The sequence below is a fragment of the Aptenodytes patagonicus genome, chromosome 2, assembly GCF_965638725.1.
Source record: "Aptenodytes patagonicus chromosome 2, bAptPat1.pri.cur, whole genome shotgun sequence".
Lineage (NCBI taxonomy): Eukaryota > Metazoa > Chordata > Aves > Sphenisciformes > Spheniscidae > Aptenodytes > Aptenodytes patagonicus.
Genome location: NC_134950.1, coordinates 154,304,890 through 154,449,068, shown reverse-complemented (window position 1 = coordinate 154,449,068; position 144,179 = coordinate 154,304,890). Strand labels below are relative to the sequence as shown.

The following is a 144,179-nucleotide window of genomic DNA, read 5'->3' as shown; positions in this document are numbered from 1 at the left end:
TGGGCTCTCCACTGGCACCGCCAGGGAGACGCCAGACAGGACACGTGTAAAACTTCAGGAGTAAGACGGGGTGACAGATTGGTTCATGCCACAAGAAGCGCACAGAACCACAGCACTGTGGGGCCAACGGTCGGAGCTACCAAACCCCCTTGCCTGCTGCACCCCCCAAGCCAGGGTCCTTCACCCCGAGGGAGCCAGCCCTGGGGCAAGCCATGCATGGCCACCAAAGCAAAGGCTTCATCCTCTCCCTCTCCTCCTCATCACCTGGCACCAGAAGGGCAGTGGGGATCGGGACTCATCGGTCCCATCTGCTCGCCCCAGCCTTCCCAGAGGAGCTGCAGATGGCTTTGTGCGCATGTGTCTATAGGCTTGTGCCTCTATAGGTGTGTGTGACTATAGGCGTGTGTGTGTATAGGCGCGTGTGTTTATTGCCAGCCCTCCCCGGCCCCTCTATGAGGTGTGAATTTCACCTCAGGTGAATTATTTCTCCGGGGATTACATAACAAAGTGATTGTGAAAATACCATCGTCTGTGATATAGAAACTTAACAGAGCCCCTGGAGTCTTTAAATTAAAACATTGCACTCAAGTGCTTTTTGCCATGTATCTCCTCCTACACACGGCTCATTCTAGTCTGAAAAATAAAAAGGCAGGACAGCTTCCTCCAGGCTTTCAAAGAGAAGATCCTACCCTAATTAACTATAATCTTGTTCAGACGGCATTTTCCTTCAAGATTCAAAGACTAGCAGGGGGCTGGGGCTAGGCAGAAAAGGAGATTATTAAAACTTTAATAACATGAGCCTTTGAACCTTCCCAAATTCTTTACAATTTTCTCACATCTCTAACCCAGATGTCTGCATTTAAAAACTGTGCCAACAAACATGAACTTTTTGTTTACGCTTTTATATCTTTCAATGAACAGTCTCTTTTAAAATGATAGGAAACATCATGCTTGCAGCTCGCAAAGCAGGATGACAAGGCTAAAGATTAAAAAAAAGAAAAAAAAAAGAAAAAAAGAAAGACAAAGAGGGTTTCGCAGGCGCTGTTTCCAGAAGGTGAAGCCATTCTGGGAAGCACGGGCAATGACTCCACAGAGCTCCAGGCGGAGTTGGAACTGGGTAAGAAATGGTTTTCCTGTTCAGTAAACAATTTTAAGAGTTCAAAACTGTTCTCATGCAGCATCAGAGCATAGCTGAGACCTTGGGAAATTTTTTTGAAAGAAAAAGAAAAAAAAAGCAAAATGAAACCTCTACATGGGCCTGTAAAAAAGTGCTCGTAGAAGTTAGCACAGCACAACTAGGGCTCCTGCGACTGAGACATTTCACCAGAGCCATGGTAAGCCCTGAGATGTGATATGGGCAAGTTCCTTTCTCCATGAGACTTTTATTGCTTATCGAGGGAGGAACAGCTTCAACAGCAGAGCCGTAGAGAGGCACCTCCAGCGGCCCCAGCACGAAGGACCAGGGCTGCAGCCCCGTCCCACCAGGGAACAATCAGACCCACCCCGTCAGCGACATTTCTGCAGAATGACTTTTGTCCAGGCTGGATCTGATGTATTTCCTTGAGTAGAATTTAGTCAAAATTGGCACTCTGCCATCCAAAAGCTTCTGATACAAGGACTAAAAAAGCCCTTCTGTCCAAATGCTCCCCACCAGCTCTGATTGCGGTTCAAGGGAAGGACCAGACTCACTCCAGCTGTAAGGTCCCAAACCTGACCTAATGCTGCAAGATCTTGCCAAACCTTATAACAGAAAAATAAAAATGGCAGCTATCCTGGCAGGCACTGCACTCCCAGCTTTTCCAGAAGCCTAGGAGGGGAAAAAAAAACTTTCCTTTCTACAAGGATTGCCCTGGGATCCACTAGCCAACAAGTTCAAGTCATCATAATCACTCCAGCTTTTGAAAATGAGTGGTTGTTCAAACACACATATTTGTTACGACTTGCTTCCCGATCCCACGGTAAGAGCAAGGGAATGAGCTATTCAACAGCCAAAAATTCAAGGAAGTCTCTTAACACCATTAGAGCCCTGCTGTTGGTACTACCTGCTGGTCCGGCTCCAGGTGGCCAGGGCCTGCAGGGCTTTGCTGAGAACATAGCCAACACCTTCAAACCTGGAAAGCACCTTTTCTTTGGGCCAGGGATGGGAAGTAGGAGTGAGGACTCTGAAATGGGCTCTAAGGACACATCAGGCTGTAAATCGTTCCTGCTTCCCCATGCCCACAGTGGGATGAGCACGGACAGGCACCCTCCAAACTCCCGACTGGTCACCACGCTGCTTCTGTCAGAAACATTTATTGCTTCACTTTTCGCTTCTGTTTCTTGTTGTTTGAGGGACAATGTTTTTAAAACCCAAAAGGTCCCTAACAAAAGGACTCCTTGGCAGAGCACATGCCCTGCAGTCACAGCTTAATGACATTTTTGGCCCAGGGAGAGCTGGAAATGGCAGAACTCACCAAGGCTCCCAAGAAAAAATCTTCAAATGGGCTTCAAAAAGATCATGCCCATATCCAGACAAACTGTGCGTTCATATATCTCCAGATTCATGGTATTTAATCTTTCCTCCCTAACGATCATTTCCCAGTTGTCTCTCTAAACTTAAACAAAGAAGGGAAATTGATTATTTTAACTGTTTCCTTCAGAATATGATTGGTAAAATATATCCATCGGTTACCTGTAACAATACCCTTTTGTGGTTTCTATGCCAGATAAACCAAACACACTCAGGCTAACCAATGCACCCGAGCAAGATTGAAGTGGGGTGCTAACTACGTCCTTTCTGACTTCTCTAAGCAGGTATTATTGAATTGCACATGTACCAGCAGCCAGCACTGCAGCGGGGTTTGAAAAAAAGTGTTGTGACTCACATCTCTATGTCTGGACTGTTCTGAGTTCAAATCCCAACATGCAATACAATAACTCATGGGTGCCAGCTTTAATGTGGAAACACATTTACTAAAACAGTGTCACTGCATTTACCCAGCTACACCCAGGATCTCCAAACCCTGCAGCTCAACTCCTGGCTTCGCTGTGCTGTCCCCAAATTCCCCTCCACAAAGAAGGGATAACAGCACTTCTTTCCTTACGAGAGGTCTACAAGGATAAAGAAGTTCAAGATCCTGGTGAAGTGTTCAGTTGCCACAGTGATGGGGCTGTATACATCCCCAAGAGATCATTCTTTCTTTCATGTGCAAGACAAAATATGTTGAGAACTGCAGAACCACCCAGAAGGTCACAGCTGATGAAAACGTGCTTTATTTATCCACTTACCACAGGGTTGCCCGCGGTGCAGAGCCAGGTAGCTGGTGCACACGAGGCACAGGGTCCTTGCCGCTCACGGCAGTGGCTGCCGAGGTCGGTGGCAGAGGCAGTGTGAAGGTGACCAGAATGATGTTTGAGCTGGAGCTAGCCTGTGAATCAGAGGCGGCCCTTGAGCACAGCGGGGACATCAGCATTTGCTCCTGCCAGAGCTTCTCCCTTTCCTTGTCACCCCCTGCAGCTCCTCTGAATCAAAAGGAGAAAGAAAATACCTCTGTGCCCCTGACAGGGACACCAGGCCCTGCTGTCAGCAAGGGAGGTGAAGGGCTGGGAAATTCACAGCAGGAGAATTAGACTGAGAGCAAGAGCAGAGCATTGCAACAGCCCCTCAAAGCCCCTCTGGAGGCACACGGGAGCCTGCGAGCCCCCCTGGACCCTCGCTCCACGGGGCAGGAAGGATGGAGCTGGGCAACACCCCACGGAGGAGTGCGAGCTAAAGCACCTTTCCATGCACTCACCCAGACAACAGGAGCACTGGCAGACCTTAAAGCATATCGATTTTGTTTGGGGTTTACTGAAGGTAAGCAACTGCCGAAGAAGCATGGCTAGAAAGATGTCACTTGGCTCCTGTGGCTCTGAGAACATTATATCTGCTTAAACAAATTCATGGCTGGCGGAGAAAAAAAGGTTTTTCTTTTTTTTTCTTTCTTTTTTTTTATGTTGCTACTGGATATTATACAACTTGGTGCTGAATTCCTTACCTCTGGCTTTCACTTTAAGTGACTCTTCCAGGCAACCTCCCAGAAAAGGGAAAGCTCATTTCTCAGATAAAATGCATGACCCGCTTACGCCAGCCTACCCCATTTCGTACCGTATCCCCCTTAGTGTGAGACATTAAGACAGGGACAGGCAATCCAGTCCAAGATTTATTCTGCTCTAATCAGCCCAGGCTTTGAGAATCTCCTTGTGGATTTGAGCCTGTGTTCAGTAGCTCATTGACTGCTGTTTTAATACCAAAGCCTTTCCAACCCAGCTGCAGTAATTACCCCCACAGAGCATGAGGAATCTCAGTTATAAACTAGCTGGCAACCTTGCAAGAATATGTCTCCTAGAGGACTTCAGGATATTTCTTTCTGAAGTTAACCCTGTTAAATCATTCCTAAGCTGTCTTCAAATAAAGAATGAACCTTCAGAGTAACCCTTGCTTTGGTTTTAAATACTCTCTTTTCCCTGTAAAAGTCAGCTGATCTTTGGAGCCTTCAAATCTCTCAAAGCTATTTCAGTTAAATAATCTGTAATGTTCTCCTGAAATGATGCAAACATTCAACAGGAAAGCTTAGGAAAGACATTAAGAGCTGTTAGACTCTAAGTCAAAGATTAACACAGCTTGTACAGAGAATATGTCCTGTTATACTCAGCCAGGCAGGATACTTTCACTCAGTTTATATCAGAGAAGCTTTATTGCACAGTAAACATTACATCAAAGCCTTGGCCAGCAGATCCAAATTCAGCTCTTGGCATTCATGTTAGGCCAAAGTTGGTGCAGGTCTACCGCTGGGTAGAAATGGCGCTGAGCTGTGGAGCCTCTCAGCATTAGCTGCGTAAGCCCAGTCTGCTCAGAAGTGACTGGAACCCATTTGATGACAACCTAGAAGTAGCTGTGGAAAGATGTGATGCCTGAAGGGCAAGCAGCCAAGCAACAAAAGCCATGGTACAGCTGATACCCTTGTTGTCGCTCAAAGGGGAGAAGGGATGGGTGGGGAACGCGAACCTGTATGATAATGTGAGTCCTGCAGTCCTGGAGGCAACTCCCTCCAGGCAAGCATTGAAACCCCACTGGCAAGCAAGAGATGATGCCACCCAAATCTGTGTTGTTCTTTCTCTCCAGAAACAGAGCTCTTGGAGGCAAACAATACTTAGAAATGTGCACCAAAGGGCAGCCTGCTGGGGAGATGCAGGACGTAAAAGGCAACTAGCACAGAACTTCCTTCAGCGGCAATTCATACTAATAAGGACTTTTTTAAAGTCTTTTTTGCTTTGAACAAGTAACTAAAAGTTAAACAGTGTGTCACCTAATCCCATTGCTGAGTCTAGTCCCTGCATGTATAAACTTGACTAGACCGGGAAAGACCCCTAAGCACTCTGGGCTGCCTTCAAGCACCTGGCAGGAGGCAGTGTGGGCTCCAGGGATGCCCATGGAGGGAGAGGCTGCACAGCAGAGGGTTTCACTACTGCAGACACTCTTAAGAATGAGCTGGAGATATAATGGCTTCTTCCTAGTCAGGCTGCTTTTAAATTCAGTCATGCTGAGTTTGGCCATTTGTGTTTTCAGATTGTCATACAAAGAAATGGAAGCAATTTAAAATTGCTCTTCTCATATTTCTCCAAGTAAAAAAAAATCTGTATTTTCAAAACATACCAGTTAGTCATCATTATAGCAAATTCACTAGTATCAAGGCCAAGTAATGTTACTGTCTAATGCAGAGGTAACGTTATTTTCTTTCCCAGTACACTTTCTTAAGCTCAATCCCACAGCATCCTCCATAAGCACAGCTGCCCTCCCTGAGTTTGGGCAGACTCTATATGGACCTGTGCATTTTTCCCATTGGTGGACTCTATAAAAATCACAAGTTCCTGTGCTTCTTATAGACCAAATTCAGAGCTGTCAGGAAGTCCACAGATTTTTCCAAAGCAACAGGACCTATCAAACTGCAGATAAGAGGGATGTAACACTGCAGTCTGAGTACTTTCATATGAGCTTCTTTTCATAAGACAGGTTGTACTTTAGGTCCATACAGCTCACATCCATTGACTGTGGGCTAACAGCACTGAAGGACTAAGAACCACGTGCAAAACCTGGCAGCTACTGTTTCTTTTTCTACCACATTTAAAAACAAGCATTAGGTCATGCAGAAAATTGAATCAAAATAAGATAAAAACTATTCCTAAACTGGAAAAAGCTAGCAAGAGAGCTGCAAAATTCATATTCCATCCTAAACTCCTTATCTTGTGTTAAGAGACTATTCATGTTGCATCTACAAGTGGCTAAGCCTAATAAACCTGAACCAGAAATAGTATAATTGCATTTGTCCAAAAGCAGCTGGGCTAACCAAGTCAGAGTCCATCCTGCCACCCCAGGAAGGCACCAGATTTTGCCCCCACACTGAGCACTGTGAGACCAGGACAGCTTTTATCCACCCTGGAGGATGAAGCCAAGGTAGCCCTGAGGCTCCTCACCCCTTGGCTGCCCCACAGGCTGTGCCAGCACTTGTGCTGCTCGCTTAGCCCATCCTCAGCTCTCTGCAGGGACAGATTAGCTCCTTTGCTCAGTGAAAGAGCCTTAGCCACTGCCAGAGACCTTGGGGCAAGGAGCGAGCTGCCACAGTGCAGCTCTGCTCGTGCTAGAGCCCCCTTCCACCCCACCTGGCAATCTGATTTTGAATCTGGTTTTGAAGTCCATTCAGCTTTTTTTTTGTGTCATGTCAAGTTTGAGCCCAGCCTGTTTAGCTGGTTGAGACCTGGCCTCAGTCCCATGTTCACAGGCAGGTAACAGGCAAGCTCAACTGGAGCAGGAGCAGAGCTCTGCTCAACTTGCTCTTGGTTTGGTTATGTACAAAACCTGTGTATGATCAAACCTGTCCTCTTCCAGGGGTTAAACAGGCAACGGGGACTCTCAGCAAGCGCTGTGCATAAGAGATGGGCCCTGAAGGGTTAGACAATAGTTCCAGCTAGCATGGTCATCATCTCCTGCCATCATCAGGAGGGGATGCAGGAAGGAGTGGAGCACACAGAGCTCCTGCTCCAGGACAGCCTCCCAGCCCCCAGCAGTCTGCCATTCACGCATGTCCTGAGCTGGAGGCAGTGTCCCTTTATTTCAAGAGATTTCTCTTCCACCACTGTGTCTAATCACCACTTGAGCACATGTAATCACTACTGGCCCTGCAGCAAGGAGCTCTGCAGCTTGACTACTTAACTCGTGGAGAACCACCTCCTTGGCCTGCCTTGAGCCTGCAGCCTGCTAATGCCAGTACTGGGAGAGACAGGCAGCACCTGGCCCTGCTTGCTTCTCCCATGAAAATAAGAGAAACCCAGGAAAGCCAAAACCTGAGTGTATTGAAGAGCCTGAGTGTCAGATGAAGAATGACAAGGGGAATACAAGCCAAAAAGCAATGTCTGTGTTGCTCTTCATGTTGCCCTCCTCAGACTGTCAGTCCAGGTCCCAGTGCTGCTCATCTCTACCGGCTGAGGGAAAATACAGAGCTGTTGTTCACACACCTTTTTCTCTCAGACTATAGGCAAAATAATGCACATATCATAGACCACCACTGAGGGACAGGGCAGCACAGGAGTATTCGTCTGCAGGGTCAGGCTCCTGTTCACAGGGACATTTGAGGGGCTGCATGCTTCAGTTATGACCAAGGAAAATTTTCAACATTTTAGTAGAAAATGGCCTAATATATCTCCTCAGCTGGAACAGCACACAAGAAAAAAATAAGAACAAATAATAATGTATGGTTGATAGAAAAAGGTCCTGAAAGGTGATTAAACTCTCTTACTTTGTGGGGTGTCCAGCCGCAGTTATCAAAGCTCTGTAGCAGGCACTGCTGCTGAGACTGAACTAGGGACGTAAGTCACCAAATCAGCCCAGTTAATTATCTTGGCCCTGCAGTCGCTTTTTGTCAAAGTCAGGAAGGTTTAATTCAACATGCCAAAAAACCCTTTTTATGTCAAAGAACATCTATCCTGACCTGGAGGGATGGTAGGAAGGGGAAAGATATTTTTAAATTAAAAAAAAACCCAACAACTCAAAAAAACCCACCCATATACCCAAAGGAAAATACCTTTTGAGTGAATTGAGCAGTTCCTAAGAGACATCTTGGAGCAGCAAGGGAGCTGGGTAATCTTTAATAAGGGAATTCTTCAGAGACTGGAGCTTTGCTTTGGTTGCCAGCTGCCTCCTGGGGAGAAAAAACACTACGGAAATGAAATATGACCTTGCATGGTTGCGGCAGAGTATTTCCAGTCCTTTCCCTTGCCCGTGTGAGTAACCCTTCCTTGCGTAAGGAGCCCCATTCAACAGTTACCTGCATGGCAGTGCTTCGTCACAGGTGACATTGCTGCAGTCTTTTACTTAACACACACAGACCTGGAAGCTCTAACAAAACTAGTTATTTTTTCCGCAAGACTTGAAGGATGTAACCAACCTATAGTGTTTGCTCAGGGCACCAGGAATTCTTGCAAGTCTGAGTTTTGAGATGAGCCTCTGCTCTCTCTCCCCCCGCTCACCCACGGCGTGTCCTCCCAGAGCAAGCACACAGGGGAAGAAGGGTGTTACCCCGGCCAGCCTGTGCCCATGCCCGTGCCCGTGCCGCGGAGCTAAGCCCAGCACTGCGGCACACCCCTGACTGCCTCTTGCCAGGGCAGCACGGGAACCGTGGTACCCAGCCCCGGCATGGACAGGAACCCCCACCAGCACACCTCCCTGTCCTTCCCCCCAGATGCAGTCATTTTCAGCAATCGGGTTTTCTTTTTTTTTAATCATCTTGTCTAAAATAATTAAAGGCAAAAAGCATTCCCCAAATAAAAATATCAACAACATCTGAGCTTCCCCACTTTAATCTTCACCCCTCTGCCAGCCAAGACCCCCCTATTAGCACTGTGCCGGTGTGTGATTTCATTAACTGAATAGCTGATTGTAGAGTAATTACAACCTTCCCTGGGCTGCTGCTTTTTTTTCTGTTTGTTTTAATTTCAATTTCCACAGACGGTGGGAAGCCCCTTTTTTGTTTCTGCCTTGCTCCGCCGTGGTCTGTTCATTCCCAATCACAGATTTTTCCCCTGGTGAAGGGAGGGCTGGGTAACACTTGGGTGCAATTCCTGCCCCAGTCACGTGTAATTTGGTACAGAATGAGTAAATGTGCCTGTAATTTCACCTTCGTTGCCATGCAGTTGTCTACCGTTGGGATGGCGGCACCGTGATACCGTTACCTGTTTATCTCCTGGAGGTACAAGTACTGCTGGCAAGCCCCTGCTCATCACTGCTTATGTGCAAGGAGCTAATATCATAGCATTACAGTGCCCTTTGGTGAAACTATAATTAGGCAACGGTTTTATTTTACTGCTTGTGAGCACTCCCTGACAGCACAGCCACTGGGCGCTTTCCAAACTGCTATAGTTTCAGGCCCCAACCTGAAATCCTCATTTAGAGGAGGACTTTCGCTGCTGCAAATCCCTCAAGTACCTCTCCGAGGCCCTGGCTTGCACAGGGGGGGCCGGGGCATGGGGCTGGACTGGGCAGGGTTGGCAAATGCCAGGGTGAGCTTCTCTGCAGGACAGGGCACCGGAGGTATACTGCGATGCTCATGGGCTGAGCAGGCAGGGCCAGGGGGTGCGGTGCCCCAGCAGCAGAGGTCCAAGCAGCCTGCTGGCTCCAGGAGCCGTGGGCACAGCAGCACCGGTGCCAACAGGTAAGTGCTGCAGGAAAGGAGGAGACGCTGAACAGCAATGCCCTTTTTGTCAGAGGAGCTATTTTAAACCATCTTCTTTGTGGGTAGCCCTTTTGGCTCCCAAGTCTGTCTGAGGCAGAGGCATAGAAAACGTTGGAGGGCAGAACATCAGAGCAGCACTCCACGAGGACAAAGACGGTCTGTCTGTGCTGGAGCGCAGCCTTTCACAGGACTAAGAGGCACACTCACACTTGCTCATCTGAGACTAAGGGTATAAACATATCCAAGGCTTCTGTAGCTACCTCAGAGCTCCTGTTATTTAGGCATTTATTTGAGATTTTTCTTTTTCCTCCAACACCAGACACCCCTCTTCTTGCACAATCTCCATGCAAGCCATGGAAAGCTGCATGGTCCTGGAGGACACCAGATCACAAGACCCTAATAAAACATCACTGACTGTTCCAAGCCACTGCTTTTAGGGCTACTCAGGTGTTAGACAGATGGGCAGAGTATAAGCATCTAGGGAGAAGAGTTATTGGCAAGAAGAGAGTCACTAAATCTGTTGTCTACAGTGATAGGGAGGAGGAAAGCCAAGAGCAAGGCAGGGACAGACTGCATCCCCTGGGACCGCGGACAGCCCCATAGTCTCAGGGGTTGCCTAGTCTTGGTGAAGAACCTCTGCCTCCTTACCAGAGCTCATGCCACCAGCTGGGCACCTAACAGCCCCTGGCCAGGGCTGGAGGTCTCTCCTGGCTGGAAACAAGGGCTGGGAAGTTGGAGAGAAAGGGCAGACCTGAGCCCTTGAGGGGCAGGAGGGCTGCAACCCCACGGTGCTGCCCGGGGAGCCCGGTCCCCCTTTCCCAGGGGATGCCCATGCCGGTGGGACATCTGCTTCCCCATGGCCACACTGGGCACTGTATGCACTGACACAGGACACAGGACCTTCACACATGTTGTAGTCCAGCTTCAGCCACAGCCGACCTTGTGGCAAGCTAATTCCCAGCTTTCAAAAGCCTGCCAGATTGAGTTTCCTTTGAGCATTCACTCGTAGCAGTGACGTACATTTCTGGCATATGGGCAGTGTGCCTGACTGTCCCGATAAAATATGTCTATGCCTTCCCATCTTCAGCAGAGTCGGAAGGCATGTTCAGCATAAGGCAGAGCTGTAGCAACTTCTGCCTAAACTAACATTTCATTTCCTTGCTACAGCTCACTTCTATTGTCATCACTTTCATGCCTCTAATTAACTTGCATCTGTTTTGTGTTTGAAGTTTATAACACTTGCCCACTTTGGCTACAGTAGTTTATAACCCAACGCTAAACATATGTTTATGTTTACTGCACACTAGCTCTGAATCCTTCGACTTAGCATTGTATCAGTTCATTATGCCATTAATGGAGAGCTTCTGAGACAGGGCTGAAGCCTTTAGTGGCAATAAATTGGGGAATCGTTTGGAGATGGTTGAAGAGAGGTGGCCAGTGAGGACATGCCTGGCCTGACATCCCGAGGTGTTGAGCACTTGCCACCCACCCCGTAACCACTGGGATTTTCAGCACCTCCAAACATGAAACCACAACAGCTTTCGTCAAAACTGTCATGTGGATCTCAAAGAAGAGACTTAAATCCTGTGCCATCTTGGCTCCAGAGGCCCTCAGCAAGTCCTACTTACCTTTAAACTAAGTGCCCATTGACTTTGCATTAGGGCTAATGAGATCTTCAAAGGGGTTACAGATGGCCGGGAGGGAGGGGGGTTGTATAATGTACCATATTACATATATAATGTATAGCATATTGCTAAGTAATACTTAACACCTGCTGTAGCTGTAAGGTAACAGGCTGGTGTCCTGGCATCAGCTGAGGTGAATATTAAGGTCCACTTGGCATTCAGACCAGTTTTACATTCATTAGCATCAGTGGAGCTACTTCTGTTTTCCACCAGACATGATAAATCATGCCAACATCTGGGTGAAGTAAGCACACTGCCTCTTCATAGCCTGAGCCATTAAAGTGATGCCTAGATAAATGTGTTTATTTTTCATACAGATAACAGGATGCTCCTTAGAGCTAATAAGTGTTTACTTTCTCTTGCATTGCTATTATCTCCCTCATTGAGAACTGTAATTAGCATCATTGATTGTTCGTGTAGTTTGCCTTCTAATTTTCTTTTGTGCTATGGTTGACTGAAACTGCAATACGCATTATGTCAATACAGGAAAAGTTATGTTTGATCTCTGCCTTTACATTGTTTGGACTGATCTACCTGGGAGCTGTGCATAAGCTGTTCCTGTGACACACCACAATACTTTACACTGTACATCCAGTTTAAAAGGGACAACCATACATTTTCCGTCCAACAAAGATACCCTCCCTGCTAATATTATCACCAAACACTTGAATAAGCTGCTCCCACTTCTCTCATGGTTTCTTGATGGGGATAGACAGCCAAATCCTGAGGTTCTTGCTGGGGCAAGTTTCTGTCACCAAACCAAAGGGCGGGTGGCATGCAGCTCCTGTCTGGGGACCCAAGGATAAAAGGACCTTCCCCTCACTCTCCCTCTGCACAGACACTGCTCTCAAGAGGTGATTTCACACAGGACATTTTCTGCAAGCATGTGATCTCTTGCTGCCAATTAAAAATGTCACAAAAGTCTTCCTGTTATTGACTATGTACAGCGAGGATTAAATAAAACCACAGCCATGACGCATAAGGAAATGCCCACTCGTAGAGCCTGAGATGCGGAGATTGGTGTCGTCTCGCTGAAGTCAATGCTACAAAGCTGGTTTGCAGCAACAGATACCTGACCAAGCATCTCCAGGACCGCTGTTCTTCCTGTTCGGGAGAAAGCATCAGTTTACATCCATCTACAGTCATCCATTTTTTTCAGATAGCAAGAGCTACACAAATAATAGATTTACAATAATAAAATCTGTACAGCAAATTGGCCTGGAAAGTAAAATCCTTTGCACAGCTTTTATTTTTTTTTCTGGCTTCCATACACCCACACAGGCATGAGCACACACTGACAGAGGCACACTGTGAAGAGCCTCTGCTTTCCAAACAGTCTCTGAGGGGAAAAGCCATCCCCAGCATGAAAGCCGTTGCAGAAGGGCCTCAGCACCCTCGGAGTATGGCTGGAAGGGACGTCAGCTCCTTCAGCATCCCCCTGCAGAAAGGGCCATCACTAACACCAGACCAGGCCAGCCACGGCATGACCTAGCCAAGGACGATCCAATCCAAAGCAATTAAGCTTTGCTTCCCTTCCCAATTAAGCTTTTCTGTACCTGGCTGTGTGTGCCTTACCTTACTTTTCAGTAAGAAGCAAGCTGGAAGAGAGTCACCCCAGTTTTTGCCACGTCCACCTGCATTACTTCCTAGCCTATTAGAAACCTGGAATAGGGAAAGACTCCTTATTTCTTTTGTTTCGCTTGTCTCTCATCCTGTTGGATAGGAAATGCCCAGACTCTTCCCTAATTTGGCAGAAATTCAACTCACCTAGTCTCAAACCTTCAGAGCAGAGAAGAATCCATTAACCTCATTTCCATTTGTCCTAGCAATGAATCGGTATATGGAGACATGAAGAAAATAATTTTGAATTATTTTTTCCATTATCTAGTTCTCACTTGCTGCCATTTCCCATTTGCCTAGCCTGGGTTCTTTATTCTCCTTGCATCCGGCCCATAGCAATTATCTCAATATCTAGGAAAAAGCATTAGGTTTTAAGATCTCAGGCTCCATTTTGACAAAGGCTTTGCAATCCAGAGACACTAAGGGAAGAGGATTAAACTTCCATCTGTTTGCCTTGAGGGGGCAAAGCAGAGAAATCAGAGAGAGGTTTCAAAAGATGCTCGCATGATAAGATTGCGCACTCACTAGGCAGGAAACTCTCAGGTAAGACATATCTGCTTGGGAGTGATCCCAGTCACCAACTGGAACAGGTTCTTAAAAATTCATTTTATACACAGCAGGCTGGAAAGATTCCTTCAGATCCCTTCCTCGGGAGTGCCTGATTGCCTCTCTAGACCCGTGCCATCTGCAGCTACAATTTTTCGGACAGGAGTGAGGAAGTGGCCCGATCCTCCACACAGCAGAAGCACGAACTGAAACACCAGCGCAGCATCACCCAGAGGGAGCAGAAAGATCCCACGGAGGAGCAATCCCATCCCTTCGTACCGGTGAGCATCCCATAGCACAGCTGGGGCAGGAAGGGTGGTAGGACCACCACCTGGTCCCCTGCAGCACCCCAATCCTGGGGCCACTGTCCCCAAGGAGAAGGGGTGCAGGAGCCGCTGCAGTCTGGCCCCTGCGCTGGGCACTGGCACTGACCTTTCCAGGGACAGAGCCGAGTGCGGTCATGACTCATCAGCCTCCACTCCCCCACCAGTGGCCGGTGACTAATTGTATTTACTCCCATTCTTCATGTTTTGGGGAGAACAAACATAAGCAGGCTTAGCAGTAATTGTTGCTATGTCTCTACTGTTTCCTCCTTCGGCCAAGCAGGGGTTTTCCCACACGCATATAGTTTTAGAGCAGCATTTTAAGTCTTTTTTCTTATTTTTAAGAAACAGCGTGAATGTTTCTTGGCTGGTGGGAAAAGAAGGAAGGAAAATCCAAGGAGTCATTTCTGATTTGGTGCAGACTCTGGGGAAAAGTTTCTGTAATCTCTCTACAGAAGAGGGCTGGTCCACTCTGGGCAGCAAGCATTGCCACAACACAAAGCAGATTGCTTCCTGGTGCCCTGGAGAAGTCCCTGTCGGCTCTGGAAAGATCAGCTGTAAGGATGACACCTCTAAGGACATGGCCCAGAAACACAGCGCCCTTGGAAACAGGTGTCCTGGTGGAACATCAAGCATCTCGAAGGCTGGTCTGAAAAACCAGCTGCTGTCACGCATCCTTGCCTGGGAAGCACTTATGTTTGTACGTACCCACATACCTGTAGTCCCTTGCGCACACTGGTACATATGCAGGTATCATTGCACATAGATATATTTAGTGGGAATCTGCAGCTCATGTCTGGAATGGACCTGAAGAGTCCTTGAGAGGTGAAGTCTTCTCCTTACCTGGAGAACATACAGATTGGCCAGAGAGGAAGCAGGGAGAAGAGCAAAGGATGAGGGTGCAGTCAACTGGACAGGGCACTCAGATAACTCAGGTTCTACTGAATATGTTATTAAGTATATAAAAACATTACATGATTATAAAATAAATTATATAGTACCGATATATAAATTAATTACATAATTCCAGCCTCAGCCAGAAGACTAAGACCATTTTATTTATAAGTTTTATAAACACATATTTTTATGTATTTTAGAATATGTATAACCCAAAGCTCAGCAAGTAGGATGCTTTCCTGAGAGATGGGAGACCTTTGGTCAAGTTTTCACCTACGCAAAACCCAGGGGACTGTTTAGTGACAGTAACGGCAGTGACGATGACAGTGCCCCGGCAAGGCAACCTGACCCAGGCTGGCCCTGAGCACAGGCTGCTAGCCTCTGCAGCCTGCAGTTAGGCATTGAATTCCAGGTTTAAGCTCATCTCTGTGCTCTGCCTGCAAGCTGGCCTGTTTAAGAAGCTGAAATCTTGCTGCGAGAAACCCACCTGCGCTGGGCATCTGGCAGCTCCCACCACCATGCAGCCGGCTCTGGCGATGGCTTTGCCCCTCTCCGGGAGCTGTGAGCTTCAGGGGGTGATGCCTGCTGCAGCACCCATGAAGCACTAAGCACTGCGAGGCCCAAACTCACCCGATCCACAAACGTTACATATGTGTAGTACAGCATATGTACCGAAGAGCTGTATGTAATTGAGTTGAACCCCATACGCTTCTTAACGCTGGCTGGAGCCGTCTCGTCAGACCCTTGACCAGTGCAGCCATCCACAGGCTGCGACCAAAGCCAGTCCTTCATCCTCCGCGCAGGCACTGAAGGCTGGAAGCCAATTCATCCGTGCTGTATTTCCGTGCTGGGATGGGTTAATTTGTTGCTTTTTCTGTTAATTTTGTATAGCGTCCTGATAGTCCTGACAATGCTATCACCCTCTTTACACATCACATCACAAGGGGCTTGCTTAATACTACAGCTACAGTTGTGACTATTTTCAGGGAAGAAAACAGATTTTGCATGCTCTGATCTTCCTTTTGTGCCGAATCCTTCCACTTTGGCCCAGGCAAAACGTCCCAGTGACTTTCTCTGGCAGGACTCCACTGTCCTGTTCTGAAACCTAGCATTTCACGGCAATTACTCTCCAATTACTGCTGTTCAACCATACCAGCTTTTTAGAAAGCTGTTGGAAAAAAAATCCCCAAAATCAAGAGAAAATTGGTTTAGTATCTGTAAGTCCAGGTGGACAACTTTTACTCAAAGGAGGAAAATGGCTGGTTGTGGAGGAAATCAGCGGGATAAGATACTTAAGTAAAGACTGGAAACTATACCTGTATATTGTATTTCTGATTAATTTTCACTGAATCATATAAGTAGCAGATCCCTGTAATCTTGCTGTTGGGTGTTTCTATCAAATGGTGCTGGGACAAAAATCCACTGAAAGCATCCCCAGCTGTGACTAAGCAGACACCAGGCCATCTGTCCTGCAGCAGCGCTTTCCTCAAGAGCAGACGACTCAGGAATCCCAATACTGGCAACTACTTACTTACAAATTTGTCATATGTAATGAAATACTCTGGAACCTATTTGCGAGCAAACAGTTCCCAGGGTATTTCATTACTCACTACAAATTTGCAAATTGTTCATGAATGATCAAATATTAATAGGTAGATAGGGTGCAGTATCAGAAGAGATCCACTGTTTCGATAAGAGATTAGCCATGTTCAATGGGCACCTGCTCGGTGCTGTACTCAGGACTGTTACGACAGGCTCATCAATTGCCATTTAAAAACAGGAAATTTCATTGAATATTTGGCCATGTACTGCAGATTACTGGGCCATTATAATCTGCTTGCTAAGATGCTGATAAGAGAAAGTCGAATGCCTCCCGCATGCAAGGAGACGCTCTGTGAATACAAAGAACTCCTGAAGCCCTCGAGGCGGCCGGTGCGCTGGCTCCAGCATGCATGCAGTGCCAAGGTGGAGCAGACTGTTTTTCTGATACCATGTACATAACACTCCACCCAAGCCTCCCTGTGTAAACAGAAAATAAAGTCAAATTATGCCAGTAAAGAGTGGATTACACTGGTCACTGGGAGTGCTTGTGTATGTTCAGCCATAATCTACGATAAGGTGCTTGCAATAAAATGCCTCCTGGAGGCAGCTCTTCTGGAAGCTGCAAGATGCCAGCAGAACCACCAGCATTTCGCTTCACCCAGTGGGGACAGCAAGGGGAGAATTGAGGAATGCGTCGGAGCCGCTCAGGACTGCAGAAGTCCCTGGGGCTGAGGGGGGGTCCCTCTCTCTTGCAGGAGAAAGACAGGAGTGTTGATTGCCACCAGCAGATATAAGAGGACGAAGGTCATTTCAAAGAGGTAAAGGGTGACAACCTTTCTACAGAGAAAACTGTCCTGCAGTCAGTAAAGCACAGCAATAATCAGAACACGGATAACAGAGCGTATAATGAAGGCAGAGATTACAGAACCCCACAACGAATCCATCCTGCAGCAAAAAGCTGCTGTAAAACAGTTTTAATGCCAGCCTATAAACACAATTACAAATGTAATGCTTTGGTATAGGATGTTTTTAAGAACAAAAACTTATGGCAAGTTTCATTGGCATTATGACAAATAAAAAAAAGTCTGAGCAGGTCCCAAATTTGGTGCATTTCTTACAAACAAAAAGAAGAACTTATGTCTGTCATCTGTTGATGCAGAAAAAAGTGTTGTCAGCTTCTGATATAAAAGCTACATGAAAAATCACTTCCAAGAGAGTTGGGTTTATACTTTTTATTTATGAAGAGGAAGACCCTGGCATTTGGACCTCTCCCGTCCCAAGGTAAGGCTGCTTGTCAGTGGAGGCTGGCAGAGGCCAGCTCCGCTCACCCAGCCGGGAGCCCACCACGGGGGGACCACGCTCCTGTCTGCCCTCCCACCGACGAGCAGGCAGGTGGAATTGGGTTGGAAGAAACACAGTTGTGACTGTCCCTTACAGTCCCCCCCAGAGAAAAAAAAAAAACCAAATAAGGGAAAGGTTATGGCAGACTGATAACAGCTAGGGAGGCTGGGAACGGTACCTGTTGCCAGGGAGAGTTTGCTCCAGTGCAGGCAGGGCCCCCTGCGCCTCCGGCCCTCCGGGGAGAGGTTGGGGAAAGGCATCCAGGGGATGGAGGGAGCCGGAGAAGAGCACCGCCGCTAGATGAGGAGCTGAGGAGAGATTGCAGCCAGCCAGACTGGGGGCCCAGGTGGTCAGGGAGTGAGATTTGAGGAGGGGGTTTTGTGGGAAAACCATTGCACGCATTCATGTAATTAAAACCTTCGTCATCATGCATGTGCACGAAGGAGGTGAATTACGGCTGAATGTGCAGCTTTGGGCACTTGGTTGCCTTCGAGAGCTGGTCTTCTCCAGGCTTAGCAATCACGTTGTGATTTCTTGTGTGCAAAATAATAAAAGGCCATAGGTGATGGAAACTTTTTGCAGAGAGAAATGGAAAAGAGCAATCCCGCCAGCAGCAAGACTGCTGCAGAAGCATCCGCGCTTCTGCACTTGCTGCTTTATGCTGCTCTCATTTGTGCCACGAGCACGCTCAGGAGAGAGCACAAGGCTCCTGCCTGGAAGGGTGGGAGGATGGAAATGCATCACTCCACGGCTGGAAGTCTGTCACTTAAAGCCACGGCTTGGCCTGGGGCTCATGTGCCAGTGAGGTGCCCATAAGCACAGGGCAGGGATGGTGTGGATTTGCCAGGGGGCATTGCTTTGAGTTTGGGAAGCTAAACCAGGTATGACCTAAAAACCTTTAAAACACGCCCCCCTCCTGAGCACAGTCTCACCGTGCAGCGGAGCCAGCCCAGCACCCCGTAAGCACAGCCCTCCTTTCCTTCACGCTGTCGGGGTGCTCCTGCCCACACCACCTGTGGGAAGAACCGGCTGCAGCCCAGGACAAGACTCCTGAGCCGGGTGAGAGGCTGCCCCTGCTGAACACACATCCATGCCAATTCGCACCCTGAATCGTGTCCAGCGTGGGCCGTCGCTCCCCCATCGCCTCCCCCAGCCAGGGCAGCCGGGCCACTGCTGTGGGGAAAACACCAAGCCGATGGCCTCTGGTAGTGCAATTGAACGCTGGCTTTGTGACATTAACTCTCAACCCCCGCCACCAGGCTTTAACAAAGCAAATGCCATGGCAGGAGGGACCCCCCCGGAGCCTGCTGCAGCCTGCCAGCAACGGGCCCACCGCAACTGCAGGTGCCCAGCACGGAGCTCAGCAAAACCCTGCCAGCCACCGTGACAAAACACACCCCACCCCCTCCACCCCCCCTTCCCCGGGACTGGAGTGAATTATGCACATCCTTAAGCATTTGCAGGATAGAGGCCTTAGTTCACTGGGTTAAAATACCAGAACAATATAAAACACCTCTGCCTCTGGAACCTACTGCACTTCATAAAAATGCTGGGGACCCTGCTGGAGCTAAGCCATTGTTGATAGCCATAAAAAATTGGTTAATAAATCTTCTTCCACTGATGAAATAGCTACTTCACAGCCAGAACTAAACAAATTGAGCATTTCAAAGCAACCTGCTTGACACAAGCCCTGATTCGCACACAAATACAAAGATCCCCACCGCCCAGCCTGGGCAGAACCCCGAGCCCGCACTGTTCGTCCCTCCCCGTTGTCACAGCCAAGTGCCAGGAGGAGATTTACTGCACCAATATTTTCCTCCCGAGTGACAGGAAGGGGATTTACCTCTGCAACCCACAGGCCGTTAGGGTGAAACGATCCCAAAAGCAGAGACCAGCCTGGCGCACTGCGGCCACGCTGGCTACCCTCACCAGCCACTGCTGGGCTGCTGGTCCCCCGCCGGCCGGAGCCTCTGTCGCAGACCAGACGTTAAAAGTTCATCGTGATGCCACTTTTACCTTTTTTTGGTTGCCCTCCTTTTAAAAATGGAAATGTAATTAAGAGAAAGGCAAGCGCTCATCCCCCTGCTGCTCCACAGACACTATCCTGAAAGTTTAATCTAACAGGCAAAAAAGCAATCAAAGAAGAGGCTCCATTCTTAACAAGCTGCCTCAAGTCAGTATTTTTTAAATGCAGCCGACAGCCAAGGGGAGGGAAATAGTACGTTTCACTAGCTTTTCCCAACTGCATGGCTGTTGATGTATTATAATAGTGTGATAACTAGAAAAATACTTTAACGTTCCAGTTTTAACAAAAACTTCTCAAAAAAAGAAAGTCTCACCCTAAATTCATTCCAGTGTCTTTTTTTATGAAGTCAGGGCTGACTTGTTCTCTTCCCTCCCGCCTACAGGGATGAGAGCGGGGCTGGGCGGTGGGGCAGGACCTGCTCCCAGGCGGAAATACTCAGTGAAAAGTTGCATCAAAATATTGATTTTTCAACAGAACTCACTATTTGCTTGACTCGATGTTATATATTTGCCTAAAGAATCACACTGGGGAAGAAAAAGCACATGTTTAGGCCCTTTCAGCAACAATGGATGACTTGGAAACAGCGATGAGCAAATCCTAATTTTTTCAAAGCCATTTGATTTAGGGCTCAGATTTCCTGATAACTTGTTAGGATTTGGGTTTGCAAGACAGGTGTTTGGCATTTCTAACTCCCTGCTCCCTTTAGGAGACATCAAACCAAGCACTAAACTCCTACAGTCGTGAGAGTTCAAGTCAAGGTGGTTTTTGTTTTGCTTTTCCCCCTGAAGGTCAATTCAGGATTGAATCCTTTTGTCAAGGTTGGCTGGAGAGCAGAAGGCTTTGTTAATCTGCAGGCACTGCGGCTCCCTCCTGGCTTCCTTCCCTTGCAGTTTGTTTTACTTCAGGATTCACCCCCTGGGATTGCAAAGGCTGCAGACGAGGGTTAGAGGTGAAACAAAGAAAACGAGGTTGGCTGTTTATTCAGAGGGAGCCAGAATTCATAATGTTGGAGACACTGGGCTCCTCCCAAGAGATAACCGTAATTTTACAGCACCTCTCCACAACTTTTTTTTTCCAGAAATAAAATACAGTGACAGATCCAAAATACCACTTCCCTGAGTAACTCCTAGAGCCAAAATAAGAAAGAGGTTTTTTACTGCAAAGTGACCAGCCGCTGGAACAAAACAAACATGCTTCCATTGATCTCCACGTGGGAAAGCATCTGAAAAAAGAAATAAAGACAACTTTGCCTCCTTCAGAGACCTTCTTCTTTTATTCACTCAACTTGTGCCTTATTATAGAGGTCTTTTTTTGACCATAGATCTTTTTTCCTTAGGAGATAATCTTCTTATCCCTCTCCTTTTCAATGAGAAGGCCAAATTTTGCTTTCATTTATTCGCTGTGGAACCTCACTGACCAGTAGCTAACAGGCACGTCCCGTCCCACACGGGCAGCCTGGCAATATATTTTCTCTGTTCATACCTTGTTTTAACGATCACAACAACAGCAAGGGAAGGTGCAGATGCATCCATTACACCTAAGGAAAAACCTTGCTCTTTCCCCAGGCTTTTCCGGGTGTTTGCCCTCCAGGGCAGCATCGGCTTGCAATGAGATCGCTGGATTTACAACAGAGCAAGTGGTTGTACAACAACAAAAACTGGATTCCAGGGTCCTGATAAGAGAAGGTAAGCCATCCTGTGACCAGAGCCTGGCCAGTCAGCCGACCACTAATCCGGGGTGAATCTGCTGGCGTCAGTGGCTTTACGCTAAACACACACTGGGGTGAAAAATGAGAGTCGCAGCTCAGCTCAGGCAGCCCAGCTCCAGCGCTCTGCTACCAGAAGTGGCTGCTTACTTTCAAGCTCTCCGCACAGCCTGTAATCACCCAATATTGAAACCAGATTTACAAGCTCTTTAGAGGAGGAGAAGTTTGTGATTTCCAAAGCAGATGCATTTGGTATTTCAGAAAAAGGTCAAGCCCCCTGTGGAGTACGGGGGTTTTAATAGAATCAGTTCAGCAGGAGTTGAGAGGAGACATACCAACCCAGCAGCTCTCAAAGCCAGGAGAAGCAGAGACATAAGAAAAGCCACAACCATTATTGTTTTGAGGAAAGAATCAGGGAAAGAGAGGCGCACGGGGATGCTAAATTACATCTTGGATGTTTGATTTCATTTATTCCAACCCAAGAGACTTTTCCAGTTAGAAATAGAGAGGGTTGTCCTTCTTACGCTCCAGGGCTTGCAGCGGTTTCAAAGAAAGGAGTGTTTGTTATTGTCTGCAGGGGAAATCTGAGAGTGCGTAGCACAATGACAAATCCAGGCTCCTAAGTCAAATGCATTTTAAAAGGATAGCCATAGCTTACTGTCTCACCTCTTTGGCCTCCAGCCTCTGGCCAGGCTCTTCAGCTATTAATGTTTGTTCCCTACCTCACTAGGTGGCATGCAGTGGGTGTCTAGGACTGCCTTGTTCCACGCCGGTATGGCACCCAGCAGCCGGGAAGCCCATGGAACATCACTAAGGTCCCTCTTTGTCACAGGAATACAGGTTTTCTGAAAGGTGTAACGGACACCTGGTGTTGCTGAGGTCTGCAGGTAATATAAGCAGCCACTACAGAAATGCTTACTAGCGATGCAGGTGGCTACTGCTTGCTCCAACACCCTTCGGACTCTGCAGTCAGCAGTTTCAGTGAAAAGATTTGGGGCTCATTCCATAACTCGCATAGCTGCTGCCAGAGAGACACCAGAGCTCATAACATAGTTTCCTGAATATATGGGCTTTAAAATAAATTGGAAATCCAGATTTCATCCTTAGAATACTCACAGGCCAAAAACTTCTAGGCCGCATCAGCTACCACACCTAAACCACACATACCGCACCAGGTAACAGAACAGCCCCAGGAGACGGCAGCTGCTAACCAGAGTGCTGTGCCGTCCCCAGCGACTCCGTGGCCCTGCTCCCGGGACTGCATGGGAAGGCAAACAATCTCTTTTCTTCTTTAAAACACCTCCACAGCAAGGGGCCAATTAGAGTATCCTGGTCTTACTAGCCTTTTAATGGCAAGCATAAATAGGTCCCTATGTATTCAAATAAGCAGCAAATGAGTGGTGAAGGTTACAGGATGCTTAAATGACTATACAACACGCTCCCTCAGATTGCTGGAGAAAGCACTTGAAAGGTTTAGCCATCAGATCTTCTTACTTGTCTAGTCATCATAACTACGCCTGACAGACAGTATTTCGAGTTTGTCTCTTTCAGCACCAAGTTCCCAGCCAGTCATTCCCAAAAATAATACACTTGGCAGAGCAGACAACTGCCCTAGACTTTCAGATCAGTGCAGAGGCAGGGCAGAGCTCTTATAGGAAAGCAGCACTTTGAAAGGTCAGCCAGAAGACCACAGGCCAGATTCCAATAGCAGTTGCAGCCACAAAATTTCTTAAACTTTAGCAGCAGAAAAAGGTAGAAATCAGAGAACATAGTTCTCTGCATTAAAAGCAACTCTCCAGGCACTTCGAGGAAGTAAGAAGAGTCAGCAGCTTGAGGTACATAGATGAAACTAATCCTTCTAAACTACACTTTAATATTGCGAATGGGCACGGTAGGACCTTGGCATTCCCAAGGCTCTCGCCGCACTCGGCTGGTATGAGTGTTTGACTGTATGGGAAGTTTGCAATATCAATACCTCTGTTTGCACAGCCAAGCGACCAACTTATCTGCAACAAGCCTACCACATAGTTTAAGCGTACTTTCAGGAACACCAGCTTGTGCCTTAGAGGGGCAGGTTTCCCTTGCTTACATCCCTTTGCATTTCAGGCTGCATATCCCAAAGCAATCTACCATGGTAAGCAGTATACAAGATCAGAGAGCATTGCTGCAAGGTTGTTGTAACCCCATTTGTGCCATCATCCCCTTTTCACTGGCAGCAACAGTAGGGGCTCGACTTCACAACCAGAACAGAAGGAGGCAGAAGCATTTCTAAAGCTATTTAAAACATAGATGAATACTAGACTCTTGCCAAGTTTTATCTCATGCAGCAGCATTCCAGACCCTTCTTTCACCATGATGTGGCATCTGCCTTTTAAGCAAGTCTACTTTAATTACTGCAACAAAGTCTAATAAAGCAAGGAAAATAAATACAGTAAGCTCCTTGGATAATCCAGAGGTTTTGTTTGTTTTTAGCAACTAGGCATTGAATAAATGAAATGATCAAGTGAAGCCAACCAGCTGAAGGAGTAAGAAACAACTAAGTGCACAAATACTGGCAGGAAAGAGAAGCCACCTATGCAACAATAGCATAAAGGAGGAGCCAGAGATTAAAGCGAGCACACTGTTGATTCTTCAGTCCCACACAAAAGTAGCAACATGTGATACCGAGTTACACTAGAGAAGAGCGAGGCAGATGTTTTCCACTGTGCCCAGAGGTGTTATCATCAGGAAAAAAAAATATACACAGCAGAATAGGCATCGTGGTTTTGGGGGTTCCCTCCCCTTCTCACCCACCCCACCCCCCAAAAAAAATATTTGAGTAAAGGGTACGAAAGGGAAAAAAGATCACAGAAAACAAGAATTGTGAGACAAGGGAGGAAAACCAGCTATAAAGAATTAGGACCCACTTTCTGACATGCTTTGCACAGAAAGAGGAAGCACTTCATTAACACAGAGGAAGAAATAGTTATCACACAAAGCTGCAGAAGAACTCACCCAGGTTATGAGCAAAATGCAATAGCCAAGAATTGAGGATGTGGGTTCACTGCTACTTGAAGTATTAAAACAATACAGCTGCCACCCTTGTTCTGGAATAACCACCTAATTTCCCTCACAGAGTAGGAAAATAGACTCTTGTTTCAGAACCCAGTTGTTATGCATGGCATTACCATGCATACCACCCTGATTTGTTTCCCACCACCACCACCCCCAAAATAAAATCATTTTCCAAAACAAAAGAGTCACAAGCAAGTTTCAGACAAAATATATATTTTAAAAAATCTTTACAATAAGTCAGGAAACATAGGAGCTTGCATACAGTTTATTATAATAACTCAGTTCTCAGCTCCCTACAGTTCAGATAACCCTGGTGACAGTGTTTACAACTTCTAATTTTTGCTTTCATAACTTTAAAGCAAACAATACATTTGAGTGTATTTTACTCTGTGCAAATAAGACAATTTTTGGAATCCTTCAGAAGAAATATCCAAGATTCTGTTTGCAGAGGTCCTTTGTTTCTCAAAGATGATTTGTGAGAGTTTGTTTTAAGATAAAGTGCTCCTGTCCAGCAGAACCCAAAGGCCTTCAAGAGTTCAGAGAGTAAGTTTAGCTCAGATTAAAAAATAATTGGTCATACAAATTCCAGCTTCCCATGTCCGCTGTACATTCCCCAGTGGACTAGCGAAAGAATTTTATCATTGCTGAGGTCTGAATGTCTCATTTTATCACAGGTCATGCAGCAGTTCTCGTGACCAGTCACAGGCACCATGCATTCCAAGTCCAATTTTGCCACCTGCCCTTTTTTCGAATGATGTCCATGAAAACTATAGTGCAAACGGGAGAGCATTTGCTGTCGTTGATCTTGCAGTCTCTTATTTTCACTCCTGAGCATCCGCAAGGCCAGCATGATAAGGAGCACCAAGATTAGCCCACCAGCTATAGGAACAGCAATTACAGCTGCCCTGAACCATAACTCTTTCGAAGAGGTCAATTCCTGTACCTTGGTGATGAGATTCCTGCTGCTATCATGTTGATATCTGCTCCCTTGTCCTGCAAAGGGGAAAGACGTGAAGCTTATTTCAGTATCAACAACTGGTTTATACATAAGCAACTCCCTTAAACACCACACTGACAAGTTTAAGGAGCCACAGCTACACACTCTGCAGTATCTACAGAAAATACCCCTATAAAGAAAAAGATGAGTTTCTAAGGCTGTTTATAACATGGAATTTCTTACCCTGACAGCCGATTTAACTAGAAATGCCACTGCCATTGCTTCTTAGAAGCGATGGCAAGTTGGCAAGACAGACCTCTAATATTAATGCAGACAAAAAAGCTACTCAGCTGAGGTGCTCCCCTGCATCCAACCACCCGCTTCTCCCTCTGGTGTGTCTACTTACATTCACAACTAAATCAATAGCAGACGTACAAGGTTTTGACTGTCACCAGCCTGATGGCCAGAAAAGAGATTCACTGAAGCTTCCTTGCCCTACCTGAAGTATCGCCCCTGGAAGGAGACAAAACATCATGCAGTCCTCTGTAATTGCACATATCTTCATGACAGCATTCCAATGTGGACATGGTGGTGGTGCCAGAGTGGTTTTGTGCTTGTTTGGCTTGGCAGATATCAGCTGTGCTTGCAATAGAGTCCAAGCAGCCATGAGTAAGTGGGGAATGTGTATTCTGAGGATCAAGCAGTCTGGAGAAGCAGGCGCTAAGCTCAGATTTGCACATATAGCCAGTTGCAACACAGTGTGCAGCATCACAGTAGCATCTGATTTCACCTAAAAAAATAAAAATTGTGCAAGAAAGGTAAGAATTTGGCCCTTTAAGGACACCTCGCTAGGTACTCTTACTAGCCACAAGCATCGCACAACCAAACTCAGTGCCAGCTTTGGAGTACTCCTCTAGACTGTAAATCCATGAGAGCAGGGGTTGTTTCCTTCCCATCACTGTACAGTGCCTACCTCGTTATAACCTTAATCCCTGCAAATGCCTTGAGGCACTTGTTTTAATTACTAGTACTATAGTCCTTTGAATTAAAGCAAGAACATTTCACTAAAACAGGGACTGGGGAAGGGGGGGCGAGCAAGGTCACAGTGGCTTTTTTTTTTCCCAAGGTAACTAAGGAACAAGACCATTTTATAGCTACTTCCACTCGCTGTCAGCAGTTGCATTAAACCACATTTAAAATGAAATCCCAGTTTTAAAAGCAATACACACCTTCAGTTCTATAAGGAAGTCACATCTATGTTTTAAACCATTACTACAGGAACAGCATTCTATTTTTATAAACCTAACGCTTCTTTTAACTGGGCGTAAGCACACAACAAAAATACTAGGTTTAAATATTTGTGTGACAAATGAAAAAAAATTGGAACTGCTGAATTGTTTATTACCTCTCAATACTGTGCCAAAATTTAAAAGGTTTAACTAACACCTTATAAAGCTATTAGCTAGAACCATTACCATCTAAGTCTCACAGTCAGGAAGGTTTTTACTATGTGAAACTGGGCAACTATTTGTAATTTCTCCAGAAAGAGAAAAATTCTTTAAGTAGCCATTCATGCAAAAAGGCTTTTTTTATCAGTATTATAAAACAGAAACAGTGCAGTTTATAATTAATCAGTTCGCCAGAGTCTATGTCTCTCAACTCAAATGTAAAGTTACTAAATGGGGTGAAATTGCGAGGCTAAAAGCTCCCCCTTGCCCCTCCCAAATTTTGCATGCAATCCAACATGCGGTCGAAAGGGGAAACACTTAGACTGAAAATCCTCTACTGGCTCTATGAAAAATCTCTCAGGAAACCTCAAAAATTTCTGAAGGAAGCGATAAAAAAAGTTCCCTTCATAAAACTCTTCATTTTGTGCTCTCCAAACTGCTCTGGTACGAATTATACGTGTCCTGTGCTGTAAGGAAAACTTACTCTTTCCAGGCAAGTTGCAACACAAACATAATTCAATGTGCCATCGATCCAAGGTTTAGGAGGAAGCCAGATTTTGGAGCAATCCTGAAAAGAATGGACTTAAAACTACTTCTAATGTGCCTGGTGTACTTGCCATCAGTGGCACCAAGGCTTTCAAAGTTAACTGAATTGTCAGATGTCTTCCTTCTACAGTCTGCACTCCAAAAAAAAAAAAAAAAAAAAAAAAAAAGTCAATCTACAGGCTTCCCTGCTGCCATTCCTTAAGATGCTTCCTGCCACCCCATACCTAAAAATCATTCCGAAAGATGTTAAAAATCATCCCAACTAAGTTAGCTTCCCCTCTTCAGCCCACCTCAATACTTTCCCCAAAATGCTACTGCGGGCTCCAGGCCTTGAAGTTCCCGCTGCTCTTTAATAACTCTGGCTTAATAGAAGCCAAATGATGGAGTGTCTCACTGTCTCCAGTCCAATTCCCTTGGGCTTTAAGACCAAGCAACCTAATTTTTCACGAATTCACACACACTGTCATCCAGCGTGCTATGGAAAAAAGACTCGATCATTTTCTAAGCATTCTATGTGAGGTCTTCCCCCTACCCTCTCTGAAAAAAATAATTTTCATCATTTTCTCACTGTATGAGAGTTAAAAATAAGATGCAAACAAGGGACAGCATGAGAGCTGACAGTCCTTTCATGAGTCTCAGCACAGCACGGGAAGAAAGTGAAACAACACACATACTTCCATTTTAACTGTTTATACAATCACGCTTAAATTTCTACATTTTATTGACCTAAGACAGTCTTATAAACTAAATCTGACAAGCTAGTCATCAGGTTAATTCAACAGCTTTATAATTAAAGCCACGTTTTCGGTGAAACAGAATGGACTTTGTACGACTGTATTAAAACTGTATTTCTGTCAATTCATAGAGTTTCTTCCTGTGCTATGCAAAAGGCCAGAAAGGGTATTTAGTATTTTGAAACAGTGAACAATGCCCTTCTGTTCCCTCCTCTTTCTTGTTACTGTATGTAGCTATTAAAGAAAAATGTCTGCTTTTAGTCAAGATGGCTACAGGAGAGACTGCAGGCTTCTCTTAAAGCTTTTGAAGTCAACAGCAGCCAGAAGTCTGTGATCCCCTAATTATATCATTATCAGGCACATAGTTTCAGTATCTGCGACTTCACATCACTCAGTCACTCCCTGTTCTGCCCGCTTTGATGGGGCCAGCAGGCTCCCCCCTGCACGCTGCAAGGGCTGTTATTTAGGGTTAATTACAGCCTTCCTTCCAAAATAAATAAATACCGTCGCACATCATCACCGCGCTAACTTATCCTTCAACCTCCTCGCCCGGAGCACGGCGATCACAGGCAGCCAGAGGGTCGCCTCTGCCCCGGGAGGGCGCTCCCCGGGCGACCAGCCCCCAGCCCCGCGGCGGGCGGGTGACAGGGCAGGGCGCGGCCGCGGCCGCCCCTCGGCGCCGCGGGCTCGCCCGGGGCCGGGCCGCCGCTCCCGCTTTGACAACCGCGGGCCCCCGCGCTCTGACTGACCGACACCGGCGGCCAGGTGGGAGGGGAGGGACGGGAGGGCGCAGCCCCGGCGGCTCCCCGCCACCGCCCGCCAACAAAGGGTCGGCGAGGGGCTCCCGAGACAGCGCGGGCCCCGCGGTGACCCGCTCCCGCCGGCCTCGCCTGGGGGGCGGCCGCGGCACCGGCCCCGCCGCGCTGACACCGCCGCCGCCTGACCGGCTTCCCCGCGCCCTGCTTCCCTCGGGCACCAGGCCCCCTCAGGCGCGGGGTCCCCGCAGACCCCGAGTCCCCTCAGGCTTCCCCGGCCCCAGGTCCCCCGCCGCGGCCTCACCTCTGGTGAGCAGGACGGCCATGGCGCACAGCTCCAGTTGCAGCCAGATGAAGATGTAGCTGGAATGGCGATCCATTTACCCGCCCGCCCGACCCGCGGCGCGGCGCCGCTCACCACAGCCCGCAGCGCAGGCACGGCCGAGCCGCCGCCGCCGCCCGCCCCTGCCCCGCCGAAGCACCGAGGAGCCGCTCGCCCGCGGGCAGAGCCGTTGCGCGGCCACCGCTGCGGCGGGCAGGGCGGACGGCCGCGGCTCTCTGCCTTCCCCTCCCTCCTCCTCCTCCGCCGCCGCCGCGGTGGAGGCCCCGTCCCCAGGAGCAGCAGCAGGCACGGCGGCTGCGACGCTGCCGCCCGGCGGGCGCTGCCTCACTGACACAGCGGCGGCGCCTCCCGCCCCGTAAATAGCGCCGGCGCCGGGCGCGGGCAGGACCCCGGCGCCCCGCCCCCTGCACCGCCCCGCGCCCGCTCTATTGGCTGCGCCGCTCAGAGGCGGGCGGGGCGGGGCGGGGCGGGGCGCGTCGCGGGCAGGGCCGCCCCGCCCCCGCCGCCCCCGCCCCGCCCCCCCGGCGGCGGCGGGCTCGGCCCCGCGGCGCGACGTGCGCTCCCGCCGGCGGCGCCCCCGGGCGGCGGCGGCTGCGGTCGGGGCGGGCCGGGCCGAGCCGGCTGCGCGGGCTGGTGACCCCGCTGAATTCGGTGGTGGGCAGTAGGTGCGGGTCCCCAGCGCCGGCCTCCCCGGGGCTCTGCCGAGATAGCGATCGCTGGCGGCGCGGAACGCCCTCACTCGCTGCATTAGTTTCGGGGCTCGCCGGGGCCGGGAGGGTGGGCTCCGCGGAGGTCCCTCGAAATAATCCCCCTACGGAGGCAGCAACGCCGAGTTTCACAAACAAATGTAATGGCTCTGGCTGCAAGCTTGGCAGAGCCGTGTTTAATGGATAAACAGCACTGCAAACCCCTTGCTTCATAACGAAAGGGAGAGTCAAAATGAAACGAGGCTGAATCCTCCCCGTCTGCGCTTGCTACCCCACGCTCACGGCGCTGCCACCGGGCCTTCAGCACGTAATTGCAGCCAGCCCTTCCCCTGCTTTTCTGTTCCTGACACTCAAGGCTATACGAGGATGCAAAAGCGTTGCAACACCCAGGATGCCAGAAGTTTCACTGCAGCCAGGTTTTTTTTTTTTTCCAAGGTTATGAAAAACCTACGTTTGGGCTTGATGCGGCACGGAGCTCACAGCAACTTGGCTGAAACCAGGGTGCGGCTGCGGTCTCCATCCCAGCGTGTCCACGCCACTCTCATGACCTGGGATGCACCTCCCGCTCGGCTCCCCGGCGCCTTCCACGCTGCTGTCACGTCCACGCAGCAATGGCAGGCCCATGGGTCAGAGCCATTAGCAAATACACCCCGCGGTAACTCTACTCTCCTTCCAACGTTTCCTTTCGAAAAACAGCTGTTGGGGATGGAAGCACAAGGTGGTGTTCCACCACCGGGCTCTGACACAGCTCCTGTAGGTCATGTTTAGTTTCGACAGTTTTCCTCCACATGTTGGTCTTGAAAACAATGTGCCCCCCAGTTAAAATTTCTTTGCTAACTTAGTTTTCTCCTTTCTTTTCTCATTACATTTTATAAGCCTTGATTTCTACAGCATTTGCACACCGACTGTTTCCCATTTATGGGCAAAATGCTTTAAATATTTGTGTCCGCAGCTAGTATTAAAGCTGTTGGATGGTGTGTAGATACTAAGTTAACAGCAAAAATGACTTTAGAATTTTAATTTGAAATGTTTTGTGAGTCTTTAAAGTCATTTTCTGTTTGGGACATAATACCTTGTGACAGAGACATTCCTCCCCTGAAAGAGAAAGGAGGAAATATGAAATCTGAGATTGAGATAAGCCCAGTTTACTTTGGCAGAGAGGAACAGACTGGATCTCGAGCTAATTAGTGCTGATGCCATCACACGTTATAATGGTTTTACTGTGAGTCTTGAGATTTGCATATGTATAAGATAGATACACGTGTGCTGCACCGCAGTCTTTACACTTATGTTATACATATTTGCACTCCACCACAAAGTAATTTTCTAATTCTTGTTTCTGTTTAGAAATTACAAAAACAGCGAGATCAGCCAAGCCATATCTCCCACTCTGGCACCGGCTCTCAGACACTCATTTGCAAACATACGAAAATATCATTCATTGTAACTTAGAATCATTACAGCAACATGTGCAATTCTGTTTCTTCTGTTCCTACCACTGGTGACAAGTGCATTTAGCAGATCTCATTTGTTACATGCAATACCGGCAGACCTGGAAATGGCTTTTATTCGTGGAGCCACATTACTGCACTAAGTAACATGAGAGACTCCTTGAGTATTATAAACATCCTGGCCAAGGGAGCATGGACAGACTAACCAGAAGGCAATGTGCTCGAGATCAGTTTTGAGCAGCAAATTTCATTGACAGCTGTCAAGTTTGAATTGTGAGCTACAATTTACTGTAAAAAATTGCTTATTCTGTATGCTACAGGCGTGCTTGAAGTGCCACAAGTGACGGAGAGGTTGCAGGGATCACTCCCCAGCCTTGGTTCCCCCCAAAGCAACTAATTTAAAGACCCTTTTGGGAACCTGTGGGTCGAGCCAGGGTGTCAGGAGGCTTTGACTGACTTACTGTGTCTCCTCGCTCGCTGGTACTCTGCTCAGGGAGCTCCGCAAGGATTGCGTGGGGTCCTCTGACAGACCATAACATAAACAAAATAATTCAACTTCTGCAGCGCTCATTTGCTTTTGTTTTAGAGGCAAGAGTGAACAGGGCCAGACTGGCCTGTAAAAAAGGGACGGGAGACAGACCCAACACAAACCAATAATAACAACATGTTCTGCAACCAGAAGGAATGTGGGATAATGACTACAAGGAACCATCAAGGAAAGCATCAGGAGCCCGAGGCCGCATGACGTGTCTCCAGCAGCCATGGGAGAGCAGCCTGGAGCCTCCACTGCTATGGGCTGCACAGCCCCAGAGAGCGCAGGGCTGCTCCCTCCCACCAGATACAGTGAAGCCCTTTGAAACCAACGCGAACAAATGAAGGACCTGGTTGCAAAATCAGCCTCTGGGCACCTCAGGGAACGGGACTGCTTTGGGAAGCATCTCACAGGAGCACGTTCCCCTCTGCATCAGCTCAAGATTGTGTCACAGGTGCAAAATTTTATCTTTAAGAAGATGAAATTCCCAACCAAAAGAAGAGATCTGTCCAAAGAGGCTTTGCAGGCCACTCAAATGCTGGTTTGGGTCTTTTACTTCATTTCACAAGCCAATAGTTACAGTGCCAAGTTTCTGCCAGGAGGACTTAAGAACTGATGAGTCCTTCTTAAAGACCAATTCAAATGAGCGTCCAAGGTCCTGAACTATTCCAGACTGGGGCTTCTCCTATCAGGCAAGCAACTGCTCAGCGCGGGGCCTGCTTTCCCCTACAATCACACTCAAGAAAAGGCCCTCTATTTTCCACCAGGACCATGTGAGCAGTGCAGCCATGCAAGAGTCTCCCTCCCAATGTCAGCTGGTGAAATCCCCCCAGTGAAATCCCAAACCACATCCACCATCTTCTCCAGAAGCTCCATGTGCTTGAGAGCCCCAGCACAGGCACGAGAGGATGACTGGCATGAGGGTTTAGGTCTTTCCTAGATCAAGGAGGAAAATAAGACAAGCCAAGACACAGGCCAAGCTGGCAGCACTTTCTGAGTACATTACTTTGAACAAGAGAAAAGCTCCTTTCTGACTCTGGGGAAAAAAAAAAATCAACCTCCTCCCTTTGTATTGCTTCTTTCATATATTCCCTTTCTCTTTTTCACATGAATTGGCATCAACGCCTGTCCCTGCTGCTCCTGCCTACTGCGTATGTGCCATCAACAGCAGCGTGCCTGCAAAACTGACTAAAAGGAGTTGAAACCTCAGCCTGCAGGTGCCCCTAGATTTAAGCAACTAGCCCTAGAAAAATGGTTTGCAGTGAAACGTAATTCCTTCATCTGGCAGCTTTGAACATTATCACAAATTCCTCACCCTTCTATAAACTTGCCTGGCATGCTGGCAACTGGCCACCACTTCCCCCAAATGTTTGGATGTAACCCTTCAGTCTACTTCTAACAACAACCGTGTTAACGCAGTATTCTCTGCCCTTTTGAACCCTTCCACCAACCTCCTTCCCCATCAAAAAAATTTAGGCAAAAGAAATGGATAACAACTGCAGCCTGGAAATCCATCCAAGTTCACCTCTATAGTCACGGCATCACAGCAGCCCTGTCCCGGGGAAACCCGCATTCCTCGGGGAGCTGAGGATTTGCATACTGCTGGATTTGCATGTGCATGTGGGCATTTGCCAGTACTGCCACAGAAGATGCTGATTTCACTAGCAAGGAAAGGTTAGTGCTGCTACATTGCAGTCATTTCAGATTGGTGTCAAAAGCAATGTTCGTGCACCATATCCATTCTTTTTTGCACCTTGCAATTATGATTTGGCTGGGAATTTCTCATTTGGAAATAATATGAAGTAAAAAGCGTTGGGACTGTTTAAAGCATCTTTGGAGCAATAATGATCAGAGTAGTATTTTTTGTTAACTGCTCAACACTAGCCAACAAACAATTTTCTTTCCCCAGTTACTTTGCTAGCATTTTGGATATGATACACACAAGCTAATTCTACTGAATTACCTTTATTTATGCTGATTATTGCCTTTAAAAAATAATTAAGGCTTAAGCTAGCATAGCTATGCTCAACATAAAGCCCAGGGAGCAGGGAACTTAATATGACTCTATGCAATTTCTTTGGCTTCCCACTTCTGGGGCTGGCCATGGATTTATTGAATCAAGTAGCCATTTCAGGAGCTAAGACTACACAGAGCCCAAAGCCTGGCTCCTTCCCCAGCCGCTCCCCTGTGACAGACAGGCTGCCGAGCAGGTTCCCACAGGTGAATAACTCCCAGGGAGCTTTATCCCCTGTAACTGGGGCAGTTCAAAGGGGTGGATGGAGGCCTGTGCACTACACGTCCGCTCACTTTCAGCAGCAATTAGCATGTCCCCAGTGAAACTCAGTTACCTGCAAACTGGAGGAGGGGAGCTGTGTTCCAGAGATGCTCGGTGATACCTGTTCACATAATATAAATAGGAAACAAGGCTAGTGTCTGCTTAGCAGCAGCCACCTCTCCATGCGCATGTGGTATATCATCCAGGTGGCACCAATCTGCATCCCCCCCCAGATACAGGACATGATAAAGAGACACTTTTCAAGGGGCCCAGAAAGTGAAGCATTTCCTGCCATGCTCATCAGTTTACTATTTTTCATTTAAAACTAATCCTCCCTCCCCAAACGAGCTGCACTCCTACTCCTCCGAATCAATAGGACGATTTGCATTTATCCTCCTGGAGGCATCGCTCCTAGGACCGGGGCCAGAGCGATCCAATCGATAGGGGGAAGCTGGAGCAAGGCTGGAAAAGAAGCAGCAGAGAGATTCCCCCAGGGAGAAATGCAAAACACTGGAGAGAGGCAACAATTATTGTAATTGAAGGTAATGAGGCCGAGGCGCCAGCTCCAGCTCTGCTTAACATCATTCAATACAAAGTGAGACACACATGAAGGAGACAGCCTGAGCCCGGCTTGCCCCGCCGCAGCCCGGCCCGGCTCCCTGCCTGCAGCCCACATCCAGCCCTGCCCTTTGCCGCAGCCACAGCTAAGCCTTATCTCCCGACTGCAGCCTCCTCGGCTACAACCCCCCCCCGCCTGCTGCAGCACAGATGCTCCCGGGACGCGTCTGTCTCCTGCGTTGATAGCTCAGCAGCACTGGAGTTGATGCGTTTGGAAGAGTCACTCTAGATCTGACTGGTCTTGGGGTCATGGAGTCCTCCTTTTCCTTCCCACAGGGGACTCCCGTGTCTGTGGCATCTTCAGGGTATTTATCCTCACCGCGCACTGAAAGTCACACACTGAGCACCAAATCACTCGGCCAAGGACAAATGTTGTTCTGTCCCATGGCAGGGCAACAAATTCAGCCCCAGCCCTTTAACCTTCACCCCTCCTCTGCACACCCCCCTTTCTGCCATCCCAGCCCCTCTCCTCCGCAGCTTCCCCGGTGCGCAAGGAGAGGTGGGGGGAGCAGGCTCACCCGGAGGGGAGAGAGGGATGCTGGAGAGGAGCTTCTGCTGCCCTGTGGCTTTCCCCTGTGACTCGGCCTGGGCACGGTATAGGTGTTTCTATATCTCTAACACTGTACCTGGCCTGCACATTAGAGCAGAGCTCACACCAGCTTTTGGCAGGGTCTTTAAAGGAGACACAACTGCATTTTCGCCTTTGATTCCTTATGCACAGAGACTCTCTCGCAGCTTCAGTAGCCGGGCGAGGCGGGGGGGATGCCAGTAAGCCGCCAGCACCGCGACGGGCTTATTGAACCCTCCTTTAGATTAATGCAGCCGGAGCCGAAACGGTGTCAGCGGAGTCAGAAAGCCGGTAAGGCGGCAGCAGCCCCGGCGGGGCCCGGCTCCGGGCGGCGGCTCCCGGCCCCGGCTGCCCGGGCCGGCGGCTGCGGGCTCACCGCGGGCACGTCTTGCCCCCTGCTGGCAAAGCCAACCCTAGCAGGGAGGCGCCGGAGCCCTCTCGTACAGCCAGCCTCGTAACTTGTCCCGTGCAAATGCACGGCTAAAAGGTGCTAGACAGCGCTACAGCTGCTTTTTGAACAGGAGGACGCCGCTGCCTGCAGGCACAGCAATAAGTAATCCCATTGCCAGAATAGCTAGAGCGGTGCAGGAGCCGGTGGTACACCGGGGCTCACATCAGCTCCTACCCCCGGCCGCATCCTGCACACAGGAGTTAACGTCCAGGATTCAGCCATCACCTTGTGAAACATCCACGTAAAGGTGTTACATGTCAGAATTCATAAACTGTACCTAAAAAGTCAAGCACCGCCTATCAGATCGGAGTTATCAGGTGTCTAGAGATAAGGTATGGCAAATATTAGGAATTCACTTTAGATCCCAAGCACGAGAAACCATTAGTTATGCCCTGACACAGCATAGCATGCACGCGGGAGAGGAAGGGTAGCGCTGGAGTCATGACACGGCCAAAAAACCCTGGAAATTGAATATCACTGTAAAAGGACAGAACATACAGTTCAAGTAACATTTATTACAGAAAGCTATAGTTTGGATATAGGCTATCTAGTGAAATAGTCATGTAGGCCAGTCAAACCAGAGCCTCTTTTGAAGAAAAGAGCCTGTTGCCTTCCTAAGGAAGCATCTCAGGCTCATATTTGCACATGCAAGACAGACTCTTCACGAGGTCTGATCACAGATGTCAGCTCCTTAGAGGGCTCATACCCAGCAGTCAAAACCCAGGACACTCTGCAGGGGCTGCTCTGCAGGGGCTGGGGGCTACACAAGGCTGTTCTGTGCTCTTGCTAATAACTATTGTCAGCAGCCCCTCCACAACAGCAGCTCTAAAAGCTTTTGATGCAGATAAAGAAACTCTCCAGTGATATGTTACTCAGTATTAGTCAATATTTACTGCTCAACCTCTGTTTTCTGAGCCGCACATTTCAGAGCCAAATGCCAGAGACAAGGCAGTCAATGGAAGTCGGGAAAGCCCATACACATTATAATAGACTGGAGTCTCAGCTACTTAAGTAGGCAGCACTCTGCCAGTTTACACCAAGCTCCAGTTCTGACAGGCATTTGCAAATGCAACAGAAAAGGCCAAAGGAAGAGCTAGATCTCAGAGCAAGGACCAGCAGCTTCAAGAGGATGGATATGTATCTTAGTAAGACCTTAATGATTCAGCCCCAGAAAGCTGCTGTTTGAAAAAGAAGTCAGCAGGACATCTAAGCACAGACGTGCGATAAGAATAAAACCTTAATTCTCACTTTATCGTGAAAAGCAGAAGGGACAAGTGTATTTGTGAGACAGGGGTTGTGAGGAGCTGTGAGTCAGTAAAGGCTGTGGACTAGCTTCAATTCTAGCAGCATGTGGTGGTGTGCTATGGGCTGGCCAGGGAGGCCACGAAGGGAGAGTGTGGAGGCTTCCGTCCTCTGGCTCTAGGGCAGGATCAGTAACTACATCAGAGACAGCTTGTAATTCTGATAACTGGGATTCAGAAAAATTGTAAAAAGAGGAAATAACAGGGCAAAAGGAGCTGTAGTGAGCTTTGGCAGATATTCGACAGGCTGGAGGCATTGAACGCCTCAGCTGCTGGGCAGGGCAGCAGCTGAAGACCCAAACCCACCATCTTTGGTGGGCTTAACCAGGGAGGGTGAAGGTGGTCATATCCTCAGCTTTCTGCCAGCCCTCCCTGAGGGATTCCCACCCTTGTGGCAGGGACTGCAGAAGAGATCACCCATCCCTGCCATCCGCAGCCTGGCACTGAAGCACCCAAAGAATGGGTTTGAGCGCCGTCCTGTCACCCTCCAACAGAGAGGATAACCTCAGGCAGAGGAGAAGGATACACAGCTCTTGCCAGTAACATCTCAAGATGCCACAGGGGTTCATCTGTAGGAGCACAGCGAGATCAAAGGCAGATCAGGCAGAGGAAAGGATGGGTGGAGGGAAGCAGAGTGTTGGCAGAAAGTGACACCAAGTGGAACAGAAACTCAAATTCCTCACAGTCCAGGGCTGAGAGGCAGCAAGGAGGCCGGGGAGATGAGTTGAGAGAGCTGATAATCCTGGAAGGGGGAAGAAGTGTGGCCCCTATGTTTTCATAACCACTAAAGGGAAGAGTGCAAGACATGTGAGAGTTACACAGGACTAAAACCAAAATTAAGAAGCCCCAGAGTAAGAAAGCAGTCCTGATCATTCTCAGAGCATCCTTTATAATGCAGAGTATTATATAGCAGAGCGGGACATTAAACTGAGGTCCTCCCCACAGGTAAAGGCTTGCAAGGCAGTAGTGAAACATGAGAGTTAAACACAGTGGAGGTGGGAAGTGGGAAGGTGCTGCCCAGAGCCCCAGAGCCAGCGCTGCCAGGCAGCCACCGCTGAGCCTTGCCTGCAGCCTCCAGCTTCACATCTCTCTGCTGCAGAACGCAACTGGTGCTTGCCTCCCCTAGGCTGCAATCACCTTCCTCTGCCGTACCTCCAACGTGCTGCTCTTCCACTTTTTTGTGTTCACTACTGACACACATTTAGAGAGGGAACAGTTGTCCTTCACTTGTTATTCCTCCTTTTTGTTTAGAGACACAAGGAAATTCTAAAAAGGACATAGAGAGAGCGGCTCTGTTGCAGTCTGAGAGCCAAAGTGAGCTGGGCTGTGAGGATAAAGCTCCTACCTACCAAAAGCAATGAAGAGGCTGAATTACGGCCTTCAGCAAATATACCAGCCTGCCATAGACTGTGAACATGCTGGCCAACTGCTTTGTCTTATCTTCTTTGCCTTTGATACCGATGGTAGGCAGCACTGTGCTGCCTGCGCCTGCTGCAGCCCTGTCTGCCGCACACCCCTACCCCGGCAGGCAGGACCACGTGCTCCAAGCAGCATGTCTATGACCGTCTCCTTTTTCAATCAATTCAATCATAATCTAGTTGTCACTTTTTGTCTTCACTATCAGAGTCCTAAGAAAACAAAACTATATCAATCTCTTTAAAGACACATTCAGCCTGATATTAAGTGTGTCTCTCTAGCTCTGCTTGGAAAGCCTGGCAGGAAGACTGATAACATATAGAAGAATGTCCTTTTCCTTCCCAAATGCAGATTTTAAACTCATCTTGTTCTAACCAAAGAAGTAACAGAAGGGCCGGTATTAGAAGCCCAATTAAGGGAAACGGCTGCTGAACACTTAGTGACTAGCTATTAGGGTGACAAAAATCAGACACAACAATCTGCATTAATTAGTATCCTGTTGTTAGCCCTAGATACTTGCATTTCTAAATAAATACAGGTTATATTCATCTGAATTGCATTCCCATAAATAAAGCTGGACTCAAGCTCTGTGCCAAGGGAAGGAGGACCCAGTGAGCTGCTGTTTTCAGAGCAGGGGCAGCAGAGGGGAGTGCTGGCACCAGCTATGCCCCCTGTGCCACGTCCAGCCAGCACCGTTTCATTTGACCCAATCTCTTTGCCCTTCCTGAAACCCTCAGGTTAAAACAGCATCAGTTAATTCATGACGCAACTGCCAGCTGAAACACTTCTATTTCCAGTAGCAGGAGGTGCCACTCGATTCAGCCCCGAGGAGCCGGGCATGGGATTTCTCAGCCTGTCCACCCAGCAGCTCTGCCTGTCCCCCTTGCCGCGGCAGAGGGGACAGCTCACAGATTAAAAGTTGACCTCAAGTGTTATCAGGGCTCCTGCTTCTTGCAGAGTTAAAAGCCCACCCAGCCAATGCTGGCTGCTCCAAATCCCAGGTGCTACAGGAAGCCATCTGTCTTTCATCCACCCCTTTCCCCGTGCTGGTGGGCTCCCAAGTAAATCTCGTCTCTTCACGTATGGTCAGCACTAAAGGAGCTCAAGATCATCCCTACTGACATGCTCTTCAGGCCTCTCTCCAAAATCCTGAACTCACCTTTGCCTCTCCTCTTGCTCACACTATTTTTCCCTGTATTTACACATGAAGCTAGAAAGTAGCAATGGGAAGATGTACTAAGCGGTTGAACAAGGTGAAGCAGAGTGAAAACAGGCCAAAATGGAGAGGAGCCCGAAAAGCTAGCAGGGAGGAAGGATGAGAAATGAACCACCAGAGCGAAAAGCAGCGAGCGGATCCGAGTGCAAATCCCGCAGTGAGAAAAGCTGGCCCCGGCACCATGCTGAAGGAACAAGGTGAGACGTGCCAGGAAAAAGGGATGCGGTAATGAAGGCTAAGGACATGCTGAGTGACAGGCACTGGCAGCGCCAAACATCCACATGTGAAAAATTGTCCTCACGGTCCTCTCTACTGGTTTGCAACTTGACAAGCCAACGAGCCCAGCTGGCACTGCAGAGGTGCTGGGGAGAACTGGGGATGAGGGGTGGATGCAGAGGGAGTGCAAAGAGGCTGAGATGCACCTGAAGTCTGAGGAGCAGATGTTTGGCTGGTGGCAGGAGGGCAGGAGCCTTGCAGGGACACCCCCTGTGCAGGACAGTGCTGTCAGGATCCCTCTTCTCTGTGGAAAGGGGCCCTCTGCATCCTTCTTGGCAATTCTGCAACAGCACTCATACTTTCATTCCCAAAACATGATGCCTTGCTCCAAAACCAGATCATTATTTCCAGCATGCCAAGCTCAGGATTTTTCACTGTGCCCAGAAAACAAGTCTCCCCGTGGCCTACTCCATACCTGACCATCCTGCAGGAACACTTGGTTGAGGAATATCTCACCATGGCTGATTGAGTTTTTTCCTTTCTGATTTCAATGACATAATTAGGAAAGCACAAATGACGTGTTTTTTTCAGAAAGCATGTTCCTTCCCTCTTTGCTGGCACATCTGGAGCAGTCCTCCACACTACATTTGTGTCAGAGATTTACTTCATTTGTGTTGAAAGAAGGGGTTGTCAGAAATCTGGAAATGGAAATTGTGCCAGGGTCCTACCTTAATCCTTAAAACTACACAGCTGCCTCAGACTCCCTCAGCACAGATTGCTTAAAGATGCAGTGGTATGCAATGACTTCCCACTAGCAACCAGCAGGGATTGGCAGATAATATGTCAGGAGATACTCTCTGCTTATAAAGCATGTTTCTTCCAGAAGATCCCCAAAGCCCAGTACAAAAAACAGCCAAAATGATTAATTCTTGTGATATTTGATTAAAAGACCTGTGCCTTCTCAGCTGTGGTGTGGGTGACAATCCTGAATAGAAATCCACATGCCAACTCTGAAGCAAGTGAAATAAATTGCGATTGATTCTCTATAAATTGTGAAACACGTAATTCTGTCACCAGCCCCCATGGCTCTTATCACAATATTAAACTTCACTGGACCATTACCAAGAACAATCCTACAGCTGATTCAGAAAGCACAATAACTCATTCACGAGCTTCTCATTTCTTCCAACGTTAACAATTAAGACTGGGATTCTTCAGGGGAATTTAATGGCACTAAGCTCCCTTTTGCCACAGAAACACACTTATATATTACCAAAGAGTGATGGTTACAAACCAGGTCTGAACGTGGCAGACATGGGAAGCAGAGCAAGTTGTCAGTAAAAGCCATGCAGCACCTACAGCCAGAATGAGGTGGTGAATTTACACACCCAGCAGTAACACTCATGAAAGTACCCCCGCTGGAAAAATCACACTTACTTCAACAGATTGTTTTCCCTCAGCGGAAGGCAGTATACCGTGGACAGAGTGCTATACTGCAGGAGTCCAGTAGACCTCGATACACAAGACCTTCTCTTCTCCTTGCTTTCTCTTGAACAGTGCCCTTACCGGAAAAGCATTAGGAAGTACTAGCCATATCCCTGTGGAAGTCAGCAGATACCATCTTGTTTCACCCCTTAAGAAAGAGGAAAGGAACAGAAATGAACCGTATTTCTCAATCCAGCTTCAGAAAGCATTCAATTATACAAAGTGCTGCCCTGCCCTGCACTGGATTCCTGCTCCAGTACATAAAATAATGTGCGAGATTTGTTCAGCCTCCAAAATTGAAGCCATCAAGTTCTACAGATGTTCGAAGTTCATTTATAATCATCCAGAAATGACAAGGAAAGAGCTGCAGGCAGCAATAAAGAATCCTGGCATACATTATCACTTCAGAACCAAAGAAAAATAAAAGTAACGGTTGATTAAAAAAAACCCAAAACATAGAGAAATAGGGCTAGGAAGGACCTTAAAAGGTCATCAAGGCCATTCTCTTTTTCCAGAGCAGGATCATGTCTCCCTATAGCAGATACTTATCCCACATGCTCTTCACTGGCACCCAGTGCAGGGGCCCCACGGCTTTCCGGGACAGGTCTTCCCAGCCCTTTACTCACTGTATCTTATTATAAACAGCAACCCAAGTCTTCCTTGGTGCAGCCTAAGCCGCTTATTCTTTGTATTACCTGCCAAAGACACAGAACACATTTTTCTTCTTGCAACAGCCCTCTATATATTTGAAGATTTGCATTTTGCATGTTCCCCTCTTTCCCCCTTAGGCTTCCCCAGGCTAAACTACCCCTGTTTTTTTCAGGCCTCTCTGGCAGGTCATGTTTTGGAGATCATTGTCCTTGTTCTCCTCCAGGATCTTTCCAAACTGCAGCCTACAAATACGGACATCACACTACACCTCAGGCCCTCCTCGCACTAAGAGGAGTGAAGAAACCTCTTTGCCTGATTTTGTGTATCTTGCAGACTAGAACATGGTTTATACCTCTGAGCTTGCTGCTTTTTTGCAACAGCAACACACTGGGACATATCCTGAAAACCACTCCCTAACAAAGACGCTAGTCTCCCTGTTGCAAACATAGAGGCTACTCAAGAGGATGTTTCAGAGTAGTTGTCTAGCTAAGGTGGTCCAAATTCTTTGTAGGAGGAGACTTCTGTGGCTAGAGAGGGAGTTTGGGAAGACTGGTGTCATCAGGCAAGCTGTGTTTGACAGATAGGCCACCATGACCACATTCAGCTCGTGATCCGCAGGACTGACTGTCGGACAACCTGCAATGTACTTTCTGCAGGCTGCTCCCCCAGCGGCTGCTCCCCAGTCATGTTCCTGCAGTGGGCTCTCCTGACTGAATGTGTGCATTTTTTCTTTTCACTGATGAGTTTCATCCCATGTTTTTCCAGAAACCCACTTTTCACTTTCTGTACATTCCGACCTTGTGAAAGAAGAGATCACATTTTAGCCAGTATCACCTCTTACTGCTTTTTCTGTTGTTCATCCATGCTGGAACCACTTCTTTTGGTGCTCTCTTTTAAATTATTTTTTTATTAAAATGAGAGGTAGCATGAGATGCTACCTCTCTTTTAAATTATTTTTTAAAGGCATTACTGGTTTTGCTTAACTCCTTTTTACTTTAGGCTTCCTCCCTAAAATTACCTACTAATTCTGATTTTACTCAAGACTTTTGTCTTTAGCTTGCTCTTCTCTCACTTTGTATTCCTGAGCAGTACAAACATTACCATTTATCTTCACGCTCAACCTCTTTTGCTCTACTGGTTAGACTCAAACCTAGAATTTCTTTCTTAATTAGTTTTTATATCTATAAAGAAGGTGGAAAAAATTCATTTTTCATCTCATTCATATAGGTAGAAATATACACATATACGTATGAAACTCATGGCAACAAGCACTGGAATTTCTTGCCACTCTGCATCCCACTCATCCTTTCCCAGCAGACATGCAGATGATTATAGCCCTCCATGACCATCATGCTCTGTGCTTTAGATACATCGCTAGCTGCTGAAAGGCAACTTGGTTCATCTGATTTTCCTGGTATGGCAGCCTGCAGAAACACGTACAGCCATAGCACTCCTTCTCCCCCCTTTTGTCATCACTGATAGAGCCACTAACCCCCCATGAAAGCAGTGGAGGGGGTCCCAACTCCATCCTTTGTATCTTCTTTAGTGTAATAGCCACAAATTGCACAGAGGTTAAGGTGTGTGGTGTTTCCTTCTGCACCAATGAGGTTTGGTCCTCACTTTGTGTTTGAGCAACGATCTAGTCAATCTTCCCTACTAAGGAGCAGGTACGACCATCAAAGCAGTGACTGCTCTCTCTTTGCAGAGCAGCGTTTCCTCTCCCATTAGTGATGTTGCAGCAAACCTTCAACTTCCTAGCTTTTTCCTTTAGAGGCCTCTACATCCACCCTATCTGGGTCTTCAGGATGATGGACCTGTCTCTATTGACCTTTCCTTGCCCAGCTCTTGCAGTCTGTTTCTACATAAATTTCCCCAGCACTACTCTCCACACTGGAGGATGTTGTTCTCCTCACCCTCATCAGCAGAAAAATGTGAAGTTCAGCCCTTGGTAACCTAGGCCAGGATCCGGGCTGAAGCATGGCATGTTTGTGGTGACCACGTGGGCCTGGCCCTCACGGCTGCAGGTCAAGGAAGATCTCAGCTCCAGCAGCTCTGTGTTTCATTGTTCCTGCCTCACAGCCTGTGACCCAGCCCCAGCCGTTACCTGAGTGAAACTCCCCCTTGTTGCCCCCTATTCGCTCACAGCTGCTGGGGCTGAGGGTTCACAGACCCTCTCCCAGTCCGGCTGCGCCCTGCTGTCTTACTGGGTTACAAAAAGAGGGCAGAGATGCTACCTCTCATTAAACTGATGCAGCTGGAGAAGCAGCAGCAGATGGCTCTGGCTGAAGGGGTTACATGGCTGTGCTGGGATTCCCTATAAACTCAGCTCAGTCTGACCAGTTTTCTCATAATCTGGAAAGACTAAATGAGAAAGGGTCTTAAAGCAGGTGAAGAGGAGGAGCATCAGAGCCACAACAAACCCCCTTCATCTGTTTCTGAACAACGGTATTGCTTCTGGCTGCCGGTGCAACTTGTCTCACAACAGAAATTGGGCTAACTGCATCAATTCTAGAGATCAGCTCTTTTCACTACAAGATTGTCTTGTCAGAAAGAGAGATGAGATTCACCTAGGTGAGCTGGTCTCTCCTTTAAGTAGGCACCTGCATATGAGTAAGAGAAGCCCAACATTTCAGAGAGACATTTTTTCCTCAGCATGCACACCATCAGTTTTGTTAGCTGTTAGTATGTGTGTTAGGCATTAAAAACACTAACATTCAAAGGGAGGCAGGTAAAAGTTTTCATCTGTGTTATTTTAGCTGTTTTTCTTACCTGGTTGAACACATATTGTCTATTTTCAATATCGCTGAGAACATAACGAGGTTGGATCTTTCTGTGTTGAACATTATGAAAGAGGTGGTATCTATATCCCCCTGTTTCTTTACAGTCAGTTCTTCAAACAGTTCATGTTTTGACCTACTTGAGGCCACCAAATTTCTCCAATCTCAGAAGGACTGGGTTAAGATCAAGGTTATGCCTCCCTAGCCCAAATGTGGACAGGTGGCCAAGTGTCAAGCTTACCAAAACAGGGCCATTTTGAAACTGTGTTTATCAGTTGATGCTTTAAAATCACTGCCAAAGAAACAGGAATAAATGACTCAAATTTGTGTCTCAATGTCACCTCAAGATTGAAAGAAGCATTCCTACATATTTAAGTCAAGAGACTTTCGTCAAGTCTCCACATTTTTTGATGTCTCCAGAAACAGTTTTTTTGGTTTGTTTTTTTTTGACTTAAACATACCACTGAAAATATTTTGTAATGGGCATCTGCACTTCTCCACGGTACCCAACACTGCTGCTTTGGCACCTCTGCTGCAGGACCTGGGACCCCGCAAGTGCTGAGGTCTCAGAGGGAGGGATTGCCAGGGGATGGGGGTGGGATAGGAAAGTGAAGGGAGTCTGTAGAGATGTCACCGATGTGTAACTTAGATAAAGCTACATGGTCATGTGGGTTCAGCATGTTTAGATTAGGAAATCTACCCCAAAATTCATGACTTAGATGCATGCTCCTGCTGTTCCCTTGGAGGAGAAAATTTTAGAAAATCTAATTCATCTAATATGCTAAGTTGTTGCAGGTAGAGGCTCAAACTGAATAATAATCAAGCCAAGATACCTGCTTATCACAGTAGCTTCCTCCTTCCTTTCCCAGTACGTTTAGTGGCTGTCAGTGCATCTTGTTTTATAACAGACCAGGCTGTGCAGAGTGAGGGCCATTTCCTAGTTTCTGAAATGCCCCAAATCCTTTTTGGGATTCAGAAGCAACTATTTCCTATCCTCAACTAAAATTATGAGGACCATTTCCATAATTTCTCCCAAGTCTAGGTAATTTTTTTACTCAACCTGAGCACTGATCAACAGTTGGCACAACCCAAAGCCACAGAAGACCCTGGTGACCCTTTCAGCTGCTATGGCATGGCTACATTTGACCCACGAATGAACAGATAATGGACAGGATCTCCACACAGGTCCACCCAGGAAAATGTTTTCTTAATGCTAGACATGGGTTTATGGTACAGAGGAAATATTTTGGCAGAGAGACCAGCTTTTGTCCAAGCAGATTTGGGAAGTCAAACATACAGGAGCCAAGTCTCGGTTCTTACATTAAAATCAATCAATTAGACTTCTTAATCATGTCATCGCAACATTCTGGTTGTGCTGCCAAGCTGGGCTGGTCAACAGATTTTGTTTTCCCTCCAGTATACACTGGGACTAGCAAAACTGGCAACAACATCCCACCTCTTCTGGGAGCTGCCAGGGCCTCTTCCATCCTGAAGACAGATAGATGTAAAATCAGGCCAGAGAGCAGACAGAGCAAAGAGAACGGGCAGTCACAGCAATCCCATCCTCTTGTCCAACTTTCCTGCCTCCCAAATTGCTAAGGCCTGAAATAAAATGAACTTATGCAGCCCTGTAAGAAGCAAGGGACACTTAGACAGAAATGCAGAGGAGAGCTGGTGTCATGGACTGACAAGCAGCACTAAATGAGAAGAAATACCGAAGAAAACAGAGCTGCCTAGCAAGGTCCAAGGGGACAGTCCCACTTTATACCCAGTGTGGATATTCATCAAAAACACTTTCAAAAGCACGTATTAGCCTTTCTTCAAGAAATGAGGAATCCCCGCATAACTGCTCTCATCCAGGAATGAAAGCACCTTGTGAAAATGTGTTTCTGGGAGTCACTCAGCCTGCAGTCCCCCTTTCTCACCAGCTTTGCACTATGAAAGCACCGCCAGCAGTTGCCAGCAGGAGACAGGGCCTCATCCCGGCAGAGGCTGAGCACTGCCACACTCTGCCACCAAGACTTCAATTTCTTACTACACAGAATGCCTTTGGCACAGGCCTTTTACTGCTGTGTAAGGCATTATTGTGTGAATTATCACTGCAAGCATCAATTAAAAAAAAATGAAATGTCAGACTGCAAAATGATGCCTATGGAAGAAAAAGGAAGGAGAGGTTTTGTTTCTTAGGTGGTGATGCTCTTATTCAAAAAACATTTAGAGAAAACAGCTTTGGAGCCTGAGCCTGCAAGGTCCCGAACAGCATCACCTCTCCTTGCAGCTGAGCAATAAGCCACAGCATTAGTATATGGCACTCTGATCAGAAAGTATTCCTCTGTCCCTAGATACCTTCAGCCCCATGGTATATCCTCTCACGGTCAGAAACTACTAGCTTCACATCACTGTTTTTCAGCATGGCACCTCTGTAATGAAAGAGGTTGCAGCTGTGCCCAAGCGTTTGGCTTAGCTTAGCACAGCGGGAGATGCTGGAAGCAGGGGGTTAACATGTCGGAGTAACCAGAGCCCCTCAACTTCCCCTTGCAGCCAAACGCAGAACCTGCCAAGTGCTGCGTTCCAATAAAACGCAACTCACACAATCTGTAAGTGTAATAAAATAGCTGTTAACAATTCTGTAACTCTCTCTCTCTAAGCTTGTAAAAGCCTGAAGGTCAGCTGGAAGTCAAGCTGCATTTCTTTGGGAGGAGGGCAGGCCAGTTCTGAGTGACCGGTTCCTGTCCTTTCACCTCGTCCTCTGGGGTTTCTGAAGGGCAAGCACTGTGCCTGGAGGGGTTTTCTGCCTTACTCCCACTACAGGAGAGCAAACGGACCAGAAGGGTGCGTGACCAGAGGGTGTCTGATGGGAGCAGGTACCAAAGCACCTTGCCGTTTCAGAGCTGCTCAGATCTGCTTTCCGTCAGTGGTGACACTGAATGAACACCTTCTCTGTTTGGTACTTTGGGAGAAACAAGCTGATGGTTTCCCTTCTCTGGGCTTGATGCTGGAGACTCTCAAGACCCTGGAGTGAAAAGAGAAGCAAGTTCAAACCCTGTCTCGGGGTAGGAGCAAGTCTTAAAAATCGCACAGTGACCTCCAGGCTCACTGGGGTTTAGGGCTGGGTATGCAAACCCAGGCACAGCGCTCCTGCGCAGTCTTGTATATCAAAACGTAAGGCCACCAATCAAAGGAACAAAGTGGCTCTGCCATGTACAAAAGTGGGGAAGCAGGATGGATGCGGAGAGGGAGAACAAGGGTAGGGGAAGCAGAAAAAAATTCATCACCATCCTCTCGTCACAAGACACTCCATTTCTAGTTTGGCAAGTGAAGTGAATTTATTTGTCATCTCCAGGGTCAAAAGCCTCCTCGTTTAATCACCAAGATTTGGAGGGACAGAATGTGTCAACACTTAGGGTAAAAACAACCAACATGAAAACAATGTTTTTCCCAGTAATTTCCCAATTGTGTTCCCAAGCATATCAAATTCTTGAAAGAAAAAGCATCCAGACAGACCAGACAGAGGGCCAAGCAACACCACCGGGGCAGCCCTGATGAAATCAGCAGTTGTTGCAAAATGGCGTAATCCACTCCAGTCAATTAACAGTAGCAAGAATAAAGTCTACGTGGCTGGATCCTTTTAGTGTTTTAGCAAATGCTATGTTATTATATTTCTATTATATTTTACATCAAAATCCTGTTTATTTCAGCTAAGAGAGAATCAAAGAAGAAAACAGAAGTGCACTAACACGCAAAACCAATTCAAGCGCGGACTTCAAGATCAAGCATCTTTTCCAGGATGATATTGGAGTACCCAAAGACCTGCTCCTTCCTAGCAGGCTTTTGCTTGCCGTTATTTTACAGCAGCTGAGGCCAGGGTCTCTGGGGGCAGATTTGGATGAGCACTGTGAGGAGGAAAAGTGAGACTGAACACCAATGGTAGGCAGATCATCGCCCTTCCCTCCAGGTGCTGCAAGCCCTTGTGCACAGAGGAATTTCTAAGGTATAGACATACCTGCAACAGTCACACACACCAAGTACTGACTTATTTATTTATTTATTAAGAAGTAACCTTAAAAAAATTCCCATTCCCCAAAACATCTTTTGCAGAAAGGGTACAATGGCAGTTCATACAACAGTAAGCAGCACAAGTAGCACCAAAAAAAAAAAAAAATCATGAAACATTCAGTTTTTCACCCAGCCTTACGTCTTCACTTCAGCTTTAATCGGGAAAATGTTTGGGTTCCCTGGCGGTTTGATTAAAGGAAACCAGCCATAGCACTGGAAGAAGATGGAGCTTTTCCAGAGGGAGCTGGTGGGGTTTGTGCCTGGTGAGGAACTGCAGAAGTTCAAACAACTGGCCTCAAAGCAAGCCTCCACGTGCTCCCTTCTGGGAAATACCATGGAAATACGATTAAGGTGTGGGTGGTGAAGAGAAGGGGAAACCGCACATTAGCCCAGAAAACAACACCGATGGTGTCCCAAACAAGAGCTGGCATCCCTTTACCTTCATATACTAGCTGTCCAGGGGATACCCATCCCAGAGAGGATGACGATCTCAGCTTTGAGGTAGCACAACCCCTTCTTCTGCTGCTGCTTTGGAGAAAAATGCTAGCAGAGATGAAACTTGTCCCTAGCTAACTCCGTCCGTGTGCAAGCCCAGCGGGAGCCCCAGGCCCTGGTCTCACACACCGCGTCTCACCGTGCCGCAGCCCGACTTGCTGTTCGAGTGGAGGTGGCGGGGGAGGCGAGGGCTGCCAGCCGCAGAAGGCAGCAATGTAGGGGGCAGGTGGGGCGAGAGGGACGGGGCACAGGGGGAGAGCCGCTGCCCCCCCCTGCCGAGCGGGCCCCGGCTGGGCTGGTGTCTCTGGGCAGCGCCTCCAGTCCCTGGCAAAGCGCTGACACCTGGCGACACCCACCCCACCAGGGCACCCATCGCCCTCCCCGCTGGCTTCCGCCTAACACTGAACATTCCTGGTGCTGCCCAAGATGTTTCGGGTACAGAGCACCGAGGGCTGGTTTCTGACTGCGAGAGCTGACTGTCACTAAGGGGAGAAGGAACTTTCCTTAAAGACTAACATACATGCTGTCCGCTGAGTACTCAACGAGAGGTTTAACCAGAGGGTGGAATAAGGGAGTTGCCCTTAGACAACAGAAGGGTTTTATGAGGCACTGACCAAAGGAGGCGAAGGGCAGCAAGGAAACAAAATTAGGCAGAGGAAGATGAGGCCATGACAGTCAAAACTTCAGCATGAAGATCGTAAGACTGCAGTGGATGATAAAATCCTACCTGGAAGAAGAGAAATTGCATGACTGAAATATCAGAGCAGGACACTTTTGGCACAGGCTATTACATGGTCTGAAGAGGGGACACAATCCGTGACCAAAGATGAAGATTCACTACAACAGGGCATAGTAAAGATCTTAAGAGATGTAAAAGTGGGGGTGGGAAGAAAAACAAGCCTCATATTAAAAAGGAAGGGTAACATTGCAAATAAAACGGCCTGGATGGTTCAAAATGGACAAAATTAGCAGATTGGTTTCTCAGTTCTGGGAAGTTTCTTTAAAGCCACTGCAGCCTACTTCTGCATTGATTAAAATGCATTAATAATCTCTGGGTTTTAGATTAAGATTGAAAAGCAGATTCAGTTAAAACTCTTTCCCGTAATGCACAAATGTCCTATCACTCATCCCAGGAAATTCCGCAAAATGGAAAAGCACACAGAAAAGATGGTATGTGATGAAACTGAATTCAACTTCACTGAAAACATTAAGCCTGTGCAGAATTCAAGTATGCAATGAAATGAACAGGCAAATCTGATTTAATTTTTAACGTTTTCCTCCCCTCAGGAAAGTTACAGATTCTCACAGCTTTTTCTGAATTTAGGGGGTTTAGGATACACTGTTTATTAAGACATTCCTCATTTATGTATGCTTTGCTTGATGCATACAAAAAAGATCAAGGCATTACAAAAGTACACCACAACTACATTAGATTCCCAGGTAGAAATTCTCTCTCTTGAATAACTCTGCATGAGTGAATTAATCCCTTCTGCTCTAAAGAGAAAAATCTCATAACCCCTACTATGAAGAGGTACAAAATATGAGGTTATATTAATATTTCTACTTCTCAGCCAGGGAAGTCACTGCCGAAAAAATGTTTAACAAAATTTCCCTTGTGAAAACTCCTGTAATAATTCAAATTCCACCAGAGTTCAACAAGGCAGCACGAAAGAATGGAACATCACTAAAAATAGAGATTTTTTTAAAATGCCTATTTAAGAAGTTAATGACAGGTTTCTTTTAGGTGGTCCTCATCTAAAACTAGGTATAACTGCACAAGCCTGAAGTAGGTTTAAGCCTCTCTACATCTCGATGTTTTCATACTAGATCCTCTAAAATCTAGAGCCCATGGCTGGGCACACTGGATGTGAGCAGAAGTTATTCTTGTGATATGAATAGCTTACCTAAAAATAGTAACAGTTATTTGTGTCAATGCATGATAATGGAAACCTGTTTTCAGACTACAAAATGCTGAATAATCAATCTATAGCATGCCTGAAGCAAAGTCCTTTACTAAGTACTATCCGGGGATGATTTTTATCATCCCATTCTCCACTGCACAAGATAGGTTTTTGTGAAACTCAGAGCACCATTACGCTTTACCAATGCCATGAAGATCGGTCATGTGAAACTGCAAAAGCACATAGCAAACTCCCATGAGCTAGCTATCAAAATGTTGCCTTCTGTTCAATAAACTATTCCAAATTATACCTCTAATCCCAAATAGCTTGGAACAATGGCTGCCATTTCAGGCAAAAGTCAGTCAGAAATTTACACCTAACATATAAACTCCATTTAGGCTTATATTGGTCAAGGATGATCAGTACTGAAACTGAGCACTAGAGAATTAAACAAGTTCAAATATATTAACAATTAACAGAGAGCACCATGCATGTTAGCTAGGAGAAAAATACAGCGATTTAGAGGTTTTTACCAAAGATTATTCTAGGTGGGATATCAGAGCCCCAAAAATAGTAACAATGCATTTTAACCAAAAGGAACACAGTTTCTAAAGAACAGGAGTCTGGCCTGGCATTGCCAAAATTAGATCTGAGTTGGCTGTCATAACAGTGCTCGATGCAGTTCAGGTGAGGACTGACATCCTGCTGTGCTTTTCTGAACCCTCATTTTGGTGGTTCTCTTGCTCTGACCCTCCAGGGTTGGATCCCTTGCGGGTGCCAGAGAAATTCCTGCACCTGGGAGCTTCCTAAGCTACTACAGCACTAAAAACTCCAGTTGAGTCAAGAAGTGCCAGCTGAAGCAGAGGCTTTTTATGAGGCCACGCACTAGTTTGTCTCTGCTGAGCCAGGGGCAGTGCTGGACCAGCTCAGATACTGCATTCTCCCCCAAGCAGGCATCAAACACAGCTTCAGCCGCCACAGAAGTGAGGCAGATCGTCTGAAGAGGGACAGAAAGCACATACAAAGAGCTTGCGTCTCTCTGCATACCAGCACAAGGCAGAGGTCTGCCAAGCACCTGACCCGCAAACTGCGGGAGATCCCCAGCCTGGCAGGCTGCTCGGGACCCACAGCGAGGACACGTGCTTGCTCACAAGGCTCCTGCAGGGGAGCCCGCAAAACCCTCACAGAACAACTAAGGAGTTCAGGAAATGCTCCAATGCTCAGATGGCAGATGAGGACAGCCGAGCTGATTTTTCCTCATTCTTGAGAGAGCCTTGTTACCTAAAGAAACCATCCAGGGCGAGAATAGCGGCTCAGTGTTAGTTTAACAGGGAGTAACATTTGAAGAGGAATAGCATCTCCTTGGAGACACTTCTCCATTCATATTCCAAACCTATTAAGATGCACTGTTTGCTTTGGGATGAGCGCTTTGTTTTAAATATATTATCGAGAGCATGGTTGATAATTACACCTTTACTCATGCTTAGTTGAAAATTCATGTAGCAGTTAATAGGGCAGTTTGGTTGTTATTCTAGGATTTTGTTCAGCTGCATGGCAGGTAAACGTTCATGGGGATGAAGTTTTCAGATGAAAGCATACATGCATCCAACCTCAGAAAAACATGCCTAACTTGGAGCAGTCTCCTTGCCCCAGCCCTTCTCTCTGCACACGTACCTCAGAGTTTTACGAGCATCTAGTCTTTACCATTTGAGCTTACTGCTGCCCCAAGAGTTACTCTGACCCGCTCTTCAACGCCAGAAGGTGCCAGCCCTGCCCTTGCTTTTACCCTTCGTCTGAGCCTCTTCAGCCTATGAAGTCAGCAGACACATTTAGCACGCAGGTAAAGCTGGAGCTTTGCTCCCTGAACTGCTTCAGGGCTGGCAAAAAGGACTCGGCAGGAGCACATCACCAGGAGCAGGGAAGCAGTAAGGAAGGGTCTATTCTTTTTGCAGGGAGCTGGATGTCAGATAAGCTCTCCCACTGTGTGCAGCCTCACCCTCACTGAGCAATTCTTTCAATGAAACCACCTATGAAGCAAACAAGAGCCCTTAAAGATCTTGTCCTATCACTATGTGTTACGTATGTGCACACCCCCCACCCCCCGGTCTCTAATTGTTCAGGTGAAGAGATGCCAGGGGACATGGGAACAAAATATACCACTTTTTTTTTTTTTTTTAAGTGAAATTTGGATACCACCCTAAGTCAGAGTGAACTCTGAGAATTTTTATCCTAAAAAGGAATAGTATCAAGAGATTCAGTTATCCATGCTTCTACTGGCAATGTTATTGAAAGCAGAAAGGCAGTTCTGCTTAGCAAGTGAAGATGGGGACATGCTGTCAGTGGTTTAATAGCTTTCCCATTTAAAAAGAAGATAGAAGACTTACTGTGGAATTGAATCCCCAACGAGAAGAAAAAGTTCAATTAAACCTTTCAAAATGTGGAAGAAAGCAAAAGCCTTTATTCCGAGGATGCAGAGCAGCAGCTAAAGGAACCTGGATGGAGCTGACGAACACCAGAGCCCCTTGGCACCATCAAGTAGTCCAGAGTTGGACTGACAACACATTCACCTTCTGTAGCACCATCTGCCACAGGCTTCAGTCACTTTGCCAAATAACTCTTCCCAGTACACAAGCTTTCTGCTGCTAATGAGGACACATCTAGCAGAAGAACAGGAACCCCAGTCAAACTCCGACAGCATCCCAATTACGCTGAAAAAAGATCCAATCACAGATTTTTGAACAGAGGAGCATGTAAGATCTTGACAGCAAATCTGCCTGGCCAGGCAGAAGGAAGCTGTTCAGAGCTCTGAAAGGCAACATGCTAACAAACCTCCATGTGCCAACTTCAGAAATTTGGGAGGAAGAGAGGGAGAAAATCAATTTAAGTGACTTGCACCATTCTAGCTACTGGTGCAGATGACTGTGACAGTATAATCCATAATTAATTGGATGAATTTTCTTGTAACATACAGGAAAAGGGAAGATGAGCATAACCAACCATTCTGAGCTTTGCTATATTAACGCACACTTTTCACTCAGCCTAAATTCTGAGATTTCAAACTGGAGCAAAGGGACTCATCTTTGAGCATGGTGCTGCACGCAGAAGTAGACGGCATCCTTTTGCAAATGCTCTCTGGCACATGTGGCTAACAGAAGGTGACAAAATGCTGTCACACGTATTGAATAACTGCTGGAAAGGTAAGGTTGTTCAAGCTGTGTTTGCAAACTTGGTGTGCAAAGTCTGGTATATAGAGCCATGTAGTACAGCTGCCATACGACCCAGCAGCTCCAGGCAGGACCTGTCCAGGATGCAACAAGACTTGCCAGGATGTTACTAGTTCCCTTGGGAGACAAAGCCTGACAGTTCATTCTCTAGAAAGTCCTAGATCAGATGGGTTAGTGTCTTTATTAGGGAGGAGAAAAGTACTTCATGACTTCCAGATCCTCAGCTAGCTGGAGCCCTAATTGCTAGAAAGTCTACATCAATCCTTTCCCTCAGATAGGATCTTCAAACAAGAAGCCGTGGTTGGGAAATACAGAAATCTGTAGCAAGGAGCATCTTCCAGGGACAATTCCAGCCGAATTAGTACAGCAGCAGCAACACAGGCATCCAGGAAGGTTAGAAGAATAGAGCTGGTGCCTACAGCTATGAAAGACTGAACCTTTCCAAACACTTGTTGTAGGAGACCAAAGAGATAGAGGAACTCAACAGACATCTGAAAAGAGTCATGTGTAACTGGAATCCAAAACTGTATCACAGCTAGAAACAATTTTCTTTGCAAAAGAAGTCAATATATACGTGGATCTCAGTTGCAAATGAAAGCTTTTGCTTGACTAACTGCAAAAGCAAACAACTGCCAAAGAAGAAGTTAGGCTGGGCAAAGAAACAAATTCCTCCTACATCAAAAGCTCTGATTCTTATGAAATAATATAAACAAGAAAACCAAACCAAAACACAAAAGAAACCCCCACACAAATCATTAATCAGTAATTATGGGCAGAAGAGCAGTGCTAATGTCAATGAGATGGCACTTTAGCTCAGAATATTCCTCACAGGAAACTTTCAAAAGTCAAGGCAGTATTTTTAAAAAATCCAGAATTGCCTCATTATCATCTTACATCTGCAAATGAGACTGTGTTTTGGTGAGGACAGAATATTATTCTAGGAACAGCAATAGGGATGATGTATTCACAGAAACATCGAGCTCCTAATTCCAAGAATGGACTTGAAATTTAACTATACATACAGTAGTCGAATGTTAATTTAGGGTTAGAGTAAGTGACTGCCCCTTATGCACAGCTAACTCACGAGTACTCCCAAGGCACCGTGACAGTGATGCTTAGGGCACATCACCCCTTCCTGGCAGCAGAATATGCAATATTGGCCACTGCAGCCAAACTCACAGCAACAAAGGACTCTACCTTTGGTAAGTCCTCAGGATGTCATCATAGGCAAGGTGACACTGGAATGAAAGGGTGACAGTAAGGTATGGTCGTCTTTGACCCGTAGACTTAGGAGACATGGCATAACTACTCAGTATTTTCTCACATTATCTTTGGGGATACTCCTGCAATGAGGCTGCTCCAAAAAGGAAAGGAAATGTTTTTAATTCTCTCCAGCCTCAATTATATACTCTTTCTGAATATGTTTTTAACTGCAACAGTAAAGGCAGCACCGGTGTCCACCACCAAAACGTAAGATGCTCCTACCAAAGGAGATACAATTAATAAAACAAGTCTGAAAAGGAGACACTACATCACTGTGAGAGACCAGTCTAAGCAGGGAAAGTTGACCGAAGTTGAACAGCTGGCCACAGCATTTTAGGATCAAGGCCACTGAAAAAAAATACGCAGACCTTCAAAGATATTAGAGACCTTAATAATAACAAACAAACAAAAAAAAGTGCAATTGTAAAAGCATCAAACATGGGAGTCCCTTGGATCAGTCACGTGGTTTTATAGTTATATTAAGCCCCTCCTTCTGCTGGAGTTCCTTGAGCATGCCACCACGTAAAATACTATCCCAATTGCACTGCTTGCAGTAGGATTGTACCGGCTCAACCTCCTAAGTAATTCTAAAGACCATTTATCTATTATACGAAATAGTTGCTTAGCAAATGCATAACAAACGCATAACAAATAACATTTGCTTAGCAAATGCATAACAGGAAAACCAAAAGCAACATATGCAACAACCGTTCTTTCATCAGTTTCTCATCGCTATTCCTTGACCACCCATATGAAGTAATTAATATAGAAAATACATCCCACAACTCCAATAAACACTTTATGAACACCTGCCTAGGAAGAAAACAAGATTTGCCCCAGAGGAAATTCACTTGATTTGACTTACAGGTGTAGAATGATCCAACAAAGCCCCTTTCATTAAACAGTGTCAACTACATTTGAAAGGATAGCACCAGCTTCAAGATGGATAATAAATGGTAAGCCGGCAATCTAGTAACAGGTCTCAGTGCACCTGCCCATTTCTTTGTTGTCCAGCTTCAGATAGAGATTTGATTCGAAGGAGAAAAATCTGTCTCGTCCCCCCCCCCCCGCCCCCCCCCCCCCAGACACAATATAGAGGGCCAGTTTCTGCATGTCACTGAAGAGGGCCTCCAGATCACACAGTAAGGCCAAAATTGCATTTGTATGTTAGTGAAGCCATTTTGAGGGACGTTAACCCAGACCCTGCCGTTTGGTTAGTGTCTACTTTAAAGCAGTGCCTGCAATCCTCTTCTCCAACTTGCCTGATGCTAGTGAAAGTTTGGCAAGCTGTCACTCCTCAGCTAACAACAGCTCCAGGCTTTGGAAGAGTGTGGAGGATGGGGGAGGAAAGCTATTGCATGGCGAGAAAATACAGAAGCCAACAAGCTTTCAGTATGCCATTTGATGCTGATAAGCAAGTAGCCTTTATTGCATTAGTTAGGGAGGACACCACCTGAAGAGAGAGTGTGTGTCTCTAATGAATGTATATATATGCATGTATTTTAAGGGGTTAACGTAGCATGTTAACCTTGTTACTCCCAAGTTATCTGTGACCATTCGTACATTATGAAAGTTTTCATGTGACAAAACAGACTAGTACTCTTTAGGCTGGAAGAGAGACTCTCTGTAAAACAATGAGTAAGATGATCAACAGGCAGCAGCTAAGCATGTAAGAAAATTCATTCAAACCAGCGGTTTAAAAAAATAATCCAAAGTAATTTTCTACAGAACAAAATTAACTTGTGATGCTCATTGATACAGGATGTTATAGAGGGCAATATATGAATCAAAAGGAAACAAAATAAGCTTGTGGAAAATAGGCCCAACATATCTATTAAGACAGAAGCAACCTTTGTCTCAGCAAGTAACTAAACAGCAAAATACCAGAACTAAGGACAACCGCTGGTGAAAGATCACCTGCACGTCCTTCCATTTCACATACTATTTCCCTATGCTTGGGCAACCTCAAGACAATGAGCATTACAAGAAATAGGACGTTAGGCAAATACGAGAGTCTCAGGAAGCCTTCTGTCACTTGGCCTTAGGTCTCTAAAATGCAGAAACAACGTATGTTAAAATTAATTCATTCAAGATTATTCTATTCCCATTTTCTGAGCAAAACCAAAATATTTGCATGATACGAAACACAACAGCACATACTGGGTTAAGAAGTGAGGAACAATTACAAGGTTAATCTATCCTGATTTCTCATTTGTTGTTGTTAGTTAAAGTATTTCAACTTGCTCCATTTGCAATGTCTTGTTAGGATAGAGCATTCAAATTCCACTGATGAAAAACTGATTTTAAAAATCAGTCTGAGCCCACTCAACACAAGACAAGGCAAAATAAAAATCAAGTAATGTTTCTGGTGCTGAAAGACAGTATTTTGTAGGAACAAAACATGTAGCATCACATGTCAACACCTTTATCATTAAGTTCTTTCTTTAATCCATCACCTACAATCTTTCTTACTTAACAGACTACTGTAACATATACACCTCTGCAAATATTAAACTCATACTGCCATCACTATTTTTGTTGGGGTTTTTTTAAGCAAAGAAAAAGCCACGTTTATTTTGTAGTAGCAATAGTTTCTTTTTTATTTTTAATATACTTTAGGAAACAATATACAAAGCTGAGCTTTGCCACCATTTTCAAATGGTGGGTTGCTCCAATTACACAAATTCAGCGTTTTGTGATGGTTAAGAACAGCAGTCAGCACCAGACTTAAACAGTTAGCTACAACACAAACATCCTTCGAAATGAAATGTTGTAATATCAAGACAGGTAAACCAGGAGTTAACATATGACAACTGCTGGGGAGGTGTCTTAAATCATTCTTGTTGAATTTTATATTTCATTAAATATTTTATACACATTTTCCTGTTTACAAGTTTTAAACAAAACCTCCCTTGAGGAATTATTTAAGTACAAAAATGTTCAACAAGAACAGTTCTAATAAAGAGTCCCCAAACAGACCAAATTTTAATATGTGATGACCAAAGGAAATGAAAACCAGTGTTTCTTTGTTTTAACATGTTTATTACAACAGATACAATTCACATCTGACTAGCTTTTTTTTTTCTCTTTCCCCTCCCACAACCATGTTAACATGTTCATTGGGCTATTTCCTTATATTTGAGCAAGTAATGTACTTTCAGCACACATGCCCAGCAGTACTATAAGTCCATTCTTACAGGGTGCAAATGGAAATACGTTTCAATAATTTATACAAACAAGTGGGTTATGCTCAATCACTGCAATTTTAAGCTACTGTACACAGGAATGAAAAGATTATAGAAAAAGTGCCATAGCAACAGTGCCTTAAGAAAAGAGAAAATTAGAAGCATTAAAAAACTGATAAAATCAGATTTAGGATTTCACAGGGAAATGGAACACAGAAAATGAAAAACATTTCTCTGTAAAACAGAAATGGAGAAGCACTGCTCTCGATTCGGTGCAAGTGTGGAAACGGTTGTTTCATGATATTTTGTACATTACCCAAATTGTTGCAGCCTTAGACACAGATCGCCTGGCGCTCGCATTGAATTTTAGGAAATGCAAGATTTCTGAATGATAAATTAACTAAAAAAAAAAAAAAAAAAAAAGGAAAGCTAATTTTGCAGACAGGTTTACATGTAAAAGGCTAGGTATTTAGCCACCTCAGCATTGATTAGTTTTGGATGTCTAAGCTCTGATACACATGGCTTCCCATGGCTTCACTCTACAAAACATATTTACAACGTGAAGAATACATCTACAAGAAATCTACATTTCAAGGGTTTTACAAATCATTCTTGTATCTTTCCCCTGAATTTGACTCCCTCCTGTCCCCTTCCCCATGTCAACTTTTTTCTGCCCAGCTCAACGGTCCGAAGTCTACTCAAATGCAGCTCAAAAGTGTTAAGACTGGGCATCAGTTTAATAGTTCCTGTACTCAAAACCATGTGCAATTGTTTACAACTTTTCACACCATGAAGGAATTCTGATTCTTTAGCTTTTCAAGTTCTTTAATTTGTTGCCTCAAAAATAGTATCCTGCAAGAGAAAAGAAATAAATTAGTATAAACATTTCCATTATACAGAGATATTAAATAAGTATCTACACAAGTACTTCTACAATTTCAGTGAAAGATACCAAGCTCCTTAGCTCTATTAATAAAATTCAGATACTTTAAAATTAATTCCCAACCTGTTCAATCACCTACAAACACCGTATGCAGATGCACAGAGAGCTGCCACGCTTGATACCTTAGTTCAGAAAATTAAGTTGCCATATTTCATTATATGACTGATACACAGATATGTTTAAGCCTACTCTTCACTTGAATTTAACTCCCAGAAAAAGCGGGACACCGGAAGAGTACGTTGAATAACTGAATATTCTGAAGAATCGTATTATGCCTGTGTCATGCAGTTTTCCGGACTGTACCACAACCCAAAGGGCTCATAACTTTTTTTAAATAAGCAAGTTTTCTTCTAGGCGCAACACTTTTCTTCCTAGTATTTGGCGCTGCGACTAGTGGTAGTCTCTAGTTATGGTAAACTCCAATCTCAAAATACTTGATCATTAAAAGACATCTAAGGAAAAAAAGCTGTAACTACACCTGGCTTAGAAATAAATTATATTGCTAGCAATTCCCTTATACATTTTTTCCTTCTTCTACTGAGCTGACATAAAAAATTATTGTGATTAACGAACATTTGGTTTACATAGCTGTTTCCCAGAATTTTAAATGAATATTTTGAAACAACTATTCACGATGCTGAAGTGTAATGCAAGCATGTGAATGAATTAAGAAAACATTCAGGGAAAGTTGACATTTCATATAAATATTCTATGAAGTCCGAAGCAACTTTAATCGATGCAGAAAAAGCATCCACTTCAGCAGACTTTTGCAGAACACTTCTCAAATATGTGCCCAGTTCAGTAAAAATGAATTTTCTACTGAAAAGTAGGTGAAAAACAATTAAGATAGACACACTGAAAAAAAATCAAACTTAAAAGACGTGGGCATATAAAATATATCAGTCAATGAAAAGTGCCTTTTCACATGCTGTCAGCTATGGTTAAAACAATATATTCGCTTTGCCTAGAGATAAAGTTCCCTCTTAGAACAAATTTAAATAGTTCTCTTCTGTGCAAAAGTGTAGAAATAATATCATCATTTAAATGTATTGGCTTTGACAATCCCATCCTTTGCGAAAACCTCCCCCCACCAACTTGTTACTTATGCCATGTATTCCACGTCTTTGGGATTGCAGCAAAAATAAGAGATACATGTTATCATAGATTCAAAGTCATAATAATCATTATCCATGAATAGCTTAAGGATACGCAGTGTACAAGAAACAAGATGCTATTTAGTGAGCTGAACAATGACATTTGACATGTTACTTCAGATCAAATGTGCACCCAGAGACAGAAATGAAACCTTAGGAAATGAAGCCTGTAAGAAACCAAGCAGTTCATTAAATGTACTACAGAAATTGTAATTTATGTAATGAAGTTATGAAATAAAAATTTGGAAAGAATGAGTATTTCCAATTCTTTATTAGGAAAGATTTACAAATATATTATAGCCTACTTCTGATTAAAGGATTGTTTTACTGACTGCCAAAAAGTAAGAGCTTCTAGGATAAAGCTAGCTATTTAAACAGCATGCAACGCTATTAAAGCAGCTTAAAATAGTAAATCAGAATCACTGTATTCAAACTGTAGTGTGACTTAATAGATGGGATAACATCATTCAAAAAGGAAACTGAATATGAAAGTAGATTCAGGATCATGACTACTGGTGAAAAGTTTCAGCACGTATTGTAAGACTAAACTTTTCAATCTTGTGCAACAGTCTTCAACAACATGGTTGTGTATTGCTTCAGTGATACACAAGACACCCGCTATTACTGACTTAAGAAGCAGAAGTCTACTTTGCTATAATCAACATCACACTAAAGAACCCCAAGATCTTCTCCTACCTATGTAACGAACATTAATTTTTTCTTAGCTTGTGATATCAGCGACACCTGTTCAAACTTGCTCTGGCTTTAGACCTAACAAACGTCTCATGCAAACTGTAGTGTTTAAGACCAGTACAGACCGTGCAGTTGTGTACCTATGTGATCTATGCATCATGTATGGACAGATATTTTAGAAGTATGCTGAACTAGTGTGAGTTAATCAGCTTTTCCAAATGCACTGATGTATCTGGAAAGATACTTCTTTTCTATCTAAGTGGAAATACATACCGAAGTTGCATATCTGGTTCTATTCATTGGAGACTAAGAGGTATCTGTGTGGGAAACAGGTAGAATGTACACAGGGAAGACAGCTTGCAAACCTGGCAAGTATTAGCATACTTACAAAGTCATCAGTAAATACAGCTCGTGCAAAACAATGCCAGAATAGGAATTCTAATACCACCTTGAAAATTACCATTTTGAAAATAAACACAGAGCACACACTTACCTTTGCTCACGCAAAGTTGCTTGAATTTCACATACTCGAACTAAAGACCTTAAATTCTTTAATTCAGTACAAATTTCTGACATATGGACACTTCCCATGTTATGGGCTTCCTCACGTAATCTTGATGCCTGCAACAGTTACACATAAAGGTTAGGATTAGGATTTTGAATCATGCATTGGAAACAACTGGCTGTATCCAGAGGATTGCTGGATGAGTGTGTCTTGAAACAGCAAAGCACTCTAACTTCAAAAGGGAACATTAAATCAGAAGTATGTTAAATTATCTACAAAAGCCCGTTTAGAATCAGAAATGAACAACACCGGCTGCCAAGAGATTGTCTAACCTGGGCCCATGCTAAGGCAGGGATGGTTTAGATTTCCTTGATCCTAACAAATGTTTACCCAACCATCTTGAAAGATAGTACATGACAGGGCTCCAAGTTTCCAAGGAAATTTGTTCAAGTAGTTAAAAGTCTGTGTCCGCTATTTCAATGGCAGACTTAAATTTCCCATCTAAATTAAGCCTTAGTGACAAAAATAATTGAATGCCATCTTCTTTCCAGCTACCTTATACAGGGGAAAAAAACTTTACAACCCTTTTCAGGTGTTCTCTTCCAGACAAACTCCATTATTTTAATATCCCCACTTAGTCAGGCGGAGACAAGCAGAAGTGTAGATTTAGAAGGCATGACCTATCCCCAATTCGTGCAGTTCTTAAAGTCTTGTCACTGAACTGGATATATGACTCCAGAGAACTCCTCAACAGCACCAAGGAGACTAGTATAATTACTCTGAGGTCCTGTGCATCACACTGCAATAAGGAAAGAGGACTTCTTGCAAGTGGCACACTGAAAAAAAAATTGTTTCAAATAGATCCTTCCTTGCAGTATTACTGTTTAGCAATGTGATTCTCTGCTGTACTGGGTCTGTCTAGGATGGAGTTAATTTTCTTCATAGCAGCCCATATGGTGCTATGTTTCAGATCTGTGACAAAAACAGTGTTGATAACACACCAATGTTCTAGCTATTGCTGAGCAGTGCTTACGCAGTATCAAGGGTTTCTCCCTTTCTCTCTCTGACCCCCTCAGCAAATAGGTTGTGGGTGGACAAAAGGTAGAGACAGAATGCAGCTAGGACAGGTGATCCAAACTGACCACAGGGATATTCCATACCATATAATGTCGTGCTCAGCAATTAAGGGGGGTGTGGGGGGGCAGTTTTCCAGGGGTTGCCATTGCTCAGGGTCTGGCTGGGCATCAGTCGGCTGGTGGTAAGCGACTGCTTTTGCATCACTTCACCCCCCCCTTTTACTTATTAAGCTGTCTTTATCTCAACCCACAATTTTTTCTCACTTTTGCCTTTCCCATTCTCTCCCCCATCCTACTGGGGGAGAGTGAGCGAGCAGCTGTGTGGTGCTTAGCTGCCTATTGGGGTTAATCCACAACATCTGCTTAAGTACTTGTACACTTGATTTTTCCTTCCCAAAAATAATCGTATTTAGCACAGGTCTTCATCACCTTCTGGCATTTCTCCAGTTCAAAGAAGCACTTTGTGTTCTAATACCCTACATTAAAAGTTTTCTTTTCTGGAGCGTGCTGACAACCAGTAGTACCCTGGTCTCCAGTACGACATCATTTCGCATGTCCTCCTTACACAACTCCAAAGCCTTGAGACTGATAGCAAACTATCAAGAACGACTTTCAAAGTACTTCTTTTTAAGCTGACCAGTCACCCATCTTAAAATAATCTCATTTAAAAGGCCTTAAAATAATTTTTGCATACAAGATTCTTGTTAAAAGGTGTTAATAGTCTTGCTGCAAATCAGGATATAACATTTATTGCTTTCCCATATTACCAAAACCTGATACTTTATAAAAAAAAAAAAACAAAACAAAAAACAAACACCAAACACCAAACCAAAAAACCCAAACTGACATAATTTCTTTCTAAAAGGTCCATGCTGACTATTATCAGGATTTTCTTTTCAGGTGTTTGTAAAAAGGTAAATTCATCATTTTTTCTACTTAGATACTGTTCAATACTCAAAGTACCTTTACAATTACTGAGCTGAGACCACCTGCAATTCCGTTTCTCACATTCCTTAAAGATAAGATATTTATGTTGATTATTTTGCAGTTAACCACATTACTGGATTGTTTTCCACAGTAACTGCTTCTTATGAGTTCTGCAAGATAACTACTAGTGGTTCAAGAATTGTTTTAGCTACTAACTACTGCACAGTACATTTCTTCAAGTCTGACTGCTTTAACACACACCTGTCCTGGCTCACCTAATTTATTTACTTATTTATTTTTCAGTTTACTCTGGCATGTGCTCTTATGCCCTAATTTCAATTTAAGCTATGCATCTGGTTAGAAATCTGAAGAAACCAAGGCACTGCATAATTTTAGCCTCTCCACTTTCATCTAGCTTACCTTCTTCACTGTGTATTGCACTTATACTTTCATTCACTTTTTCTTTTATATCAAATATCTGACTTAAGTCCCTCAAGTGTTACTGTTCAAAACTGGTCTATAAACAACACTGTCACATGAAATCATCTGAAATAGCAGACAGGACAATACAGCATGTAACACTTGGCACAAAGTATCCAACTGAGTACGTGACCACCTAGCATTAGCTGGTTTTTTTGATCTCTTTATTACTGATAGTGGGAAAAGAGTTACCTATGAACTGTATAATCTATATTTTCTGCATTAAGTGGCGGCCGGTCACGAGCGGTGTTCCCCAGGGCTCAGTTTTGGGGCCAGTCTTGTTCAATATCTTTATCAATGATCTGGATGAGGGGATTGAGTGCTCCCTCAGTAAGTTTGCAGACGACACCAAGTTGGGTGGGAGTGTTGGTCTGCTCGAGGGTAGGAAGGCTCTGCAGAGGGACCTGGACAGGCTGGATCGATGGGCCGAGGCCAACTGTATGAGGTTCAACAAGGCCAAGTGCCGGGTCCTGCACTTCGGCCACAACAACCCCATGCAATGCTACAGGCTTGGGGAAGAGTGGCTGGAAAGCTGCCTGGCGGAAAAGGACCTGGGGGTGCTGGTTGACAGCCGGCTGAACGTGAGCCGGCAGTGTGCCCAGGCGGCCAATGGCATCCTGGCCTGTATCAGAAATAGTGTGGCCAGCAGGAGTAGGGAAGTGATCGTGCCCCTGTACTCGGCACTGGTGAGGCCGCACCTTGAATACTGTGTTCAGTTTTGGGCCCCTCACTACAAGAAGGATGTTGAGGTGCTGGAGCGTGTCCAGAGAAGGGCAACGAGGCTGGTGAGGGGTCTGGAGAACAAGTCTTATGAGGAGTGGCTGAGGGAACTGGGACTGTTTAGCCTGCAGAAAAGGAGGCTGAGGGGAGACCTCATCGCTCTCTACAACTCCCTGAAAGGAGGTTGTGGCAAGGTGGGTGTCGGTCTCTTCTCCCAAGTAACTAGCGATAGGACGAGAGGAAATGGCCTCAAGTTGTGCCAGGGGAGGTTTAGATTGGACATGAGGAAAAATTTCTTTAGTGAAAGAGTGGTTAAACATTGGAACAGGCTGCCCAGGGAAGTGGTGGAGTCCCCATCCCTGGAGGTATTTAAAAGACAAGTATATGTGGCGCTTAGGGACATGGTTTAGTGGGTGGTGGTGTTGGGTCGACGGTTGGACTCGATGATCTTAGAGGTCTTTTCCAACCTTAATGATTCTATGATAAGATATATGTCAATTCAGCACACAGTGAAAATAACACTATCAAAACTATGGGCCAAGGCCATAGAGAGAAGTGGCTGTGCTGCACCATTTCCTTAAACACACATTCCACAGCAATGGCTCAGTCATTTGACTCAGTACAGGTTGGTAATGTCTTAAAATTGAATTTAAAAAATTAATGAAGAGAAACAAAACAAGAACCCCAAACAGAGTCCAAATGGAGTATCAGTCTAGAATGTACTTTTAAGAGTCATCCTGCAAGTTACTACCCAAAAGCCTCTGGTGTAGGCTTGAGCCAGCAACCACTCTTCAAAAAAGCAAAGTAAACCAGGCTAGGTAAGATTAATATCCCATACAGACTGTGTCAGACAGGGTTGCCTGCGAAAGGACTTGAACTAGACTCGACCAATACAGTTCCTTTGAGTAATGCATTCCAAGCAGCTGACGTGCATCCAGTTTCCCCGTATTACCACAACAGGATAGGTTTCATGCAGTTAGTTATAAAATATGGATGGCAATTCTACTGGATTTCCCATTATATAAAAATAGTTCAATAGTCCAAATTCAGTCTGAGCCCTCTACATCATCTTAAAAACTGGGTACAACAAACAAGGCAGAGTTCCTTTTTCACTGTGTAGAGCTAACAACTTCAGTAACTCAAACTGTGGAGCAGTCTCAAATGGTTTAACACTGTCACCTAATTCATAATGTTTTCCACATAACAGAAGTATTATTATAAAAATTTGTTGAAATTTATGTTCTTTGTAAATTTCAACAGAACTTTGGTAGTAAGAAAATAGTTATGAGGATAGCTATTCATCTGAGAGAATTTCAAAAGCACTGGTACTTTAAGCGAGACTGAAAATATTCAGCTGCTAAATGGCAATCACATGTAAAACCTGCAGGTCTGGCCTAATCTCTCTCCCCTCTCTTCTCTTCTGGCTAAGAGGCCAAGCATCGGGGGTTTTTTAAATACTTTTAATTCCTAGAAAAAGTAACCTGTGGAAGAAAACCAGATTTTAAGCTATACGTTTTGCACTCTCACAGGAAACAAAGCACTAGTGTACTCACCTGCTTTTCTGCATGATCTGCAGGCCAACCTTGAACATGCTTTATAAGATTTTCATTGAAGTGTGCTGCTAGCGTAGGTGTTAATGAACAAGTAGGTCGTACAGATGTATTTTGCGGTGCAGGTGTTGAATTTGATGCACTAGTGCTAGAGGTATGATTTGGACCTGGTGATGGGCTTCTTTGACTACTAGAAGAAAGAATGAAAAAAAAAGTGAGCATTTAAAAACATATGTAAACCTATACAGAAATAAACACTTAAAATTCATTGCTTCAAGCCACAAAAATACATAAAGCATTTAAACCACAAGTAGATACTTCTGGTAGACCAAACCTGTGCAAATTTTCCACAAACCTCCTACTTGTATGGAACTGTTTGAGTGCTACAATATAACAGGTTTTTTTTGTTCGGTTGGTTGGGGGTTTTTTTGTTCTTTTAACTTCGATAGCCGCTCAAGAGATGTAAGCTGTGTCTATATTTTAGTGTTGGATAGAGAATATATACATGTATGTCTTCCTTCAAATAGCTGCAAACCTAAGATTTTCAATAATGATGTATCAGATGGAGTCAAGCAGGTTTATTCAACAGAATACAGGCAAGTGTCACAATAATCATTAAGTACAAAGCCTGATGTCCTGATCTAAAAATATAGCCATGTGGGCTTTGAGGAGTATAACCATTTACTAATGCCAAAAAAAAACCACCTAGGTGACTTTGTGATACTGTATATCCTCACTTAAAGCGCTCAAGGAAACAAAAGTATCACAGGAGCAGTATGTTTATAGCTACCAACTTGACTGCTTTACTGGAACATATTCATGCTGCCATTTTTCTGGTTGGTGTGTTAACCTGTTGCTGGAGAACAGATGCATGGAGACATGTTCAGCTGATATGTGTACTGTAAGACGAATCAAAAACTCTGTGCCTTGGACAAAGCCTTTGACTGTCCTCTTTCAGATCTCCATATGCAAGCAAACACATCATTTACATTATCTGAACACTACACCAGTACACAGCTTTTCCACTTCTACTTTGCAACTATAATTCTTGGTCAAAAACTTTTCCAATTTTTACTAAAAAACTCTCATGTTGATCTTGGCATAGCAGTCTTTTGCCATCCACAGTGCTCAAGATTGTGTTATCTACAACGTATTCTAGCCACTGCTTTAAGCAACGTTGTTTGGGGTTTTTTTTAACTGCATTCCTCTAATAATTACCCTCTCACTCCACTTTATAAGACGTATTTCCCCTCTACCTCATGGTGCTCCTCATGTATGGGAGGGGCCTTAAGAGTTCCTTCTTAAGTATCCCATCTCTTTATAAAAGCCTATTCCTGCTGCAATGACTAAAAAAAGGTGGGTACTGCTTCGGTAAATCTTTGGTAAACTAATGACTGACTAATTCACAAGGACTCCTCTACTCCCAGTTTGCAAATACTCATCCTCCACCTTACACTTGGATGCTAAGCTCTTTACCTGAAGAAGCAGGTTTTTTTTGTTTCACTTGTATCACTTCTCTCAATAATGCTATGATATACAACCTGAACACCTAACATTAAGCCCAACAAGCTACAGAAGTTACCCCAAAATATGTAAAAATCACTGATACTTAAATTTACTTTCTGTGTGTCCAGAAGCCCAGGTATCAGGGCCAGCATGAACACTACACCCTCATATCGTATGGATCCAACCACATCTGATACAACTGCCAGAGCTGCAGCTACACAGTTCTGCTACGTGTAAGAGTTCATCACTGTTCTTCAACTTCCATATTATCAGCAACAGACAACTCCGCTGCAACTTTCACCAGCATCAAAACTGCTATTTGGTATATCACCATTATCAAACAAAGGATCAGAATGTGGGGGTTTGCCTCCTCCTTGCAAGCACTGCTGTCCAGGTGATCTCATCTTCTAAGAAACCAGAACTTGCGCTGGGAGGCGTATATAACCCATGGTGGGGAAGCTTAGAAGCTGACGTTTCAGCACATGCCCTTTTCTACTCCCCCACCCCTTGCAAAAACAAGGCCTCTACACTCTTACTTCCCTTTCCAGCATTCATTCTATCACTCCCATCCCCCCGACACTCACAGAGAGGGGCTCTGTTCTTCTATTTTGCTAAGAAGAGGTGGGAGCACCGCTAGTTACCCATGCGAACATGGAACAAGGACAGGTCAGGGTGAAAACAGTCTGCTCCACCTTTGTAAGGGAAGACAAAGAGAGCAGTAATTTTGAGCAGGACAAGAGAACATCACTAGCACCGTAACAGTGATGGTACCTCACAGTTACAATGTCCTTTGGCACTACATATACTGAGAAATAGTAGTACTAATTGTGTAAGTACCTAGCCATTACTGGTAAGATTATGTTTACAATCACTCTCCCACTGGCAGCAGCTTTTCAGTCTATTTCTTAAAACTTTACTACTTGCCTACAAGTGATATAAAGTAATATGAAGAAAAAACAAAATCAAGAGGAATCTTAATTCATCACCACTAACCTACCCCCTTGAGGGCTGAAAACATCCCAGCATAATGCAACTATCTTTACAGTCCAATGCCCAGCCATTTATCCTAATCACTCACACTTGCAAAGAATTACAGCAGGTTTCCAAACAAACAGCCAACAAATTAGGTACAGCACACTGCTCTGCAGCATCAAAGACTTTAACCTCATTCCTTTCAGTACCCCCAAACTCATTCAAAAGCTTAGAATATATAAAAAAAAGCAGAAATATTTTTGGCAGGCAGCTTTGTTAGAGTTGTATACATAAATTTCCCTTGATTTCAGGCAGCAGAAGTTGCAAAAGGGAATATATGATGTAACGGGGGGGGGGGGGAGAAAGTATTCTTTGGGTTTTGTGCTCTGTGTTCTCTTCAGTAATTGGCTCAACTATTTCAAAACCACTTACAAATGCAAACGCTTAACTGTAGAAATGTTCAGTTGATTAGGAAAAAACGGCATTTAGATTTTGAAGCTGGAGTTGAAACTAGCCAAGAACGTGAAGGGTAACAAGGGCTGTACATCAGGGGCAAATGAAAGGTTAAGGAACAGGTGGGCTGCAAGGCAAGGGGTCCTAGAGACAAAGGAGATGAAAAAGGCCAGGATAGTCAGCAACTCTTTTGTTGCCTGGGTTTTTATGGGTATGGTCTGCCCTCAGGCCTCCCACATGCCCAAGCACATCAGAGTCAGTGCGAGTAAAGTATTACCTACAGCAGAGGAAGAAATTAAGGAGCAGTTAAGCCAACTGGGCATATGTCCATGCAACCAGATGGTATGTACCCAAGGGTAATCAGGGAGCTAGCCAGTATAACTCAGATGCCGTATCATCTTGAAGCAGCATGGTGAGCAGGCAAGTTTCTCGATGATAGGGAAAAAAAGCAAACATTAAAGCCATCTTCAAGAGGCACAAGGATGACAACCTGGCAAACTACAGGCCAGTTGACCTCAGTCTCTGGGAACGTTACAGAGCAAGTCTTCCTGAAAGGGGTTCCAGCTACATGAAAGACTAAAAGGCAAAAAAAAAAAAAAAAAAAAAGAGCCAGCATAGATTTACCAAGGGGAAATTATGCCTGACCGACCTCACTGACTTCTATGATGAGATGACTGACTCAGAGGATAAGGGGAAAGCAGCAATGTTGTTTACCTTGACTTCAGCAAGGCCTGTGACATCATCTCCCATAGTATTGTTATAGCCAAACTGTTCACTTATCCAGTCCATGTGTCATGTGTAAGGTGGGTGGAAAACCGAATGAACTGCTGGGCTCAAAGGCTGCAGTCAGCAGTACAAAGACCAATTGAAAGCCAGTGGCTAGTGCTGTCCTTCACTGATTAATACTGGGGCCAATACTTTTAACATTTTTATTAAAAACCTAGACGGTGGCACCCAGTGCACCTTCAGTGAGTTTGCAGATGACACCTACTTGGGGGGAGCAGTCAATACGCTGGAGGGCAGGTTGTTATTCAGAAGGACCTGAATGGACAGACAGGAACCAAGTTCAAAAAAGGCAAATGCAAAGTCCTGCATCTGGGGTGGAATAACCCCATGCAACAATACTGGAACAACCCCATGGAACAGCACAGGCTAAGTGGGTAGAAAGCAGCTTTGAGGAAAAGGACCTGAGGATCCTGGTGGACAAGTTAAATGCGAGTCAGCAATGTATCCCTGTGACAAAGCAGGCCAAGCACATGCTGGGCTGTATTAGCAAGAGCGTGGTTGCTAAGCCACTATCCATCATATTTGAGAAGTCGTGGCAGTCCGGCGAAGTTCCCACTGACTGGAAAAGGGGAAACATAACCCCCATTTTTAAAAAGGGAAAAAAAGAAGACCTGGGGAACTACAGGCCAGTCAGTCTCACCTCTGTGCCTGGCAAGATCATGGAACAGATCCTCCTGGAAGCTATGCTAAGGCACATGGAGGACAGGGAGGTGATTTGAGACAGCCAGCATGGCTTCACCAAGGGCAAGTCCTGCCTGACTAACCTGATGGCATTCTATGATGGAGTGACTACATCAGTGGACACGGGAAGGGCTACAGATGTCGTCTATCTGGACCTCTGTAAGGCCTTTGACACAGTCCCTCACAACATCCTTCTCTAAACTGGAGAGGTATGGATTTGATGGGTGGACTGCCTGGTAAAGGGTGAGGAATTGGTTAGATGGTCGCATCCAGAGGGTAGTGGTCAATGGCTCAATGTCCAAATGGAGACTGGTGATGAGTGGCGTCCCACAAGGGTCCGTATTGGGACCGGTACTGTTTAATATCTTCATCAATGACATAGACAGTGGGATCAAGTGCACCCTCAGCAAGTTTGCAGATGACACCAAGCTGAGTGCTGCAGTTGACATGCCTGAGGGACGGGATGCCATCCAGAGGGACCTGGACAAGCTTGAGAAGTGGGCCTGTGTGAACCTTATGAGGTCTAACGAGGCCATGTGCAAGGTCCTGCACCTGGGTCGGGGCAACCCCCAGTATCAATACAGGCTGGGGGATGAAGGGATTGAGAGCAGCCCTGCCGAGAAGGACTTGGGGGTACTGGTGGATGGAAAGCTGGACATGAGCCAGCAACGTGCGCTCGCAGCCCACAAGGCCAATCGTATCCTGGGCTGCATCAAAAGAAGTGTGGCCAGCAGGTCGAGGGAGGTGATTCTGCCCCTCTGCTCTGCTCTGGGGAGACCCCACCTGGAGTACTGCGTCCAGCTCTGGAGCCCTCAGCATAAGAAAGACACAGACCTGTTGGAGCGGGTCCAGAGGAGGGCCACAAAAATGATCAGGGGGATGGAACACCTCTCCTATGAGGACAGGCTGAGAGAGTTGGGGTTGTTCAGCCTGGAGAGAAGGATTCGGGGAGACCTTATTGCGGCCTTTCAATACTTAAAGGGGGCTTATAAGAAAGATGGGGGCAAACTTTTTAGCAGGGCCTGTTGCGACAGGACAAGGGGGAATGGTTTTAAACTAAAAGAGGGTAGATTTAGACTAGATATTAGGAAGAAATTTTTTACAGTGAGGATGGTGAAGCACTGGCACAGGTTGCCCAGAGAGACGGTAGATGCCCCATCCCTGGAAACATTCAAGGTCAGGCTGGACGGGGCTCTGAGCAACCTTATCTAGTTGAAGACGTCCCTGCCCATGGCAGGGGGGGTTGGACTAGATGACCTTTAGAGGTCCCTTCCAACCCAAACTATTCTATGATTCCTCCTCTTTCTTCAGAGCTTATGAGATCCACAGTAGCTGGAGCACTGTGTAGTGGGGAGCCCAAAACCAGACAAGAATTAAAGTGCCACACCAAAGAAATCTGGCAGAGGACCGCACAGATGACTAGGGGGCTGAAGCACATGCTGCATCAGGAGAGGCTAAAAGAACTGGGTTTATTCAGTCTGGAAAAGAGAAGGCTGAGGGAAGGGGATTGAAGGATCTTCTTACTGTTTTTAACTACCTATGGGGAGAGCACACAGCCAGACTCTTTTCAGAGATGCACCGTGATAGGACAAGAGGCAGAGACCCAAGTTGCAACAAGGGAAATTCTAATTAGACATAAGGAAAAAACATTTCACCATAAGGGTAGTCAAACATTAGAAGACCATGCTCAGAGATATTCAAAAATCACCTAAACAATGCCCTTAGCAATTCAAACTTGCCAGTCCTACTTTGAGTTGGGACTTGGACTAGAAGTCCCTTCCAACCTAAATTATTCTATGTTTCTATGTATTCATACAGCATCAGCATACTGATGGTGCAGAGAAAGGCTACATTTATTAACTAAGTAGAATTTAGGCATCACCTTCAACGCTTATTTACTCCTTAGTTCTAACAGGATCAAAGTTCCCCTATGACTTGCCTCCTCTTCATTTATCAACCTGGCTTCTCTGACTCCTACTTCATCAGTAAAAAAAAAAAATCACTATCATCAGAAACATTTCAAGAAAGTAAGTAAAATCTGGGGGTTTCTCAAAAATAAAGTTGCATCTTAATTATGAATAAAACATACTGTCACAAAATATCCTAGCACTGCTATCTTAGCAGCAGGGGGAGCTACGAATGCAGCAATGATAGACAGTTCCACACTACTGCTATATTTTTAAATGCTTCAATAAAGCCAAATACCTGCCTTAGCTGCTGCATGAGTTAAAGACTGACTATGCCACAGGTAACGGAATGCTTCCAGAGAGGCAAAAACATCTGTACAAGACTATGAAAACAGGACCGTTCTGAAATGCACTAAAAATCTTACAACCTATAAAAAATGGGAGGAAACACCTCCCCCTCCAGCATTTTTGCATTTTCTAAGGTAAAGGAAAAATATTCCCAGTCCTTTCTGGAAATAAATAGAAACTAGCAACCTGATGAAACTATTAAATATGGAAGCACTCATTTAGTTCCATTTTTAAAGCAGCCATAATTCATGGCGTGTCTTTGGAATCATCTCTTACAAAAAGACTCACTTAATGCAATACCTACATTGCATTAATTTCCTAACTTACATGTTAGGAAATGTTCACAACTTTAAAGTTATCAATAGCTATTCACATATTTATTAGACAGTGCTTCCTCCCAAACAAGTTAAAAATAATTTTAGCTCCATTGCTTAAAACTTTTAGTAATAGTAAAAGCAAAGGAAACATAGTTGCGATTAACTTCTGCACAATGAATCTGTATTTAAGCTGCAGAAAAATGCAACCTTAATTCATAGAGCCTCTTTCTGGACGACCTGTCCAGAGTTCAGGTTGCTAAGTTGTTGTTCATTCCTATTAAAAAAGTAAAGGGAGTTAGCCCCAAGAGCAGTCCCCAATCCGACTGACTGCTTTCACCTACAAAGGAATAATCTGTTCTACATAAATTCAGAAATATTGTCCAGACACAGGAAATCTTTTGCAGATGAGTAGATCTACATCTGAGCTGGTCCATTTTCATTCAACTCCACTGAACAGAAGAAAATACCAGTCGCACAGGTTTTTCCAAATCATCTGTTCCTTAATCTTCCATTTTTTGCAAATGAGACACTTCCGAAAGAAACAGAAACGCATGAACTCGTGATGTACCATTTATCACTGTCACAAACATGTAACAATTTGAGAGATATAGGATACTAAACAATACTAATATTGTCACAGTATCTTTGATACTAGGCTGCACACTCTCCTCTATTTGTGCACTGCGTCCTGCGCCTCCTCCTCAAATACTGGACAGTGCTACCTGCATGACCCCTCTGCTTCAGCGGTACAGTTGATGGGACAAACTCAGCTTCCCTTCTCCAGCAAAATGCTGATGCCAAGCAGAGCAATGGTTTGCAGGGGGCCAGTAGATCCCTAAAGGGAACTTGATGTGGGCAAGGGTTATGCCAGAGTAGGAAATCCTATAACCCAAAAAGGGGGGGGGGGCGGGGAATGGACACGGGACGGTGTATGGATTAGCCGGCCAAATGCCCACCAGTATCACTTCACACAGACTCCAGGCCATAGCGAATGTTTCCAAGAATAAGACTATCTTCCTTAGCAAGACTTCCTATAGGGAAAGGGTGCTCAGCAAAGGATAAAGGGGTCTGTGACTGAGAGCTATTCCCCAAAATCTCACTGCTCCTTATAAAAAGGTCTAGTTCCCTTATTAAAAAGGTTTAGCTGGTTGCCAAGTATAATTTTATTTTTGGTACTGTAATTCAGAAAGATTTAACAGCACCATCCATAATTGCTAGAGACTAGAGTTGGTACACTATGTCTTTATTGTACCCATAGAGGAAAATGAGTTGTAGGTTAGACATCTGCCAAAGATTAGAATCAAGTATCTGTAAGATAGCCAACATTAAAGACTCAAAAACTTCTGACTTGCTTCTGTTTGTACCCTCAAACTGATCAATAGTCTCTCCAGTAAAGCCAGTCACTGGGACAGGACCACCAAGCAAACAAACAAAAAACCCACCCCCCCAAAAAACCAAAACCCCCCTGTCCCCACAAAAAACAACACAGATTTGAAAATCTAACAATAAGTTAGTGCATTGATGACACATAATCAAAGGTCCCCTTTAGTATTAGTCCCAGAAGGGCAGATAAAAGGACCTCTCTATTTTATGATCTGGAAAGCACCACCATGTAGCTTCAGGCATGCTGACAAGGAAAGAGCATTCGTTTTTTGTTTGTTTGTTTGTTTTAATATCATACCACATACCTTATTCAATCACTCTAAAAATCTAGCTTTTAAGAAATGCGACACCTTGTAGATTTACAGAAATCCGTTGAGATGATGCACTTTAAAAAAAAAAAAAAAAAATCAACCTGCAATCTCCTCCTGCCACAGTTCTAGACCATGACTCCATCACAGAAGGATCTTATGACAAATCTTTGGTTACAGCCCCTGGAATCAATATGATAAAGTACACAGCATCCTAAACAATGAAAAGTCCATCTTCCCAAAAGAAAAATTTCAGACAAGATACAGATTCTAAACCCACCTTGTAAATCCATAGCTAAATGTTCCTATCATGCAATATCTGAATAGGCTGCAATACTGACAAAAAAATCTGGTCAAGGGAAAAATTTGTGAAACTTACTTCATTTTTTAATGTTTTTCATTAAAACTGCAAAATCGCCTGATAGACAGAAGTTCTTACTAATTTAAAAATCAAATTACACTACAATAAGACACCACAAACCTCTAACACTACGCAAATCACACAGAATTAAAGCATTTAATCGCATAACTGCACAGAAAGAAACAAAAACTCCAAACTCAGAAATCATAATACAGGGATCACTTGCAAAATTGACTCCAGCGTGACAGGGTAGAAATATTAATTCTATTTCGCTTCTGTGAATGGAACTCTAGTGGTGGTCCTAAAATGGTGGTCCTAAAATGGAGAATCTACCACATTAGCTCTGCAACAGAGATATTTATCTGCATTGTTTCAGTAGCAGCAGAGTTAAATCATATGCTCAATAAATAGGCCAAAGAATCCACAAATTGCAACACATACAACATATATTGGATCCAGAGCAAAAAACAGAACAGCACAGAGAAGTATTTCAATATACCTTGAGCGCTGAAGACTTCGTGGAGAGGCAGGTTCATGACCTGCCTGCTTGTCAGCTATTACCGGCTGCTGAGGTGCTGCCTGTGAAGCTGGTCCTTGTTTAACACCTGGAGTAGCAACCTGGAAAGTTCAAAACTTCATTAGATTTCCTCCACAGTAAATATCAAGTGTAAGAACCAGAGAAAAACACAGAAATTACAAGACCGGTGGGGTTTTTTTGATACAAGGTCTTTTGTTGACAGAATTTTTATACTCTTCACAAGGTGTTTTTTTAAAAAATCATCTCGAGTTCCACAGCTGTGATAGATATCCATCTGACTTGTCAAAACATTGCAAGTTTATTAGGTAAAATAGTTCAACCCAGTTTCATTTCTGACCATATCTTCCATGTGAGCACCAAGCTCATTTTCAACTCAGAAGAATTGTTCATTATCCAAATAAAAATTTTCACTTAAAAAGTTAAAAGTTTCCTACTCGAAAATACATTACACAATGTCAAGAGCAAATTAGGTCTTAAGAGTATTATAACATCTCTATCAGAAATGGGAAAAAAAAATCTAAACCATATTTACCCGTCTGCTACTCCCCCTTTTTAACTGTTCTTTCAGTTCTAAACTAATGGGTGACTTAAAAAAAAAACGTTACCAGTAGCTTTTTGCTTTTCATTTGTAGTACACATTCACTTTTAAGATATTAAGACACCAGCAGTAAGATACGGTATTTTTTCTGTGAATTCCTGAACTACAACAGGATGAAAAGTCTGGGAATATACTAGTGTCTAAGTTACAGTAAATGGAGTTCAAGATATTTCTTTTTGCCCCATACTCTGCATGCCCCTGTCCCTTTTAAAGTATGTACAAGAGAGGAAGCAGCTCCAAAATTATCCCCCACTCCAGAAAAATCAAGCTAACAATTTTAAGAAAGAGGGAGGGAAGAAAAAATGGGGTTTAGGGATCCATAAAGACAAAAACCATAAATCAGGCAGCCTGTCTGGCATCTGCTGACATCAAGCTGGTATAGGTTACTATACCAGTATATATATATAATATATATATGTATAGTATATATATATAGTATACATACTATAGGTCATCTGAACCTCCAGAAATTCTGTTTCAGAAACAGACTCCTGTGAAACAAGCCACAGACGGCAAGTCAGACCATATCTGCTAAAGTAAACTCATGACATTAAGTTCATTTATTTAAATATACAGGAAATCTTAATGTAATCTCAAATCTACTTTTATGTCTAAGAGGAAAAGCCACCCTTTAAAATTATGATCAAAAGCCAAAAAAAGTCTGAATAGCACATGAAAAGGCCATCGTTCTGGAAAGATAAACCAAGGGCATTGTAAGATCAATCAGTGTGTTGAAATCAACAGAATTATACAGTTGAGGGGGGCAAAATAGTAGCAGTTCATAAACTGATTTATGAAAAAAGACTACCCGAGTATCTTTATGAAATGTATGACATGAAGAACTTCGCTATCAATGCCTGAACTTTGCTCACCCTGTGAGCAGGCATAACAAGAGACTGAACAGAAGGAACAATTTCAAAAGGAACGTCCGTCTGTCAGAGATAATATGATCACATTGGAGATCCAAACTGGAAAACTAACCAGCTCCTTAGCTGGTAAAAATAAAAACAAAAATGGATTGTAAAGAAAAATTGGGATTTGAGAGATAAATGAGCCACAAAAACTCCTAGCTATTCCCTATTTTCCAAGTGTTTCAAAGACTGTAAGTAAGTGTACCAGGAACAGAAAATAAGGGCTAAATTAAAAAAAAAATTTCCATAAGCAACATTCTCACTGAGCTTGACAAGTCTGTGTAACATATGCTTTACACAGTTATTTTAAAGAAATTCGGAACAGTTTCTAACCATACAACACAGGCACAGCTAAATAGCAAAATGTGATGCCTAGGATCCTGGAGCCTGTGACACCTGAGCTGCCGCGTGCATACAGCACACCTCCAAGGCAGATGTACCAGCTTGAGTTTAAAAGCAGTACAGACATGTTCATGCAGTCCTAAGTAACAAGCCCTACTCTGCAAATGGCACTACGCTGTTCCCAGAGCCAGCCCAAGTATGTGGGCACCTGGCACTGGGCTCTGCTTGCAGGGTGCCAGTTCAGCTTTGTCTATGCGTGCTGCATAGAAGCACCTTAAGCCGACGAGCTTGTGCTCTGAAACCAAGTGTGTCCTGGCACAGCACCACATCTTGACTATGCATAATCTACCTCAAACTCTTCGAACTGGATAAGCTGACTGACATATCCAAAGGAGTACTAAAACAGACATGCTCACACTGGAGCCATTATCACCTAAGTTCTCATCTCAATCCCATCTTATGGAATTGAATTACGTGAATAGAAGAACTATCACCGAAGTTCTCTCCCTACTGAACTGGAAAAGTATCTGCTGCTGAACCAGGATTTGTTACTTCTGGGACTAACACACAAACAATTCATGTTAATATTTCAACAGCTCTGTTGTTAGCACCAGATTTGAGGAACACAAAAACCAAGAAAAGCTCCTGCTGTCAAGCATTACTTCTAATTCTGTTTAGCTGATCTGTGAAGCTACTCGAGACACCTAGAAAATAGAAAGCTTTTATGGTTATGATATCCCAGTGTAGTAAGAGTTATAACTTCCTCACAGAGGGATGGGAGTGAAAACTTGCCAATGTATACAATAACACATATATATGTTATATATATGTATATAATAAGCACAACAGTCCATCAGGATTAATGGCATTCTGAAGCAAAGACATTATAGCTTAGCATGAGTAACTCGGGAATTTACTACACTTAACACTTCGACTGCAACCACATTATACGTGCTTCAAAAATAAACCAGATGTGCAATCTCACCTCATTGTGGTGCAGTCTTAAGGAAAGATGGGTTAAAATATAGTAATTTCAAAATGTGTCACAGTATGCTCATCAAAACATAGACGTTACCACTTTCAGAAGAACTTCTATATACTTATCAATAAAACACACAATACCCTCCTTTGAAAATACCAGAGGTGAAATCCTGCATGCCAAGTTACTAACTATAGGCAATCACAAGGCCCTGCATATCTCATATCAAAGCAAGCATAAAATAACCCAACACTTTTTTTGTTGTTTTTTGAGGAGTGGCAGCCTTGCTGTAGTTATGACACACTAAACTCAGATCAACTCTTCTCAAAACTGCATTTAGCCTTAAAGTCTTTTGCTTCTACTGAAAACCTGAGGCAAGGCTTGTGTGTCCAAAAGCATATTCAGTTATACAGTTGGTCTACCAAGACAGATTGGCCCTACTTACAAGACTTGGCTTGCCTTCGCTTTCTCTTAAGGCATAATTTGCTACCACACCACCTACTTCATAGGCATATGCTGGCCTTTAAACTGGGTAAAAGGCAGTGGGTTCAAGTTTGTCTGCACAGTTCTAGGAAAACATCTGTAGCAGGATGATAAATACTACAGAAGCTAAGTTTATAAAACAAGGATAAATGTCTTGGGGGGGAAAAAAAATCCTGCTGAGCTGTCCTTCCTTCAAGTTTTCTTTCAGAAAACACTGTAGATAAGGAAGATCCCAAAGGGTAAAGCTTTTGCCATGTTTATAATGTAGCTGATAATCAGAACTTTATTTATAAAGTAGATCCAGATCTCTGGGTTGTAGAGACTAGAAGAGATCAACTTACAGTTACTGACAGTAAACAACTTAAGAAAATTCTTTTTCATATCCCAGGATTTGAAAGTGCCAGACATCTCCCTTCTTTGTTTCAAGTCTGCTATTTGATAATTTCATTACCTGTCACCTAGGTATAGGATGTGAACACATAGATTCAGAATGCACTCCAAAGGCAGAAACAAAGACAACAAGCAGGATCAGTACACACATGAGGCTTTCACAATTCATTGTACCATTGTCAATCACAACAAATCGGGAGAATCACTTGGTTTTCTTTGTACCCGTGAAAAAATTCAAACGTAAGAAAATGAGGCATTTAGACTAGAATGAGGAATGCAATCTGTCCTCCTGAAGATAAAAGTATTCCTTAAAGGCCTTCAAGACATAAGAGGTTCTCTTCTGAGCAGAAAATTGAAAGAAAGATGCCTTAGCTAAGCAGGGCAGGGGAGATGGGGGGGGTGGAAAACATGGATTTTTTTTGGGGGGGTGGGTGGGGGGGGAAATCAAACAAGACTGGTCTCACCCCAAAGTCTAGAGTCACACTTCTTATGCTGATAGGTTACTACATACACTGAGCAACATACTGATAGACTGGGTTAAAATCTGAGGGTCTCAATCTTGAAAAAAAGATCTGTACAATGAAGAGACAGGACAAGCTGTCATTGCATGAAAACAGTAAACCTCTAGGAGAGGTCCAAATCCTCCTCAACAGGACTTCCATTTATCACAGCCAGAACAAGACTGTAAACTGATAAATTTCTGTTTTGTTTTCTTTTAAACTTACCTAAAAGGCACAAGCATGTTATGCCCTGCAGCTCTACCTATCACTACAAAACGATCTTGAATGTAAAAGGTTACTTTCCACCAGAGGGTGCAAATCAATAGCTCTGCCTTCAGTCTCCTTCAGTAACAAAACCCTTCTTCATAATAGGTCCTTTAACCCAGTATCTCTTCCCACCCTTGCTCTATAATACGAATCACAAGCCTTTAAACAAGGAAAAAGAAAAACCCTTAAGGGGAAGTTCATCTTGAGTGCCTCTAATTACATCTACTTTCCCCATGTGTACACAGCAAAACAGAGTCTCTGATCTGCTGGACAGAGAAATTGAATAAATAAATAAATAAGCTTCAACCGTATTTATTCCTCAGTATCACCACTTGTAGGATACGGAATACTGAGCTCAGATTCTGCAAAAGACATTTTTCCTCTGAAGAGTGACCCACTAGAGGGATCACACACACACAAAAAAGTAAAAAATACAACTTTATGTTTTCTACTTCATCCTTAGGAAGAACCTTAGGAGCTTGTTTGTTAGCTTCAGTTAATGTTTCCTAGTTACCGATCCAATTAAGAATTCTGAATGAAGGGGGGGGGGGCAGCAGGAAGGGAAAGGGACATAATGTTATTGACCTTATAAACACCTAGAACATTTCTAAACCAAATTTGAGACTACATGAAGTCAACTTCCCTGAGAATTTCTCTCTCATTCTAAAAACGTTTTATTAGCTAAAGTCTATAGAATTATATCAGCTGTTGCCTTTGGAGTAAGTTTTTGTTTCCATTTAAATACGTTAAAATACTGATCTCTTGGTATTATCTCCAGACAGCATCTGAAGTGAGATTTTCTTCAAGAACAGAAAAATGTACTAGAATTCCATGCTAGAATTGTACTGCAAAAATACAGCAAAATAGTCGCTTCCAGCTGTTTCTGTTCCTATTGGGAAAGATAACATACATATTTTATCATCCTATATATAACTGCTAGCACATGGATATATAGCAGCAATACTTCATATTGCCTATAATGGTTTCTTACTACAATATGGCATAAATTAAAAGGAGCTTAACCTTCTGCTGCGATGATACCGGTGGCGTAGTCATCAAAGGTTTAAGTGGAACGGTGTTAGTCTGAGGCGTGCTTATTCTTGGAGATACATATGATCTTGGTGATGAGGCATCAGATGTTAAAGACATTGGAGACTGATTAGATGGCTGAGCTGTAAAGAAAAAAAATAATACTGTTTTTAATAAACCTATATCCTATCATAAATGCAAATTAGATTTTCTTTTGGTACTTTGTAGTATGCTGTATTAGATAATATATAAACATACTCACATCGAGATGGTTGGGGGGGTGAACAACTGGAACAATCAGATGTTCAACAACAATCCTAACTAAAGAATTGTATTTTCCCCAAACCCTCCACTTCTAAAAGTTGAGGGGAAGGGGAAAGAGAAGAAGCTATTATGCAATGCTTTTTACACATGAAGAGACTAAATTAGTTTCATTTGCAATTCCTATTTTAGAGTGCACAACTTGATTTAACTGAAAGAATGCATGAACAGTTTATCTAGAAACCTATTCACCCATTCTAGGCATCTACCAACAGTCCCCCACCCATGTTTTAATTACTGGTTCAAAATCAGCATTAGCATAATACTGCTTACCTACTCAATAACATGACTGCATTTATGGTTTTGGTTTAAGTTTCTAGCTTTATTAAGTTACAAACCAGAATGCATTGAAATACCTGAAGGAGTATCTCGCCTGGAAGCTGAAAAATACTATTTACAGAAGACTACAAAAAAACCCCCGCCAGATAGAATAAACTTTCTTTTAAGAATTTAAGGCCTCCCCCCAAGAGTCACAGTTGCACAGTATTACAAAAAGGATGTTCAACCAAGAAAGAGTTGTGTTTTATACTGAACATTAAATAACATCTAATTAAGGTTCAGAATAAATTGAGAGGGTCTCGCACATTTTTCACATTACTCATATAGAGTTAGTTAACACACAAAGAAAATCCCAAAAGGCGAGACAGTGCTTAGCTGCGTCAGCTTCCTGCTCCCCAAATAACTGTTTCTTATCCTATCTTTGGAAAAAGAAGTAATTCAACATCCTCCACACCAGATGGCCAAAGATACGACAAGAGACAGCTTCTGCAAGTTTCAATTGTATCAGCCTATATAAAGTGCAACGTAACAATTTTACGTAAGTGAAAAGAAGACTCTGAATACCTTGCGTAGACAGTTGTGCAGCTTGAGAAATTAGGGAAGTGATATTGAAAGCAGATGGTCCAGCAGTAAGAATTTTATGGAGTATAGACTGCAGAGAGGCTTGTGTCACAGCTGCTGTTAGAACTAAAAACAAACATTCTGTTTTACTGGCAATTCTAGCACATGACTTTAAACTGTTCAAACTGGCTAAATACATTTAAGCTGCATTTTCTCTGATTTTGTTCCCATATCCACAACAGACCGAAGAGCCGCCTGAACTATTTTTCAATGACTTGAATACAATTAATGAATGCTTGGCATGTCTAACCAAGTCCTTTATTTAATAGTTTTATCTTTGAGACATACACTAAAAAAATTCTTTTAGCAAATAACTTCAACTCTTCAGCTTGATCTTATGGATCAATAATAATTCTTGTAAACGTAAAGAGAACATTTGTTCAGTTTGTTATTGTAGTAAGCAGAATGTGTGTGGGTTTTTTTTTTTTTTGAACTACTATAATTTTTTAAAAAGGCAAAAAAGCAGTATCACTTTAACTCACTAAAAGAGATGGGGGGGTGCGGGGGGGAAGACTTCCTGTTCAAGGAAAAAGAAAAGATCTTTCAAGTTAAAAATCCATACACTCAGTGTTTCTTCTTATTAAAAAAAAAAAAAAAAAACAACCAAACAAACCCAAACTTATTTGTTCTGGGTTTAGCTGTCCCATCCCGTCCCCACCCCCGCAGTAAAAAATTAATCATTTTCAACCAAGTGTTTTAAAACTGCACTACATAGGAAGAGCATCTTACAGTATGAGCCAATGAGACCCAGCTTCTGAACTAATCTTTTCAAAAAGGTCTACAGGCTCTGTGGGGTACTTCCTGAACATACACTGCCCGTGTACAAGTCTGAAAAAACTGACTCACCAACACAAACACAGAATAACTCTGCATCATGTGCACAGTAAGGACAGCTTGCTGCGCAAGGTGAAGTCACTCTGCCCACGCGGACCTGCCAGCCCGGCCCTCATGCCATCAGACCAATACTAAACACACTTGTTCCAAGACAGACACAGCTGCTGCTCAGATATGGCAAGAGAAAATGACTAGGAACTTAAATTGGCAGCTTTCTAATAAAATCCAATTGAGGTCTTGATTGGATCTTTCATTTTTTAACACAAACACAACACGATACTCCTACTTTTTTAGTCCAACCTAGTGCACTACTGTTTTAAAAGGTTCTCCCTGCACAGGAAAAAACAATAACCAACTCACCTATTTGTACTGAATGAAGCCGTAATATTTACTGATTAAAAGGAAGTGAATTGACAGCTTTTCCTTATAAATAATCATAACGTAAATAATAGTAAAATTTTAAGTAAAATTTTACTGTTTTGACTTCCATGGTTTGCACTTTTAAAAAGTTAAAGACAATTAACTCTGGGCACTACATGTAAATGTCTTGCTTCCTATTTAAATTGGTGATCAGTGCACAAGAAGTTCAAAGAAGCAAGTAAAAAATCCCACACCGCTTTCTTCATCAGTAACCTGCCACATGCAGACACCACATTAGATAAAATTACATTCGAAATGCATCAACTCTACCTGTTCTTGCAGCGAAAGGCACTATAGCTAGTTCTAAACTTTCTTCTAATAAACTAGGCCAATGCGACAAAAGTCTAAGAGATGCACTGATTACATGCACAAAATTTAACTTGCTAGCAAAATTACTGATATGCTAATCTTTATTCAGAGAGGCTAACATGTTGTGTTAAAGAAAAAAAGTTGATAGGCAACAAGATTTAAGAATCCCTAGAAGTTTCAGTATTTGCAAACACATTATTAGAATAGCAGCACAAACTACAGAAAACAAAGAACGTTGCACGAAACAAAAGAACAAAAAGCTCTAACTAAATTTTGTGCAACAGATGAATGCTGATACAGCGATTAAGTCACCAGTCTCAATTAGACTGCTCACATACATCAGCATTTATCAGCTTAACAACCTTAAATGTTACTTGGCTAATTTAAAAAGGTTTAACAGAAAAAAAAAAAAACCACAAACAATCCCCACTTTCTCTAGGGATTCATTTATTCACTTTTCATTTAAAGTAAGGCTTGCTTTTACTACAGCTTAGTATCCAATAACATACTAATGTGTGTAAATAAGAAATTACATCAACTTTAAAGAATCCTTACCTTCATTGATTTTGGATATATCTACGCTAGAATTATTAAGCTGCAAGGTGGCTTGCAGAGCAGGCAGCAGTTGCCGAAGGAGATTTGGGTCCTGAAGTAACGGAGGAATTGGTGATTGCGGGACAGGTGAGACAGGAACTGTAGGAGCAGATGAAGCAGGCGCAGAAGTTGGATTCAGTCCAGAAGCAGAAGATGTAGAAGGAGTTGTGCAAGAATGGGATACAGACTTGTCCACAGATGCAGACTCTGAACAGAAGACAGACAGTAATTTTCATTTTCCCCAATATAACCTGGCAACTTCTCACTAGTACAACATTCATATTAAATTCAGAAGATCAAATGCTTAACTATCATTACGAGGAAAAAAAAACAAAAACATGAATATAACAAAAATTGAAGATATTTGATACCTAGTGTAATTTAGGCTATTGAACCTAATATTTATTAGGAACACACACACACACACACAAAATCTTTCCACTTCAAGGTATTGGACTGAAAGCTGCCAGAATTACAAATGGGAATTTTTCTCCCCTAATTTTTAGGACAAACGTGGGCCAAAAATTCCTTAGTGATTTTTTTTCTTTTACTGTGCATATACTCATATTCTATGTTTTTACCCATGGTTCCAATCTTTCTTTGGAAAATATACTATGAACGAAAACCTTATAGTCCATGGACTTTACAGATAGCCTAATAAGTCAAATTTGAGGGGAAGGTATAAGCCATACTTCATTTATTCAGAGACCAGACTGCAAGAAGCTACAAAATAAAGACCAAGTCTATCATACACAATCCAGCTACGTTGCTCCAGATTCACAGACAGGATAATGAGCTGTACTAGAAATGTAAAACAAGAGCTGTTAACATCCCCACAGCAGAGTGGCAAAACATCTAAACGTGTATCTGCCCATAATTAATTTCAAACTTGTCAGCTTCTCCCAAAGCATCAAGACCTATATCCTTTATTTTACTAATCTCATTTTAGCAAACATCAACACTTATTATCCACAGAAATGCTTAGTACTTAAAGTCAATTATACTGTATGGCAATTTGTTTTAACTAATGTGAGTTATTTAATTAATTCTGAATTTGACTTCCAGTAACATGAAAGTTTCTCCTCCATTCCAGTACTGTGAGAAATTCCTGCACTGAAAGTATTTCCACTTACTGTAGGTGTACCATCAGTCACTTCAAATATCCTTCCTTTAAGAAGCCTGGACCACTATATTTCAATTTTAGTTTCCCCTTCTCTCATTCCCATTAAACCCATGAGAGACCTCTGCCACCAAATTCAGTCAAGACTAATGCCTCTATAGCACCAAACAGGTTGGATGAAGAGTGGAAAGATGGATATGGATCCAAGATCTCACCCAGGATGCTTGCCCATAATATTGAGGACCTGGATTTTAAACCCGCCTCAAACTGGGCGGAGAATGTCAACCTGGATATTCCACATTTCAGGCAAAAATCCAAATGAAAGCTAAAATAACTAGATGGGAAACTCTTTTACTCTAAAGGTGTGTTTGATTTTTTTTCCTTTGGAGAGGTGGTCAAGGTAAGAGGTGGCTGACTTTTAGTGAAGGAAAATGAAAAGGTCTTGTTTTGTTTTATTACATAAGAATAAAATGTTACAAAATTTCTAAAAGCTTTTGTTTTCTGACAGCCTTAATTGCAACTTTTGAGACTAATTTGGAGAAGAACCCTAAAAAAATAAAAATAAAAAATGGCTCAGTGAGTATCAGTACGTAAATCAAATGAGATTAGAAATCTCAGTGAAAAGAAAGGGGACTTCTGCTTCCATGCAGTTACAGTAGAAATAGTTCATAACAGGTCACAAATACTAAAAAAAAACCCTTTTCCAGTCAAGTAGCTGAGAAATCTAAACCAGAAGAAAACGCTGAAGAATCCAAATTTGACAGCTTACAAGGATGCAACAGCCAGGGCACACAGATATATTTCGATGTTTCAGGCAAACTTAAAAAAAAAAAAAAAAAAAAAAAAAAAGGCAGCCTTATCTAGTTACAAGCTCCTCAGGACAAGAGATGGGCTTTCAAAGTATCTGTAAAGGGACCTGGTCATTTGGCCAGGAGCTTTCGTAAGAAGGCCTTACAAAGGGAGAAGTGGTGTTACAAAGACTGAAGAGGAAAAAAAAGCAGTTACAGAATTTTTACGTGGTTTTCAGTAACATATGACTAGGACAGCTGATCAGGTATTAGACCTAAACAGTAAGTCATTAGTAAACGTCTCTGTTACAGAAGTATTACATAGAAAATCTTATGTTATGGTGTTCAAAGTAAACTTATTAAGACAACTGCAAGTCAAGACACAACAAGCAAACAAGAACCTTACCCTACTAAACAAAACATGTAAAGTTTATATTGAATTTGAATCTGTCATAGCCCAAATAAGGACAACAAGATACACTGGCAGACAAAAGCAAGGGAATTAAGCACAATAGGGCATGTTAGTACTTATATATGCAACTCTCCTACCCTACAGTTTTGAGAACCTTACAAAAAAAAAAAAAACCAAAAAAACCCAAAACAAAAACAAACAACAAAACACCCTAATTTAAAAACAAACAAAACAGGAAAAAAATACTAAGCAACTGCCAGCACTGATTTCAAAACATATTTAACATAGTTAGGCTTGTCTTCACAGTTAGATTGAGTTATTTTAAGTAAAGAAGCAACCCACTACTGTACTATTAATTCACATAAGGAATACCTGAGCTTCAAACCACACCACCATACCAAACAGCTGGAAGTATTTTTCACCCATGCTGCAGTTTTGAACACAAAATAAACTGAATCAAAAGCAAACTCGAGCTAACAATACAGTGAAGACAAACCTTAAGACCAGTTCTGGGTATTTACTCATTTCTTGAATAAAAGGACTCAAAATATGTAATACAAACCCACTGAATTCCAAGAGGTCTGTAAAAGCACTTTAGTTTGGGTGAGCTTCTCTGCTATAAAAATGCAAACTGAATTACAACAAAACAACACAGTCCAGTTAATTCTTTTATACAATATGGAGACACTATTCTGTAGCTGTATTATTGCAGGTATTTTAAGTGTGTGTTAAAATATATTGTGAAAGACATTTTTTGTACAATCACCCAGATTAAGCACCTACAGAAAATGATGTGAAAAATGATGGTGTCTAATGCTCACATTCCGATCTTTTGAGATGGTTAACATTACAAAACCAAGAGTCTAAAATGTTATGAAAGAATACATCTCTATGATCATGACTATCTACATATACATTGTATTATAACTCTGTGTTATTTAACATCATAGAGGATGCAGAGTACAATGAATGCTCAGAGCATCACTGCACTTCACAAATTAAGTAATTTAAGTTATTCATAGTGAAATAAAGGGTATAAACCTCTATCTGCCAAAAAAAAATTGTAAAAAATATTTGTGGAAATACAAGTATTTCTGGTTTGTATTAAGTAGCCTGAATGGCTATTTTCTTCTCTACAAAGGGAAACTCCTTTGTGATGAAAACAAACATGCTAAAAAATACAGCCTACAGATTAGTTCTGAATAATCACAACTTCCATTACCTTAATTTAAACCAACCTATCTTACTCCATGGCTTCCAGACCGGACACTTGATTTCACAGAAATAAATCCAAGAAATACTGCTGATAAACAAAGCCTCTAAATATTTACACATCCATTTTTGTATAATATAATGACAAATGTTTAAAACTGGTTTAATTTATGATGCTATACAGAACTTGAAAGTTTCGCCTTTGAAGTTAACACAACCAGTCGAAACTCCTCAAGATGAAATGTTTGTTTCACAAAAATCCTCAGATATCGCTCACTGATGCGTGTGCATTTCCCCTGCTTTTTCCACAAACAGAAGCAGAAACTTCTCACTCCCTCCTTTTCCTCCCTAATTCCCCTTTTCTGATCTGCTTTGAGAGACACTTTCGTTGTATGTTTTGCCACATAGTGAAGTTTACTTTTCAACATTTGAACACTATTTCCTCATTTCTAAAACATTTACTAGGATTTTAAAAAAATGCCTAGAATTATACAGTCCTGTAATTCTTAAATGCATTTGAAGCCTCAACCATCACGAAACACAGTCAAAATGAACACAGCATACTGGGAAAAGTTAAATATCTTTACAAATCTAAGTCCTTTAGTTTTACAACTCTGATACACTGGTCTCTACACCTGTGTCAACATAAGTTCATGTTCATTAACAAGCTATCTACAGTATTATTGCAAAATAAGGCTTTTGATTACATGGCAGTCATTCATAAATCTAATTTGAACCATTAATACATCAATGAGACTAATTTTGAACCTACAACTGAAATTTTACAAACAGAAAATGCAAATTTGGTCTGTTTCTTACACAAAAAATATTCTTAAAGAAAAGATGAACTATGCTGCAAGGCCTGTAAAAGTCTTTGACTATGATGATTGAAGTTGCCTGCTATCGGACAGGGCAACTCTGCAGCCTCTTCATTGTCAACACCAATTTCCATACAAATGCTATGCAAATGATTCTTCAACCTCACATATAATTTCAGCTATTATCATGAAAGTCCCAAGGAAAACTTTTTAAATAATAATAATAAAAAAATTAAAACCAAAAGCAGAACATAGCCCACTGCCATCTTTTGAACTGTTGAAAACTTTATTTATTCAGAGGAAGAGCTAAAATGTAATTTTTAAACAAAAAATTAGATTCTTTTTTAAATTTTTATTTTTGTGATTTTAAAAATATGACTTTGCACCAATTTTTCCATGATAAGCTAAGCACATTAAAGTTTAAACTTCTGGAGCTTTTAAGAAAACTTCTAAAAAAAATCCATTCACTTTGTTGCAACAATTATGAAAATACAGCATGCCTTCTGACAATCATGTAAACAAGCTAATTAGATGCAGCCTACATATAGCTATAGAACTAAACAAGTTGCTGGACCGTCAACATTAATCATATGGAAAAAAAATGAGCAAGAAATAAAGCCATCAAAAAAAAAAAGGGGGAGGAAAAAAAGTAACCAGATGGCAAACAAAAACAACTAGATGTAGAGATTAACTTAACGTGAAGAACCATTAATTGGTTTTACATTAAAGTGGAACAGGAAAGAAACTTTTTAAAATGAAAATAATTTTTGAAGACCACAATGATTAGGAAAGAGCTTTCTATTCATAACCTGCTCTGTTGGGAGTGTGACCTGCGATCACATCATTTGGAAAAAAAAGGAGAGAAGTCCAAGTTATCAGGCAGTATTCTCTATGACAAGAACCTGTATGACAAAGGTGCGTCTTTGCTGCAGGTTTCACAAAGAGGTATCTGAACTGAAGTAAACTGGAGGCTACTGCTTGCCCCAGAAACATCATGTCAAGTCAGAATGGAAACATTACACTGCATATTTCCAAGCAGTGTGGGTTTTTTTAATAACAAAGCCAAGTAATCCTTTCAGAAAAAATACCACAGATCATTTTCAGCAGTTGTGCCACAATGTTCTTCAATTACAACCTAGATACAAGGCAGCAAGCGCTTAGCTTCTCAGAGTTTGAGGCAGTATATTAAAATGCTGCTGAATCTTGCTGTTACCAATCTCTGCCCCTCATGACACGAACCTTTGCTCCTAAACAAACAGCTGATCCACTAGTGAATCTCATTCTGAAAGGCAATTCTCAGCCTAGTGCGTTACAGTTAAAATAAAATTTATTCAGACTAGGTTTAATGCAGGGGGATAAAAATCTAAGTCTTCTGACTGTTCAGCTACTCCGTTTCAACAAAGAGCTCGTCACCAACACTCCTGCTCCTCTGTTGCGCCTCAGTCACCCTGTTCCACCTGCTGGAGTCCTTTAAGTACCTGTCCCTAGTACCTGCTCACTCCCTTCTCACCCACCGTGTGCCGAGTTACTCAGGCACGTTAGCGTGACAGAGAAGTGAGTGGGGAAAAAAAGAAACAAAAAGAGGAAATGCATTTTTTGTGCAATAACTTCCTTCACAATCCTCCTCCTGACAACTAACGTACTAGTACTCCCTATACAAATAGTAGCTTTAAAATACTGCTATATATAGCTTGCTCTTGTTCTGCAGCATATATGGACAGATGATTTATTTCAACCAAGATTTTTTTAATGACATGGAAATTACCCACTTACTGTTGACCGGATAATTCCCAAATTATCAGTGTGACCCCTTGAGTGTTCCAATAGCTTTTACTACTGATGTGATTTTTTTATGCCATTAAAACCAAAACCAGTGCATTCAAAGCCCTTCAAATGCAACACTGCAATATTACCCAATCACTCTACTATGAGCTTGAGTTGTATCTTTGCTCTGCTAGCAACAGTCATGCACGTGTGCTCTCACAGCGTGCTCTCTGTGGGAGGAAAACTGCATTACAAAATTTTCAGAAATTCAATGCCTTATTGCCCCATAAACCTCACCTCTGCTATACTGATTAAACAACTACCACCTAGAACAGCTAACTGAACTGCTTGATTTACTGCTAATGATTAAGAATCATAACACATTCGTCTGTGCTGAAGTACCTTAAGTGTATAGTCCACCAACTAAGTTCTCTGCGCAGTGACAGTCACATTTAGCTTTTTTACATAATTCAGTTCTGACCTACTAAGGACCTTAAGCCACACCAAAATATGTAAATATTTAAAAGCAATGCATTTTATAAACACATTTGGCCAAATGAAACTATGGCAACAACAGTAACTGGGTTCTCAAATATGCTTAAATTCTCTAAAATACAAAAAATTCCGTATTTTTCTCATTTGGATTACTCCAATCTTAAAACTGAATTTTCGTATTTTATCTATGCTGCCAAAATAAACATAACAGCAATGCTCAGCAAACAAATATAAAGTACTGGAAGAAACCTCTAACAGTCTTGCTAGTGTAATTTTTTCTAACCACTGTATGAATTGAGTAATACACTTAAAACTGCAAAACTCAGCCAAAGAAGATGCAATGATACCAGGGGCAATGTTAATAACTGACTGCTAAAGACTAGCAAGTGTTACAAGGAAGAAAACCACAGGGGTGAGAAAAGGATGAGGAAGAAGCTCAGCTGTCACTGACCAACCACTTTAATCTGTCAGCATCAGGGTCACAACCCACCCAGCACTGCAGTGGCCACCTTACTGAGTTCTCTCAGAAAAATTTCGGAGTATTGTTGCGCTAGAAACAGAAGTGCTGCCTGATGGGGCTTGGACGAAAGGTGTGAGAAGTATCCTACAGACAAACACACTGTTAAGATACGGACAATACAACATTTGATTCAGCAACTAAATTAGAAATAGGAAAATGTGATGTGCCCTACAGATAAAGCAGCCAAAAAGTAGGAAAAGCAACCCCACACTTTACCTGCATAAAGCACTCACAGTGAGCACAAACAGAAGCAGCAGATTCTGACTGGAACATTCAAACCAAAGGGTAGAGGTCAAATAGTTCCCCAGGAACTCTCCACTACTGCCAGCCATTGAGGGCAGAGGACTACTGCTAACAGCTGAGCTATAGTTCAGCCAGGGATTTTATTCAATCTCCTTGTGGGACTACAACATACCCCTGCAGCAAAAGAGATTGAGCTGAAAAAAGTGTTGTCGTTGTTTTTTGTGGTTTTTTGTTGTTTTGTTTTTCACAACTATTACTACATTAAAAAATACACACTAAGAACAGAACTATTAAAACAGTGGTACATATATGCTGGCATAAGGCTGCCAGCAACACATTGACAAGAAGCAAGAACTCATTTAGGCAAGGACTACTGCACATACTATTCAGTCATTTGGACCAAGCTATTTTTATAAGCAAAAAATACAGCTTTACCTCTTTTTAGAAAGAGAGAGGGATGGCACAGCTAGCAAAAAGAAAAAGATCAAAGGCTGTTTGCTTTACCAGTGTAAAAATAAACCCCTCAAACTATTTTCCAATTTCACAAAGATACTTTTAGAAGATTGTTCGAACTGAGTGTCTCAGGACAATTGGGTTTTTCTTCATTTTGTATAAGAGCTACAAACAAATACTTTTAAACACTGCATACCTATAGTACTACAGGTTCACAGTCACCTCTGGGAAAATGAGTAACAGAAGCAAACTATCCAAAAACATCCCTATGTACAGCACTGCTTCCTCTCTTCTTTTAAATTCAAATACGTAAAATGCTACAGAAATTATACTGGTCAAATTTCTTATTAAAAAAAAGTTCAACATTCACAAAAAAAGGCAAGACTATTGAATATACTCTTTGAATGATCTCTTATCATAATATAAGCTGCACTGAATTTTTCTGTTTCTTTAAGAAAGGTATTGAAGCAACATGTGAAAACTCACATTTTCTGAAGTATTTCAAGCCTAATATTAATCTATTCTAATTCTTCAATTACTTACTAACTTTCTGTAATCCACCCGGTCTGAAGCTCAGGAAGTATATTTGCTCACAATGAAGTGCCATCAACAAGGCAAGAGCATTACAGAGAACCTATCCATTTAACCCATACAAACTTAAAAAAACTACATAGGAATACAGAAATTAAGTGATTATTTAATACGGAACCATCCATGGTAACATAGATTCTAAAGTAAGATTTATAGTGTCAAGACCACCCTGTGCAATCATTTTCACTATTCATACCCAATTGTATGTTCTCAAATGAACGTGGTACGTAAGAAATATTAGAACTCCCTGCCAACATTTGTAACAGTTGTCACAATGGGAAATCCGTTCTATTGCAGTAAGATTCAGTTGCTCAATTTAAGTGGAAGCAACTAATAAAGGTATGCAGGAAAGCAGGGAAAGAATATATCCAGTTTGAAGTCTGACCACACACCAAACAGGAATCAAGTACCTGCCAGAACTGAGTAATAAATAAGGGTTTTCTTTAAGTATATTTTAAAGATAGTAATGAAAATAGAAAGGATACGCTAAAGAAGAGAACACTTGACATGGATGTTTTGCACTGTCGTGTTTAAAAGCGCAAACTGCAATCAAAACATAATGAACTGAAGCAGATAATTATTCTATTCAGTATAAGAACCATGCATAAACTAGTACCCCTTACTTCTTGCTTTACTGTGTTGAACAGAAAAAAGGCTTGCTGAAAATCTTCTGTTCCTGTGTAGTTTATAGTCAACGTTCATGTACCAAGTCATGCAAAAATTGCACAAAGTCTCAAGAAAAACATACAAAATTTCTTTACATGCACAATTTTCTTACATTGCAGTATTTGCCAATGTATGGTAATATTTGGATATTTTGGATGGCCAAGTGCACTTATCTCTGTGTAAAAGCTGGAATTCTTTGATAAAGAAAACTGGAAGGCAGGAAAGCAAACACAGAGTGTAAGACCAATGTCAGACCTGAGACTTTTTGGTCTTTTTAGCACTGCACTATTCTTCTGTAACTAGACAGACTTGCAAATATCAACAGGCCAACAAGCCATCTTTCAAAAAAGCATTCAGTGTCGTACTCGTTAAGCAATATTTTAAATTAGAACCAGACATGTTTATCAAAAATTACTTTTTCCCCTCCCAAAGCCCCCAAAATAGAACTTTCTCATACAATGTTACTCTCTAAGAACCTGACTATACCAAAGTATCACACTATCACTAGTAACACATCTCCTTTCTCACAATCTTCTTGAGCTCTTCTTCCCTAATAATGAAGTAAATCCAATTAAAATATACACTTTTGAAGAGTCACAAACAACGCACAGTAAAGTCCTGATCTTTGCTTGATGACTCTAAATGCTTCTGGTACATATTACACAGAAATACAAACTTTCAGCAGTTTTAGAACTGAAGATCCAGTACATCACAAGACACAGATCAAAACAGAAGAGCAGCTGTTACAGACACGTAGAAAACTGTGTTGCTTTCTGTAAGAATTGCACTTGTGTTTATTGAAAAGTTTGACACTGGCATTCCAAACAGTAACAGCAGTTCATAAAATATAATGGTCCAAAATGACTTTCAAATGGTGTAACTACATCTATGTTAAGAACTCAAATAATGGCAAAGATCCAAAACAACATGAGGGAGGACAAAAATTAAAATACGTCCTACTGAAATACGTCTTTCAAATTATCATTTGAAATTATAATTTACAGAATAAGCCAGTAAACAGGAAATATCGCAGTGTCAATTTGAAATTGTGTAAGATATAGCAAACGTGGTTTAAGGGGAAATAAACACATCAAAACACTAATTGGGTTCTAAGCACACACAGTCAACAGGAAAAATATCTTTAAGTTCTAGAACTAACATACTTTGAACAAGCAACGCATCATCTTAAATGCTAGAAGGAATTTCATTAGACATACCTTTTCTCTCTGTTTTCTGTGCAGGGATGGAAGATGTGGATGTAGGCAGTTTTGATAAAGTAGATGCTCCATTAGCATCAAAGGATTTCTTTGGCTGGTGATCAGATTGTAGAGAAAATGGACTAGGAGGAACAGTGCTTGGGGTAGCAGTTGGATGAACCACTGGTTTGATGGGATGCTGTACTGGAGCAGAACTACTGTGAGTCTCTGCTCTTGGCAGTCTGTAGTCTCTGTCATTGTGCCTGCTTGTTTGAGATAAAATATTCTGTGGGAGCATACTACTGGCGTCACTGGAATGCTTGTCTTCCACTTTTTTGAGGGTTCCCCAAGTAAAGTTGCAGTAAGAAAAAAAAGATTAAATTAGAAACTTGTCTAAGATTGCAGTGACTTTGATTAATACAGCTGCACATCAACAACTAGAGCTGATTGAACTTATGATTAAAAAAAGCCTCAAGTAGATCAGCATCAAAAAAGGCAAAATTTAATTTTACTCACTGACAAAATGCATTTTCTCTGACCTTTGCTTGATTTAGAGTTCCGGTTAAGCACTATGTTTTGATGAAAGGCTGCTTTATAACAAGTGTTATAGTCAAGTTAACTTTTGAAGTCTCCTAAAAAATCTAAATCAAAATCTATTATTTCCATCTTATATTTAGCGTGAAGAGATAATTCGTGCCATTTTTCTTTTGTTCACTGAGAATTTTGAACATTGAGTATAACTTCATAGTTTCAAATTCTAGCCTTCAAAGAATTCCACTTCAAGTCACTCAAGTACTACTACAAAGAATTTACTTTCAGTTGAATTAATTCAGGAAGACTATATATTAAATGAGTGACTAATCTGCATTTGTCACACTATTCATAGACTTTAAAATATGCTACACAGGGAACATACCAAGCAAATATAGAGTTATTATTTTTATTGATTCCTAGATTTTCACCTGTCACAGAACAAATAGTTACTGCAATATTCATTTCTGCTATCTTTTTGTAGCATGCAGTATGTTTTAGCATATGCAGTATGTTTCAGCATACACAGAAAAACAGCCCTTTATACATCTCTGCCTTGTCAAGTCCCAAGCAATGGGGGCGGCGGCGAAGATTAATACTTTGGCTTCTACTTTTAAACCATCCTGAGAACTATGCTACAAATTCACCCAAACTACATCAGCATACAGAAGGAATCTCACAGTACGACCATTTCCCAGAAAAAATTGACACAGATGAAAGCTAGGTATCAGGAAAAAAAATTCCAAGTAACAGAAATTCATAGTCCGGGAAAGGCTTTGCTAAGAGTATTGGCATGGTAAAAACATGCTTTCGATACAGTACACAAGCCTCTGAAAACTCTGATATCATAATCCATTAAATTAGCTTATTATTTTCAGATGTGAAATCAAGGTTTTAGAAGAGACCTCTGCATTGCTATTTTTAAGCTCAGAATATGACATTGACAGGTCTCAATGATCACAACAGTCCAACTACACCATAAACTGTGCAATTTGTTTCAATAACTACCTATAAAGATAATTAAATTAGGCAGTAAAAGCTGCAAAAAGGAGGAGTACTATGAAAAGCATTAAGCAAGCGTTGTACTAGTAAAGGCTCAAAGTTATTTTAAGAAACAACATTTGGGAGAGCTGTCTGTGCTATCCGCTTTGGCCTTTTTATATAAAAAGGTGAGAAAAACAGCTAAGGAAAGAGATTTTTTAATTTTAAGTTTGGAAAAGAATACAGTAATAAAAACAAGGCAAGAATATATTACTGTAAAAAACCCACATACTTCCACTGGCAAACCCACTGGCAGATGTCGCCTGCATCACCTCTCTTCTGTAATCCCTATCTTTTGGAAAACTGTTAACTGACATTTTGCTTGCTTCTTTTTGCCTCTGCTCTCTGAAGAAAAGAAAACACAAGTTAAGTAAGAATTTACATCATCTAATAATATAACACTTTCTACAGGTGAAGTTACATGAGATGAATTAAACTATCCTAAGAGCTTGCTGCTACAGATGGGGTAGGCAAACTCCAGCCATTGCTTCCTTACACCAGCGGTTGTCAAAGCCCCCAGTATACCAGTTCAACTCATTAACATTGTGGGGGGAGAGGGGGGGGGGGACCAAAAAAACCCACCCCACCAAAAAAAAAACCCAACAAAAAAACCAAACCAACCATACTTCCCTCTCCCACTCTGGATCATCAAGGGATAAAATAAGTGCCAGAGGTCATGGTAAGGGTAGGAACACAATCTTTTATAGCAGTAATCTATTAGATAAGCTCAACTCCTCCTAAACGAGCTTTAAGAATATTATTCTTTATACAATGAAAACAGACACACACATATACCTTTCCAGCCACTCTTTTGGTTTTTCCCATTGTGAAACTTCTGTTCGGCAGTTGTAGTAGTATTTTTTGCCTGAAGAGCTGATGTGTTCAGACCAATCATCCGCAGAATCGTAAGCCTTTAAAATACAAAGTGTTGGACAAAGGACTACTTGAGAATTGTAATATACAAATTTAAAAGCTTCCACCCTTTTTAAAACTACATGGCGTCTTCATATGTACTCCTATCATGGCTTTCCATTTATACCATCTCTAAATGCCTGTTTCGTTTTGATAGTTTAAAGATGTGACCACTACGCTCCTGTTCATTCTGCAATAGTTTCCTCTGTTTTATTCCCATCAACCCTGAAACAAAATCTAATAGTATGTTTAGTGGGATACACTAATATCAATATTGATAACATTAGTCTTCTGCACCTTAAAACTTCCTCAAAAATCATTAATTATATTTTCAAAATTTTTCTGTAGTTCACAAATTTATCTATTCTGTTTTCAGTAGTTTTTAACAAACACCACCCTAACTACTAAAACTTGGATAATAAAAGTGACTAAAATTCACCATGTGTAACGCATCTTAAATAAGTAAAATCATACTGTCTTCTCTAGATTTACCAAAGTTCATGGAAAATATCTACTTCATTTAAATAATCTAGTATTTTAAAATTAAAAACAGGTACCTCAAAGCTCTAACGATTATCAATTAGAACAGTTTTACAAAACATAACAACTGCAGCTTGGGTTTACAGAGTGTTTATAAAATAAAGACTGATGCTGGAAAACTCAGTGAAGCAGGTAATGTACATGCCACCTGTTTTAGACAAAATGATGAAAATATAGCATGTATGAATGGGGTGACACAGGGATGAATACCAATCACAAATACTCACTGCATCAGAAGTTTTGCTTGGATTATTGCTGGGATTAGAAGAATGTGAATTTGAACTATGAAGAGCACTGTGGTTATGCGAATTTTCTTGTGGAGAGTAACTGGTCCCTAAAGGAAAAAAGAAAGACTGTTCACCATGTATGTTTTCAAAGAAATCAACTATCTGCATTCTAAGGAGGTAGAAGGGGAAAGGAGAGAGGAGGGGAGAAGGCAAATTGTCCACAGCCTGGACCACAGCATAGTTCAGATGCAGAAGTACTTCAGGAGACCATACGCATATTTCTTTTTCACACAGCGTAAAGCTCATTTTGACTTTCTAGATGCAATAATGCAGTATGTCCCTTCACTAGTCTTACTCTCAAACTTCATTCTGCTACAAACAAGCAAGTAGCCTTTATATTTTTTGATGGCTGACGGAGTCCTAACATGTCAATTCAGAAATTAAGAGACTTTTCTCCTCAACATTAAGTGAGAAAGTTTAAATAGGTTTATCAACAGGCTACACAGCTAGATACACAAAATCAGGTTTTAAGTTCACTGGAGCAATGCTGTTTTCTTAACCCTTTTGAGACTACTTGTAACTGGTTCTATGTAACTATTTCTGTTTATGCATACAGATTAAATTAATTTTCCTGCACCTCAGTCTCTGCAATATAGGTATCAACATCTAGAATACCAAAAGTAGCATTTCCCAAACTGCCACCTGCTTCTGGCCTCCCTAACAACTGGTTCTCAAGGTAATCCGGTTTTCTTCATCACTGTGAAAACACTTGAACACGAAAGAACAGCTGGGAAATGAGAAGGGAGATAATTCTCAACACCTTTTACACCTAACATTTGTGCCTAAGCTCAAGTCACCAATTATACCTGAACAGTTCTAATTACAATTAAACAAGGCCACCCATTAAACCCTTCGCAATCTTATTTTAAATGTCCTGCTCTTAAGGCCTCCCATTCCTCAAAAATTTCTAAGCAAGTAAAAACTCTTCCATTCGTCTTTATATGATTTCCTCTTCCTAAGTTTTACACGTTCACATAAATCACACCAAACTAAGAAAAATCATTTTCTTACGCATTTCAGGGAAAAACCTTGATACTCCAAATACAACACTCTCCCTGCCTTTATTTTTCCTCTGCCTACTGAGAAGTTTCTAAATACCCAGAGATACTACATCAGGTATCACTAGCCTCACATACTATAGCAATCTAAGTATGAAGTCAAAGTGCTCTGCAAATGGCAAAGGCTGTATCTTACTGGCAACAACAATAAAGAACAGTCCACTGATAGTGGACTGATAGGTGGGAGTGAATGGAGCCAAATTTTTTTTTTTTTTAAGTCTTCTGAGGGTCACACACTCAGAAGATGACTAAATGATATATCATGGTGCAGAATGGGAGAGATTATAATGCAAATTCTATCTTCTGAGCCTTCTGACGACACAAGCATTGACAAAATTACTATTTCAAACTTCTTCCTCCCCGCCTCTAACCCTGCAGGTCATAAAAACAGTCCATTGCAAAAGCAAAGAGGTACACCATGACTAATCTGTTTAGTACCCTACAAAGGTTAAAGGCTGACTTGCACAGGCATGAGTTATTGCAACCTGAACCATCAGTAGCTCTGAACCTTTTCCTACACTATTTTGGCTAAAACCATATGTCATTCTCTTTAAAGATCTGGGGGTAAAAAAAAGAAAAAAAAAAAAAGGGAAGAAGCCTTGTCTTCAAATACAGCCTTCCAAAAGCAAGATAATTAGTCCTACACCAAAAGTATCTTACATGCTCAGAGCCAGGTGGAATGACTTTCCATGGGGGTAACTTAAGCTTGTCAAAGCAATACTCACAACATCACATGCTTGTGATGCACGTGAATAACAACAAAAAAATTGAGCTTCTAGTGAATGATGTGACTTTACATGTTACGTACGTTAGAAAATTCCAGAATTTAGACTTTAATATACATTTATAAAACCAGACACATTTAGTACCCCTAAATGTATGCACGAAATACGTTATAATTACAAGACTGTACTCCTCAATCAGTCACACCAACGGTCTTAATTATTCTTTTTAGACACTGGTTATGGAGTGAGATAGCTGTTTAATATTTTCATATTAATCATTCTGTTAAGTATTTATTTATTTACTATACCCTTCCCAAACTCTACTGAGATAAAATCATTAAATTTCTTCATTTAGTTCTGTAGGTTGCTTAATGCAGACATATTAGTTCATTCCTACTATGAGGTAAAATCATCTCCCTTTTTAAAGGAAAAAACAAGATGAAAATTTACCAGATGGCTTCTTTGAACAGTTTGGTATTAGTCACTTCAAAACTTCAGAAAACACCAATGTAGTTAATTTACTGTAATCCCATACCATGGATGCGGTAACACTACACTTTGTTCAGCGTACTCAAGATGTACTTGGTGATTTTTAAATACTGTAGTGGTCTAAATACACTGCCACAGTGAATCTAATCTAACACGCATTTTCTAAAGATGAGTAAGAGCCAACAACATACGTATTAAATCAATAAAATCCTTTAAAGCCAATTCTATCCAGCCCATAAACAAACCCCTCAAACTCACTGAGCAGACTTTCAGCCCCCACGTGGTCTAACAGCTCAGCAGCATCCCCTCACCATTTCACACTGTTCCCTGGTTCCCAGTACTGAGTCACAAAGCACCTCAGAGCTAGTGTCAGAGCAGCAGCAGTCACACCCACTTACAGCTGGCCCCAATAGTAGAAACGCCTACTTTGCAGCAGTTTCTTCATAAGGAACTCCTGGGCCTCTCCACACTGAGCTGCAGTCCTCCTAGCACAACTCCCAGGCTGCACACCACAGGCTTGCCCTGAATCAGGGATCCTGCCCCACCTGAGCTGGCCTCAGCTGCATAAATACTGATCACAGCTGCTCCAGCAATACCAATTGCCTCGGGTTGCCAGGACAAGCTACATGGGCTTTTACAAGGGCCAACCATAAATACATACCTGATGGTGTGTAGGGCAATTACACAGTGTAATTACAGGTGCAGGTTCACCCCCGTACCTCCATTTTATTTTATGCATAATACCCCTTCACGTTTGGATCAGTACCCGAACTTCATGGGAACGAGCATATGAAAGGGCTGCCAAACCGACATTTGCTGTTGGGAAGCTTCCGAGACCAAAGCAGATGATGCTCTGGAGAACAAGAGTTTTAGGCACTGCATGCAAGTAAAGGGCTTAAAGATCATGTGTAAACACCAAAACCATATCACCAAATTAACCACATACTAAAACCTTGCTGCCTCAGTATAAAAAGGTACATACCTGCATAGCAGTCTCCTAGGAATTCTGACAACCCAGCCAAGCAAGCATTGCCAGCTCAGGTCACCAGGGAAAGTTGCTCAAGATCTTTAAAAGGCCACCAAGTGGCATGTAGAGAGCAATCCACAAATGGAGGTCTACCTCTAAAAAGAAGGGGGGGTTCCCCTTACTGGTATGCTAGCTTTCACCATTAGCAAAGCCTAACCCCGAGCCATCGGGGTGGCTGACTTGCAATCAGCTATGTGTCTCCCAGCTGCGTGCCTGGCAAAGTAGATCATGAGAACAGGATCACTAAGATTAGTCCATATCTCAGAAACAGGCCTGATAAGGTAGACAGCATGCTACTGTGCCTCGAGACGTTCACTTATAGCACTTCTCACCCTTTCCTCTTACAGTTAGACCCTCCTTACTAGTCCTGCTTTGTTCAAGAAAGAGGGATAAAAAGACTTGGGTTTAAAATGTTTATTAGCATACCTTAAGATTTAGCAATTGCAAATACACATCTTTGATGCACCATAGGGAAATTAATATTGCGTTATAAATCCTTCAATTCAGTTACAGAACTCCCCCTGGAAATGTTTACTGCACCATCACTGTGACTTTCCTCAGCTTAATCATTATTTTGGAAGCAGTTAAAACTGGAAAGAGCTATTCCTAACTGGAAGACGGCCAAGAAGGGCATCAGCACTACAGTTTTATATAACTGTAGTGGTGCAACCGTGTAAGCAAGCCTTGATTAACACTATTCTCAGGTCATAGGACAGGTCAGAGTCAAGGTTAAATTATCGTAACTATCTTCAAGTCTTTCAAACGAAAAATCACATCTTCCTCACTAACGCATGAAAATCAGCAGAAAGCACAAAAAGCGTGGTTCTGGGAACCAATTCAAAAAACAGGCTGTGACTTAATGTCTACTACAGATTTGAGATTCTGCCACGCCAAGACTCACTTTATCAACGCTTTTGTAAGTAGTTTCCAGATCCAAACTGCTGAATCCCAGACAGTTTGAACTGCAACGAGGCTTCAACACTACGCTGGACTTCGAAAACAGACATAACATAGGGTGAAATAAGAATATTCCATTTTGCAACATAGTCAACTTTCTTTAGTAATTATCACATTTAATTAATGTCTCCATTAACACCACATCAACTCTGAAATTAAGAAAAGTTGACATTCTGAGTTAGCTAAGGATCAGACTGCTCTAATAAAGCAACTGATTTCTCTCCCTTCTCCCCTGCCGTCTTTCAAGAACAAGCTGAAACTCCTTCCTTTCCAAAACCTATACACCTATACTAGCAACTAGCATCCATTTATAACCAGCTAAAATAAATTTTCTTGCTGCTTGATTAGAAGACTGAAATACATCACCATGTCATTCCACACTGTCCTCTGGCATCCAAGTGTCTTAGCCTAATTAAAACTCTTTTTGGCTCGTAACATTATGCAGTATCATAAAATCTCCAACTGAAACGCACAAATTAGAACAATGAGACACATTAGAGTTATCTTCAAATGATAATCTACAATCCAGATCAGCAAACAGTAAAAAAAAAAAAAAAAAAAGCTATTTTTCATCCTCTTGAAACAAACATACACTGATAAATTAGATGGTAAACAAGTTCACATGCCTCCACTCACACCCAGTATTTTAGCCAGGCACAAATAGTAAAATTACAGTAGTTGCAGTAGTACAGTATAGTGTTGCACTACGTAGTAGTTAACTTTATACAGTCCAACACAGATAGAGCATTTATGTTTCCTTTTCAAACAGACAAATACCTTGTTGATATCCTAACTCCCCTTCTGTCCATAATAAAAAGTGTCAGTGCAAGTTTACAAATGCTCACCAGCTGGGCAGGAAGCACAAAAAACGCTCCCTAGCAATAATGAGTGCTGTAACTGGAAGTCAAAGGCAGTCCTCCCTTTCACTCACTCCAGAGGGAACAGGGATTCGGGAAGGGTTCTAGGAGAGTCTTCTGTGCCCAGAAACCAGGCATATGGAAACAAACACTGGGCAGCAGAAAAGCAAGGAAGTTCATTCCACTTGTTTCAACTCCATACGTACTGTTCTGTGACTCCACGTTCCACCTCTTAGCTAATATGCAATCAAATTCATTAAACTAGAGACAATATTAGAACTTGAACTTCCTCCACAGAACAAATGCTGCCCAACTGACAGACACTAATTATTTGTTAACAGAGAAGACTTAACAGCAAGATAGTTTATGGTAGTGCTATTTTATGGGAATAACTACTTAAAACTTGCTTCAACAGTGAAAATGATAGAAACTTATCTAGGATAAGCCTAAATTAAAATGTCTGAAGTGTATTTCAACTGACATATTTGTTACTTCAGTGCAAATCTTTGTGCAGAACACCTTGTAAAGTTCTGCATATGGGAGGAAAAAAAGTAACACAATAGGAACACAATACCCAACGTCTCAGCAGTAACTGAACAGCCTATCATGGCCATTTTTATTTGCCACAGGTAAAAGTAATAAGACAAAACACAATTTTTCTTCACTGCATTTTTATGTAGCCTGCTGTATTAAAATAAAATATGGCTGTCTTCCATAGGCAACTAAAAGCATAAAAATTTGCAATTTTTCTAGCAGAGCAGTGGCCTCAGAGAATACATCAACTGTGCAGTAACGCTTTCCAGAAATTCATAGCATACTAAGTTGAATGCACAGTGCTCTGCCAAAAGAAAGTCTAGCCTGATCACTGTACTGCTCAACTGCCCAATTACATACTCATTATGCCCCCCAAAATAAAATATTTTATACCAGTCAACAAGTAGCTCTATGAGCAAAAGAGCTTACAAAGCCTCATTTCCTCCCCTGCCCTCCTCTCCTACTGTATTTCCTATCCAGGACAACAAAGTCCGTGCTGTTTTGTAATGTTTGATTCACAGGATAATCGCCCCAATGTAAAGAATTTTTCATCCTTTTCTCCAAGTTACCATTCACACAAAATTTCACAGAAATTAGTCCAAAATGTTAGTATAAACAGACCAAGAGTCATACATACATGGAGTGGGACAAATGACCAATAAGGGATGAAAATTATATTGTAAGCATACAGTTTTCTTCATAATAGAATTTTTCTTCTAAAATGGTAGTAAGAAAATGACACCTCAAGGAAGAAAAGCCAGGAGCAGTAAACCAATGAAAATCAAGGACTTGTACTGTTTTACTAATGAAATACTCAAAGAATGCCAAGTATTACTGATTATTAAAATGAAAAAGATAAGCTTCAAATTTTATCTTACATATTGTATAACGTAACAGCAGTTTGCTATTTTGCTGTCTTCTGCTTACATTTTTATTTTTAATTAGATCTGCCCAATTTATTTCAGAAACTGAAGTTTAATTTTAGGGCAAACAGTACAAACTGCTCTAGAAAGAAAACCAGTTATCTGGCCATCAAAAAGGAAATCAAAAGGCAGTAATAAAATGACTCAAATTAAATTCAAACTTCTGAGTTCTCATGTAACAATCCAGTGATTTACTACTCCAGCAGCTAACAGGCAGACTGTTTTCCTAGGGTTGTACTGCAGTCTAAATTGATGTAACAGCTTGGGTTGTCTTCACTGGTAGAACAGATATAAACTTATTTTTGTCCAACCAAACCCTTCCAGTTTACTCCTTTCCTTGTTACAGCTACAGCAAAATAATTAAATAATTTTGGGGTTGTTTTCTTCCTCCCCTCAGCCCACCTCCCAGTAGCAGTGAGAAATCACTTTTCAACTTATACATAACTTAGAAAATGATCAGGTTCACTGAACAAAGTCCACTGAAGCCACTGAGTTTCTGGAAGATCCAATACTCAAAAGTCGCAAGTCATATCCTTCAAAAAAGCCTAAGGGATGAAAGATGCACTTCCACTGCACTCTAGACAAATCCCTACCAACTTTCTTCTTCAAAGAAAACCCGTATATTGGCAGTTTTCTTGATATCTCAACCATTAAACAAAAACAAGCAGAAGACTGGACAAATAATTTTACCATCACTGTAAAGATGTTTATTCTTTCTGAAGAGCAGTAAGCAATATTATTTGAAAGAATTTGCCTGTTTCTCTTAAATTAAAGCAAGTCCCAACCAGCTTCTAAACCTTTCTGATAAGAACACCTTAGAAAGACCCAAAGGTTACTAAAGTAGATACTTTTAAACATATTGAAATCTACAAGTTGAATTTACATGAAAATAATAACTATAGGTGGACAACAAGTTCTTCAGATTTACATTTGCTATTTCCTTCCTTTGGGTTCGGGTCACCTGAAAAAAAAAATGCTAGCAACACCCTCAACACTGCTTAACATCTCTAAGGCACCTACTTTATTTTAGATCAATTGACTTGAAAAAGCAGCTTAAGCAATTTTATCCATGGAAAATATGAAAAAGTACCATAAACTTCAGCAACAGAGAGTCATATTCCGAACTCTCTAGCTCATGACCCCAGAAGATCTCAATGTATTAAGTAAAAAACAAACTCCCTGCTACAGCATCACTGATGACAGTCAATTTTAAAGTCTTTATAATATTGCAACACATTAACGTTATCACATTTGTATTAAGTGGAATAGGACATTCCTTTAAAAAGAAACTAGACGTAGTTGAGAATAAAGCCAAACTATGCTTTCATTCTTGACTGTAGCTCAGAAAACATTTACATCTCTAATACAGTGTAAGAGAGTACACAAGAGAGATTCTTCTGTCCTCAAATAAGAGCTTCATACAGAAAGGAGCTTTTCAATTATTATGACACACAAAACGAGAAGTGTTAGACTGATAGCCAGAATCTTTACCACAAACCAATTATGATGCTATTTTAACTCCAGCGTGGATCAGCACAGAATATTGGCAATAGACTAAATTTTCCCCTTCCAGGCCCTCCCCAGAAATACACCATGAAACTCAAATGAACAACCTCCCACGAACATACTGTAATATCTCTTAGTACTTATGAGATTCAAGTTCGGTAACGGAAGTCTAACAGCACTGCAACGATGCACTATCCTACCTCAGGCAACAATACTTCCACAATCCTGATCAACTCGGAGTAAGCAGCAGACTGTCTGCCACTGGTTTGTGCTTCAGATTGCTCTAACACCTCTTCAAAAGATAACACCACCACTACACAAATACAGCAAGAAAGGTGTGAACCTTTCAGCTTATGTCAAATAAAGTATATCAAGGTTTTTAAACTGGGTCATAAGTAGAAACTAACTTTATGGCTTGTAATAATAGCCATTACAAGCACCTTGTAATAAGCAGTTACCACAAAGACAGACAAACTGTTCGCTTTAATAGAAAACAGTGTGCATAAAAGTATATTCAGTGCACAGCACAAAAAAAATTTCACTTCTGTCAGATCCCCTGAATCTCTATTTCTGCAGTCACTAATACACATTAAATGTCAGTAGATAATTCCAATTTTACAAAGTTTTTCTCTCAAAACGCAAGAAAAACTAGAGAACTCAAGACGTTTCTAAAAAATATATTAGTCATCTGGGGTATTTCTAAATTACTAGCAATAGGCACATGCTCAAATGCTTTCTGAAAGTTAGGCTTAAGGGTTACTAAAATGGGATAAACAAATCCCTTAACATTGGGGGTGTGTGGGGTGTGTAACAATTTTTACTTTTATTCAAGGAGCTTCCCAAATAACATAAAACAAATACATTGGAAGAAACACCAATATTTAACAACATACACCTCAGTAATGTAAGATGGAAATTGCTCAAGTACAGACACTTTCTAAAAATTGGGTTTTCCAATGCTTTAAGATTGCAAATAGCACAGTAATATTATGAAAGACTGATACACCATAAACTGGTCATCACTGACAGAAGTTTGAATAAAGTCAGAGGTCGTGCAAAACAATTTCTGCTTACAAAGGAGAAAAAAAAAAGCAGCAGCCAGAATACAGCTCTGAGACTACTCCTCCATTTTCTATGTATCAACAGCACCAAATTAGTACTCCCACTCAGAAGCTCCAACCAATTAAGCAAGGTATGACAACTTAATCTCCCTGACAAAATCCTCTGAGCAAAAGTAATATTAAGTAAGAACAAGGCCATGTTGTTTAGCAACTCTCAATTTTCTTTTAATGTTTTGGGGATAGTTTCTTGGGGACAAAGAACTTTAAGCAGAAGATTCCGTGAACGCAATATTACTTACAAATTAACTTGCAGGAAAGTTTCCATTACTCAGTTTAAAATAAGGAAGATGAAATTGCAGCTTTTTCTGAACATAGGTAGTGCTATCAAGTGACAAATGCTTGCAACCTTAACCCCATCTTACAAGTTTCCTTCATGTCAATTAAGCCTGCACCATTCAGAATCAGCAACTCTGCAAGTACATGGTGTTGTAGAAAGATTAAAAAAAGAGTCTCTATTACAAAACACTACCGCAATCCTGCAAAAAGGTTAGTCACAGACATAACTATCACACTTATATCCTTAATAAAAAGGCTGTGGCAGAATCAATGCCTAACCACATTAAAAAAAAAGGCAAGAACAAAAAAGACACTGTATATCTCCCTTCTTAAATGTGTCTTAAAAATATTAACTGTAAGTCACATTATCTCAGATTCGTATCTCAAGATACACCAAATTTGACTACCCTCCAAAGGCATGCAGAATTTTGTCTCATTCAGTTCTATTCTATTTTTATTTTGTAGGCTAACGCGAGAAAGCCTTATTCATCCTCCAGTTACTTAATAACCATACCTGACAAGGACCAAAATCCACTTCAATACAGGATCACTGCTTAAGTGCTATTAATATTTGCCAATTGAAGAGAACTTCGCTTCTCTTCTAAGACTACAGCAATGTCCATGAAATTTTTAGTAACTCATCACAAATGAGCAAGCCAACTTGAAAATATTTAGTATTAGAAGCAGCAGTTGCTCAATAAACTTTTACATGATAACTTGTGAAATGATTAGGCTTAGACAAACTACTCTTTCAGTTCAGGACATGCTATACCACATATGTCTTTATTACAGTATAGATATGCAACAAGTATAAGAATTTTAATTTTATGCTTATTTAATCTTCAACTGGGAATTGTTTTTGAAAAGAAGAGATGCTAATAACATTCTGAAAAAAGCAAGTCAAATCAATTTCTGCCACACAGAAGTTCTTCATTAAAAAAAGGAATGCTGGCCCAGGGCTTGAGGTGCAGGGGGGGCAGGCGGCAAGCCAGGATCCACCTAAGAATTAATATATATAGTGTTGTGGTTTTAATACGATGGATTCACAGCCTTAGTTTCAGGCTGGATGTTTAGCATGGCTTAATAGAAGTATCGTGCAATAGGGTTTTCAAGTATCTAAAGCACAGTAGGTGACAATTCTTCCCTCTTCCCATTAAATAATTCTTAAATATATACTTAAAATTCAACTGGTCTTTCCTGGAATTTCCTTATTAGAGGAAAATATACCTCTCCACAAAAGCTAAAGTTATGTTTACAAACTGAAAATCTATTTTACAATTGTCTGGTTGCCTAAGCATCTCATTTTATTTCCCTAGTTAAGTAAACACTCAAAAGGACTACACAGAGACTGCAATCATTAGTATAGGCAGTGTTTTGCCAGTAAAAGAGGTGAACTCTACACTACTTGAATTTGAAAAGGGTCTTATTATTGCTTGTATTAAATCAAGTAGAAATAGTATTCTTTCAAAAGAAATGAAGGATTTTGAAAATTAAGTCTGTGTTAACCTATCAGCTGCAGGTGTCTGAATGAGCAAACTACCTGAACTACTTAACTAGAATAGATCTGAACTCCCGCTGACGTTATTCAAGGGGGACACCCGACATGAACACACCATCATCCAGAAGAACATAATTATGTGAAATAAACACAGCAGAAAAAAAATAGGTAAAGCACATTACCTAATTTGTACAGAAGAGTTTATGCACAAATGTGCATTATTTATAATTATATGTCTTAATAAAAAAAGTATTCTTTGCGTTTCTTCCACATTTGGTAGTGAATAGGTAATGTTTGAAAGGTAATAAATGAGGCGAACAGGGCAGATCATAATTTCCTTTCCCCGTTTTTGCTACTGATAGATATGAATAATTTATAACTCTGTTACTCTAACAAACTCAGTAACAAATCTACCTAGGAAAGCACTGAGGAAGACTGTTGCTTTGGAGGACATAAAACAGCATGATATATAAGAAATCTAGGAAACTAAGGGAGAGGAACTAATCTGTTTAACTGGGATGGAGCTATAAATATTACTTCTTAAAAATATTTTCAGAAAGCCCGACATGCCTAAATGTATCAGATTTCTATGATAACATGGTGAAATATAGAATGTTTCTCTTCCAAAAAAATAAGCTTTAAAAGAAAAAATCTTACTAGGGATACTGAAATTCTTACAGCAACAGATGTAACAGGTTTGAAAAAGGGGCAGGAGGCATTTTTTGAGAAGTTTAACTATGCTGAGATCTTTTCCATAAGAAAGCGCCAAAACTGGCAATTTAACACAATAACTTGTTTGAATCTAGTAAAGTCTAATATTAACATGCCCATTACTATGGATAGTTTTTCAAATTATGTTTTCTTTTAACAAAAAGGCTGATCTTCAGATTCCTGGAATAAGCAGATTAAAGAGCACTACTGTCAAAACCAAAATCACTGAAATCTCAAATCTTTAGGGACAATTACAGATTAAATTTGAAGCTCTTACTTCACTAAAACAGGCCAGAAATTACTCAAGTTTTTACTAAAAAAAGGTGTATTTTAACAAACATTTCTAAGCATTAGCTGATTGCATTTTGTTTCTGAAGAAATTAATGAACATGTTCACAGTTTATCTTTTCAAAAGTTTTTCTCTGGTAGGCAGCTTCTCAAACAAAACAACTGTACAGAGTAATGACAGTGCCAGTTTCGAAGTACATTCTTCAAGGGAAAATAGCAAGTAGTAGTAAATTCAAGACGCATGGTATTCGGGATTAAAAAGCACATACAAAGATGACACGGCTAAATAAATTTTCTTCCTCTTAATTTATCGAAGTGATCCAGCATCATTCCCCTTTCAGGACCCACAAGGCAGGAACTTCTACTCTATTAGCCGAGTTCTATGTAAAAGGAGTTGTGCCTCCAAGCTCTCTTCTTCCCCACATAAACACAGCAGCATTTGGGGTTTTAATCACCTGCCCATGAGGAGGCACAGATGAGCCATTTTCATTTGCACTTGGAGTAGCTATGTCAACTCTCTGAAAGTAAGAAAATGGTAAGAAGGAATTTCATGTTATCAAATGAACTGGACCTACAAAAAAAAAAAAAAAAAAAACCCACACCAAAAAAACCCCACCAAAAAGCAAACAAAAAACAACCACCCACACTGATTTTATAGTAGAAATTTCCTGAGCCACAAAATCATATGCCTTCAACCACTGCCTCCTAAAACCAGGGAAGGTATGAACTGATCAAACACATGCAGCTAACATTTTCTAACCAAATATATAAACTTATGAAATGATACAATGTTTTTATAACATACAGCTTTTTCTGCATTTTTAAAAACAAATATCACAAATATTTAAAAAATAGGAAAATGTCATTTTACAAATCTCTTTAGAATTCCTTTCATTTTCTCTCCAGTAAGAAGCTGTACTAGTTCAACTATGATCAGGCTTTATTATTATTATTGTTATACAAAATGTTAGTAAAATTACCGCAAAAAGGATCTGTGACTGATTTCCATTCAATATTGGCTTATTTAAGATTTAAATAAAACTGATTTAATCTTTATATAAGCAGAAGTAACCTACTTTATCCTGCTTCTCATCTCATCCTGTAACCATCAGTCTCTAAGCCCAGATCTGTTTCTCACATTCACAGCTAAAGCTAAGGACAGGAATCAGAAAAATGGATAGAAAGGAACCAGATGTCACTGTCAAGCCCTCGTCCTATGTCCAATTAGCCTCTCTGCTGCCCTTATGGTCACAATGAATTACAAGAAAAATATCCAGATAGATCAGCAGATTTCATATGGAGGCAAGAAAAAAACCTGATTACAATTTCATTCGGTTAATTCATTGTGTATCTTGACTTCATTATTTTATATATTTGAAAGCTGTCCTGGCAAAGACTGTTGACTATTTAAAGGAAAGCTTTATTTAATAAATGTTACAAGTTTTTTCTGCCTATAACACACCTCTTCAAGAAGTTCTTCAAGACACAATAATAATTTCCATTGAGTGGAAACTTCTGTATCAAAATTCAGAAAAAAATAGATTATAAAGCTGTTTTAATTCTCTGTACACTTAAACTAAAACCTTAACTGTAGTAAATAAAAGATGTGGAAACAGAAATAACAGAATTTGATAAACCTAAACCAGCTTTTTAATGTAACCCCATACTTTTGGGGGAGAAAAAAAGGAGAATTTTAGCTTCATTATTCTCTAAATTCACTTCACATTATCCTGCATAAACATCATCTACACGCGACGAGTCTAAGGAATACAGCATTTCTCTATCCCAAAGAGAAATCTTTATCTACAGAAGCTATCAATTACTCTCCAACTTTCATACTAACAAATTTAACTTTGAAATCAAATGTATGCTGGGAGGTGGTGAGGGGGGAAGGGAAAGGCCTTATAAATCACTCTAAAAAGCATGTGAGACAAGCATGTCAACCTTTCTGTAACAAGTTCTTCTGGCAAAGAAAACAAGAAATTTAAGAAGAAATTTATGTTCTGTCATATACAAATTCTGCAAATCTAAAACAGCAAAGCAATTTCAAGATACTCAAGATACTGTCCAACTAGATGAAGCTGTGTAGTTATGGCCAACAAACTAAAATCCAATCTGGTAAACATATAGATCAGTGAAAAACATCAAAAGCCTGCATTAAAGTGGAAGTGTGCAATCATCTTTGAAGACATACACACTACATACTAAGTCTGGTATAAATTGTACTGAACTGCAGATAAATTCTGAACAATTTACATAGTAAGAAATTTCAGAGATCAGATCATCTAGAGTATAGTCAATCCTAAAAAGAGTTTTTAGGATAGCTGCTCCTAAAAAAAAAAAAAAAAAAAAAAAAAGCATGCGCTGATAAAGCACACAAAACTTAAAACTGTACCAGTGCAGCAGGCACCTGCAAATACTGAATTCTACTGCCAACAGATCCATCATAGTTCCACCTGACCCCACAACAGCACTCAAAACAACATATTCTCAATGACCAAAAATCCTACAATACAATATGAAACACATTCACAGGTTCATAATCCTCACATGCCATAAGCCACGATTAACCAACTGGGGGGGGGGAAGTTATCACAGGAATGCTACTTACAAAGTTAATTAACAATTTTTAATCCCTTTCAATTTGAAGTCCACTAATCTACAACATTTAAACTAGAAATATTCACATCAATGTTTTATCTGTCAGTGGACCTCTGATCAACTAGTTCAACTTTCTGCATGAAACAAACCTTAGAAAACTGTCTTGAAGTCATCCAGTTTCAAAACTTCCACCCCTGCAAAAATCACCACAGTAAGTCATTCCAATCGTTACTAACAACATTAAAAATTGTGCCAAATTTCTATTTTCTGAATATTTAGGTTAAGCTAACTGGATCTTGCACCTGTTTGCTACATTCAAGAACTCGTAAGTATGCCATTTCTTTTCCCTGTAATTATTAATCAAATAAACCCTTAATGTTTTCTTTGTAACTATACCAAGAGCTCTTCAAGTCTCTCCTCCTAATGCACGAGTTTCAATTGCAGTCATTTTCTTGCCTCTTCTCTGAAAATCTGCAGTTTTGTATACTTTCTGAACTGTGAGAATCAAAACAGAGACCGTATTCCAGTAGCTGTCACATTAGCGCTAAGAGGTAATCTCTCTAGTCCTACTTGATATTCCTCTGATCATATATCCTTTCTGGCTAACACTGCACTCAATATTTATGCTCTTAATTGTGTATGAGTTTCATGTCTGTTTTAAGAGTCATCGCTCTGCACAGTATCTACTTTCTGTAAAGTCTTACACTTCTTCCTGTAATCTCCTTCCTGTAACTTTTACACAGTGGACCACTTTTACATGTTCCTGTAGATTAATTAGCATTTTCACTTCTGCATAACTTAGCTAGCTCTGTACTAGTGAACAGGTTTTATTATTTGCCATTCAGTCTCAAATTACTGGTAGTGTATGAATGATCCCATGATTTCTTCCTTGTAGATAAAAAAATGTTATTACTTGGGTCCAAGAGCAAACCTATACACATTTTTAAAAAAAGGCTTATTTCATGATCACAAGTTTTATATTTTTGGGATCTATCAGTTACCAATTTTTGAGCTATAAAACATACAATGTAAACAATGTTTTCTTAGTTAAAGATCTCAAAATATTTTACTCAGTGGCTAAGAACCACCTATTTCACATCTACCCAAGATAGCAGGTCAGACAAGTTAGCTGACATGTATCAGAAAATTAATAACAAAAGTTTAGACAGAAAAAGGACCTCCTGAAGATTCCTGCTGCCCCTCAGACATTGGGAATTTAGCTCTGGAAACTAATTGTTCGTATTTCTGACTGCCTTGCCCCTGTCATGAAACACTTTAATACTGCATTACATCTCTTTTTTTGAGTGATGACAAAAGCAGGATATTAACATTTTTATCATACCTCTGCTGTAGAAAAAAAGTAAGTTACGTTTTAAAATTGGGGCAGAAAAAAAATTACAACATTAAACTTTGACATACTGTTCCTTCGCAACCCTTCTCATTACAGTTGTCACAATAAGGAACAGAATTATTATCCCAAAGTAATATGGGGCCTAATCAACAAAGGTCTTTAGGCCTCTTGTTCTCCATTCATTTCAAACACAATATAACATTGCTGCATGCGTGGAAGCATAAGTCAAGGCCACAAAAGCTTACCAGACATCTCTTAGCCCATCTGATAGAAAGAGTGAATAGTCTGGTCTCTTGTCAGTCATCTGCTCAAAAATTTATCTCCCTTTCCAGTCACTTGGAGGACAGACTTTCTAATTGGACATTATTCTTGAATATTGCTCCAGGAGTCTACTTCTAGTCAGTAGGCAAGTACAATTTGTGCCTTAAAACATGCATCTCACTTCACAAGCTTGAAAGTAGTGAGAAAAATTAAACACTGCCCAAGAGGAAAAGGAGGAATGCAAAGTATCTGCAGGAGAATTCCAGGTTATTTCACTGTTTGGGGTTTTTTTTTGCTGTTGAAGGTCTGAGAAAAAACTTTCTGCAGCAGGAAAATAGTGAATATCAGATGCAAGAGATGTCTTTGAATAATTTAGAAAGTGTTTAAAATTTACAGGATCAGCAACTTATTTTAGAAGCTTACACTTCAGAAATTGATGCAATTTTGCTCCCTATATATTCATTACCATAGACTTTCCACTTATTACAGATGAATGAATTTCAAAATACTGTTTCACAAAGCAACACTTCCAACAAAAATTTCAAAAAATAAAAATTTTAGCCTACAGTATAATTCTAAGATTACTCCCTGTACATACAACTGCAGGCAGAAAGCTCTGATTTCAGAAAAGGGATAAAATATGAAGCAAAAATTTGGTAAGCCACAATGCCTCTGATTAGTATTTTTTAATAGGCAAATGTACTGAAGGGATACAGGTTCATGTCAAAATCTAGACATGAAGTCCCTGTATGATTAGGTTAGTGCTTTCAAATGGAAAACCACACTACTTGAGTAAAAAAGCAAACCTGCACAGAATGTGTAAAACAAGCAGAAGCAGCCCAGAACTAAACAGCATTCTTTTACTACTAGCAAAATATTATTGGGATAAAGGAACAGCTAGTGAACTTACATGCTTTACCTAGGGTACTTTTATTGTTAACAGCTAGGAAGTCTGTTAAAGGTCTTCAAGAAAGGAAACAATCTTCTAATACTGAAGTTACAGCAGGGGACACCTGCAGTCAAGTACAAAAGTTTGGTGACCCCTTCATAATTCAAGAGAAAACATTAAGAGGATAACAATCTTACTCAATATAAAGAAATGCTTCTCTCTTCTCAAGCACTACATTTATGTCCAGAAAGGATTCGTTTCTACGCTACAACAAACTACTGACAAAGCACAAGCCTAGAAGCATCAGTGTTGAGAACTGCCAGTACAATTTTTTTTCCTTACTGAAGAACTATGTAAGGAACAATTTCTCTGTACATTTAGAGGTTTTTCCCTGGAAATGCCTATGAAATTGTATAAAAGCCTGACTTCATAAACAAATGTAGTTAACACTGCAAGCTGGGTGCCATTAAATTACTATTTTCCACAGCAAAGTTATTACAGATTATTATCACCTCCTCTCAGCCAAAACAGAGGCACAGCTTTCTCTTCCAAGTTCTGCATAGTTTTAAAGATACTTGGCTTACTCAATACTTTATATAGAATAGGTAGAAACAGCAGGGAAAACAAACGTAAACTGTCAATAAACAGTATTTCTCTTCTTAGAAAGCAGCCGTGTCCCAAACAGTTGTTAAGGAACTAACTTTAATCAGAGGCCATTAGAGAACACAGAGTAATCCCAGTAAAAAAAGCTACATAATTTACAAATTGCTATCTTTACTATGGCCTAGCAGCAGGCAGCTCATCAGAAACTAAGAGTTTTCATTGCTTCTTTTCACCTTCAGACAAGCAACCCAAACGTACAAGTTTAAGAGGCTGTATATTCCATTTCTGCAAAGTCAGAGGCTAGAAGCATACATTAAGAAAGCATGATGCTAAGTAAAAATCATTCCCTTATGATTAGCTTATGTACCAAAGATACGCAAATTTAACGTCTTGTATATAGCCAGTTTTTCCCATTTCCAAAACATAAAATAAGCTTACATACAAAAGCTTACCAAGGTCTAGCTATTAGACTGACTTGAACATATTACACTTACAATCCAAAAACTAAGTTTATGACTTCTTAAAACACTTAAAGACACATATTTCCTTAAATAGATCAACCCTAAAGGGAAACCTTCAGAGGACCTATTTACAGATCTGTACTTTATACACTAGCAAACAGAAGAAAGTAAGAATAGTAAATGAAATTGGAAGTTCCCAATGTCAAAGTCCTAATAGCAATGGATTTTGGGAAGTGGCTGCAGCAATAGGTTACAAACAAACAGCACTGTGTATTGCCATTTGCTGCAGCTTCCATTTCAGATAAAGTCTCCCATTAATACATCTTTACTCCCACAACCTACACCAGATACTTGAACTTTATGAAAAGAAATAGAGGACTCCACCCACCTCAATGCATAAACACTTAGCATTTAATACCATCATATTAATATCACATTTCCTAATATCAATAATCTAAAATTAAGGTTTTTGTATCTTCCATCCCGTGGTTTTTAAAAGCAAGCTTTACAGCTACTTTTCAAAAGCAATTTTGAACATTCTAAACCTCAAAATTTAAAAAATACATACACAAGTTATATCCTTTACTATGATTCTACGATCACATACTTCCAATTTCTTTTCTATTAGAGATCCTCACAGCAGAGTAACAAAAAAAAAAAACAAACCAAAAGAATGGTTATACAACTGATCCAGCAAAAACTCACTTCAGAAACATCGCCAAATATACTGAGTAAATGTAAAGCTACTTCCTATCTAAAACTTCTAAACTTTTAAAGGAAACAAAATTAACACCCCCCCCCAACTGAAGGTAGTAGTACTAGTGAGACTTGCAAGAAAGCTTTTATCAAAATTAGAAAACCTCAGAAATCTACTTTTTCCTTTTTTTTTTTTTTTAAACCAGGGAAAAGCTTCTAAGAGGTGAATGGTCCTGGAAGCAATTGTATTTGTCTTAAAAAAAACCAAACAAACCACCAAACCGCACCTCCTTTAGAGCCATCCAAACAGCCAACATTCAAGAACAGTGGAGTGAATCACCTCTTTTACACTTGGATGCTGGGGGGGCTGTTCAAAGCATGCTTCATGGAGAGCCTACTCTCATTTGTGATCACAGACTTCTCTCATCCCAGCTTTGACCATACAGTGAGGAAACAGTTTTCATAGTAATGAATAGTTACTTTAACATTAACAGCAGTTAATAGTAACTAAATAGATAGAATCTATTCCATCTTCTTCCTCAACCCTTTGCTGTGCTTCGTTACTCTCAGACTTCCCGTCTTTCCATCTACCCTGCAATTTCCTTTTTCCAATACACATTGCCCAGGCAGCTTCCACTCTCTTGTACCTGCCCTAACACCGCCTTTATTTCTGACTGCTGATCAATGATCACGCTAATTTAATCAGCAGTTAGCCTCTTGTCCTCCTCTACTGCTAGAGTTGCTAAGACAGGAAAGAAAACTCTCTCTCCGTTTCCGGCTGTTCTCTGTTCCTCTGCTATGAGGACTCTGAACTCCTTCAGGAACCACTAGAAGCAAAGCAAGCCAACACCTCATGACAGAAGCTCCCACCACTACTTTGATAAAACTAGGAAGTCATGATTTAAAATATTCCGTTCAGTCTCTAATAGCAATAGGATTTTGAATCTTAGAACTGTATTACAGTCGATAACAGTGGCCATTGACAGTATTCTTAATTGCCAATTAAAAAAAAAACATGCAAAAGAAACATATTCACAAGAGTTAAGTTATATTTTGGAATTTAAGTTTCACACGTTATAATCAAATTTCATGAAAATAGCCTACACAGCCCACAATCCAGCAAAAGATTTCATGCTGTGTACGTTAATGCTCTCCATTTGTTATTTTAAACAATCCAGTAAGATCATGGCATGAAGCAAACATACATTTTCAGACTCTCAAACATAAATGTAGCAAAACACTATTTTCTTCACAATAAGAAACAACTGAGCACACCTGGCTTAACTGAACTTTTTTTGCACAAAGTTCTACTATGTATCTTAGCCAGTCATTCTGCTCCATACATTTAAGTAGAAAGAAACCACCTTTTCCCTTTTTTACCAAGGGTTGCATCTTGCAATTTTTACTCCTAAATAATATATATATAATCTCCCTTACAGCATTCCCAAAGCTACCCTGCTTATTGGACCTCTTTGTTTTCTTTCCTGTACACCAATATCACCTCGTTTATGCATTTAAAAAGACCTACAAGGATCATCTATGCTCTCAGTCTGTTCATCCTCAAGCATGAGAACCCTCAAATCTTTGTACTTCCCTTTTTTCTTCAATGGAAACACTTTTCCACATCTACAAGGCCCTTCATAGTTCTATTCCCTGTAAACAGCATTAGCTTTAAGTCCCTATTTGTTACTGTTAAGGAACTTCACACTTGAGTTGGTCTCGTAAGACCCCCTAATCCCTTCAAACTCCACGCTTCCCTATAGCAGCTGACCTATAAATAGGAGATGCACTGAGGGGGGTAAATGTTCATTATGTTTTAAACACTCGCATACAGAGACAATGTCCCCATGCACAAGGACCTGAAAGCAAGAACAAAGTTACTGCAGTTTTTTGGTATGCTGGATGTACAAGTACTCTTTGGAAACCAGGGATGTGACAAAAACTTGAAGTACCCTACCGTGTTTAGCCCAAGGTAAACTTGGAAGTCTCTCTCCAGAGAAACGATCGTCTCTGTATGTAGTCTCTTTCCACAGAAACCATGCAGTAAGCAACTTTGAAAAAAGCTTTGTTTGCACTGTATCAGTATGGAGGGCTTACCCATAACACACGTTTTAAAACCTTAATTGAAAGCAATTGAATTTCTTACCATGGATTACAGTTCTACAAACACAAAAGATTCTGCCATGAGTATTACAAAAATAAGCTGTAACAACAAATACCTCTATACAGGTACCAAAGGTATTCACAGGGGGATGTTCTACTATTTTTGAGTTATTAATTTTCAATCAATTTAATTATAGCTCTTACATTTTATACATGTACGATTAAATCTTTACATGAATTTAGACAGTTGTCTTTACCACAAAAAAAGTGAACCAGTCATGACTAAATGAGTCCCAAGTATCACCATGCTATACCAGTGAATCTTCCTGTTTCACTTCAGAGCAAAAATCACCAAGAGATATATAGGAGTGACTTTTTAAACATTGACTTGAAAGGGAGAGATTAGGTTAATTTGGCTTTATGTTCAGTAGTAATACTCCAGATTTTTGTTCTGTTCTGTTTTCAAAGGGATGAGAGAAAAAGAGATTGTTTGTTTGGGACTTTAATACAGTTTGGAGAAACAAATACTGGAGATTTTTCAATGAGGTTTGTTTTGTTAAGTTCAGCTAGATCATAGGAAGGCAGTAACACCTTTGTAGAAGTTCCAAATCAAGCACCACTGATTTTACAATAATGAAATGCACAGCAATTACAAACAAGAAAACACAACTTTTTTTCCCTTCAGAAGAGTGTAAAAAGAAAAAAAAAACAAGCCAGAAAACTACAGTAGCAAAGCCAATTAATACTATTCAGTCATATTAGGACTTCAATTAAAAAATTTCAGAATTTTTAAATTTTTTTTTCTTTTTTCCACTGTATGTCTGTAACTGCAAAACTAAGGGAATACTTTATCAATAACAGTACCTCAGTGTAATTCAATAGACAGAGAATGTGATAAATTATTAATTATGTCTTTTGCATATTAGCAATTGCAAAGTCCATAATACCACAGCATTTCACCTATATTCTAACACCTACCTTCAATTCATACTGACAGAAAGATTCAGTAAATCAAAGACAAAGTTGGTATTGTCCTGCTCACATCTGCTCAGCTTTGGTTTACTACATACAACACACAGGATTTAACCCAGCTTTTGTTGTTTTGAATGTATTTTAAAAAGCTGAAACTGGGGCCAAACTAACCTTACTAGCAACACACACACAAAAAAAAATCACTTCTTATTTCCATTAAATAGTACAAATGTTCATCTTTTAAAATTAGTAATTTCCCTCAGACTGTTGAAGACTACTTCCTTCTCCCACTCTATTAACATATGATGTGCAAAGGACCCACTTTCAGATCAGAATAAAGGAAGTTTTCCACTGCGTTGAAACAGCTTGGGGAAGGAGAAGGTACAGTGGGATAGTGTTCCCTCTACTTACAAAGCCACAAATAATTCATTTTCCTTCATCATTACTGTATACAACCATGCTTCAGGTCATTCCCCAACTATTAAATCCAGCTGGACTCAGTGAGAACTTCAGAATGTCCTTCCTATCTTAAAAACAATCCCAACACACAAATAAGCAAATACGCTCCCCATATAGAGCCTCATCTTCCAGATGTTTTCATATATGCATAACTCCACTAAATGTAGCTCCACAGAAGCAGAAATAATTACTGACTGTAGCAAAACTAAGCAGAATTGCAAGAGTATGCAGGACAAGTATCTTTGGACAAGTGAACAGGAAATCAGAGAGGACACCTCTGTGTCCTGAAAAGTAGCACAGAATAGCAGCCTACTGGCCTTGCACATGCATTTAATTCTGAGATTACTATACTTTCAAGTATGATCAGATATAATGAAAAATCAGTGTACTAACAAAAGATGCCTGTTTTTACAATCCTTCTACACAGTAATATCACATTACCAGTGGTCTACAGAGCCTCTGTATTAATCCAAAGAAGGAAAACAAATAGGAATTGTAAGAACACTCGGGTACCATAAACATATTTGTGGTGTGGAACTAGTATTTCCTAAAAGGTACTTACAGATATTTTCTTTATTTTACTTTAACTATTGTAACAAGTAACAATAGGGGAGCAGTAAATATATCTGTACATCACAAGTTGTTAACTTTATATAGAACAAAGAAGCGCTGATTTAAAGCTCTAAGTTCTCTACTTGAATAATTCACTTTATAACTTGATACAGAGACCAAATACAGTACTTACAAAACAGAAAACTCGCTTCCAAATTCAGCCAGTAACCGGGGTTCTCTAAACTGCAACTGTTACCATTTTTTATTAAAAGGAAAATCCTACTCTTTCCTTTTTCTAGGAAATGGGGATAGAAAATAACATCAGTTAAAAAACACTGGGGATATTACTACTGTCTGTAATGTCCTGTAAAAACACAGGAGGCTGACTTGACTGTGAACATTCTTCTCTAAGCTCCTGCCAAGAAAGGCTCTGGTACCTTTGCTACCTTTGATTATCATTTTCTGATTGTTAAGAGTTCTACACAGCAGCTAAATATGAAGCTTTTTTTCATTTCTTTTGAGGTTTAGTCTATGAAGCATGTAACTACACAGTATAGCACCACAATACACAAAGTTATTTAAAAAAAAGTCTCCAAAACAGCTAATATTTATTGTTAGTGAAAAATCCAGAATACTTTTTCATGTTACCAAATGTTGCAGTATGTCTGAAGTGAGACATACCAGTTTAAAAAAAAAAAAAAAAAAAAAGACATTTATTTAATCTTTGTGGTTATAAGAAAAACTACCATACCTGTAAAAATAAGAAAATTAATAGGTATTACAATGTCTAAGTGATTGCTTCCAATGAAACTTGCACTTTGGTTTCACTGCAGTCTTCCAAGCATGGTACAAGGCACATTTAGTGTAACACTCTCATCACCTGAGTGATAATGGCTAAATTTTAATATTTATGAGAAATTTGTAATTGCTTAAATAAAGGTTAATTAAAGATAACTCACCACCATCCCTCTCTCTAACTCTGTGAGTATGCACACTTTTTGCTTTACTGTGCCCTGTGTTGTCACCGTATTTGTTTTCAGGGCTATCAGAGCGCCGCAACATTTTATTTGGTGGCGAAGGATCTGTGGTGTCTCGCATCTTGTCATGACGGTGATCACCACCACCGGGGTGACTCTTGGATGAGTACTTAAGAGCCTGTAACAGATCACAAGAAAATAGGCATTTACATTAGATACGAAGTTACAGAACTGATGTTAAAATGTTATTTCTAAATTTTAGATCTCTTTCCAAAACACTTTAAAAAGTTAATTAATTTTCATTTCCTATTTAAACAATCAGCATTAGTCTCTCTAATTTTAATTACCTACATTAAAGCAACAAGTTCTGTAATTAAAACTCAAACCATTTTCTCCCACTATTACACCCAACATAACACTTGCTGTTAAGAAAAACCTAATTTCTCTATCTTTTCACTGATGGACTACACACTTTCAGCAGTAAACGGGCCACAGTACTTCAGCACTTCTGGGAGAAGCACAAGTCTCCACTTGGCATTAAGAATATAAACAGAAAGTTACAATGAATCAGTGTAAACTTTGAATATGTCCTCCATACTGTAGTCAAGGCCACTCAGTTTCACCGCTACCTTGAACTTCTGCAAGGTTTTTTCACTACTAGCCACCCCGTAGCAGAAGTAATAAAAAACCCTAGAATTCGGGGGGGGGGGCAGGGGGGGGCAAAACATGTAACGTGACTATTCATTCTGAAGTATTTACCAAAAATTACATGTTCTGCCTCACTTTGACCTGCTTGATTTTGCAGTGTGAGCTTCTGAGTGGCAAATGTTTACATTTACATGAACTGTCACTGACAGCTGCCTTGGACTGTCAGATTACACTTCACAGTGATACAAATACACAGAAATGTAATAAAACAGTTCAATTCTGTGCCCTAAGGAGAGCAATATCACAATATATGGCATTCCCCAGATTCACACCCCGAGAACTGGTTTTTTCAGCAGACACAGCAGAGGAATACAGTATCCACCTTACAGAAATTGAGATTATTGTCAGCAACTTAAGAATTTGATGGTTTCTGAACATGCCTAGCAGCTGGCAACTGCAGAAATTAAGCCTTACTGGCAACCCCAGTTATTCAGGGTCTAAAACCATGCCCTGCTCAGGTTACAGTCCACAACAGCAGTTTGGGGGAGAAGAAAGGACTTGTGGAGGGGGGTGGGGGAAGAACAAGATGCCTTTTGTTTTTAAAAGGAAAACACTCACCTCCCCCTGGATCTCCACTCCACCGCAAGTGACCCCGGCTCGCTCTCCCGCCCCTCGTACCGTACCCTCCCCGACTCCTAGGCCCAAGCCCTACACGGGTCGCACTAGGCCTCTCCTCCTCGCCCCAACCCCACAGGCCTCAGAAGAGCGCCGGAGCCCCGTTCCTTCCGCGCGCGGCCGCCGCCGCCCCACTCTCCGCTCCCCCCGGGCCCGAAACGGCGCCGAGGGACGGGACCGAAGCGTCTGTTGCACCGCGGCCTGCGACGGCGGCCGAAGCCTCCGCTGGAGTAGCTCCCCCCCCCCCTTCTCCTCCCCTGCTCCTCCTCCTGGGCCTAGCGGCCGGCGCTTGAGGTACCTGGTAGGGCTGCGAGTCCCCCCTGCGGTCGTGACAGCTAAAGAGAAAGCGAGAGAAAGAGAGAGACGTTAGCGAACAACCGTTACCGGCCGCCGGGGAAGGGGGCCCAAACATGGCGGAGGGGAGGGGGAGACCCCGCGGGGCCAGGGGCCAGAGGAGGAGGAAGGGATTTACCCATCACTGAGTCTCTGCTGTTTCCTCGCATACATTACCATCAATGCCCGGCCTGTGTGTGTGAGTGTGAGGGGACCAGGAGGGGACGGCCGCGGCCGGGCCACAGGCGCCGAGGGGGGAGGAGGGGGAGGCAGCGCTCCGCCTCGCCGCCGACCGGGGGCAGGGAGGGGGGAAGGGAGGGAGGGGGCGGCTCAGGCAGCTCGGCTGGGAGCAGCGCTCACGGGCCCATCTCCTCCGCGCACAGCGAGAGGGGAGACGCCAGCAACTCGGCCCCGCGCGCGCTGAGACACTCCGGGAGCACGGACTCCGCCGTCGCCGCCGCCACCACCACCGCCGCCGCTGCTGCTGCTGCTGCCGCGGCCGCCTCCTCCCCCCGCTGCGCCCGCCGCCACCGCCGCCGCCGCTCCTCCAACTACATCCGGGAAACTCGGGCGACGCCGCGCTCGGTTAACGTCGGCTCTTTTCGGCTCTTTCCGACACGCTCCGTCCCCTCTGTCCCCTTTGCTCTCGGGCGACTCTGCCTTCGGGAAACATCGGCTGCCTTCGCCGAGCCCAACGCCCTTCAATCTCTCCCTTCGGCAAACATCGGCTCATTCCGTAACTCTCCTCCCTCCCTCCTCCTCCCAGCGGCCGACCCGCCTCGTTCTCCTCTCCCGAACGCTACCTGTCTTCGGAAAACATCGGTTATTTCCGTAGAGATGTTTTCACGCTCCCGTCAGGGCGGCGCCGCGTTCGGAAACGCTCGGGTATTTCCGTGACCCCTCACCCGGCGACTCCGAGGCACTGCCGGTCGGAGCAGCCGTTAGCCGGGCGCGCCCGGCTGATTGGCCGAGGGGAGCCCCCGCCGGTCGGGGGCCACGCTACCGTCGCGCCTCGCTTCCCCGCGCGGGCGGGCCGGGCCGAGAGGGAGCCGGGCCACGGCGGGGCAGCCGGCTTTCTCGGTGGGAGCCGACAGGGCGGGAACGCCAGGCAGGTGGGGGCAATAGGGGGAATTGCGAGAGCAGTGGCGGGGCGGGGGGAGCGGCGCCCGGCCGCGAGATAGGAAAGGGAAGGTCTCCTCTTACCTACCCCCTCCTCCCCTTCCGCCCAGGGACTTGATGTATAGGTAGGAGCCATTTTGTGTACGGCTCGTCTTCTGCAGCGCTCGGCGATGAGGCGTTGTTAAAATGTCTCTGGGGAGGCAGCGGCGGCCGCCCGGGTCGGGCCTTGCCCAGCCGCCTGGCCCCTGCGGCGGCGCCGGTTTGTTCCCGACCCGCGGTGGCGGGGCTTTGCTCTCGGCCCCTGAAGAAACGCCGCTAGGCTGCCGCAGCTCCGGCCGCTGAGGGAGCGAGGCGCTGGCGGCAGAACGGCCCGGGTGCGGTGAAACCGCCGCCGGGGGGGTGGGGGTGAGTGGGGGGCGGCGGGTGAGGGGCGCTAACGGCCGCCTCCGGCGAGCAAGCAGCTCGTCCGCGTCTCGGCACGCGCGTAAAATTGTCATCCCGGCGCCCGTGAGTAGCCAACAGCGCCAGATCGGTTTGCTTCAGGTGGCCCCGGGCTGTCTGAAGTGGATGCCTGGCGCTCAGTTTGCGAGAAAGATCCCCCTCGTCGGAGGCCGAGTGGATGCCGCTGCTGGTGGTGACTGCTGAGCCTTCTCCTGGGAGAAGGGTCATTTGGTGATACCACAGTTGAGCATTGCTATGACGGTATCATAGGAGAGGCCAGCTTTCAGTAAAGGTAGAGTGTAGATGTCGAATTTTGTCCTGCCCTCTTCCTGAAAAGGGAAGAGATGTGGCACAACTCAGAACTAGCATGTTAACCTTAAACAAAGCATCTTTCCCCGTGGCTCTGTCTGTCCTAGCGTAGCATTATTCATGATAACTCTCTTTTACACAATTTTCGTTTCTGTTTTTTGTTGTCTTGTTTTTTAGAGTGCGGAAGGCTGTTGCTGAGAGGGGACTGCAGGGAGCACTGGTAGAGCTCGGGGAGGGGAGTGGAGGATGACTCAGCAGGGAGCTGTTCTTCAGGGTTACAACAACGAGCTAGTGAAATGCATTGAAGACTTGTGTATGCAAAAAGAAGAGCTGAACAAGCAAATCCAGCAAGCAGAAGAGGAAAAAAATAAACTCCAGCATGAAATCCAAGTCCTGAGTGAACAACTGGAGTGTGTATGTGAAAACCTGGCCCAAAAGGTAGCTTCACGGAATGAGCTTGATAAAATTCTTGCTGAAACTGAAGCTGCTTACATGAAGATTTTGGATAGTTCTAGAACTTTGCTTAATGTCCTGAAGAAGGAAGTGGGAAGCTTAAAGCATACGCCAGAACTGAAAACCAATGTAACGTGAAACAGTCAAATGTTTGGACTCCACAGTGCTAAAATTCCACTAGGTGAGAAATGTGGTTAGCCACAGAACCTTAAAATGACAGTATAAGCAGAGAGGGATTTTTTTCCAACCTTTCTGTATGTTTTATTATTTTTTTTAAATGCACTAGAAAATAGATGAAATAAAGTTGCTGTTTTGCTGTTATAAAAAAATCTAATTACTTAAACACTACAAAACTGGATTGCAGATAGGTAGTTGAGGCAGATGTGAGGCTGTCAGTTTTGACATGGTGATGCCTCAAGGCTATTCTGAGGACAGGAAAAAAATTCATGTTTTCTTAGTTGGCTTCGGATGGCTACCAGTGAATTGCTGTTTGATTGAAAACTAGTGGATGCAAGTAGATCAGATACTACCTCTTTTCACTTTACAAATGCTTAGGCTTTACTGTTAGGGACCAAATATAAACCAACTATTTAGCTTCCTCTAGGAGTTTGGAGTTCTGTCTGATGCATGCACAAAGACAGCACCTGTTTACAATCATCTCTTACTTACCTGGAATAATGGAGGGATAAGATGAGAAAACATGACTAATGCAGGGCACAGAGTCGTAAACTATAAGACTATATATGGTTCATGCATCTTCTGGAGCTGTACTCAAAAGCCTTGTTTAGAAAGGAGGCACGCTATAGTGAAAGACAGCTTTTGGTGCAAGTGCATGCCTCCCACGTGCAGGGCACAGCGCTGCAGGCAGCTACATCATGTAAGCTCAGACGAACTAATCCACTTATGGATAAGGAAAAGATGACTGTATTTCAGTAGTGTCTAGAAGTCCTGAAAAAACTATTGGGGTTCAATCAAAAATACTAAGAGTTAAATACAAGGCCAAAGAAGATCTTAACTAAAAGCCAGTAATGGAACTTCTGGAAATCTTATTTTTAGTGCCCTTTAGCTCTATACTGGTCTATTAAATAATTCTAATAAGATTGTAAAGAATAGCGAACAACCTGGACTGGGGAGAAATGAATACAAATAAAAGATGAAAGTAGAAAATGAGATTAGAAGTAGTTTGCAGCTGTCAGGCATTCTTACAGATGATGCTGTAAGGTTAAAATAGAATCTAGTGTAGAGATCAGGGAGGAGGTAACAGCATGGCAGAAACCTCAATTTAATCCTGTTTTCTGTTTCCAGTAGTTACTAAACCTCTCTGTGTTTGTGTGTGTATGTGTAACAGACGCATGCGTTTTGTCCTGCTCATTCATGTGTTATAGCAGTAACTTTATTTTTAAGTTGAATCTTGTAGTCAAATCTTCATTCCATACCAGTTAACTAAACTGAAAGAAGTGCAATTGTAATCTGCTTACTTGATAACTGTGTGTGTCTCAGGTGCAAGTATAAAGGGTATGTAGATATGAATAGTTTCAGTAATAGCTCTTCACCAATAATATGAAGCAAATCTTATGTTCTTCTGGTTGCCATGCTACATCAGGGATTAGTGTGACTGAGCTAATCAACAATTCACCGGTATAGCATTTCCACTGGCTTCCCTCAAGTAATGCTGAGGTGATAAAATTAGATAATCTCAGGGGTACTGCTGCTGCTGTTGTTGTAGTACCGCAGTATTCAGGACCGCCTTGTTTATATTGAAGTGAAACACAAATATGTTGCTATTTTTTAGTAGCAAAAAAAGTGATTTATTTGACTGAATGTTTCTTGGCATTCTCTCTTCCCTTAGTCTGGTAGTAGTAGTAACTAATTTACCTCAAAATAGTAAGACTCAGGAAAAGGTATTAACTAAAGAACAAGGCCTTTTTTTAGAGTTGCATATGTAAACTGTTGCTGCTTCTTATCTGAAAGGGAACTTGAAATTGTCTATGTGAAAAAAAAAAAAGTGTATCATAGAAAGCTTATTTATAGAGAACAGTACAGTTAATTTCTTGTATCATCCATCTCAGATAATAATTACAGGTTTGTTTGCCTTAGAATAATCATATATTACAAAAAATGCCTCCTCTTGCTCTATTTAGGCTGTTAAAACTAAAGAAGTTTTAAGAGAAGCCTGTAGAGACTGTAAGTCTTTAAAGAAGTCTACTTCACGACCATTATTACATCTAAGTGTAGCTATTACAGTATCAAAACTAAAATACTGGAGATGTTTGAATTTTTTAAGTTACAAAACTAAGGGAAAATGTTACCATTGGCTAGTATTTACACACACTGGGGCCTCCCAACTTTCAAATAAGAAGTTGAAATGTTGTTAGAATTCCATTCAGTGATCCCAATCTGTAAAATTTCTGTTTAAATTCAGATTCACAAATGGAGAACAATAATATCGTATCTCTAGGGCTTGCCAATTTGTAGAATAACTCCCAAGTGTGGCAGTCATTGTGAAGTAAGTGCACCTGCAGAGTTGTTACTCAAAAATAGCTCTTACCATTATATTCTGTATTGACCCAAATGAACTTACTGTGTCCTTTTATTGAAGTGATAAGCCTTTTTCACTGCTTTTTCAGGTAGTATAAATCTTGACATCAATAGCTTTTCTTAAACAGCTTCAGTTTGTTTAGAATAGAAGACATGCAAACTAAATTAATACACAGTATTGCTAGAACAGAAATGATGATTTGCAGATTTCAGCAGCTCTGTAGGGCTAGCCTGCAACAGAAAGTTTGCCTGAAATAAGGCAGGTTATGAACTTAAAGCATCATACTTATTCCTGACTTAATTTTTATATTGATTTTATATGACTCTCTGGGTTAGATCCAGTAATTTACTTGAGTGCTTACAATCTAGGAACCTTAATGACACAAGTTCAGGTTACTAAATTGTAGTGCCTAATACAAAGTGCTGTGTTGGGTGTCTTGTAGCTTATTTGGTATGTGAGGAGACACGGTTTTTGAAACTCCTGCCTGTGCTTGATTCAAAGCTCCAGTGAAATGCATCTAGAGCACTGGTCTAATTTCCTGAATTTATGTAGCGGCACCTCCACCTGGTTTCCAAATAACAGTACATAAGTGGAGGAGAGATGATGATTCCCAGCTTTTATAGCAATACTTCTTAAATATGTACCTAGAACATACAACTCTAGTGATCAACAGTTTTTTCAAAACATTTGAGTGTGGACTCCTGCCAAGTAAACTAAGTTTATTATGTATGATAAGAGTTTGGTGGTTATCAAAGGAACTGCTTGTGGGTGGTACGTTGAAAGTAATTTTCTGTGTGGAGGTGATTATACGAACCACTGGGTGAAGTCCCATATGCAAGCAGTCACTCACAATCCATAACTGGATCTGCAGAGATGCTTACCCTTCAGTTCAGGTACCTCCCCACATGCAGTTTCTGCTAATCACCTTACAGGAATGGAGGTGAGTGGACTGGGGTGGGCCCTAATTTTTGAGGTGTAGAATAAAGAGAAAGTATGGATGTGGAGTCCTAGTTCGGGAAGACTGGAGCATGAGAGGGTGTGATAGAAAGAGAGGTGGACTTCCTCTTAATTTCTGTTTGCTCTAAGTGTGCTTGTACTGAGCTACTGCCTATGGTTCCTGCTACACAATAAATCAAATTTTAGAAATCATCAAAGGTTCACCAGAATTCTGGACTTCCCCCCCACCTCCTTTAAGTCCACTGACAAGCTACAGAGGCAATCTATGTTTTGCTTCCTGTTTCTGCCTTTTACTACTTTCTGGCCACACAAACTGGCATGCTCAGCTACACAGTGGCCAGTTCCAGCAGGAGGCTGTGGAATCAGCCTCCCGTTTGCTGGGTAAGTGTACTGCCAGGCTCACGCAGGATGCTTTGCTGTTGTTTCCTACCCTGGTAACTCTCCTATGAACAGTAATCAGTGAACTACTTGGGTTTTATAAAGAACCGTAAGTCCTGTCAGTGTAATAGATACACGCTGTGCGTATGTCAGATTGACCTTAGAGAATTTAGGCAGAGGGATGGCAATTTTTTGGCTTTTAACTTGGTAAATGCAAGAGATTTGTTTTCTCAGACTAGGAAGTCTTCAGACTAGGCATCTTCAGGCACCTGAAGAATTGTCCATTCAAACAACGAAGCAAGCTATAATCTAAACCCAGATGACTGGGTCTTGGATTGCAATTTCAGAATTAAGTATCTCAATTCCATCTAGCTCTTGCGGTACAGGTATGTCTCACTCCAAATGCATTAAGTGGATTAAGCTAAATTGGAACAAGGTCTCTTAATTCTGGAACAAGAACATTCAGAAGATTGTTAGCAAAAGGATCAAATGTCTACAGTTAATTCATCGTGGACATGAGTCCTGCACAGGAGATCAATATCTGTTACTCCTTAGATGATTTTGCTTATTAGGAGAAATATGAGTTAGAAGATGCAGCTCGTGGCAGTTGCTGAAATTATCCTTAACTTTGAGTAGATCCTGGGCTCTTGGGTTTTTATGTAAGAAGTAGATAAAACAGTTAATTTTTTTATAAGGTTTTTTCCCTCCTTTTCAGTAATGAGTGAAAAAGTATCAATAGATGTTTTAATATTGATTTGTTTGTGTGGGTTGTTTTTTTTTTTTTTAAACAGATGGATAGACAAGCTTTCCTAAAATCCGAGTGCTCATTTAGCTTTGTTTTTAATGTATGTGTGTATTTTTTAAATACAGATATAAATATCTTCTTTTTTTTCTCTGTTGGGGGAAGGACAGATTAGCCTTTGGTTTAGTTTGTGCACCGATTGCATTGTCAGTCGCTGTTGTGTTGCTGTGGGCGGGGGAGTCAGGCACTGTGGCTGCTTCTCGGATGACTGTTCTATGCCTTTTTTAAACTGGGAATGGGTTTTTTTTTGTTCTTTGCCCCTTACTGCTTTATAAATCTGTCTTTAATTTCAGTTGCCCCAGAGTAGTCCTTGATTGTTGTCTTACTCAATTGATTTTCATATGAAGTTTCGTTCAATATCTAGCTGTAAAAAACAGATGTATGCAGGTGGCACAACTTACTTGCATGTTAGCTGTTAATAAAACATGGTGGCAAGGTTCGGGCTTGCAGAAAAGGGAGCTATATATTATTTGGTCATTCATAGCTTTAGCTTATGGGATTTGTGTGAAAAGTAGTTCAGTGTTGTAGTTTGATTTTACAAAAGTATGATGTTAGAAGAAGTGGGGCTAATAAAACACTTTCATTTTGTAGTGGTTCAAAAGTAGTTTCACAAGATCTTGTGGGGTGGAACGATCTGCATTTTTTTTTTTGTCTATTTGTGCAAGACTAGACTATAGATATGCTGCAGTAACCACTACAGTAAATTACTAAATTTTAGTGCAAACTTGGATATCTTGTTTAGCAGCGGCATTGAAAGTAATGGCGTCAAATCTTTGCATTTTGATTATAGCAAGCCTATTGCTTGCTACATCATTCAAAGCTGGTAATATTTGTAAGTATGCTTAATTTGAATATCATAAATGGGAAAATGTTACTCTTGGAATAGGATTCGTCTGTGTTGGAGGAAAACGGGCACCTGTAGACAGAGATCGTGTTCAAGAAAAGGCATTTGAGAAAAGTCGTATCAGTCTCTTTCTGGAGGTGGGATTGATCGTGATTCCACCTGACTGTGATGGGAGCTTCGGTTTCGCTCACACCTCGCTTCAGGGCTTATGAAGTTATGTGGGATGACTTCTCTCTGCTTACCACCACTCGTGTTTTATAGCATATACGGACTTGGCCCTGAAGGATTTCTAACCATGTTGGGTGTTCTCATTTATTTTTAGAGGCAGACACACAGCTTCCTGCAGTGGCCAGCCTAAATCAGGAAGACGGAAGTGTTAGGTAGAGACTGTAAAACAAAGTAAGAGGCTGAACAATTTAACACTTAATTTTAAACATTTTTCAAAGTGTGATACCAAATAGACTGGTCATGGAGCATTTTAAAGTTAAATCTTCATAGGTGTTATTCTTTGAACTTCATACGCATAGGTTCTCATGCTCCAGTGAGAGCTCTTGTAATGAGCTTGAGGTTTTCCATTGATACGTGGTATATGGGAACACTTTTAAAAAATTATTTCCATCTTAGTCCATGACAGATCTGTAACTTACATTTTTTTCTTTAAACCACTTCATATAGTTGAATAGTTGAACGTGGTAAAAAAATAGCAAATTTCTTTCCTAAATGCTTTCAAATCTCCCTATCTGTATTCAGAATTAGATCAAATTATTATTTGTAGTATTCTCTTTTTGTTGTTACATGGTTATTAACAAGTTGATACAACTTAGAGACCCATTCTGATCAGGCATGTGTCTCAGTTCCAGAGACAAAATACTTCTTGTATTCTGCAAGCTTTAATTTTTTTTAAAGCCTCTTTTTCCTTATACAGTAAGAACACTTTGAGTTGAAAATCAGCATGACAGACTCCTGTGATGCATTTTTTTAATATAGTTGGTATTCAGGGCTGAATAATATTCTGTCAGATGTTTGAAAACAAAAAAACGAGCAGTGATTCTTCATATGCTTATGCCGTTGTTCAGTAACAGAAATCCTGCTGGAGATTTCTGCTGCTTGCTGTCCACTAGTAAGTGGGATTACTTGCTGTAATTGATGAACCCAAGGTACTTTTCATTAAATATTGGTCCGTCCTCAAGAACTGTTGCTAGCATGAAGGGAATAGATACTTCATCCCGGGGGGGCATGGGGCAAAGAGGAGCTGCCTTTTTAGTAGAGACCACCCACCTGTGGAAAGAGAGGAGCATCTTTGTTAGCCTGGCTCATGGTAAAGGGTTGTGAGATGATTCAAACCAAGTGGTTATAATGGTCATGGTTTACTGTTGCAAGGTCCACTGAAGCAAGCTGAAAAAAAGAAAACCCAGTCCATGCTGTCAGTCACAAGGAATGGGATACCTGATCACAGTCGGGGTTAGCTTTAAATGCAGGAGCTCAGGTACAGCTGGAAGCAGTGTAACTGCTGCAGTACTGGGCTCAGCAAGGGTTAATTTGCCCTGCCAAAAAGCAATTGACCATGTGGACACACAAAATCTTGTGCACTCAGGAGTCACTGGACTTGCTAGAAAAGTGTAACCTGTTTCTGTTCTTGAAACTCAGGGAATTCTGTCTTTTAGTGACATGCAACATTAGATGTGACTCCATGAGAAGGATATTTGTTTAAAATCCTGTTCCCTTTAGGGACTTTTCTCTGAAGGCTAAAGTGTTCTTGCTTTAGATTGAAGTTGTTCCAGTTAAAAAACCTGTGGCCAAGGGGAAACATACAGATGCCCAAGTTCCACTGAAGCCTGCAAGCCTGTAAGTGGTTTGTATTCACTGTGTGAACACCACAACTTCCTGGTCAAATGCTGTCTAATCCTTGGGTCGAATTGCGAGTTTTGTGGCTCCCCTTAGTAGTTTAAATGATTTGCAACAAGTGTTGCTTGTTCAATTTGGAATGTACTTTCAGTTTTTTGTTTGTTTGTTTTTTAATGAAGTGTTCATTGAGGCCTTCAGTGGCACTCTGCCATACACATTCATGTTGTGCATGTGAATATATGGGTTTTCTTTGGGAATGTCAGAAGGAAACTACCTGTACAGCAGCAATTTAAGTGAAACAAGATTTGGGTTTATGCTATGCTGTTTTTATTTTAAAAAGTGTTTACAAATGCCAAGTATATACATATATATGTATTTATATAGGATATATAAACAAGTGCTTCCAATGAACAGATCACAAAGTACCTTACAGAGAATGTTAATATCTTTATCCCCCTTGATAGACAGTGACACTCGATAGTAATCTGCCCCAAATCAGGGACAGATTTGGGAATAGAGGCTTTGCTTTTTCAGCCTCAACTGAATGCTCTGACTTGGATTGCTTCCCAGGGATTCATGTCCTGTTTGGCGTTTGACATAAACCCAACTGGATTATGCATTTTCAATGTGTGTGTTGGGGGAAGGTAAAGAAATAACTCAGTAGATGCATACTTTCTGCTATTACTCACTTCACATTGCATGCAGCATCATGATGATGTTTAAAAGTATTACTCACTTCTCCATGGATACACCCTTCATGACGAAGTATCCCAGCTCCGGAGCAGCTATTCTTACCTTCCAGACCTGCTCTCTTCAAGCCCCTACTCACACGTATTTGGGAGCTGACTGTAGGAGACAGGTCACAGGAATAGAAAGAACTTTTAATGATAGTTGCTAATTAATTACCGTTCAGAAGCCTAACCTTGTTCAGATAGCTTGTCTTTACAGACCCTGCTGTTTTTTCTCATTTTCATTTCCACCTCTTCCTGCTGCAACAGCTTTTGTTGCCCCTATTTCCTCGCCCCTTGCTTACCATGCTTTTAGTTATCCCAAGCTGCTGACCAGAAACATGCTACTCTTCTGTCATGGGGTGGGTTGGAGATACTTTCAGTATCTTCATATTGTCCAGACGTGTTCTGGCACACTTGGAAAAATTGTTTGCAAAGATAAACAGATTTCATTCAGTTTGATAGTACCGCAAAAGCTATGATTGGACGGAGTAAAAATATTATATGGTAGAGAAAAAAAAGACACCTGATCTAGGAGGAGTTTCATCCTATGAAAAACACATCCTAAAAAGACTTTCAGGTTGAAGTGATGGATGGATGGAATGTGACGTTCCTGATATGCTGTGGAGATTAAAGAACAGAAGTTTATTATGTTTGTCAATGAGAATATCCTTGTCCCAGCAAATGCAGACTTTGTTTATAGTCTTCTGCAAATAAAGAAGGTCTATATGAGATGCTGTAATTTAATTAGTATTAAGGCTATGTGCAGAGTGACTTCAGTTTGTTCCAGAAATGATTGCACTGTGTTTGAGAAAAGAATATAACTTGAAATTAAAAAGAGGAAAAAGGAATGTAATGCTGGAGCTTGCAGATCAATGATCTCATTGAGGAAACCATTATAGGTCAGCTATGTAGTTCTTCAAAGCTCTGAATATGACCTATATTGCAAAATAATAAACACGTGCTAAGATAGAGTGGAGTATGCTCACAGTAAGGCTACTTGTAAAAGGTTATGTCAAGACATCATATGTATTCAGCAATTTTCTTTGTAATCCTGCTCTATTTTACAAACTAATATATTGCCCAGTAAGGTGCACTAGAGAGAAACATTCCAGATGCCTTCATCTGTGGAGAGGCAATTAAAAGTCTGCATGCTGTGAAATCTCTGGGTACCAACGGTGTCTGCACAGACTTTTATAACGTTTTAAGGAACAATTGTTTTTCCTGCTGTCTGGGGTGACTGAATGCAAAAATAGTTTTTGAAAGAGGACGGTAGCTCAGTTATTTTCACACTGGCTAAAATCCTGCTGGTTTGCATAAAGGTTTCTATTTGTATTTACTGATAGCAAAGTCTTAGTGACAAACTGGCTCCTCCAGACCAGACAAATTCTATTTTCTTTTATTAGCACGCATAATTTCATCTCTGACAAAGAAAGGGCAAACTTCTGATAATGTAGTGAAAGAACGTGGGGCAGAGCAGTGTCTGGTACTGGCCTCCATCAAAGAGGAGGAAAAGCACAAAAGGACAAAATTGCTGGCCTTGGTCTGAATTGAGCAGGGTTGCTTGCAAAAGTAGCAAGTGAGAGGACTCCCCCCCCCCCCCCTTTTTTTTTCTTTTTTTTATATTCGCTCCCTCCTACATCATTACTGGGCGGAGTAGGGAAAGAATTTTCTTTCTCTTTAAAGGTATAAATAATAATAAATGGGATAATTTGCTCCAAGAAAAGCCAATTCCACATGGGAGACAGCTAAAGCTGCCCCATGGGAGCTCTATTTTTTTCCTTCAGAAAAAAAATTTCATCATGCAAATTCTAAAAGCCAGCAGCCATTGAAGGAGAAGGAGAAACAACAAAATGAAGTGTTTGCTTGCTATTGCGGACCAATTATTCTTCCAGTAGCTGCACTCCTGTGTGCAGTTTCTTGGTTGCAAGTACTGCCTGTCCAAAACATGGATATTTTGGTCTCAGACCTGTTCAGTTTAAAATACATTTTTTATTTTAGATGAGCTTAATAAATGAGTGCACATATTGGTGCTTAATATAGGTATTAAATTTGTTCATAACTGTTAGTTAAAAGTCCTTTTCACTGGTTTAGTATGCCATGTATTATTACACTGATGTAGCTAGAGTGAAGCTTGGTTCTCAGACATTAAGATGACCCTTTTAACTTAGATTGTGCTGATATATATTTTATAGTTTCAGGTGTTGGTGACATCAGCAGCAACCAAACACAACAAGGTGTAACTTGACTTCTGTGGACTTAAATTAAATCTTCTCATATTGCCTTGCATGAACATTTTTGTTTTAAATAACTTCTGCATTTGGTTGTTTGACGGGAAAGCACAGCCAAATGTTTTAAAGAGATATCAAAAATAATTTGTTTTGGCTAACAGTACATTTCCTGGATAATCTCATCCAGGAGAGATTTTACATGCGGTACCTGTTCAGAGCCTGGACCTTCAGCATTTCCCAAGCCAGTCATTCCCACCGCACATGAACAAGCCAGTTGGTTTTGCGAGGACCATGGGACAAGGGGCCATCTTGTGGGTGCTGGTAGAGAGCAGGTGGTTAAATAAATGAAGGCAATGCCTGCTGTACAAAAACACCCCAGGCAGGCTCACACGGAGGCAGTCAGGAGGACTTGGGAGTCTCTTCTCTGTTTCTGCTCTGCATGAAGTGTAAATAAAAGTAAGTGTGTGTGTGTGCGCGCGTATATGCTGCTCGAGCTACTTGATGCTACCTCTGCTACGCTGGGATTCTGTTACATTGGGAAGTTATGATTTAATTTGTAGTTAAATCATCTCATTAGCATGAGCAAAGCCTCTAAAACCAACCAAAGTAGTTGTGCAGTGTTACTGGATTTCAAAGTGTTGAATTTCCACTTCTGTAACTTCTATTCTAGTGTTGTGTCCTGTATGGTAGCAAAGAGGGTAACAAAACTAATTTTAAAATTCTGACATGAGTTTTAAGATAATACTAAGAATTTAATAAGTGCACAAGAGGATTTTATACCACAAGGCTTACTGAAAGTTAGTGGGTCTTGCGCTCTGCTTGCTAATGCTCTGGACTTTAAAATTCAGGATTCCTGGTGCATTTCTCAAAGGCCTAGCTCCTGAAATCAAGGCATTTTCGTTGTTTACCCCTCACCCCCGAAGTTATATTTCTGTTCCTTTTAAAGAAAAGGTTGAAAACACAAAAGCAAGTAAACATGAAAGGCTCAGAAGTAAAAGGCAAATATAAATAATTCTAGATCTTTTTCATGACTTAACAACAGTCTCACGCTTTGTGCTTGGCCTGATGTGTGTCTCTTTGAATACTGGAAGTTGGTCATGGTCAAAGTCCTATTGAAAATTTCACCCCATGTTATACTCCAATCAAAGAAGATGCAATTATGATGACTTTAAGAAAGGCACTCTTGTAATCCATGGTTGTAGATGCTGTAGCACACAATGTGCTTTCTTTACATTAATATTTAAATTCCTCTCTTACTATCTCTAGCAACTGCACCCAGCTTTCTGCAGTTGCTATGTGTTACTCAAGACGTGTCAGGGCAGCTCCTTCCAGTCCAGCCCCAACATGATCTGCAGGTGTCATGGAGCAAGGTCTGGTTTGGAGGCTGAGCTCTGGAGCTCCCAGGCCAGCAGAAGCTGGAAGCCCCACGGGATGGCAGGGGAAGGGGGAAGGCTGCTGGCTCCTGAGAGAGAGCGCATCCAGCAGCAGTACATGGCCTCTCTTCTGCCAGAAGAAATACCAGCCTGGCAGGATGCATCCCAGAATCAGGAACGTTAGAGGAACAAGCAATTTCAGGGCTGAAAGAGGGCCTAGGGGATCTCCTAACGTCACAATATATGTGTCTCATGGAAATGAATACAGGAAAGGTAAATGGGAAGATGACTGAAGAGAAGGGTTTTCTAATATTTACGGAGCTTTCTTTGGAGTCTGAAAGGCCAAAAATATGATCATAACATCTAGCTGGAGACTGAAGATGGGGATTTAGAAATGGAATCATTTATCAAACTGGAGCTAAAGATAGAAGTAAGTATGCTGTATAAAGGGCAGGATGAAGACAGTTCAGTAAAACTGACACTGAAAAAGAGGATAAGCTGCTGAGAACATCTACAGGAATTTTCCTGAGAGGAGAGCGTCACAAGTGCCAAAATTGTCTAATTTTTCAAATGTTTTTTATTAAAAATATATAAATTTAGCTTCTATAATGAAGAATAATTTATCACAATAGAAATAATTAAATCCTCAGCAAAATGAAGAAGAATTTTGATGCCATTCCACAATTATTCTCGGCAAACGCTTTTAATTTGGCCCAAACAATAGCAAGGAGGCTTTGTGCGTATCATAATATGCGATCTAGACCTGAATGATTTGTTTCAGTCATCACAGAGAGGGGACAATAAGAGGGAACATGACAAAAATATAGCAAACAATGAGTAGGGCTGCACATAATTTTGGCTGTCATATTTTTATAATAAATCTCATGGTAGTTTGTGGTTTGCTTAAAGCTTCAGATTCATGTAGTAAATAAGAATCTAAGATTTCATTACAGAAAAACAAGTTTCTAATTTTCAAGACTGCAAGAAGACTTAAACTAATACAGAGAAAGAAAAGGAACCAAATACATTTTTTTAAGAGACAAATTTGTAGAGTTTTAACTCAAAAACTAAAATCTACCTTCTTACTCTAAAAAAACCCAAAGGCATAGAGTTAAGACTTGATCCTGCTATTAGAGCTCAGGTCGGTATTTATAGTGCATTAGTTACTCAGACAGACATTGCAAAGCCTCGTATCCCATCCTTTTCTTTCCTTACCAACATTCTCTTAGAGCCTTGAAAACAACATGCCTCTGCCTTCTGTTTTGCTTGCTTTTTCCTTCAGCAGATGCTGATGAGCCCGGCGTCTGATTTCAGTTCTGATCTGGAATAATTCCAGGGGCGTGCACGAAGCCATCCCCCTTCTTCCCTCCTAACTGGGTGGTGGCGGGGAGGAGAGTCAGGACTATTGTTCTCCCTCCCTGTGTCCCTCCCGCAGCAGCAGCCAGCATTGTTCCTTTTTATTTACTTCCCTCTCTCTGTAAACCAGCAGGGCTCGCAGCAGAGGGATGCAGCTCTCCTCATTAGAATAATTAGGCTGATTTATGAGAGAACGACAGTGAAGGAGAGCTCTCCTTCTGCAGCGTTCACCACTCGAGGCTGGGCACCCAACCAGCTGCTGGCAGTGCGGTGCTGGGCCTCCATGCTAGCTCACGCTCCCACCCCCAGCTACCCAGGCAGGCTGGAGGGCCCCCAACCCTTCAACCTTTGCATCTCAGTGAAAATGTACAGATAAATGCAATAAACACTTTTTTCCTTCATGTGGTATTCTTCCCAAATGGTATGTTCCAAGGTAATACTGAAGGCCTAATTAAAATAATAAAGGAAAGGGAAAAACCCCATGTTGGACCTTTCCGTAGTATTAGCTAAGTGGAAATTTTGGCTTATAAAATGCTCCTCAAGCAGGTTCTCTGTGTCACTGGAACAGTGAGAGCTGCTACGGCTTTGGTCCTCTCCTGCACTGCGGAAGTTTTGCATTACTTTTAGGAAAGGCTTATGTATGAGGAGTTAAGAAATTTCCTTCTTCCAGGGAAAATGTTACAAGTATCCTTTGTTCATCGCATTTCCTTGGTATCTTCATGGCAAAATACAGAGTGTACCTGGGAAGTTCTACTGCACGCTGGAAGACCCATTTAAAATGCACATAGACATATTTAAAAACACATTTAAGCTTTTAAAAATGTATTATACAAGCAAACAAAAAAAAAAATCATCAGCAATTCTGCCTGTTGTGTTTCTGCCTGCCACCAGAATCAAACATCAAACGTGCAGAAGTTGCCTGCTGCTTCCACTTCCCAGTGCGATGTTTGTGGTCACCTTTATGAAAGAAACCATACCCGTCGCTTGTCTTTGCTAACAGGATGGCATTTGTAGTGCCTGACAGGCAATTAAATCATTTTGTAAATCACCTCCAAGTCTGTAAGAATATTCTTTGTCCGGGAGCAGATTGATGGTGCCAGAGTTTCAAGAGCAGTTATTCCTATTCAGTAGCCTTCCACATTGCAAACTCCATGAAAAGCCTCAATGAACCTGAGGAGCTCACCGTATAACCAAGCCAGAGAAGTGAAATCAGTAAAGGAATGAAGTATATATTACAAACTGACATTGAAAATCTTACTGCAATTGTAATTGCCTGTAACAAAATGCCTCATACCACACATAGGAAAAAGCAAGTCAGCATCCAAGATTTTCTGCCACCTTCACGTTGTCCCAAATGCTCTCAACAACATGTTCTCGGCTGGAACATTTGCCTCTGTCTTTTGCATATACGGAAAAGCAGTGCAAGACCCAGTTTCATGCATCCCATTCTCTCATGCAAAGCCTCAGTGTATTTTTTGGCTTAGCAGATTGGCAATTCTGACTGACACAAAGTTGATTCATGTGGAAATCCACCCTCTTTTGACAAAGTTGCATTCCAGAAATTGAGCAAGAACGCTCCCCTTCATTTTGTAAGGCGGGAGAGAGGTGGGGAGGGTAACCCCGAGACCTGGCCACTGCGCTTTGCAGCCAGAAGAAAAAATTTGGTGCTTATTGATACCCGATTACTTTGTGTTCACCAGGAAACAGAAAGCATCTAAAAACCTACCCAAACCACAATTTTATTGTTCAGAAGTCAGTGGTTTGATCCGTAAATATGCAACCTGATTTTTTCTGCCTCCAGACACAGTGATTTCACTGGTGGGCATACAGCATTCCCATAGGAAGAGCTCAGTATTAGTGCTGCTGTGTGCAAGGGCGATCCGTGGGGAAGAGACACAGCTATAAAATGGAGAAATGGTTAAAACGCTATGCAGTGTGCCTCTCTCCTAAACAATCATACTGTACTTGCTTTCCCTCTCTCTTCTCAAAATTGCTGCCTTGGGGAGGTAAAGAATTACCATTGCCATAAACCGTAATCAAGATCAGATGTGCAAGGGGAAAGGCCTTGCTCAAATATCAAAGGGGTCTTAAACTGCCAAAACAGAGCAAGAGAGAGAAATCCCGAGGGAATCAGAGATGTAATTTATGACTGACCTTCATTTTAACTGGGAAATGCATGCTTTTGAATGGCAATGCTCCCATGAATGCGTGTTTTGTTTTGTTTCAGCTCATTGGGAATCGGTATTGATCTAAGCTCCCAGACAATGAGCCCAGGATGAGGAATCACATATGCATTCCAGAAACATTTCTCTGCGCTGAACTCGTCTCAGCAGTGACAGTGCCCGGCTTTGTTGTCCCCTCTGCCACGGCGCTGCCTTCTGGGGCTCGCCTCTTTCTGTTTACATCACCGCTTACCTAAATAATTCCACATTTACTGCATTCTCATAACCCAGTTGTCTGGATTTGGGAGAAAAATGAGAGAACAACTCTTCAAGGGGATTTTTGCTGCCACAGGAGCAGTTGATGTCTGGATGAGCTCTCAGACATTCAAAGGCCAAGCATTACAAGAAAAAACAGACAGGTTAAATCTTTGCAGTCAAATATAAAACCACAGCATCACAGTGCCTCAGCCTCCCATGCACTGCCTTCCTTTTTACATTTCACAGGGTAACATTTGACTGGAGAGTCTCTACACTTCAGAAAGTTTAGTTTAAAATCTATTTCCAAACTTATCTTTGTAATGGACCCAAACAGCACGCTGAACTTTGGGGAAATTCAGATCCACATTTCCATCTGTATTTTATGGCTCAATTCCAGCCATAGTTTACAATAATGATGCTTAGCTGCTGTCAGCTGAAGTCAAGTGCTGCGTTCCCCTGGCTTCCCATAGGATATGCTGTATTAGAGCAAATATTCATTTCCATCATCTCAGAATTATGTTCCAAATTCTTTTAAAATTCCAATTAAACACTTTGATGAAAAAGCTTATTTTCTAAACGCTACCTTACATTTAACATGAACCGCAAGGAACGACAGTGCTTAGTGGGTACAATGAGAAGGAAAGTTTGTTGGGAAAGCCCGTAGAGTTGTCCATTCTGAAGAAACCTCTCACCAAGATGGTAGCTATTAGTAACATACGCTTCTTGTCTGATAATCAGAAAAATATAATCTGTCATAAAAGCCTGAACTCCTTCACAGTTTCCCCTCTCAGCTTCCTCTGTGAACAGCTGTCAATATGTACATGAAACTAACTTTAAAAAACCAGATAGTCACGTTTGATGTCTGATGCAAAACAAACTGACCTTTTAACCAGAGCTTTTTCAGGTAGAAAACCCTTTGGAGTTAATTGGATGGGAGTATTTAGGTTACTTTTCATCACTGCAACATGTTGTCTTGCAACACAAAATATGTCCATTTACAGTAAATAGAGAGATGTCTGCAATAAATTAAGAGTTTTGGAAACACAGATGGTATTTCTTGCACTTTCCCAAAGGGCTACATTTGCTCTAGAAAAAGCAGAGATTTTAGCCATTCTGTTATTTTTAGGAGTTCGTGCATCCCCATCATTTCTACTTCACTAAGAAGAGGTAAAATCTGATTTACAGTTTATCTGCAATCAAGCAAGGAGATTAAACAATTTATTTTGTCACTTGCAGTATGTTTCTGCTGCCTCCAGCATTTAATTTTAGAAAAGTACATTTCTAAAAGAAATGGTGAAGATTATGTACTCGAAAGGCAAGTCTTAACATTCAATAAATTTTGGATGGGAAAAAACATGCATCGGTTGTGTGACATAATAACTAACATAGTAACTACAATTTGTTCCCAGAGCCCCATCCTTCTACAGCCCCTTTTTCGGGTCGGCGGGAGCTCCTGGGGGAAGCCCGGGCTGGGCGGCTCGCCCTTGCCGCCAGGAGATGGCACGGTGCTCCCGCCGCGCTCCCGCCGCCTCCCGCCGCGCTCCCGCCGCCTCCCGCCGCCTCCCGCCGCGCTCCCGCCGCGCTCCCGCCGCCTCCCACCGCCTCCCGCCGCCTCCCGGCGGGGGTCCCGCGGCCGGGGCGAGGCGCTGCCGCCCGCTGCTTGGCGCTGCTGCCCATGTCGGTCCTGAACTTGCTTGCAAACGATCGGGCCCTCAAGCGAGAGGAT

General features: G+C 42.1%; 3 protein-coding genes across 14 annotated transcripts; 1 reads left to right on the top strand and 2 right to left on the bottom strand.

The window, feature by feature from the left end:
* Positions 1-24,729: 24,729 nt before the first annotated feature.
* On the bottom strand, positions 24,730-29,306 carry BAMBI (BMP and activin membrane bound inhibitor). The gene is made up of 3 exons (XM_076331775.1): positions 29,207-29,306; positions 25,919-26,209; positions 24,730-25,475 (listed from the first exon to the last, which is right to left on the bottom strand). The coding sequence occupies exons 1-3, from the start codon at positions 29,280-29,282 to the stop codon at positions 25,057-25,059; spliced, it is 786 nt and encodes a 261-aa protein (XP_076187890.1). The 5' UTR covers positions 29,283-29,306; the 3' UTR covers positions 24,730-25,056.
* Positions 29,307-59,736: 30,430 nt separating this feature from the next.
* WAC (WW domain containing adaptor with coiled-coil) lies at positions 59,737-125,546 on the bottom strand. Of its 5 annotated transcripts, none has more exons than XM_076331763.1 (14): positions 125,462-125,546; positions 124,624-124,660; positions 122,985-123,180; positions 99,048-99,154; positions 98,164-98,279; positions 97,601-97,713; positions 95,818-96,126; positions 85,480-85,725; positions 83,305-83,427; positions 82,135-82,283; positions 76,603-76,721; positions 67,085-67,271; positions 62,317-62,444; positions 59,737-59,885 (listed from the first exon to the last, which is right to left on the bottom strand). In XM_076331763.1, the coding sequence occupies exons 1-14, from the start codon at positions 125,476-125,478 to the stop codon at positions 59,816-59,818; spliced, it is 1,917 nt and encodes a 638-aa protein (XP_076187878.1). In that variant the 5' UTR covers positions 125,479-125,546; the 3' UTR covers positions 59,737-59,815. The 5 variants fall into 5 exon arrangements, with proteins under 5 accessions (XP_076187878.1, XP_076187880.1, XP_076187879.1 ...); XM_076331765.1 differs by lacking the exon at positions 125,462-125,546 and adding an exon at positions 125,214-125,359; XM_076331764.1 differs by lacking the exon at positions 125,462-125,546 and adding an exon at positions 125,019-125,141.
* A 46-nt stretch (positions 125,547-125,592) lies between these two features.
* LOC143157157 (microtubule nucleation factor SSNA1-like) lies at positions 125,593-143,799 on the top strand. 8 transcript variants are annotated; one of them, XM_076331773.1, is made up of 3 exons: positions 125,593-125,770; positions 126,705-127,161; positions 142,261-143,799. In XM_076331773.1, the coding sequence occupies exon 2, from the start codon at positions 126,774-126,776 to the stop codon at positions 127,116-127,118; it is 345 nt and encodes a 114-aa protein (XP_076187888.1). In that variant the 5' UTR covers positions 125,593-125,770; positions 126,705-126,773; the 3' UTR covers positions 127,119-127,161; positions 142,261-143,799. The 8 variants fall into 8 exon arrangements, with proteins under 8 accessions (XP_076187888.1, XP_076187889.1, XP_076187887.1 ...); XM_076331774.1 differs by lacking the exon at positions 142,261-143,799 and adding an exon at positions 139,963-141,077; XM_076331772.1 differs by lacking the exon at positions 142,261-143,799 and adding an exon at positions 137,269-137,362.
* The last annotated feature ends 380 nt before the right edge of the window (positions 143,800-144,179 follow it).

Excerpts from the sequence above, each read along its gene's own strand:
- BAMBI (XM_076331775.1), bottom strand. The coding sequence starts at position 29,282 with ATGGATCGCCATTCCAGCTACATCTTCATCTGGCTGCAACTGGAGCTG. Across the intron at positions 26,210-29,206 it reads GGCCGTCCTGCTCACCAGAG|GTGAAATCAGATGCTACTGT; the intron begins GTGAGGCCGCGG and ends TTATTTTTTTAG. Across the intron at positions 25,476-25,918 it reads TTCCAGGGGCGATACTTCAG|GACAAGGGAGCAGATATCAA; the intron begins GTAGGGCAAGGA and ends TCCCCTTTGCAG.
- LOC143157157 (XM_076331773.1), top strand. The coding sequence starts at position 126,774 with ATGACTCAGCAGGGAGCTGTTCTTCAGGGTTACAACAACGAGCTAGTG.
- WAC (XM_076331761.1), bottom strand. The coding sequence starts at position 124,838 with ATGGTAATGTATGCGAGGAAACAGCAGAGACTCAGTGATGG. Across the intron at positions 98,280-99,047 it reads CAAGCAAAACTTCTGATGCA|GCTTACGATTCTGCGGATGA; the intron begins GTGAGTATTTGT and ends TGTATTTTAAAG. Across the intron at positions 96,127-97,600 it reads CAGTGGGTTTGCCAGTGGAA|TGGAAGACAAGCATTCCAGT; the intron begins GTATGTGGGTTT and ends CCCTCAAAAAAG.